This window comes from Bombus pyrosoma, linkage group LG6 (genome assembly GCF_014825855.1).
Source record: "Bombus pyrosoma isolate SC7728 linkage group LG6, ASM1482585v1, whole genome shotgun sequence".
Taxonomy (NCBI): Eukaryota; Metazoa; Arthropoda; class Insecta; order Hymenoptera; family Apidae; genus Bombus; species Bombus pyrosoma.
In genome coordinates this window covers 4,424,630-4,567,578 of record NC_057775.1, presented here as the reverse complement: position 1 = coordinate 4,567,578, position 142,949 = coordinate 4,424,630, and the positions used below count along the sequence as shown (strand labels likewise).

The 142,949-nt window shown below is 38.5% G+C and overlaps 11 protein-coding genes across 23 annotated transcripts; 6 read left to right on the top strand and 5 right to left on the bottom strand.

Moving 5' to 3' along the window:
* Positions 1-22,542: 22,542 nt before the first annotated feature.
* Positions 22,543-59,617, bottom strand: LOC122568591 (beta-1,4-glucuronyltransferase 1). The gene is made up of 4 exons (XM_043728502.1): positions 58,783-59,617; positions 42,316-43,295; positions 41,805-41,985; positions 22,543-27,617 (listed from the first exon to the last, which is right to left on the bottom strand). Exons 1-4 carry the CDS (start codon positions 58,891-58,893, stop codon positions 27,411-27,413), a joined length of 1,479 nt encoding a protein of 492 aa, XP_043584437.1. The 5' UTR covers positions 58,894-59,617; the 3' UTR covers positions 22,543-27,410.
* A 1,614-nt stretch (positions 59,618-61,231) lies between these two features.
* Positions 61,232-72,291, bottom strand: LOC122568595. Of its 3 annotated transcripts, none has more exons than XM_043728508.1 (7): positions 72,194-72,291; positions 71,344-71,510; positions 70,410-70,629; positions 68,748-69,136; positions 64,563-64,652; positions 62,106-62,168; positions 61,232-61,752 (listed from the first exon to the last, which is right to left on the bottom strand). In XM_043728508.1, the coding sequence occupies exons 1-7, from the start codon at positions 72,273-72,275 to the stop codon at positions 61,471-61,473; spliced, it is 1,293 nt and encodes a 430-aa protein (XP_043584443.1). In that variant the 5' UTR covers positions 72,276-72,291; the 3' UTR covers positions 61,232-61,470. The 3 variants fall into 3 exon arrangements, with proteins under 3 accessions (XP_043584443.1, XP_043584442.1, XP_043584445.1); XM_043728507.1 differs by lacking the exon at positions 72,194-72,291 and adding an exon at positions 71,932-72,187; XM_043728510.1 differs by lacking the exons at positions 64,563-64,652; positions 72,194-72,291 and adding an exon at positions 71,932-72,191.
* On the top strand, positions 72,220-74,759 carry LOC122568592 (ribosomal RNA-processing protein 8). 4 transcript variants are annotated; one of them, XM_043728506.1, is made up of 5 exons: positions 72,220-72,281; positions 72,885-73,073; positions 73,237-74,042; positions 74,121-74,357; positions 74,469-74,759. In XM_043728506.1, the coding sequence occupies exons 2-5, from the start codon at positions 72,996-72,998 to the stop codon at positions 74,680-74,682; spliced, it is 1,335 nt and encodes a 444-aa protein (XP_043584441.1). In that variant the 5' UTR covers positions 72,220-72,281; positions 72,885-72,995; the 3' UTR covers positions 74,683-74,759. The 4 variants fall into 4 exon arrangements, with proteins under 4 accessions (XP_043584441.1, XP_043584440.1, XP_043584438.1 ...); XM_043728505.1 differs by having other exon boundaries at positions 72,237-72,372; XM_043728503.1 differs by lacking the exon at positions 72,220-72,281 and adding an exon at positions 72,616-72,743 and having other exon boundaries at positions 72,807-73,073.
* Positions 74,760-75,142: 383 nt separating this feature from the next.
* LOC122568589 (helicase POLQ-like) lies at positions 75,143-79,845 on the bottom strand. Of its 2 annotated transcripts, XM_043728498.1 has the most exons (17): positions 79,721-79,845; positions 79,114-79,497; positions 78,715-79,000; positions 78,431-78,609; positions 78,158-78,334; positions 77,963-78,062; positions 77,689-77,885; positions 77,451-77,596; positions 77,141-77,375; positions 76,929-77,069; positions 76,404-76,821; positions 76,162-76,319; positions 75,988-76,083; positions 75,749-75,922; positions 75,557-75,670; positions 75,346-75,480; positions 75,143-75,270 (listed from the first exon to the last, which is right to left on the bottom strand). In XM_043728498.1, the coding sequence occupies exons 2-17, from the start codon at positions 79,417-79,419 to the stop codon at positions 75,181-75,183; spliced, it is 2,952 nt and encodes a 983-aa protein (XP_043584433.1). In that variant the 5' UTR covers positions 79,420-79,497; positions 79,721-79,845; the 3' UTR covers positions 75,143-75,180. The 2 variants fall into 2 exon arrangements, 1 of the variants encoding a protein (XP_043584433.1); XR_006317142.1 differs by lacking the exon at positions 75,143-75,270 and having other exon boundaries at positions 75,738-75,922.
* A 101-nt stretch (positions 79,846-79,946) lies between these two features.
* Positions 79,947-80,820, top strand: LOC122568600 (succinate dehydrogenase assembly factor 2, mitochondrial-like). The gene is made up of 3 exons (XM_043728518.1): positions 79,947-80,127; positions 80,199-80,356; positions 80,445-80,820. The coding sequence occupies exons 1-3, from the start codon at positions 80,095-80,097 to the stop codon at positions 80,713-80,715; spliced, it is 462 nt and encodes a 153-aa protein (XP_043584453.1). The 5' UTR covers positions 79,947-80,094; the 3' UTR covers positions 80,716-80,820.
* Positions 80,821-80,977: 157 nt separating this feature from the next.
* Positions 80,978-87,899, bottom strand: LOC122568588 (Bloom syndrome protein homolog). Of its 3 annotated transcripts, none has more exons than XM_043728494.1 (15): positions 87,145-87,899; positions 86,823-86,940; positions 86,159-86,746; positions 85,249-86,080; positions 85,073-85,174; positions 84,831-84,988; positions 84,490-84,711; positions 84,041-84,402; positions 83,693-83,951; positions 83,235-83,618; positions 83,006-83,156; positions 82,741-82,928; positions 82,315-82,639; positions 82,049-82,217; positions 80,978-81,313 (listed from the first exon to the last, which is right to left on the bottom strand). In XM_043728494.1, exons 1-15 carry the CDS (start codon positions 87,237-87,239, stop codon positions 81,229-81,231), a joined length of 4,038 nt encoding a protein of 1,345 aa, XP_043584429.1. In that variant the 5' UTR covers positions 87,240-87,899; the 3' UTR covers positions 80,978-81,228. The 3 variants fall into 3 exon arrangements, with proteins under 3 accessions (XP_043584429.1, XP_043584430.1, XP_043584432.1); XM_043728495.1 differs by having other exon boundaries at positions 84,831-84,985; positions 87,145-87,898; XM_043728497.1 differs by having other exon boundaries at positions 86,159-86,741; positions 87,145-87,242.
* A 1,361-nt stretch (positions 87,900-89,260) lies between these two features.
* LOC122568599 (ethanolamine kinase 1) lies at positions 89,261-91,878 on the top strand. 2 transcript variants are annotated; one of them, XM_043728515.1, is made up of 7 exons: positions 89,261-89,420; positions 89,542-89,680; positions 90,321-90,458; positions 90,537-90,802; positions 90,886-91,112; positions 91,272-91,494; positions 91,639-91,877. In XM_043728515.1, exons 2-7 carry the CDS (start codon positions 89,555-89,557, stop codon positions 91,703-91,705), a joined length of 1,047 nt encoding a protein of 348 aa, XP_043584450.1. In that variant the 5' UTR covers positions 89,261-89,420; positions 89,542-89,554; the 3' UTR covers positions 91,706-91,877. The 2 variants fall into 2 exon arrangements, with proteins under 2 accessions (XP_043584450.1, XP_043584451.1); XM_043728516.1 differs by having other exon boundaries at positions 89,277-89,464; positions 91,639-91,878.
* A 557-nt stretch (positions 91,879-92,435) lies between these two features.
* Positions 92,436-96,757, top strand: LOC122568596. The gene is made up of 8 exons (XM_043728511.1): positions 92,436-93,325; positions 93,613-93,786; positions 93,888-94,011; positions 94,155-94,335; positions 94,425-94,632; positions 94,717-94,867; positions 94,946-95,085; positions 95,238-96,757. The coding sequence occupies exons 1-8, from the start codon at positions 93,203-93,205 to the stop codon at positions 95,358-95,360; spliced, it is 1,224 nt and encodes a 407-aa protein (XP_043584446.1). The 5' UTR covers positions 92,436-93,202; the 3' UTR covers positions 95,361-96,757.
* A 292-nt stretch (positions 96,758-97,049) lies between these two features.
* LOC122568598 (eukaryotic translation initiation factor 3 subunit M) lies at positions 97,050-99,422 on the bottom strand. Of its 2 annotated transcripts, none has more exons than XM_043728513.1 (7): positions 99,226-99,422; positions 98,826-99,005; positions 98,639-98,733; positions 98,345-98,563; positions 97,997-98,265; positions 97,779-97,922; positions 97,050-97,457 (listed from the first exon to the last, which is right to left on the bottom strand). In XM_043728513.1, the coding sequence occupies exons 1-7, from the start codon at positions 99,268-99,270 to the stop codon at positions 97,234-97,236; spliced, it is 1,176 nt and encodes a 391-aa protein (XP_043584448.1). In that variant the 5' UTR covers positions 99,271-99,422; the 3' UTR covers positions 97,050-97,233. The 2 variants fall into 2 exon arrangements, with proteins under 2 accessions (XP_043584448.1, XP_043584449.1); XM_043728514.1 differs by having other exon boundaries at positions 98,826-99,019; positions 99,226-99,376.
* A 116-nt stretch (positions 99,423-99,538) lies between these two features.
* LOC122568590 (serine/threonine-protein kinase RIO2) lies at positions 99,539-105,116 on the top strand. Of its 3 annotated transcripts, XM_043728501.1 has the most exons (7): positions 99,539-99,780; positions 100,089-100,230; positions 100,365-100,743; positions 100,823-101,107; positions 101,202-101,530; positions 101,621-104,308; positions 105,090-105,116. In XM_043728501.1, exons 1-6 carry the CDS (start codon positions 99,715-99,717, stop codon positions 101,869-101,871), a joined length of 1,452 nt encoding a protein of 483 aa, XP_043584436.1. In that variant the 5' UTR covers positions 99,539-99,714; the 3' UTR covers positions 101,872-104,308; positions 105,090-105,116. The 3 variants fall into 3 exon arrangements, with proteins under 3 accessions (XP_043584436.1, XP_043584434.1, XP_043584435.1); XM_043728499.1 differs by having other exon boundaries at positions 101,202-104,308; XM_043728500.1 differs by lacking the exon at positions 105,090-105,116 and having other exon boundaries at positions 101,202-104,309.
* Positions 104,173-108,247, top strand: LOC122568597 (sorbitol dehydrogenase-like). The gene is made up of 8 exons (XM_043728512.1): positions 104,173-104,308; positions 105,090-105,123; positions 105,224-105,384; positions 105,694-105,857; positions 106,007-106,191; positions 106,318-106,496; positions 106,681-106,802; positions 107,417-108,247. Exons 1-8 carry the CDS (start codon positions 104,255-104,257, stop codon positions 107,568-107,570), a joined length of 1,053 nt encoding a protein of 350 aa, XP_043584447.1. The 5' UTR covers positions 104,173-104,254; the 3' UTR covers positions 107,571-108,247.
* Positions 108,248-142,949: the final 34,702 nt, after the last annotated feature.

The window sequence follows — 142,949 nt, the reverse complement described above, 5'->3', positions numbered from 1 at the left end:
TCGGGCGCGAGTCCCATAGCTTTAGTAGCAAAGATTCCATCGACATCGTCTGGTTCATTGCTAATTAATTAGTTTTCGATCCGGCCGACTTTCAATGGCCGCTCCATCCGCTTTTTTCCCCTTCGACGATAACCTCGCTTATTCCACGGGAGAACTTCTCTAATAGAAATTCTTGCTGCAATTATTTCACAGGTAAAACGAGTTGAAAGCCGGACTTACGATCGAGCGGAACGAGCCGCGCTGCTCCGGATAAGGCACGAAGAAACGTGAAATGTTCCGCCTTCAAGGGAACACTTTCGAACGTTCGCGTTGAAAGCAGAAGTACCGTGTCAGAGTACGTTCTTAGTCGCCTTTACTATGGCTGTTTTCACAAAGCGCTTAGTCAGTCGATGAACTGGCGAGTGCGTAATTAGATTTACGGACTCTTCATATGCGGCGATACTTTAATCCGTCAACGGAATCGCACCTTAAGCAGAAACTTCTCCAATCACGGAATTAAAAGTTGATAAATAAAAAAAAGAACAAAGAAATAAACCAGAGAAATTACATACGTGTTAAATTCTATGTAAAAACACGAAGTTCCATATCGTTGGAAAATTACTTGATTTGAAAATTTTTTTTTTATTTATTATTTATTATTAATTTACGATCGATTCTCGCATTGAGAATTTTCAGTAATTTTCTGTGTCGTGGCGCAGTGACATGGCTAATTATTTATAATAAGTTAATACTTATTATAGATAAGTATTATAAATAAGTAATTATTACTTGATATAAATATCTAATTAAATCTTGTACTTAGGTCTAACGGGTAGTATTTTTTTAGCCTGCGGATCTGGTCCGACGTGTTAAGTAATTTAGTAATTGGAAGGTTCCGATGTTTGTTGACTCTTTTGCTATATCTGTTGCTATATTTAGTTATTTCTTCTTCGACTGCGGGTATATTGAGGTCACGATATATTACTTCGTTGGTGACGTACCAGGGTGCATTTATTAAGGACGTTTTCAATGGGAAGCGTTGAAGTATCTCAATGTTGAATTACTTGCCGTTCCCCATAGTTGGATTCCGTAGGTCCAGACTGGTTTTATTACGGTCTTATAAAGGGTAATTTTTTGAGTTTATAATTTTAAAAATGATAAGAAGAAAATCATTATTGGTACACGTGGTCTCTTGTTTCAATTTTACGCCAAAGATTTTTTTAAAACATTGGTAGCTCTATTTTTTCCGCGCCAGGGTCAAACGCAACAATTCCCAAACGCATCGCACATAAAACTTCAAAAGAAAAGAAAAGAAAAGAAAAGAAAAGAAAAGAAAAGAAAAGAAAAGAAAAAAGCCAGTATATAAATATTTTAATCGGGAAGCAAAAATAGATTCGACATCTCGTAGCAATATCTTTAAGATAGCACAAACTGTACCAGGTCAAACGTTGCGCAATACCCAGGGATATGCGGATCGCGCGACAGCAGGCAGCGCTGTCTACTTATACGCCATATTTCGAGGATTGTTACGACGGAATAAAAGAGTAACACGACAGGCTGTGCACTCGCCGACATCGGTCTCGCCACCAGCGATTAACATATAAATCAAATCTCTGCCAGTGCGACCCATCCGCCGAAACCTCGACCCGAGCTACCCTTCCCATCCAAGCCTACCAGATTTGCCAAATCTCGCTGATGCCAGCGTAAGATACGTGTCTCTGGCAGCCTGTGCTCATCCTTTGGATAGCTTACGAACTTTCGTCCCGTCGCAAACCCGAAACTCGTCGCCGATACAACCTACGATCCTGATTGAATATGTCACGGAGATGAAACCGGCCGCCTGTCAAGAATCGACGAGACTTTCGCGACCAAACTTCCTGCAACTTACCGCCAGCGCGCGAGAAGCTTCGCGAAAGGTTCGAGAAGAAGGTGAGTCAGTTTTCGTAGCAATCGTCGAAAGAGGTCGTTTTTCGAAATATCGGATAACTTTGAAAGGATGGAAGCCCGAGTAGTTTGTACGTCGTAGATCGAAAGCGGATCGTTCGCTATTTGGGTGTTAAGTCTTTCGGGTACGACGATGTCGTTCGATAAACGCGGAAAATAAAATCCATTGTCGTCGATATTTTTTATTTTTCAGAATAACTGATAAATCCATAATGTTTTTTAAGAAACGAATATTAGTTTAAACGTTAATTACATTATATAATTTAGTTTGGTCGTTAGTAATATCTTTCAAACGTTCGCGTACTTAATCTTAAAATCGAATAAAACAGTAGCAACGTGGAATTGATCGACAGCATATTAAATTTCAAAGTTATTTCTCTGTAAAAGATAAATATCGTGTTTTATCATGTTTCTCACCTACCATTTCTATTTCATAATTGAAGGCTGAACGATTTTAAGATTCTATATGTGATCGATCAGTCCCACGTTACACATCGAAATTGCATATGTGCTTTTAAAGTTAAATATTCTTTAAACACCGCTCGCTATAATATCACGGTATCGAAGATATTAAAATATTGTCCGTCTTACCTTTCATAGAACTTTGTCGACTTATCAATTATTTTTCAAAAGTTTACATTTTTCGAGAAATTGTTTTTATCTTCAATCGTGCGAATGAGCAGACTTAAAAGCAATCTTGCGATCGATGTTAGTATCAACGAAATCGTCAGCCGGGAAAGCGGAACTATTGATACAGCGGCGTCAAAATTTTCCAGTAGCTCGAAGCGAGAATTCGTCGACGAGAAGATTGCCAACGTAATTTGAACGGAAAGAATGGGAGGCAAAATGTGTGACCAAGGCGACAGATCGCCGTAAGTCTGCCGTGAAAGGACTAACGAGTGCCATCCTGGAAGAATTCTTCGGCCAACCGCCGCTATTTTCTGCTTCCTGCATCTTCCCCTCGTACCTGCCCGTGCGTTTTCTCGTTTCTTGTTTCTTCTCCTTCTTGCCGTCCAAAGTTTGTCTTTTCTCGTCCAGTTCGCTATTAGTTCATCTTCGATTCTGTTCCTCCGACCGTTTAGGTACTACGTCGACTGGATTCCTCCTACCGACGATGGTCAACGTCGAAGATCTCGTGATTACTACGAGGCAGTGTGTAGCTACGTGATTTCGAAACCATCGTTGGTGTTGATTGTCGAAAATTTCGAAAATTTCAGACGTACGTGCCGCGATATTTCTTTCTTTCTCTCGTGGAAATACAGGGGGAAGAGTAATTTTGAAACAGAGGTACCTGAAAATATGGCGAGTCGAATCGGAATCGACACGAGTAGACTGAGTAAATTAGATAACTACGAAGTCATAGTTCATTTTTTTATATTTGTTGCTTTATTCTTGATATGCATCCCCGTAACGAAATTTTAGTCCGTGATGAAACGAGCAGTTTGTCCGATGATTGAACGTAAACTGCTATTACACGCGCGCAAAATCATTGGTAATAAGAAGTCGACTTTTGTTCTATAAACATCGGTTATTCAAACTGCGTTAAACAAAAGTATTATTTACATATTAAAATTGTTTCCTGTTTGCACGTATATGTATCCGTAAATGGCCTATTTATGCAACCTCCACTTCCATCCTCATAAAATAGTTTATGCCAGTGAAAAAGTTTATACATTATAAAATGCTAATTCCTTTCAAACTTTTATGAGTAACTATCAAAATTCGCGTAACTTCTTGACTCATCAAGAACTCGACCAGAAGTTCCCAATCACCGTGCTGCAAATATTTTTGCGTATTATTGAAAGCTATGTTACGTGGTGGAGTAACTACGTACGCTCTCCATAATTCACACAAACCCGACGTAAATTACACGATGTGGTAAATGTATTAAATGGAAACTCGCTAGACACTTCCGATTCTTCTTCCACGGCGGCGACACCACCGATACGCTTAAACAACTAAAACACGAGACATATTGAATATATAATTGGCTTGCAGGATTGTTGCCAAGTCTTCGAAGGCGCGAGGATTACCGTGAACCTGATTGCTAGGCAGCTTCGTGACGCAATTTGGATTTTCCACCCTTATCCCCTCCCACGCTTCGTATCTCTCGAGTTTCAACGTCGAGGCTACACGATACTTGCAAAGCATCGTACAGACTGAACTGCCTTCCTTATTAAACTGTCCAATAAATTGAATAATGAAACGGCGCACATCCGAACATGAAAACCGGAGAATCGCCGGAGAATTGTAGAAAGCTCGTAATTTCGATTTTCTCGGATCGACGAATGTCCGACTCTAAAACGCAACATCGGTTAAAATTCATAATCGACTTGCGTATGATCATCGTCGTTATAGATTACATTGAACCGAAGCACGGCGAAAGAATACAAGTTTGAAAGAACGAATCTTTATCGCTGTAACTACGCGCGCTTTATGCATTAAATTCAGTCGCCGCACACACCATATTGCGATTTGCATACGTTTAAGACTAAATAAACACGTACAGCTGCAGGGCCGCGGCACAGCTCGTTGCCAAAGTTTAAACAGAGTTTAAGGTTCAAACTCTTATTTTGCGGTGCATCTGTTCCGCGCTGCTGCAAGTAATTTATTACGTCGCGAAACTCGTGTCTCCCCGCATTGCATAGCATTTTCTCCTGCACGCACACTCGCCTACGAACAGCTAAAGCCCGTAACACGTGAACAAAAACAAAGAAGAAGGAGAACCATCGGAACGCCATCGGTTATTAAAAAACCAAACGAAAGAGTATCGTTTCTTCCATTTATAAGCGAGAAAGCTTGCGTGGTAAAGTTTGCGATACGGAAATTACGCGACGAAGTAATAAATCAAATGGAGATAAACGACAGAAGCGAATGTCGCGATAGGGGCGAGTAGGACAGAGGGTGAAACGCGGGACGAAAAAATAAAGGAAAGCGTGTGGAACGTGTCGCCTGTAGGTGAAAGAAGTTGCGTCAAGGGAAATAGTAAGTTTACGGGCGGCGTGTTCGCAGAAGCGGACGGAAAGTTCCGAGAAAACAATGACGAAATAAAACGCCGTAACGTATGTACCCAGGTTTCACGGCAGCCTTGGGCGGTCGTTCTTCCTTCTCGTACTCGTACGCGAACGTTTCCCAACGAGCCCGCTTTTATGCACTGTACGACCTCGGAATGTTAGCAGTGGCAGCTACCGGGTATAGAAATTGTAAGTAAAATTCAGCGACGGTACACGAGGGTAGAATGGCTGAAAAGATCCGAAGTCAACTTTCGGGGTAATTCGTAAGTGAAAATACCCCTTCAAATTCAGTTTCCGTGACGGGAAAGCGTGCACGACCTTTCCGTTCTCCGTCAAACCGTCAAAGGATGAATGCTTCCCTTCTTTCCCTTTGTTGCGCGTGTCTATTTGAATTTGTTCGATTTGATTATTCGCTTCGGATAAATTACCTAGAAGTTAGGTGAAATTGAATTTTGGCAAGGCTAGAGGCTGTACCATCGGCAAAAGAAACGCTTGATGCGAGACTGTCGTTCGGGTAAATTATTTTGAAAATACGTGAAACGCCTTTTCTGACAACACCTCGCGCTTCGGTCGTGATAAAACGTAAGATTGTCCGATTTACGCAATTTCTGGGCCAATTTTCTTCATAGACGTAGACTATAAATTCTCACAAAACTGAAACAAACGTATTCGTGCATATAACTGAAAACACGTACATATATCGATCCAGATAGTTTTTAACTTCGTTACAAATTGGTATTCGTAGCGAATTACTGTTTACTGACGCCGTTTATTTATATATATTCCTTAACAATTTTTACGAGGCAACCTGCCTATGTTCGTTCTTGCGGTTTGAAATCTTAAAATCTCAATTCATGAAATACAGGTACCGTTACCCGTATATGAATGTAGTATCGCGGACGTAAGGCCTAGGAGTTAGCGGGTGAACCACGTACAATGTCGCGAGAGCCGAGGCGTTCTTCAAGTTTCGTAAAAAGGGCCTACGTGGAACACGTGCGTGGCGGGTCTACGGAAAGACAAAAGATATGCGAGAGCAGTTAGTTTCAGTTTGGAAGTCGGAGAGAATAAATCGAGAAGCCAGAGAGTGCGAGTTGCGTTGTAGAGTATAGTGTTGCTAGCGTTGTCGAGAGAGTGTGGTCCGCGTGAGAGAGAACGTTGGATCCGTTGTGTCGAGAGTTGTCTAAATTGTAGCGTGTTATTGCGATCAGTTCGTGTTAATCTACCATCGTTTTCCTGTCTATATTTGTACAATCCATTCATTCTAAATAAATCACAGATATCAGGATATAATAACAGTATATTCCATTGAAGATACTACATTGAATATAAATAAAATGATCGCGTATAGAAATAGTCTTAGAAAGAAAGTCTGTGCCACGTTATACGGATGTCCGTATCTTCTCATAAATACGTTTACTCAGTCGCGATAGTATTGCTCGTACGGCGAGGATTGTTCAAAAAGCTGGGAATCAAGCTTAACGAGAAGCAAATTGAATAATTAGATCGACGATTAGACACGGTATACGCAGCTTAAACGTTCGATTCGCGGTAAGACGGTGGCCTTATCGACCTCGTCTCGATGCGGTTGTTAGCTTATTTACACCATAGATGATTAAAGCGAGTACACCACAATACAGCCTCTAGCGTAGTGCGCTAAAACAATACGTTATTGTAAGTACAATGGCCTTCGTTACATCTGGCCCGCGGGCAATCGGCTTTTGTATTTCAGTCTCGGTATTGTCCGTCGTACGCAGCATATGTGTATATACTTGCGGGACAACGGAATTTTTCTGGAATTTGGTCTGCTAATACGCAACATCCATACCGATTCGCTAATTACCCAGTCGTAGATGGAATAACACGTATTGAAATAATTTTTAACGTAATTGAATTTTAACGATGCATTTAATATTCTGTGATACTGATCGATCGATGTTCAAATTTTCTCTCGATAATCGTTGGTTTTTTATTCGTACTTTCATTAAAAAGTATTCATTGTAATTGATATAAATTTTCAAGCAATTTATGAGCTGATTTATTTGACTTTCAAAAAGACTGTAACATCTTCCAAGTTTAATTCTTTAAGTAACACGATTTCTTTAAAGAAAGCTTCGATGGCTCTAACTTTTCTAGCATAGTATTTTTGGTTCAAAGTTTGCTTAAATATATGAACACGTAGCAATACGCGGAGAGGAAAATTTCCAAACTTTACTCTCAATATTTTGATTTAGTTAGCTGGCTCGCTCCGACTATCTGATAGATAATTTTCGCCTGAAACGTTGTTCGTTTTATTGCCAAATCGCAGTTGCAATCGCGTGCAATCAAAATCAGTCATGCCTTTCATTAGTCATTCGCCTGTCAATCACACGATACAATATATTTCTCATTAAAAGAGTGAGAATAACATCGATTTCACGTGTATCTTTGTACGTAGGTGCATTTATCCAACACGGGAAAAAATTTATCGATTATTTAATTAGAATTTACGGTACAGTAGGATCCATAAAGTGGAATTGTAATCTATACGCTCGTATAACTATCGGTATATATACCGATGTATAGGCGACAAAAATGAATATTTCTTGATCACAGCAAACGTAACTAAAACGGTCGTAAATTTTTTCTCACCAGTTCGATCTTTAATTAACAAACTGATGGAAAATGCTTCCCGGATACAATGGCTTGAACAGAAGGTTCGATAAAACATGGTACGATGGGGCAATATCGCGAGATATAACGTCAATAAAAGCTAATATCGTTATGAAAATTTGTAAAATTGATTGCGCCAATGGTACCATTGTACACTAATACTACTGAAATTCATTTGAATAGCAGTCATTATTAAAAGCTAGGAGGATACAATGACAAAGTAGCTTTCGTCGAGTGAAAGTCCTAGTATGCTCTTTATGCTGCAACGAGAGGACATTGGAACGGCGAATGACACACGTAACTACGGAATTCCTACTAGCTCGGTCGCATAACGGAATTTCTACTCTTTGCCGCAACGGGATCGTCGCAACGGCCAAGTAAACTTTTAATACGAAATTCCTCACGCGACGATGGCGTCGCGCCGATACGACGGAATTCTTTGCCAACGCAAATGGACACGGAATTAACTTAGCTTGACGCGAACCACAGTCGTAATTAAAACTGCTGCGTGCGATGAGCCTCGTCTTAGGATGGATTAAACGCGATTTAACACGAATCGAGAAATTTGAATAGAGAATAAGAGAGAGAAGGGATGCCGATGGTTAACAATGTATAAAGCTTCAGACCGTAACCTGGATTGCTCTTCCCCTTTCTTTCCTTTTTAATTTAATACAAATATCTTTTGTCCGTATCGTAAGTCTTAGCAAGTTGAAATTAACAAGAATAACTCGAGTAAAGCCTTTAAGAAGGATTATTTCTGTTTTCGAACGAACAGACCGTATCCGTGGATTTGTCTACGAATTTCGTCTGCAGTTTAAGATACAATTATTTCTCAATAAGCATAGTATCGAGATTTCACTGCCGTCACAAAGGATAAAACCGTAAAAGATTAAGAACGATGGAGGTATATTTCGCATAACGTTAAAAATCATGAAACTTTGAATTTATGGTTTTGCCGTATCTTGCACGATTTCGCGAAACATTCGCAACGATACGAAGGCTGGCAATTATTTTGGAGGGCGATCTGAACCCTATGAACCGTTTCTTTCCGAAATAGAAAGTGGTTTCGTTTATTAACATCAACAGGGCTACGTTCACAAACAGTTTGAAATTTTTCTGAAATTTCGAGCTGCCAAACTTGCCTTGTCAATAACAGCGTCTGTATTGGAAAATGATATACTTTGAATAAAATAGCACTCTTATCGTTACACAGTACACCTATACAATTTCAACATGTTGAAATATCGTACGATATTATCAAGATATGTTTCGGCAAGTTTAGCTCGCACGAATGAAACAACCAGAGTAAATGAAAGTAAAACTCATTAAAAATCAAACGTAGAGGCAAGGATTTCGAATCGGCAGAATATCCCATACGCGCGTATCTCGTTACAATTTTAATAACTCTCTTATACGAGGTGGTATTCGTTTGGGCGCAAGTTTGATCATCGCACAGACAGGAAATGCATCTTTTTCAGAGAGTATCGAGTAAATTCTCTTAGCGATGTATAAAGAGTTAATGTCTTAAGTTAAGTAGTTGGTACCTCGAGGTAGTCAACAGAACGGTCGTTAGCCAAATATATACGCGAAGACCTGAATAATTTCCGCGTTTAAACTTCGCGTACCACGGAATTTAGACTTTTATAGCCACTTTGGTATATGAGTTAACCAGTATATTTCTTGATGTATTCCTTGAAACGCTATTTGAAAACTGACTCGTACGAAGGCAAATATCATATTTATTGCTTTGTCGCATACTATCCGTGAATATCGTCATAGTTTATTGCCTCTGCATTATAGGAATTTAAACCGAGAATGTTGTTTTGGGAAGATGAGCTTTGCCAAGATTACCCCCTATTCGACGTTCCATTTTATTTCAGAACGACGAAACGAATCAAATTGCATTCATCTGTAACCTACAGACCAGATATTGCAACGCGATTATATTCTATACGTCGTAAATATACTGATTACGCGAAGAATTAATAGGCCCATGCATTCTAGCTTTTTTTAACTCGAGTCAAAGCAAACGCGTAAATGTAGGAGCCCAGAGATTCCCAGAGACAGATACGTAATTGATCCATCAAGCTCTTGCATGTTACAACATTTTACCTAATGTCCCACTGGACAAATTGTAAAATTAAAAAACAAACAATAAAAAGAAAAATCAAGCTCTTGAAACTCGCCTAAATATCCCCAGAAATAAACGGATCTCACGAAACTGAATTAGAATACGCATCGGTAACGCCTTTATCGAAACGCCTAAAGATAATATGAGCAGGAATTTCACCCCACTACGTCTTACCTTTTATTTTTTAACTTTACGTTCCATTACTGTTCAACATTAGCTGAAACGTTATTGTTTGCGATGTTTACGAATAATATCGCGATAGCTCAGGATAGCTTCCAAAGATTAATTTATATTACCATGTATTCCATTAATCGATAAATATATATCCCCTGTACATATGTATAAAACTCACAAAAAGAAACATATATTTTTCTAAAAGAAGACAAAGAACAAAAGGGAAAAACCAATAGATAAAAACATGTACAAAGACACTGATTAAAAGAAGTAAATCACCTGCCATTATCTGTAGCCATATATCAAGATCACAATCTCAATCAACTGATTCTATTGAAAAGAATAATCCGCAAGACGTAAATCCTCTTGAGGCCATAATTCTAAGAATATGTCTGGGGAAGTCTGTATGCTGTTCCTCGTATCAGCGATATCGCAACATCCCTGCGGTAAAATCGAATCAAATGACTACGTATAATAGAGCATGAAAGGAGAAGGGCATTCAAGAAACGAACTGAAGAGAGCTAATGACCAGCTTATTGTTAAAATGCAAGAGGTCTGCGAGGTGTCGTCAATAGCAGCCGAACAATTCCCGTTGGAATTACTGCATGCGCCGTATATAGCGCACTCTATTTCCGAGTACAAGGCCTTTGGGAGGTAACCAGCAGGTTGACCCGAAGCTTACGGAACCGGATGGCTAACCGCGATCCACAGCTCGCATCCGGCCAACCAGTCCTCTCTCGATAACGTTCGAGTTTCTGAACTTACACGGTTCGCTTTTCTATTACTAGCTGCCAAATGAATTTCAAACGGCCGTGACCAGGCTACTGCACCTGTAATTATCACACCTAGCGCGTACACAAACACGCGAAACGATGTTCAACGTGGCACTGCCACTGCTTCGTTCGATCTCGATACGCGTTAAATACGCATATCGCCACACTTTCGTTTATTTTTCATTTTTGGATCGGATCAGTATCGAGGAATTCATGTACCATATCTCTGGTTTTCTTTAGAACTAGCTGCCACGCTCTACTGTTGCTGGGTTTGTGAGATACTTTGGCGCAGATGTCAGAGATGTCGAAAAATTATCCGTAGACTGGACTTTGTGCATTTATGGGAAATTTAAAGGTAAATACGTAAAAGGATATAAAATAATCAAACTACAGTACTTGTTATAATATTTATTAGGTTTCCTGAGTTTTATTTATAAAAGTATGGATTTGTTCCTTCTCGTGGAGGGAATTGGAATATAAGGGAATAAGAAATATAACTCTTAATTATAGCGATTGAATATAGGGTACTATATATAAAATACATTTGTTTATTGAAAGATCATACGTTGATGTATTAACCGCGATATTATTTTCCAATAAAATTAATTTAGTATACACAGTTATCGAGCAAAATTTCGGCAAATTTTGTTAAACTCCATCGAGACTCGTGCAATACTTTCCTTTATGATGTTACATACAAAAATAAGAATCAAAATACTATTGATATATGTAGAATTGATACAAGTATTTCCTTGCTAATATTTCCAGAGGAAATACACATTATTCGTATACGGGAACGTTATAACCGCATTTGTTACCAATAATTATTAAACACCCATAGACGTTGTATTGTTCCGTTCCACTCGTTCATAAAACGTACCCATGTTAATCAAATTTCACATGCTTATAGAGGAAACAAGTTTAAATTTTACACTTGCTATTATATTGCTGTTATATTGCTCAAAAGAAGCAATAAGATTTCGAACGAAAAAAATTACCAAACGTATAATACTTATTATCGTACAAATATATTATCAAATCAATTTGCGAAAACAAGTTTAAAATTTAAAAAAAAAAAAAGGAAAGTTTAGATAAAATTAGACTCGCCAAAAATTGCACACATAATTTTATCGTTAAAATGGTTAAAACGTTCCCGTAATACCTTATTTCAGTTTCATTTGAAAAACTTTCCCCGGTTTGGATAAAATCCAATTGCTGCCATTGAAAAAAATGGTCCAATATCGAGAACAATTCGGCAAGAAGGAACGACCGCGTAATGGTATTTTCGCGCGGGATGTCGCGCTGCTGGATACATCGCGTGCAATTATCTCCCTTCGGATGGTGAGGTAATCAGAACCACGGTAATTACCACGCTCAGTAATGCCGCGAGTTGCCAGTCGGAGGTCGGGGACCGTAAAATGGGCTGGCTCGCGCGAAGACAAGCAACGAGTCAGTGAAAGGGCGAAGATACGCAGCGAAACGCGTTTCAAGAGGCGCGTGCACGCGGTAATAGAAAGGGTGGATTCAATGTAAACAATGAAACGAGAATTTGTACGTTGTTGAAATGCTTAATACTTGTATCCTCTATTCCTTAAATTCTTCAACGTATTTGCGAACGTACGAAACGCGGGTCGACGCTATTTCTTTCGCGTTCTTTTAAAAGTTATTAATCAACTGAATAGATTAATTCTTCTGTTTTCGACAAAAATTCTCTCAAGTTTTAATATAATATTCAGAATATCGCCGAAGAAAAAATGATTTTTTCACAATCTAAACGGATTTACGATGCAATTTACGTGTCTTTGCTATGTATCTTCGTTTTTCCCTCGAACTTGAAACATCTTCGAAGGCTATTTGTTTCCAAACCCACGTATGAACGTATTTATGTAGTTCGTAAAATATATGCTAGACGTAAACTTATGGGGTAAGAGTAATTTGATTGCGAAAGGAACTATTAAGAATATTCGTGAATAAGAATATTTGCCTTTTTTTATCTCTTTCCTTTTCATTTCATTTTCTTCTTTTTCACATCGTTGTTCTTCCGCTCAGGTTTTGCAGATTTTAGACAAACTCGTCTACAAATCTATATTTTCCTTTTGATACGAAACTGCATGTTCGTTGGACAAAAAATCTGGCCAATACTCGAAATTCAAAAGCAAACAAATTCATCCTATTCTAGACACCGTATCCTAGAGACCATTTCGATCGAAGCCACCGCGGTGTTCGTAAATCGCGCGATATGTGTACATAGGTAAATTAGAACTAAATAAATATTAAATATTATTCTCGGTTAAGTATGATAAATATCATGGAGTGCCGCAATGACCACCGGCAAACCGTATGAAGCGATACAAAACAATAACATTCTCTTGTTGCGAGGCCATAACGTACAGAAAAAATACGAGACCTGTATAAATCTTCCGTTTTAATTGTTTCTCGCGAGCGTGTCGGCCGATTTTCAATGTCTGGCATGAAAGCGAACACCAAAAACGGTCGGTGTTATCGCGTCCCGCTGAAAGGGTAATCCTAGTGATCGCGGGCTGCATTTGGCACGACTCGTGCAAACATATTTACTCGTGACTCGTAATTTGCATTTTAATTACTCATTGCCAGGACAAATATTGCGGGCTTCGTTCTGTGGCGGAGCGTAGGTTTCACTCGGACCGCGTCATCTCCGCTCGCGGCCAACCCACGGAAACAGCATTTTCACCTACCGTCCCCTATGGAATCTCACCAGTTCACGGTCTTGCAAAAGACACTCGTCGCATCGTGAGTGTCGTCGATCGTTTGTTTAAATTCGACTTTACAGATCGATCCGATGAAATGAAATTGAGACTGGTTAAGATGGTAATTTTCGAGCGAGAAAATCGGACTCCATATCGTTGTGCCATTAATTGAGATGCAACTTTGGATTTAATTGTTTCGACGGTTTTCCTCAAATCAACGATAGCTTCTTTGTTATCAAAACTGAAACGCAAATTGTTGCTCGGTTTAAGAAGAATTATTATAATTGGCTAGACTCGTTCTTGTAATTGTTTTGTACGAAGGAGGACAGTATTTTCTAGAAATATGTCATATCGTATATCACGACAAGCTATGGTAATTTTTAACGACAATTCGCTATGGAAACCATGAATGAAAATCCTTATTTGACGAACATCATCCAAGAAACCGAATAAGCTATCGAGCCAAGTAATCGAAGCTATCTAACAAATACTGGCATAACAACGACGTTCCATTGTCAGAATCGTTCGTACCACTAAGCACGCTAATACTTGCTACAGACTTACCAGTACTGATAATTACTCGAGGAAGCTGTACTTGCACCACGTTGATCGTTCGATCGTAGAATTCACTTACGTAAATTCACCTCTAAACGTACTAGGCGTCGAGAACGATCCAATCCGACGCGTATCGATATCAGCGATGACAAAATTTCCCGGGCAAAAGTTTCAATTTACCAAATGCATTATCATAAAGGAAGAGCCACGCGGAGAGAGGTTGGAGAATTTTTGAAAAACGAATCCAGGCAAATATCGTTTCGTTTGGAGGGTTGGTAGCACGTTGGTCGAATTGAAAGGAGGTCGTTCGTTCCGGTACGATTTCGCTGACTCGATTATCTGCCGGGGCAATGCTTTTTTGCATGCGCAGGATTCTCTGCGAAACACAGATTTTTACAACGGAAACGTGGGCGTTGGTGTAAAAATCTCGCCGCTGTCTGTTCGCTTTTGGACGAAAGAATCTGGCGAACGGGAATTTCGTTTCTCTTTTTGCCAGAGGCGACGATAGAACGCGCGACCTAGACGCCGTATCGTTGAGTGATCAGCCGTAAAATTCAAAACAAGATGACGTTCCCGCATGAGCTGCTACGAAATCGCGCAAATAAAATTGCGGTTTCGCTCCTCCACTGCCAGAACCCTCTCGAACCAACGAAATAAAACTGTCTAGCTTCTATTCGCGCGGATCTCCCTTTGTTCGTCGCTTTGGTCCTTTGATCGTGATTCCGCGTGGAAACGATAACGAGTAAGTTGAGACGGGAAAGTTGAGAAGTGGAAATAGAAGAAACAGCCATATGGCGCGACGATTCTGTAACGAACAACGCGTAATCGGTATTCATCGTGCGTACGTCGCCGTGCGAAAGAAAGCCAAGGAGGAATATTAAAGCAAAATTTAAGGGAACGATCTACGGATAGTAGAGTAGAGTAGAGTAGAGAACGAGGGACAAGTGGCGATTTTCACGGAGCGAGGACAACGGTACGCGACGTGCACACTTTACGCTTTTATATCAATTTTCCGATGAAAAATAGAACGTTTATATAGGAAAGCTCTGCTGGTTTCGAATAAAGTAACGATACTCGCTATCTCGTTCTGACGCAACGTTACGATTCCATCCGCAAATCATTGCTCTTCCCATCAAATCGGTGCTGTTATGCAAATGAGGAAGCCAGCGGGCTCCTTAAACCGGAATTAACCGCAGGAGAGCTCGTTTCTGGAGAATTTCCGGTATAATGCGCAAACGTATGCGTCATTCTGACAAATCGTAGGACATGGCCGATAAGGTCGAGCACGGCTGGTCATGCTATCCGGACAGAGGTAACCTTACGACCGATATTAATCGATCGGCCGACTGTCGAGCCACTAAGGCTTGCGGCGCATAATTCAGGGAGGCTGCGGACCACTTTAGAAATTAGCCGCATAATCCATCGAGTTACCCAGCATCGACGATCCCTCTGGAATCGTGTGTGTCTCGAACGTTTCGAGCGTGTACGCTTTACATGCATGAACGTACACACGTACGTGTGTGTACATATTCAACAAGGAAATCGTGGCACGTGCACTTGCAGCAGCTATCCGTGCAATCGTGTTTGCGAAACCTTACGAAAGACCATGTGGCTGAGGGTGAGCAGAATGGAGAAAGGGAATACTTAAATGGGAATAGGGAGAACCAGCGAAGGAAGAACATCGAAGAACATCGATGTGGAAGAACAAGGGATAAACCAAATTGGGTAAAAGAAAAGGTTGCGAGGGTCGTCGAGGAAGAGAAATTGCCGGGGAAAAATGTGTAAACGCAACACGAGGGTGAAGAAGTTAAAAAGATAGACGAGAGTAAGGCGAAAGTAAAACCGACTCCGATACGAGGATATGGAAACGAAGATAGCAGCGAAAAGAATGAAAGAGTTTTTTCAACAAAAAGTCAGCAAGGGGAAAGGAATCTAGAACAACGAGGTAGAAAAAAAAGATATTGCAAAGTGGTATAAAATTAATTTTATCGATGCATCGAATCTACTAGAAAGAATCGAGGTGGGAACGAACGCGAGCACGGAAGGAACACGAGTAGATAAGAAGGCGAGCAGGACGAAATACAAAGGAGCAAAATAAAAAAGGAAAGGAGAAAGGACAAAGAAAGAAGAGAGCAGTTCGTACAACAGGTATATACGCGACAGCGACAAGAAGGAGTGGCGAGAGAACAATCGAGGCACTCAATTTCTCTCACTTCCGGTTGCACGGTAGGCGGTAGCCCGGTCGACAGCCGAAGGAGCTCGAAACTTCGACGTGCAACCAAGTTCATGTAGTTCATGCTCGCGGCAGCACTAATGGAATGGTATTTACAAACGCGAACAAACACTCCTATCAATTACAAAACGATTCTGCTGCTGCAGGCATCGAGGCCGTCTTCCACAGCCCCGAAGGCCGATCCGCGCGCTCTACCGCACAGCCACCGTCGTTTCCACCCCTTATCCAGCAACCCCCTTCGCTCACCTATCAACTCTTCCACTGTTCCTCCTCCTCTTCCTCCTCCTCCTCCTCCTCCTCCTATCTACCGCCTCTCGTACCAGCCAACGTTCCCTCCCCCCTTTCTACACGTCGACGACGAACTTTTGATCACCCGCATTCCCGTGTAATCTCGAGAACGATCGTGCCGAGCTCCGGGCTTCGCAAATATTTGACACTCGAAAGCCGGGAAAGAAAAGGACGCGGTCTTTCCACATCGAAGCAGACTGAGCGGATGACGAGCAGCCGCCTACGATGAAAACGGAAATCGTTAGACAAAAGGACGAGACGACCGTGAATCGGTGGAACGAAAGAATACAGATGGATGAGAGAGGGGTGTGTTGGCTGTAAGAAAGGACGGCGAAGCAGGTAGACAGGGTGGATGGCCAAGATTAATTTCTCCGAAATCGACCGAAAGACAAATACCAAGGTGGAACGAAGCGAACGGAGAAGCGATGATCCCTTAAATTATTAGGTAAGGCAGCGGCCACCGCCGGAATCCGCAATTGCTTTAACCGCATCGCCGATCGACCGATCATGGTTTCGGATCGTCAGCTTGCTTCCCGGTGCGTTCGAGCGAACTCTATGCTCGCTACGTTCGAAGGCTGCGAGTTTCACGGTAATAGAATGTCGGCTAGCGATCCTTGGTGAAACGTTCGTTGGCCAGACAACGTAGAGCAAGAGATTCATTTCGACGTTAGGAACAATTTTGTAAGACGATCGAGTAAATTCGTTTAACGAAAAGCAGTACGTTTAAAAAGAAACGCGGTACGTTTCAATTAACAGCATCGAGTCTCAAGTACCAGGCGAAAGAAGTTCCATTATGCAGGCAACAAGTCGCGGTATGGAAGCTCGCGCGCCGTCCCCGCCAAGTTCCTCTCGGTTCCATAAAACCTACGACATCGGTTCGTCCGTGGATCATTAAACGTCGCTTTCGGTACGCTCCCATCTTGGAAAGTTCACGGTTAATGGACTCGGCCCTAAACACGAGGGTATCCCGATCACGCGACCGATAGTCTCGCGATGGTTCGTGAAACTCGGATTAGAACCTTAATTCAAAGTTGGAGGTCGTGGTAAAGTGGGAAGTTCCGTGTCGTGAATATTCGTCCTGGCAATTTCTCGAAAGACGTTCGTCATGGCTGACGTTAAATGGCTCGCTGAGATTCCTCGCTATTCGTCGTCGATGTTCGCCGTCTGACGGAGCGAAACGAAGCTCGGCTCCGGTCGAATCCGACCGACGAAACCGTGCATTGTGCCCACCACCTCTTCTCGTCTCTTTGCTATTCTTCGTTCCCGACGAGCTCACTGGCATGGGGCTTAACAATTGGAATCCTAGAACGTTGGACAAGACGTTACGGAGGTATTATTCGTAACAACCGTGCCGGGATCTGCTGCGTTTCAAAGGAAACCTCGAAACTCCCGTAAACGATGCTTTCTCTTACCTCGTCTTACCGGGCAGAGGGGGCGGTTCTTACCAGAGACTTTGCTCTTTTTAATATTTTTTATACTTCTTGAGACACTGTGGCGCGGACGAGACGATATAGGGGACTTATTTAGTCTACGGATTCGCTGCGTTATTAAACGTGAACGTTCAACTGCGACGAAATATCTCTAACTTTTCGGATGAAATAATTTTTTTCATCGTCCGTTTTACGCGTTCCGTCGTATATTTTTATGTATCGTGATGCGCTTTGTATAAAATCGTCTGGAAAATTATCGAGATACTAGATATTACGATACTAGATACTAGAAACTACGAAAATTATCGGTGTATTTGTGTTCTTCGTTTGTCTGTTGTAAAATGTATTATTTTATTAATACGATATTTGATCTAAAAAAAAAATTGTAAAACGATCGAACAGGTATCAAGATATTGTTGCATGGAGTTTGAAAATATTTCGTACATACGTTCGTAGATTTCACAGCTATGGAAGGAAATAAAAGTCCGAAAGTTTTTTCCCGCTCGGAAACGAGAAGACTGGAGGCGAGTAGTCATCAGGTTCGTATTTTTCAGCCTTTTCGAAAAACATTCCACGCGTCGCTGCCAGCAGTATTCCATTTTAATTGAATCCTTTTCTCTTCGTTCGACCGAACGGATACAAATTTACATCGCGATGAAATTAAATTCGTTGACAGAATTGTTTGTGCACGCAGATCATGTTTTCCTTCCATAGCGGCAACTTTTCGACGAATTTCGCACGCCTCCCCGATGAAATAACGAATTCCACCAAGTCTCACGAAAATTCCGACCCGAATAGATTGAAACGAACGCTTGTCATACGGAATCGATCGCTTCCGTTTCGCGGAATGCGTTGCGTCCATTCTCTCTCTATGCTGCCACGCGGCTAATTTCACCAAGCAACATTTTTCAAGTTTTTCTGTGAAAAATACGCGCGCGTCGATACCGTCCTTCCTCTCGCTACTCGTCTCACTCAGATTTAATTTATTAAATCACATACGTGTATATAAATATCGGGGAATTCGTTTAATTAATTTCTCAGCAACTTTGAATAATTCGGAAGGACGATCAACCCTCTATAACCAGAACTCTTCTCCTTTGATCTCCGTTTACCGCGTGATACTCCAAAGCTAATTTTTAATCAGAATTATATTCCCTACACGCATACATGTGCAAACATCAGAAACAGCTTGTCAGTCCGTTCAACGTTTAGACGGAAGTTTCACGTTCGTAAGACGTGAATGGCGGATGAACGCGTGCCACGTTCAAAGGGACAGCGTTTAGCACGATTAAATGGATCAGTTCCATTTGTCAGCGGAAAATGCCGGCGCAGAGGAGGAGCTCGGTTTGTCGCGCGCGCAGTTTTCGTCGGAACGGAAGATCGACGTTCCGTTTGAAAGCGGGTCGTTCCTGACGACGAATCGATCGACCGACGATTCCAGCGGCAGCGGTGCGCTGTTTCCTTTGAGTCTGGGAGGAAAAATTCTGAAAATCCAGACGGGCATATTCCTCGGAGGATCGTTGAATGCCTTTCCCGTCGTCGTTGATTCCGCTGCACGAACAAAGCCCATTATTGCACGGTTCGGAGGACCACTTTCCAGATTAATATTAAAGGATGTACTGAGATAAGATAGGAAACCGCGATTACACGGTCAATTGTTGCATCCTTGGCAACCTTCGTCTTCGTGAAAGCTCGCCATCCGAGCAACCCGCTTCGGTTCGCTCTAACGAACTCGCCAGATTTCCTGTGACTCGAACTAACGAGGAATTATGTAGATACCTGAATGTTAACATTGTACACCATATACGGCGTGTGTACGGGTTTGGTACGATTGTCGTACTTGTTGAATGCTCGCAAGCATAGACTATGTGTCTGTGTCAATAGCACGCAAAGTTTACAAGTGTTCCACTCTTGCGAGAATTTTTCTTTCGGCAATGCCCGCAATTTGTTCCGTCGACAGATTCGCTGCGAATTGGTCGCGCTTTCAGCTTTCCTCTCAGTCGGTCGAGTTTCGGTCGATCGAACGTAGATGCCATCAAACCCTCTCTAATTGAAAACGAACCTATTGCAGCGTCGTCGCCCTACGAAGCTGTCGTTAGATTGCACAAGATTAGCAAAGATTATTCGAGATTAGATAGAATTAGTCTGGTCCTGGGACGACGACGACGACGACGTCTACACCTACAGCCACTCGCGACATCTTCGTCTCGTGTTTCCTATTTTATGTTCCTATGAAACACGTCGATCCTGTGGCACGAGTCGCAAAACGAGCAACGCGACGCGCGGCAAAACGGAACCGTAACCGGTACGGCGTTCGTTTCGCTTGGCAAAGCCCGGTGAAAGCGGCAAAGCAAGCCGAAATTGCACAAAGCGACGGAAACCGTGGGAACAACGGGAACGACAGAAGTATGGCTCGCTCGCATTCTGGTATGATCCGTGCAGCCGCGGTTTGGTTTCATTCGATTTTGTGTTATCGAAGCTTGCGGATCGTCGTGCCGATTCAATGGCGATGAATGTCGCGGATCGTTCTGCAAGCGTACACGCGATTACTGGTACGTTGCTAAAACTTAATCGGTCGGCTTCATTCGCTATCAATAGATGTGGCAGCGCCGGAACGTTTAAAAAACGCGAACGGAGGAAATCGAACGCGAAAAATAGTGGCACTTATCCTTCGATGAAAGTATAACAAAAGCCTGTTACATAGACACAGGTATCGTTTTTCCTTGCAGTTACATGTATAATTGTAAGCTTTCATCGAGGTAACTGAGAATTCGACTAAGATATCCATATCGAATTAAATCATTGAGCTACAAAAATATGAAAAGCTAGAGATTAGGACGAAAAGCCTTTTCTCCGAGATTCATTTCTTGCGATCTAGTATTTTTGCTTCGAAGAATTTGCTCAATTTACAAAATGAATCACTTTGAAATTTAGAAAGTTTTATATATACATTGGAAAAGTACAAAAAGAAAAAGCAGTAAGTTACTTATAATAGGCAACAGACGTCGAATCTGCATTATCATATACGTGTATGAGTAAAAACAAATTCCTCTGTGTCGTGCGTAAAAACAAGATGCTGTGTAAAACAAAACGTATAGAAAAATCCGCTTATCGTCTACGGATTGGAGGTGCACGTAACAGGACTTGGTAATCGCAACAGAATCGATCGCATCAGTTCGACCGCAGTACCTCTGTGAAATACGTTAAGTGCGGAGTTTGGTTACAACAAACTATTGTCGTCCCGCGTTCGTGCCGTTCGATATTGGCACGGAACAAAATCGGATTACCCAACATTATGACAATTTCCTCGAAAATAGTCTGACATCACAACGTGTTCCTATCTGTCTCGTTGCAAGAATTGAAATCGAAACGTCTGCTTCCCTGTCTCTGCGCACCGTACATACTTGATAACTGCTTCTTACTACATGGCATAGGTACTTAGTTCGACCGAAGAAAGAGCATTACAATAAAGATTAACGATCGAATTAACTCGATAGAGATAAAGGAGGATTAGAAAGAAACAATTACGAAGTTAATAATTGTACGTATAAATTGTGAGCTTATAGAGAATGTTCTGGATTAAGAAATAAGCGATAAAGAATGTCACAAATGATTTTCTATAAGCCGATAGAGAGAGTCAAATCCAAGGCTAATATCACGCAATCGATCGATCAATCACCTCCGTTTATAAGTATTAGGACACTTGTAGAAAACGAAGTAAATTTAGAAATAAAAAGCGAATGAGTTCATTGCGAATTTCTCGTCCTTATCGTGTTAGATAGATAAGAAAAGGTTCGTTTCTTTGCCAAATTAACGCAGTAACGACCTATTGTCTATAGAAAAAAATGGAACCGAATTACCAGGATATTCTTTCGTGTTCGAAAATAATAAAGAGACGTTACGTCCCTCGACTGTTCATCACCTCGGAGCACGAAGAGACGCGATACCTTATCGATATCCGTAGACATTCTTCGCGTTTCGATAAGCGCGGTCTCACGATGTACCTTGGACGCGGCACGAGAAAGAAGCGACGAAAAAAATGTAATAAAGCACATTCTTTGGAAAGTTTACATACCACCTTGACTGAAAACACTTGCCCCGAAACCAATATTCCGAGCGATTACAAAGTTTTCGCTTCGAAGTTACATCGAGTTGGTGTTGAAGTTTGCTAGTTACCATCGGAAAATAATCCGCGTATCATGAGCGCACCTCGACACCGTGTATTTAATTGCTTGTCCTTTTTCAAGCCGTTCTAGTTTCCCAACTAGGCGAAAGAATTATTCGCGAACGCGTTATCAAGCATAGATCAAGCTCTGCGAAAATAAATGGATATTAACTTGCAACTTGTAGCCGTTTCTTTTCTGCTTAAAGTTTCGGCTTTCTTTCTAAGATCCCTATACGTTAAAATAATCTTGTATCAGCCATATACGATATATCGTGCAAAATGACTTGCTACGATATAACAATATTGTTCATAAATGTTCTTTTCGTCCGCTTACGATATTTTTGGTTATTTTAGATTTGTTCCCAGCTATATAATAAAACACAATTTACGTACAACGACCGTCGTTCGAATGGAAACGATTTTTCATTGAATACGCTTGTAATTGGTTGATATCGAAATGCATTGAAGAGAATGTTTCATATCCATGCTTCGTACTGATTTATTGTGCCTCACCTTTTAACAATAATCATCTCGTGTTACAATCATTTTGGCGGTTTACACGTATTCGTAAAAACATTATAATATACAATAACTCTGTGTCATAAAATGTTCCATAAATTACACAAATCGGTTTACTAGCGACGAATCGTTGAGCAATGTTCTTGCTGTTGAGACGAGACAACGGGAAGGGGAGGGAGGGAGCTGAATAGGATTCGAACAGGTGTGAATGCGAATAGTTCGCTATCAAAATCTCACTTTGTCTCTTTTTCCTTCGTATTCTCGTTTCGGGAAACTTGGGATGAACGATAATTCGATAACATTGGAATGTCGCGTGATAAGTGGCAATAGCATCACTGAAGAACCGGATAAAATGATCTTTCGCTGCACTTTCTCGTTCGCCGCGATATCGCGATCTTTCGAATAGATCACGAGTCTATCTCGTTTGTATTTCACTTGCATGTATGCTTTTTGATCGAGGATGCACATACGTTGATATTGGAACGGCAACAGCCGCGGCTGTATAAATAATTCAAAAATGAAATCGGAGCTTGCGACTTCCATTAGCGTCACTCCCTTACGAGTACCGCGTAATTTCATTTTCGAATCGTCAGCGAGGATCGCAAGAACCGAAAGACGAAGATTTGTTTCACGAACTTCTAACCTTTGAACAGCGTAGTCCGAGGAAGATTCGAAAAACTTGCGAAATATAGTAACCATAATTGAGGGATTTGCGACAATAAGGAGGCAGTTCCAACATTTCATTTTTAAAGCGAATTTATCGTAAAGAAAAAGGGAAGCATAAGTCTCGTATTCTAAAAAAATGATTTGATTTTCATTTTATCCTGAATTGATTTTTGTCGGTTTACCCGAATTACTGTAAAGTGGAGCTGTCTTCCTATTATCGACAACTCTGTCAATTACGAATAATATTTATTTTCTACAAGAAATTATTTTCTAACATTCATTTCCAATTCTTTCCTATTTTATTACACTATCAAAGGGTTGATCGATTAAGAAATTCGTTGATAGCAATCTTTTCGTAATTGTGTCAATATATATGTCAATATGTATATATATGACAATTATACAATTCCGCTTCTTTCTCCGACAATATCGTGCTTCGAACATAACGAGACGATATATCGTTCTCCATGACTTCTCGAATGCGCACTTGAAAAGCTTTCGCGGCTCCTTCTTTTCAGCCGAGATCGATCCGTCGAACTTAAAACTCTTAAATCACAGATAGCTAACGAGGTACGTTCGCTTAAGTTCTACGGCCTCGTTTCCCCGTTCGTGCACCGTGTACGTGCCGCGAAACTCACCGACAGATATTTATTCCGCGATCCCGCGTGGCAGTCTCTGATGACTCTGGGAATCCGTGAGTGGAAGCAGCAAGCGAGCTTAGTTTCGTTTAGGACGAACCGATGAACCGGAAGCACCCAGAAGTACGCCACCATCCCCTCGACGCTGATCACGGCTACTTGATTGCCCTACCCTGCATCTCCACACGCGAATTCCTTTCTTCTACTTCTTCCTTCCACCTTATTCTCATTCTCCTCCCTTTAAGGATTCTTCTCTTCGACACAGACAAATACGAAACATTCGCAACGACAACGAACATACACGTAAATTTCGCAGTTCTTGCAAATATTTCACGTTCCCCTAAGGGATCCTTTCGTTCGTTACGTTTCTCTTTCATTCCTTTCACCTTATTTCAATCCTTTATACTTTTCAATAACGCGATTAACACGATCCAATCGTTACACCGACTCGTTTAAGCTGTTCGTCATTCGCATCTTTCGCCAGCGACTGAGACACGTTACGTTTATCCTTATTTTCTTTTAATTTAAGTCATAATTCGATGTTGTATTGGAACAATTCGAACCTGCTTCCATCCAAATGCTTTGTTCCTTAACTGGCATTCCCTCGCATTTTTCCGATCACGGGGTAGTGGGTTTGGCTCCATTAGTAAGGTTTGCTAGGTGTTTTCGCTGCTAAAGTGATTCCGTGAATAGAAAATGGACATTGTTGTATCGATATGTAGCATTAAGTAACGTAATTAATATCAATCATATTACGTGTCTTGAATAGAGTGAAAATACTTCGATCTTAATAATAGATAGCATTCTTCTTCGCGAAAAGTTTACGTGGAACCCACTGATGTATATCTATGACAAACACCTTAGGCCCTGGACTAGCATCGATCGTGTCAATTGTCTTAGTCTGGTCTCTTGTATGTCGCAAAATCGATCGATCATGGCCCAAAACCATTTCATCATTATCATTACCTATTACGGTGCGATGTACAATGGCTCAGGAAAGTGTATTTGTAGAAAGATTTTGTCAATATATTACGTGTGTTATACGAAATATTTCGAAATTTCGTCAGCACTGTAACGAAGCCCGACTATAGCGATCATATCGATAAAGTTTGAAAGAAATCTGAAAATTTACATAGAAGCTGCAAGATGTTTGGCGCAAATATATATTTCACAGAGATCGCAAAAGTATCGAAAACTATCGATTATCCACTATATCAATAAACCACGATATTTATCGGGATCGTATTTAACACTTGTTACGTGCTTAAGGTGTGACTACTCATCTTTTATTATAAATGTAGTATCAAAATATGGTCTCTAGAGTAAGGACAAGAAAGGATGGTCTATTCGCAGTTAAGTTTAGTTCTATCCGTACAAGCAATACCCAATACAAAAACTGACTACAATATCTTCGTACGTCTTACCCTAACACTGGCCTCCCAACTTCTGTCTTCTCAGGTCAAAAATTGCTGACCCTCGACCTTCGCATCCTTCTCCCACTTCTTTACTCATTTAGCTTTGGCGTCACCAAGGCATACACTCTTACTTACACACACACTCTCTCTCTCTTTCTCTCTTCCCCAGCACTCTTACGATTCTTAGTTTATACCCTAAATTTGCAACTTATACTATCCCGAGAAACTCGAACTTAAATATATAACAGACCAAGAGTATACCCCCCTTTTTTCGATATTACATAAATATGTTATAATATTCTTGCAAAAGAATTGCAAATTGCTTGCAAGAAATTGCAAATATGTTAATATATTCTTGCAATTTCTATGTACATTTTCAGATTCTCATTAGACAGCTAACTAAATCATAAAATGTTTTGTACAATACATACGATATATATAGCAAATACTTTCGTGAGCCGCTGTATACGCAGGATTAGAAGTTGTCGACACGATCGAAACACAATCTTGACGTATGACCTCTATACACCGGACTGTACCAATGTTTCTCCTTCGAGCCGACAGAAAGACAGCACGGGTCTCAATTTCTCTTCAGCTTGAGACGATCTATATACACGTGATATGTCACCGATTTACCGGGACGGATATTACCGGAATGACCAGCGAAGATATCAAACGGGAACGAGGAAAATACTATTCGAAAACGAAAGCTTTCGGGCTATCACTTCAACGTACATATGCGCGTGATACAAAGCGGGAATTTCTGTGCAACGTGTGAAATAGCACATGAACGATACGTATATCGAACTTTGAAATAGCTTGAAACGTTGCAGAGGCAAATACTGTTCGTGGGTTAGCTCCGATTTCTGTATAGAAGTATTAAGAACACAGAATCGGATAAGTTCGAAATCGATATTAATCCTGCCTCGTTAACCGTTGTTTTAACGGAAAAAGGAAGATTTTTTAACGGTTTAGAAAAGTCGTTAGCGTGCAATTTAAACGAAAAGAATCACACTTATTTTAATAAATTCAGGCGAAGGTAGACCGCTTTCAATTTTCGACGTTACAACGGCTGATATATAACTTGAAAATTCACAAACGCGAAGTTTAATGGACTGGAATCATACGCGAACATCAAACTCTTTGCAAGCAGGAAACGTCGGATACGGGTGATCAGCCAGTAATTGATTATTTTGTCGATAATGACAACGGGATATGAAGGGCTATTAAAGCGGTCCTTTAACGTACAAGGAACACGCGAAATTCCCCGGGATAGCAGGAAGGTTCGAGATAGTTGATAAGGTCGCTTTGAATAACGATCGAATAACGACACATTAAGTAAAACCATCATTTTCAAGACGACAAATCTCTTCATTTTTCAAGGCCCGTGCAAGGTTAAAAAGGCCATGAAACTCGCTACACAATGGATGGATCAATTTCTCGGCTCGCTTTGCACGATTGAACTAGTTATTAGTGAAATTTTACAAGTCACAAGTTACCAGAATTAATAAACTCTCCCTTGTAGCGGTAACAATTTTCGTAACGTAAGAAATTCAACTGTACAAATAAATTTAATTCTATGTGATGTAAAATTACAAAGTTGTCAAACACAAGTCTATAATCTACTACTTGCGACTTGTCAATTTATCAATATTCTTAGTCAGTAAATTATTATGCAAGAGAACCTCGAATCAAACGTGCTCCACCGGATGTTTGCGCGTAGCAACGCAGACAGACGTTTCTCAAACTGTTCGTCTTCCAGTATTTAATAGTAAAATCTCGATATACAAGTTCACTGATTGTTCGAAGTTCGCGATACGATACAAAATATATAGAAAACCATCTGGTCTCGGTTACAGTGAAAAATAGAGCAATCAATCGATACGTTCCTAATTGAATCGTTGACACGGTCGATGAAATTGTTCGTCCGTTTAAAAACTTAAACCTTATGGCACCGTGTCAGGTAGAGCAATTAGAGCCCAGCATCGTCCTTGAGACAAAGACGCTGAAGGTTGTCCCGACTGGTTCAGTGAGAGCCCCGCGCGACGAATAAAAAGGACGGCGATCAAGATCTCGCTAATAAATTAGCGAAACCTTCGACGAACTTTTCGTCAGTGAGGGTTCTTCATCATCTTCAAAGGATCGCGCATGTAACGGGCGAAAACTTCCTTCTTAAACGTCTCGAAGTGCTTCCTGTTGGCACTGTTCTGTCGTTCGCGCCAAGCTGGTCTGGTCTTTCTTGTCTGTAGACCCCAGTGACCCGTGAATACCGGTGAGAGAACCTTGAATTGGTATCCGGCCACGTACATCTCGTATACCTAGTCAGAAAAGAGAAATCATTCTTTAAAGGTAACAAGTTTGTGACATTTTGTCGTCGTTGATATCGACAGAGCTTCGGAAAATAAGTTTCGGGAACTTTTCCTGGAGATTTGAAACTTATCGAGTTCCACAGTCCGAGCACTTATCGTAGAAAAGTCTGACGAATATAATATGCGTGTGAAATTTCGATTATTGGTGAAATTTTATTAACGCTGCAATGAGATACACTACTAAACTAGCGTTATTATACACTTGGTAAAAAATTAGTATTTAGCGAGCGCGTTAAACAAACAAATGGATGTTAAAGAAAGCTCCTCTAAATATTGAGATTTATTAAAGCGATGAATAACTGACGGTTGAATGTATCTTGTAACTCTTGCGTGCTTAATGGCAACAAATTTTTTAAATGTTTCATATAATACATGTAATATATTCATAAAATGTCGCTGTAAGTTTTCAAGTATCTTTGCGGCTCACTGGCATAAAACATTTTCGTAAGCGTGCTTTTGAAGGAAATATTCCAACGTTTTACAAGCACATCGGGAATAGAATGATATTGAATACAAACGTGATTTGTATCCGAGTACCTCAACTTTTTACAGTGTCGTAAATTTAAACAGAATTTTATTTATTTATTTATTTTATTTTTTAACAGTTACAAATAGCGAACGTATTATATCGAAGTTTGTATTCTTTGTAAGTAATTACATCAAGAAAAACTCTACATCTTTACTTTTGTATATCCGTGACCTGGAGACCGCTGTTACGAAGAGAATAGAATTTAGTGAAACAAAAAAATATTCTAAATAAGGAGAGGTCCATGTTATTGTGTGTATTATCGAATATAAATTATGTTTTGGGTTACAAGGTCTAGAAACAAAGGAGCTACAAGTAGATTTCTATTGCTGTTTCTTGTAGCCTTTAGCTAGAGCTACAAGGTTAACTTTTTTGGTAATATCCTTTGCTATAAATATATGAACGTCCTCCCTATCGCTTTTATTGTATTGTAACGCTATAAGAGCGAGGATCTGGATCAGCGTACATTGTACTTATACCTTTATTTAGTTCAATATATTTTTCTATTACAAATTCATCCACTCGTTCTTCTATCAGTCAACCCCAACGTAAGTGATACGTGAAGACCACAAGGATCATTTAAAATTGTTACATGGAATATCTTGTTACACGCATCCGAAATCCAATTTTAGGATCGTACATTTTAAAATAAAGTAGAAGAAACATATGCGATAGAAGCGTGTATGCAAGCATGCGAAAGAGGACGAATTCGATCGGTTTGCTGGACCGAAATTCGAATTTACATTTTTCGTTTACTCAAAGACTGTTCATGGCAATCGGGTTATCCAAACCGTCGATAGTTAGATTCACGGTAAGCGGAATATTTTAGACGACACAAAAGTATAAATACATCGTTTCGTTGAAACATATTTTAAATAAGAAATTATGGAGAGATATTAGGAAAGAATGGATTATGATCAGAAGAAACCCATAGCTTTGAAACTTCTTGCTGATGTAAAGTATTAAAAAATCAGTTACCTGTTGAAGGTCACCACTTTTAAGAAAACTCTACATCTGGTCTTTTTAGCTTTCTAAAGCACCCAAGCCATCGACAGCGTATAGACAAAAGACTGGGACGAAGGCAGACCATAAACATTCGACAGGCGACGTTGGCTTCGGGTTTTTCAGTTATAGAGTAACACTGCTAGCGTGCGGATCCGGACCAGCTCATATTATTATTTCATTTTTTGTACTTTTCACTTTCGTATTTAAAATATATTTTTCTATCTTATAATTTATCCACGCGTCTCTCTCTTTACATATCTAATAACCTCAACATTACCTATAAATTGTAAGAGTTGCAAATGCTTAGTCCATATATTCATTGTAATTAACATTGATCTAATTTTTGTTATATTTTATATGTCACTGCTGATAGAAGATAGATTTATAAATACTTGCTTACACTAACTGTCCATATATCCAAAATATATATATAACAAAATCAGCAGTTTCAATAACACGTCAAAGAGCCATATAAACAAAATAGAGACATTACAATAAAAAATTCTGAGAACAATAGTAAACGCCCCATGGTACGTTAGAAACGAGGATATACGGAAGGACCTGGGAATACCAACGGTCAAGGAGGAGATCACCAGATACGCGGAAAGGTACAGAGAAAGAATAACAACACACCCAAACAGGCTGGCTACGGAAACGATNGCAAGAATAGAAAGAAGACTAAAAAGGAAACACCCAGCTGATCTCATAAAGGATATAAACTAAAAAACGCGAAGATGGCACCCCGCTGGGGGTAACCATCCACATGCTATTCAATCATATGTTATAACATTTTACCTAATGTCCCACTGGACAAATTGTAAAATTAAAAATAAACAATATAAAAAAAAAAAAAAAAAAATAACACGTCAAATATCTAAATGTTGCACGAATTCACCGCTCTTAAACTGCAACGTAAAATAAACGTTACCAAGATATTTGCGAGAAACAATTCGTTGCGTTTCGTGTTCTCGCGCGCTTTTAACTTCTTCGTGAAATTGAAAAAGTAGTTTTACGCCTGCTGCATGCACCATACACAAGAGAAATACTATGGAAACGTAGCTACACCATTGTGACTGGCTAAAGCTAAAATTATATTGCCCCATAGTTTCTTCCGCTTAGTGCGTTTCGTAAGTTTTTTGCATTGTGGCGTGGGAATCACGGCGAAAGTTTGAGAAAATGTGCCGTGGATATCGCTCGAACAGTGACATTCCCACGGGAAACACGGTGTTTCCGACATTACAGCAACAGGAATAGTAAGGAGGAAGAGAACACGGCTGGCAATCTCGCCCCCGGTCCGCCAACTGAGACAGGTCAGACAGACCTAACAGACGGGATCCGGCATTTCTCTTCTCCAGTATAGATGCGTCTTCGTGAATAATCATACGTAACAATGGCGAGTCATACGTGACAGCTACCCGTAAAGCTGGTAGACACGTTGTGATTATCAAGACGGAAATGATATTGTAGCTGTTTCGACGTTTGATTCGTAATTGTACGAAAGTTATAGCTGTACAAACGTACAGAGCGATACGAAATTGTGCTATTGTAATACATATACAAAGTAATTTTCAATAACGAAATGTAACATACATATGTGAATCTATCCATCGGTATAGATCTTAAGGTAATAACTTCTTTGTCTAGCAAGATTGGTTAGATTTTTTTTTTTTTTTTTTTTTAGAGATATGTTTCGAAAATGATTATGATCGTAAACATACGTAGCAGGGTTAAGAGTGCGGTCAAAATTATAAATAATACTGCAAGTGTAAAACGGTCGATCATATCGGTGCGCCGATCAACGGAAAATTCGAGACTGGTCTCTCGCAAAATAGCAATTGGAAATGAAGAACAGAAATTGGAAATCTGCCACAAGCGTGTTTATTGCGTATATTTATCGCGCTAGTTGTGTTTATTAATACTTATAACATAGTTTACAATAAATGGTAAAAATAAAGTTATTCGATCATTCGAACAGAGTATTGTCATGATTAGTTCAGATATGATCTGGGTTCTATAGCATTAAATTTAGTTTGTAACTAACAATAAGTTAAAAATCTAGATCGTAATCATATTCAAACTAACGATACAAAAGGTATCGTTTTACATCTTCAAGTTCTAATCTGTTTCGTCTAAGAAAACAATGAACAACAAGACTTTTCTCATATCGCACTGTAAACTGCATTGTTCGACGGTATTTTTAAAAAGTATTTTTAAAAAGTTACAAATTAATAATTCATAATTAGAAAAGATTTCAAAAGTTGCATAATGCATCGCGAAGGAAAGTATCGTTCTATGCAAATAGTTCTTCAAAACAGATTTTAACGAATCGCGAAGGAGATAAGGAGATAATGAAAAGAAGACGGCTCCAGAAGGATGATATAATGAGATTCATTAGACCGCACACGACGTGGGTATGGTCGTAATTAATGTAGAGAAATGCAGGATCCGCACAGCGGAAACGCGCCAATAACGCCTCTGACGACGTCCAAAGTAATTGATAGACGGCGTCTAATCTTCAGTTCACTGTTTCGGAGACAACCAGTGAATAATTATATGTACGTAGCGGCAGGATGACATAGTGCTATGGTTTTCGAAATGAGAATTGTATTAATCACGTCATCTTTGATCGTAAGAATAGAGAGACATCGTCGAAACGTCATCGTCCAATCAACCAAATGTAATTTCATCGACGCATCCATAAATGCTAACAAATTTTACTACGAATACCTGACAACGATTTATAGGTCACACATTAACCTAATTATAGAATATAGGTAACAATTGAGAGATATGAGACAAACTACGAGAATTAATTAACTTAAATAAAGTAAAATTAAATATCTTTCAATTAATTAATTTTAGGGAGTCTACTTTTTTTATTGCTTTAACTTCCAGGAAATCTGAACTATAAATTGTTGGAAAATTCTGCAATACTTATCGATATTATATATTTATTCGTTATTATATTTCCGTTACGTTAAATAAATATTTGAAAGTTTCAATCAAAAGTATAACTTCCGAGGTAGGCAATTCAAGAGTGAAATTCTTCTTAGATCTTCGATAGCCCAATTTGCCTTCAAAGAATTAATAAATCATCTAAAATTAAATTGAAATAATTAAGTCAAATCGTACATTTGAACTAAATCTGATTTCTAGATTAAAACGATGTGTTCACTTAACAAAGTTTAGTAAATTATCGGTAGAATTTCTAGGTACATTATGAACTTTAATCAGAGAAGTCTGATGACTAGAGGTCATAAGAACAGTATGAGACTGGAAATATTAATGGCGTACAATGGTCAAGGTGAATTATGCCCGAACCTCAGCCTTGGTGTAGGCACTTGCTTCGTTGATTAGTAAAACTGAATTACCCACATAATGGGCATTACACACGATTATTCGTCTTAATTAGTCAGTGGACGAGAATTAATTCCCTTTACAGCATTCCCGCGGGACACATTCTTGCGGCCACGGTGTAAAACATTTCTGGCTCTTGCAACACAAGCTACTCATGGGGCACCTGTTTGTCCCGAGTTTCGAGAGAACACAGATTGCATTAAACAACATAACGAGTTGACGTATCTTCCTAATTACCGAGACTGGACACTTTGCTTTGATCGAAGAATCCCATTTCCGCGTCACCAGAGTCTGAAATAATTCCACACTGACATGACACGACGAGGAAAGTTTCGAGTTAATCTAGTAGTAACGAGTTAACAGCACGATTCTCTTCTTTTACGTAGAACATTTAGAAAAAGAAAGTGACATACGCGAAACGCTAATCTACAAATATTACACGCAAAATAACAAATCAATTACTATTTATATATCGATCGTTTCATAATTTGACGACACGTCAAATCTTTCTTTCGAAACAATCAAAAGTATAATTGGACAAACCGGAGAAAACAAATATCGTGCAGAATTGACAGTTTAACGTATAATTTATTGATAGATAGCTAACTATTAACTATTATTGGTAAGGCCAAATTAAATCGTATTAAAAATTTTCGCATTCAATATGATTTATGTGCGTATATATGTGTATATTCTATTGATAGAGAGAAAAAGAAAGAAGGGCAAAGTGGAGATATAAAAATTGTATAAAATAGGAAAATGAAGTTTGTTTATTCAGACCAATTAAAATGTCGAAGATAGCATAAAAATATTATACGAACATGGTATTTTTTAGAATGTTAAAAATATGTCGTTTCATGAACTATTTACTACGAATCTCGAATCTTTATTTAAACGATAAATATTTACTTTTATCAATAACCTAACTCGGAACATGCACGATTCACAAAAGAATTTTTCTTCCTTTCTACAAACAAACAAATTATTCATTCCTACCCGCTCACGTAACCAACAAAGCTTTGAATATTCGAAATTGCGGTTAGAACAAGCCACTAAAACTTTTGAAAAGCAAACGGAATTATTCAAGGAATTCAACACATACATCCACCTGCGTGTGCTTCATGTGGCAGTATATTCAAACGATATTCAGCCACTGTATTAATGTAAATTTACACAATTTCCGTAACTGGTAATCGTTCTTTCGCACGGCCACTAAGGGCATACTCCATTCGGTTTTGCTTGTTCCTCTCCGGATCTCTGCATTACGAAGAGGAATACAGAATGCCGAAGCGGTTTGTGTTCTCGCACTAATCATTAACCTTCGCGCACACACACGAGCACACGTGCTCACGGAATACCGAATATCCTGATTATTTACAAGTATTTGCGCGTATACTAGTTGGCTGTGTGCACGAGATGCGCGTAACATTATCAGGCAGAACATGGCGAAATTATTTCTAGTCTAAAGGGAAAGGATGCGGATGACGAAACGAAGGAAATTCCCCGTTGTTACGCTTTTGCTCCCAAGTATTAAGAATTTACAGAGCAAGTGCAGCCGATGCGTCTAATTTTCAAGAAATTGCAGCGGATGATGAAGGTAGTTAAGAAGGAAAAATTAAAGAAAAAGAAAATGAAAATGGAAGCTGTAATCTTCTTATTATATTTTTTTGTTATAGTTGGAAATCTCTGCATCTAGTTTCAGTATACACTGCATCTCATAGGTACGAAACTAAAAATTTCATTTCTTAACACAGACCTGATATTCCAGCTTTAAAATCTCAGGACATTTACTATAATTGTTGTAACATTAGAGGAGGCTACCGATGGATTGTGTTATAAAGATTCATTTAACTGAATGCTTTATACGATAAAGGAAATTTAAGCTCATTAATATATCAATACTTTTAGTAAAAAATGCGTACAATTTAAAATTCATAATCTACGCGAAATATACAAATAATAGAAAAAATAGAAGGTGCTCTGAGACTTTTGTACGGGAATGTAGAGGGAATATAAAAACAACGCGTCAAAATCTCATTAGATCGATGATGCAAAATCGAGTAGATGAACTTATTTGAAAGTGGAGCCACGCAATACTAAGCTACTCGCAAACAAATTTGCTTCTATCGTATCCCGAGTTCAATATCTGAATAATAAAATATTTTGTTATGCTGATTCTATAGCTATGAAACTAGAATAAACTTCCGCCTCTCTTTTATACAGGGAATATAGTCTTCCTTTTTCTGGAGAAAAGCATAATAAATTATTTCTCAATATCTATAGATGTCAGATACGAAATACTTGGTTCCTTATCGTATTAACCACAACATATAAGAATCGAAAATTTTTAAGTGGTTTTATAGTCATGAAGCACGCCGTAGTTTATATTCTAAATCATCGAAGAACGAAAGCAGCGCTAAGCCGCTAAAGTTCAACAGGTTTATAACATGCGACTACTCTTGGCCAAGCTTGAAACTCGATCTTCAAAGAACCATAAAGTATAAATATAAAAGTACAGAGAGAGCAACAGAGTTTTACTTTTAAAAAATCGTAATCTTGAAGTATGAATTGAAATGTTTTACGACTACTTCCATTAATTTTATATCAAAACCATTAAATCAACGTTCTTTAAATTTAAGCCTCGAAATATCTATCGTTTAAAACGATCGATTATCAATAATCTACATCTATCGTCAACGATGCCCTGCTTTAGAAGATAATATGAAAATCAGATTTTATAAAAGAACAAATTAAAAGCAAGACTTTCTAAGATAACGATCTTCGAAGAAACAATCTTAGGTTTATGGGTTGTTCGATAGTCGTTGACAAGAAATCACAATTTTATAGCACTCGTGTCTGTCGCAGATGAAATATAAAGGAAATAGGATCGAACGTGGGTTGTTTTACATCGCGTGTACCTTGGGGAAATGTGTTTGGGTTAATTTCACGGTTCAGTATCGACGGAGGCCACCATTTCCACCGCGGTCCATTACGATCATGACATGCCATGCTACCACTCAACACACTTTATTCGATTCCTGTGTTCCTAGAATTCGGCTGACTAAATTTAACGAGGGGATAAAGACATTATCCGCGTTTAGAGGATTATGTTTCTGTCGGTTTACAAGTTCGTTTGAACGAAGATAAAAATAACGCTATCCACGATAACATATGATCGTTTTACATTGCGAACTTTGAAACTGGATTTTTGATGTGATAAAAAGAAGAAATACGTAGCAACATGTCGACCGTACTACTGCAAAAAATCTGAGTATCGTTTACTTTCAATCAGAAAAGTAAAGTAAAGTTCAATATCCCCCATCTTCTATAGCGTATTCCAAAAAAATATCCCATAATCCGACCTCACAGAAACCTCGTCTCATCTCATAAACCACGCAAGCCCACGTAATAATTCAAATCCAAGCTAGAAATTTGTAACATGTGCCTGAAAAACTTGCGTTTAACCGTGGCAAAGTTCCATTTGGTTGATCTACGACCATGTACTCAAGCTGAAGCAGAAAATGTATTTTTTTTCTTTTGTTTTTTTTTCGAAATGGCGCGACCCTCGCTCGTCAGAGTTTCCCGTCTGAATACGTTCGTACGGAGGCCACGCATTAGGGCCACGCGTGACGATGCATTCGTAGGACCTGGGAAGTTTGGTAAACAGCGACGCATAATTTTTCAACGGGGTAGCAGAACGGCGAGGGTGAAAGCTACGCGACTAAAACCGGCGAGTGAAACTGGCGAGTGAAACCGGCGAGTAAATCTGGTAATTGAGTTTTATGCGATCGCACGTCGGTATAAATCCTGGCGAATAAGGCGGCTCCCTGTAACGTGTCTACACTTATCTTACATTTCCCACCGACATCAACGAACCTGGAGGCGGAAGGTGTGCCGATGAATAAAACCACCACAGGCAGAAGAGTGGACTGCGAAACCCCTGCATTTCGTCCGGTTCGACGCGATGGATGGGCTTAGATCTCTGCGTGTGATTTTAATGCGGGGATTTCTGTCGGTAAACTCTGTTAAGGAGATATAAGCGACTATTCTTGATGGAATCGAGTAATTGGAAAAGAGGATAAATTGATCCATTATGATTCGACGAGAATGTATAATTAATTTGAATGAATGTGATGGAAGAATTTGACGGAGAAATACAATTGAAGTTCCTCTCTTTGCGCAAGCATTTTAGTATACAAGTATTTTATTACTTGACAAGCTTTCTACCTTCCCGTTCTTTCATTAGTAGATGTTGAATTACATTCAAAAAATTCTTCTAAACTGATATGCTGTTGCCGCGATCGTAGAAAATACCAGATTGCCAGTTATTAATTCATTCTTAATTTCTACATTTTGATCAAACTAAAACACCGTTGATACAAATCGAGCAAAGTGTCTGGATACTTGCAAACGATATTGTATATCGAAATGATTAAATATAATAAAATACACAAAACGGTCGTTGTGATAAACTCTTCGATACATGAATTCATTACTGTCATTATCGCGGCCGTGTATAATTAGAACAGATCTCGCGCTCGGTAATACGTAGGAAATACGACAGTAACGAATATGTTCAGGATGTAAGCAATTATTATTTATCAACAATGATTTATATCGAAGTTAATAAACATCGTACGATGACGTTGACGATAACAATAAGCTATTTTTCGTGACGAAACTAATTACGAACAGGAGCATTCAGATCTATCGAACACGATGGTTAAAGCATCTAGTACGTTCACTGAACGACAATAATCGAATATCCATCAGAGTTAGCTTCTATATAATATACGCGCGTTATTCATACACGAAAGGAGCGTATTGAAATCAATTTTTTTCCCTAATAAAACTTGCTAATAACGAGAACCATTGCGTACGATTACTATTATAGTCAATCTATAATTACCAAGCACAATAAATCTTTCGTTAAATACGTCGGACTCTGATAATTAGTATCGATCATTCGATTTCCATCGAGAACTTTCATTAAACTTCAATTTTCACGAGCATCTTTCCCATTCGCGTCTGTTCTTCGCCCTAAAATACTTGGATCATCTGTATCGATGTATCTGAAGATACTCGTGCACGGTTCATCGTCCACAGTGACGTCTTTATCGGAATCGAGTTAATTACAACATATCGATAGCAGCCGGCATTCAACTGGCAATTTTATCCGACTAATAAGCAGGAAACAGAAAAGAGAGAAAAAGGATATCGTGGAGAAATGGATGAATAAGAGCGAACAAGATGCCTCGCCTCGGGTTTAGAAACAACGAATCAACCCGGTAAACTTTTAATATAGTTTTAATAATTAATTTTTTTGACAAAATTTCATTCGCCAGACACCTACGGAAAGAAAGAAAAAGAGAGAGAAAAGGTGAGGGAGAGAGAGAGAGAGAAAGGGAGGAATTCCCTCGACCCGTGGAAATAACTTCGTGCTTCGTTCACTTTCAATGAACTCGAATCGTCGAATCGTGCCATTGAAGCCGAACTGCTTCCTGATTGAGGACTCGCGCCAACGTAATCGCTCAATCGACGAGCACGAGCGAACCAAACGAGGCCGACCAGCATCTTTCTTTCCTTCGAATCGCGCTACCTGCACGCGGCCTGACCGTACCACGGACACGCTCGCGTGTCTCGCTGCTCACGGCTATGGAATTCCGCACTGTCCAATCAATTTCATAGCCGATCGAAAGTCAATCTTCGAAATGAACGTCGAAAGATCAATATTGAAACGAGTCGCTTCGAAATTCATTGAGACGACGAGACGTTTGTTGCGAGAGTGCAATATTTTGAAAAGCATAGCTCACGAGCTGTTCCTTCGCGTGTGCATTCGATCGTATTGTTGGGACAAGAGTCGCGAGTAAAATGTTCCGTTGTTGGATTTTCATTTTTCATAAAGATGAATCGATAACACAGACTTTCAGCGAGAAATACCGATTGAAAACTCGATGCATAATTCAGAACGCAATCTTTGTTCGTTGTGTAAATTTTCGAGATCAAAGATCGGCAAATGCAATGCAAAAATTGGCTCTGAAGATTTCTTTATCTGCGTGTTATTTGATAGTTAAAAGAATGTGCTTGAAAGTCACATAATTTAGAAGAAACAGAACGAGCTGTTCGGTTCGAAGATACGAGCCTTTAGCGGCAGGTGACAAATTCACGAAGTTTTGTGAAAATACTAATGGCATATCTAATATGGAAAATCTGATAATTAATACTCGTGAAATCGATATGTTTCGACAGAGCTGAGATTTTAATACTTTTTCCAGACAACTCCGTAACCAAATTTAATAAAAAGACAATTTAATTCATGCGTGATTGGTTGACAAAGTATTGGATATTTAATCGCTCTCATATGAAGAACGAAAAATGTGACATATCATATTTCTCGCCTGTGGTCTTAAAATGTGTAACGTTAGCTTTTGACGACTTAAAGTATCATTTAATGTGAAATATTTGATCAAATATTCGTTTAATTTGTACATATTGTTGAACCGGTATACCATTGAACCGGAATAAACAAAAACGTTACTTCATTCATTCATTGAAACAATTTCCATTAAAAGACTCTATTAAAAGACTGCCATTGATCGTATTCACGAGCCATCTAATTGTCTAACCCAACATACAACGAGTCTCGTGTCGGATCACCGACCCCGAAAAACCAGTGGCAGTCGATTCGATTTTATCTCGGCGTTCGTACGCGAAGCGCCGGAAACGTGTTGCTCTGGTCGGAGGCGGCGAAACAACGTGCGTGCCGAGCAAAAAGGTGAAAAACGTCTGGTGTGCGATGCGTCCGACGACGGATGGAGACAGAATAGGTACAGCAAAACAGGCAGGAGGGAAAAGGACAAAACGGGGCAGACCGAGGAGCACGAAGGTCGAGGAAAGCTGGTTGCTCGGCGAAAAAATAGCGCTACAGGATTGTATCGGATCACGAAGGTGAGAGACGAACAGGCGGGCGGCTGCGGGTTCAAGTACAACGAAATACAAGAGGGTAGGAAAAGCGAACGATATCCATTCTCATTCCTCCGTGGGGAGTGGATGTTGTGCGAACGAACCGCAGAGAAGACGCGAATACCAATGTACGGGGCACGTAGTTCTCGGCACGAAGAGCGTGTTACGCTTGCAACCGTACACCAGCTTACATTCGCGCCTGTGTACGCCTGTTTCGCGCCGCTGTTACCACGTTACGTAGCCATGTAGATTTATACCCGTTTTATTGCCGTCGCTGCGGCATACTTGCTTTTACGAATACGGCGAACTACGGTCGCCGTCCGGATTTTCGCCGCGCGATGGAATTTCGTTATTTCCAGCGAGGCAAGCCCGAACGGCACCATTCCGTGAACGTCGACGTCGTTGGAAAAACTTCGATACTTTATCCCATTGGTACGACGCATCACGCGTGTCTACGTGCATTTTCACGCTTTCTCTTGTATCGTTAGGTTTTGTGGTTTAGTTTATCACCATTGATCGGTGATGATATCGCGTTACGAGAATACCTACACGTCTTAAAGGTAAAGGCAAGGATGTTGTAAAAGGAAGCTTACGACAGAAAAATAATTTAAAGACATTTTTTTATTTAGAATTCGATGTGAAATTATTGTAGAAGGGAAATCGCGTGGAAATCAGTGTGGAGTAATGGTGCTAGAAAGTGGAAGATTTATCGGTCGAGATACTACTGCTACGCCGTCTGACCTATGCGACCTTATTCTACTGCCATACGAGGAATCAGAGATACAGAAGTTTTGTTCGAGTCTCGAATTTTTTTCTATGATGCATTGAGCGTAACGTAGAACACGTAGAACGTGTCATTCATAGTCTCTAGCAACACTGTGCGTGCGTGTGCGTGTGTGCGTGTGTGCGTGTGCGTGCGTGCGTGCGTGCGTGTGCGTGTGTGTGTGTGTGTGTGTGTGTGTGTGTGTATTTTCCATTTTGACATAATATACCAATGTTTTCAGAAAAAAGTATACAAATGATATTTTAATATACAGCTGAATCGTGCGTAGTAAATCTCACCCCAATAATAAACAAATCATTATGTACAGGATAAAAATGGTTAAACATGAAATTTATCAGTTTTTCCAACAGAAATGACCTATACTCTAAGTTTCGAATGAAGCGTTTTTCTATCAGATTCTACTTTTCACTATCATAGTACCAAATTTTTGTAGCCATATGAAAGTACCACTCAATGCTACGAAACTTATTATTCTCGAAGCTAATAAGTTAGCATCTGAATGCTATAAATAATAAGTAGGATAGCATGTCATTTAAAATCCAATCAAAGCCACGTTTCTAAACTATTCGAGGAGATTAGAAGAGTCTCCAGTCAACCTAAGTTTAATAAATTACTCGATTACTGTTTGGAACGCGAATTAGCTCGTTTCCGGACACTAAAACGTAAGCAACGTCCGTACTCGATATACAAGCGTTCGGCGGGAAACGTATCAAGTTTAAATTGAATAATACTCGTACTGTAAAATGGGCCTCCATAGCGCGATAACGCCTACAACGATAATATGTAATTCGATTAATATCCTTGGCGCGTGGGAGTTGCTCATACTCCCGAACTACCGCGTGTGCCTCTCGTGTACTCGATCAGTTTCCTCCCGATATTCCTCCGATTCTCGTTAATCGTCATTCTCTCTATGACGACGGTTGCGCGAATATAAATTTATATTATATTATCATTTCATCACGTTTTATAATCGCCCGGTTCATGCACGCACTTTTACTTTTTCGAATTTCCTTGACATCGAAAAGGTAAAATCGCAGAAGTAATTACACGCTTTATACTTTAGTTCTTTTACGCTCGATGCTACATATTAATAACATTCTACTATATAAAATAACGTTATACTTTAGCAAGTTGTTGATTAATTAAAGGAGCAATGTATTTATCGTTGATAAAAACTGGTTTCGAGTCTTAATGTGTTGTGCTTTCCTTGCAACGTTATCCAAGCGCTATCCGAACACTGTCCGAGGAAATAGACTTCTGCTCTTATTAAGTAACGAACAAATAATTTTTCTCTCAGACCAAAAACAAATTTGATCGTAAAAGAATTAGAACCGTCGAATGAAGGAGTTACGAAATTCTATTTAATATTCGATGACTATTTGGTCGATTTGCAGCTGCATAATCGAAGTTCGATGTCTTAATAATTCGTTACGTTAATATGACGTCAACGACTAAAGAAAAATACATAAAATAGAATAAGAGCGGCATGAGGAATGCATACCTGAGTGTTTCTGGTATATCCGTAACCCATAAACCTCTCGTCATGAGCCGGGACAATATCCTTTGCCACGTAAAATGGTTCGTAAAGGAATTCAAAGTTCGTCACATCGTGACTGATGTACACCTTGCCAGTTTTTACGTTGCCGAAGTTTTTATGATTCACAGACGTATCTAGTATCCACCTAAACGAACAAGAGTATGCACGTTATAAATATATAAAATTATTCATTATTTAGGAAGAGAGTAACAAAAGATGTAAAAACTAATAAAAATATTAGCAAGATTAACGCCGATATATAGTACTTTTCGTATCTCTGTCTGATCGGGCGAAAACTTTCAACGTTTGAAAAAAATCTTTTGCATAAAATTTGAAACAAAAAATTACGCATACCGATAACAATTCCTTTATACTTTCCTCGAACTTTGAAAACTTTTGAAGAGTAGAAAAAATTAATAGATAAAATTGCAAACGATTGAAAGACTTAAAAGACAAATGATTAAAAAGTACTGACCTGGTAAAATTGGTGGCAAACTGATTGTGGATGAAGACCTTCTGATGGAAAGGCCTGGCCAGTCCCTTTCTCGCTAGCCTAACCAATTCCGTCTTGTTTTGTGGAAATCTGACGCGCGAGTCCAGCTCGTACGTCGGTATCACGTAGGCGCACTTATCACAGGTATCAGTCCTCAGAAATTCGTCCAGAGCGCCGGTCAAATTAAAGCTCGGCACGATATCTACGTCCGTCAAGAACACGTAATCTGACTGGCAATTTTTCCTCGCCAGGTTCCTCATGTGGTTCTGCGGATAGACGTTTCGTATCCGCCAGTTTGTCTGCTCGTTGGAAATCCCGTTCATCAACTCGTTCAATGTTCCCTCTGGTTTGGCACAATCTACCACCTCTGGCAGCTCGAATTCTCGTGGCTGCCTCTTCGGCGGTCTAACCCTTGGCACAGCCAAGGAAAAAGCGACTCTTTCCCGTATCGGTTCGTAACACTTTCTAAGGTAAATCAGGTACTTCTGAAGAACCTCGAACTCTTCGTCACCAGCTGCGTACAAAGCCACCGACATCGGCCCGGTCCAATGATGAGCCGCCTGAACGACCGAATGCAGCTTCTCGACCGAGCTCTGTGTGGCCAGGCAAACACGATACGCCTGTGATAACTCGACGAAACTAGATCCAACGAGAACGTGGTCGAACGTTCGAAACATTCTACGAGCGTCCCATCTGCCGAGCTTTATGTTCAATTTTAAACCATTCGCGTCAGCTGGCAACGGTTGGTAATCTTGTGTAACGCAGTCCGACTGCTGTTGCTCCTGCTGCTCTTTGATTAAGGTAGCGAGGTTCCATTCGCTTACAGCGTTTGATTCCAAATCCCTGGGTACTTCGTCCGGGATGCAGGTTTCCGACTGCAGCAACAGGAAAGTCAATAGCATATTTGAGAGAGCCAGGACAACCACGCTGGTCAGACTGAGGTTCCATGGTCGACATCCCAACTGCATATGAAAGTCAGAAAGTTCGCTAGTTTAATAAACCGTCGATTACCTTGACGTAATGGTGATCAAAGAATATGCGAAAATGAAGCAATTAACGCGATCCCGTTCCCTGCAAACTATTGGTTCGCGGACGAATAGATTTTTTTATCGAAATGTTATTTTCTATGTTGCTCAAATGAAGTACAGTGGCTACAAAAAGTATCTAGACGTATTCTCATTTTCCGATGAAACGTTCTCTTTTTTCAGGTTGTACATCTCGCTTACTTACTATAAAATTTGTGTATTCACACGGGCAAACTAATCAAACGATACGAAATTCAATATATGTACTTGAACCTAACCAATTAGTACGTAAGTGTCGTACTAAAAACAATTTTCTCGATCGAACACTTTCTATTGCAAGCTTTTACGTGTAAAATATTGTATTGTTGTAGTATTGAAACAAGTTAAAAGTATATTGGTATGCGACGAGAGAACGAAAATACGCATATTCTTAGCAATAGCAAGTGTAAAGAGAAAATGAAGAAAGAAACTTAAAGGTCGAGCGAAATATGAGCTGCGATTATGACTTTCGAAGTTTGTTCACCAGAGTTCCCAAGCAAAAATCGTGCCACAGCTATTTCACTGCAAAACACTGAATAAACAAGTTTTACGATAAGGAACGAAGTCTTTGGCAACGGTATATTGGGTCTGTCTAAAACAGAGTCAGCTTGCCTGTTTTATCGTCCTAATTACCACGTCGTCGGTTTCTTGTTACTACCAGCAGAAATGCAAGAATAAAATATCAAACATTCTGGTGAACCGGGAGATGTTAAAATCTAATTCAACATCACTGTATTTTATCTTCCTTGCAATTATCAAACTTCTCTTCCCCCAGTTATAATTTTTACTAACAATTTTCTACTCTTAACAAATATGATATATGCTAGATATGTGTATGATGCATGACATACAACTAATTATAATCAAATGTATCTATTAACACCCTCATAATTGATAACAATCCGCATGATTAAATGCATATATATATATATATATATAAATTATTAAAAATTCGATGAATAAGAGATAGATAAATAGTAAATACGATCTAATTGAAAGAACGTAAAACGTACGGAATAAGTGAAATATATTTATATTAATTTGCTTCATTAAATATATTTAACTTTAAATTTAAGCGCTCGTAGCAATAAAAATATCGCGTCTGAAAAGATGGCTGATGAAATGTAGAATGACTTTTATAAAATCGTGTTTCAGATGAAAAAAAAACAATAAAACAGAACCTACCTACCTAACCTACAGGGATTGCAAGGTTTAATGAAGTTCTACTACGCAAATAGTATTCTTCTCTTCCATGATAAGACTTCATTAAACAGTCCTCGTCTCAAAGGATTCTATTTCTGCTACTGTGCATAAAATAAAAAGTAACTTAAACAATTACTTTGCGCAAATTTTATGAACACCACTCGATCCGATCTGTTTAAAAAAAGATAAGAACGTACTATTGGAAACAAAATACAATTTTACGTTACAATTTTAACGTTATATTTTCGTTTCATTTTACAATTCTTTTACTTTATACAGGAAACTAAAGTCCCGCTATACTACACTTCACAATACGAGAATACAATATCTTTCCGCTAATTGATAAATGAAAATTCTATCTTCATTTGAACTATACACATTTATAACATCATTAAATGCTCTTTCAACGATGCTCTGACCGGTTAAATCGGTCCGCTAACTACAAAATTACTTCACTTTGGAAGAATACTCGAGGAACAAACACACGCATCCGATAATTTCCTAGAAAGAGTTTGCAACCGCGTAAATACCTTAGAAATATGTAGGAGTCGTACAGATGGACCGCAACATTCCTAATAATAGCGCAATTACGTTGCTAATCGGAAGAAACAGATTGTAGGTATCGTGGAGCAGCCACCAAAATGCACGGCAGAACTCCCGGAGGAATCCAATGAAATTTTGCTTGGAAACAGAACGCTGGCTAGAACGATAATGGATCGTATGACTTCCCAGGGCCCGTTAAAATCGCGCTCATATATAAGCCATGACGTCAGAACAGGCCAAGTATTTAATGAACAAAATAGTTTGCACCTCGAGCAAGATAATCGCCATGTCCAACGATGCTATCTTCATTGGGTTAGGTGTAAAGCATCGCGTATAACTTTTGTACCGCTGATCGCACGTGCAGTATATGATTCCATTTACTGGCAATCTTTACGCGCTGTGTCTGTATTAACACGTTGCCTTCCACACGACCCATTGGAGGGTCGTGCTCTATTTACCGGACTCATCATCCCTGGATCTGGGAATTGTTTTCCTTTTATGAGTCATTCGTTGTCCAGAATATAATAACAACTGGCCGTGTAGTTTAATAAAACAATCCTTTGTTCAGTTCTGATTATCTTCCATGTAATTTGTTGTAGATTTTTGTAGTATATGTATACTATATGCATGAAATTTTGATGTGACAATTACACATTTTGACGGCTAACGAATTGAGATTTTTAACTGAGGTTTTCTGCGATAGGTTTTCTAAAATAACATTTTGTAATTTTACAGATTATAAAAAATGTATAGACAACTGTCTTTGTAATTATAACGAAAAAAATCCGGTTAAACAAAATTCTGGCGCGCTAAACAAACGCAGCTTTAATTAACTGAACTGTTTAGTTAGTCAACAGGTTCTTTCCCTAGTTTCTCGTATTGAGAAACTAAACAGTTTATTAATTTAATTGAATTATAACTGGTCATGAGTAAATTTATTTCTTTAAATATAAATATAAATTGAAAATAGGAACTTTTAGAGCTTCCTTTTATAACTGTCCACTGTACTTCAGATAAATAAATGCAATTATGAAATAATTCAGAAATTATGAATAAAGTGGCAGATGAATGTAAATATTTATCTCATCTATATATAACTCAAAAATATCGTCGTAAAAACGAAACTTTATCCTTGTCGCGTGCTTGAGCCTTTCGCACTCCTCGCTGACTATCGCAAGCTCGCGTCAAACGTGCTGGTTAGTAACGGACGCTAACTCAACAGCTTTTTTTACCGTTGCTGGAACGATACACGCATTTCCTGAAAAAAATGTAGATCACGGCGCTCGCAAGGCCTTAATCCTTAAGCGATATATGGACACACGAGACACTTTGAGCGTACAGGAAAGTAGCTTTTGATAATAAAACCTTCACTTCCCTCAGGCAATTTTTATGCTCAAATTTGAAGTGTTTTCGTGACTTTGCTTTTCGTGTTTTTATCGGCTTCTTCTTATGATTTATCTTTTATGTGTGCAATCAAAATGCTGCAATTATCTAGCCAACTCTCTCTTCGACGAGCAGAACGATTCTGCCAGATTTGAATTCGACAGGCTTACTAAGTTTTGTCCTGTTAACTACATTATATAGCAGGCGCATCGATGAAGAAGAAATTTGCTATAAATAACATATATTCAACGTTAGAAAAGATATCTGCCGTCATAAATAATCAGAATGTTAATGTAATTTTCTTATATAAGCCTGTGAAGAATATAAATGTAGCATTTCACTCACGCTATTTTTTGATTCATAAATCATTTCAAATGAAGCTGTAAACGAAGAAACTATATCAACTTTACTTGAAAAATGTCTAGATTCAATATTCGCTAAACGTGACGTTTCAAAGAAGCTACATATGTATCTACGTGTAGCACAAGCTTTATTTGAAAAAACGATGCATCGATTTAGTGTCGCGAATGGAATATTTAAAAGTTCGTTTCCGTGTAACTCGATATGGAAATATTCCCTAACAATACAATTACTTACCAAGATCGTTATCCAACATGGCTCAAGACTATAACACGGTACTATATATCCGTATGTGTCTATATATGTATGCAGTATGTACAATGGCCACAGAAATGGTGACATTACCTTCACACTGCAAGCAGTCGCAGTTCTGCCTACTTGTACGCGATCCTAAGGAGAGGAAAGTGGAAAACTCGGTTGCGTCCGCTACAGCCGAGATTTTTACAAGCCGAAACTAACCTGCCGTACAACTGTGCACTGCACTGTAAAACGTGAGAAAATTTCTGCCGTCCCTCGTACTACCTAAACCTTGAGAGGCGTTCCCATCGTGTTTACGCAGACTTATTAACTTATTCTGACGCGACGTGGAAAAAAAAAGGCTGCCAGTGGAAAATAGAAAGAAGAAAGAAAGACAGACGACTTCGTATTTAGTTTACGGTATTTATTTGCATACTATTTACGGGATATTCGTTTGCATACTATTATGACGTGACGAACGACTCGGCGAGAGTTGCTCGTTATATACATATATATCATATACGTATGTGAGCGTGCACGTTGAATGAACCCACGCGGTTTTTAAAAAAGAATACAACACTATCAAATAATCAATATTTATGGAGATGCGCGGAAATATTACACGTGGAAATTTCGTCATCCCAACTTGCCGATAAATTCCATGTGAGATCACTATTAATTAAAATTTGTTATGAATCCTTTTTATTAACATTGGATTTTTATTTATTACATCTGAAAACCATATATATTTATATACAATAGATATATATATACACATATAGGGATATGATAAAATTCTAATTGATGATAATTGATTAACGATCTAATTGATTTTTTGATTTCGATGTCCCTCTATGGAAAGAGTATTTTAATACGAAATAACTACAAAATGAAAAGAATTTGTTAGATCTAAAGATATAAAGGTATAATAATTAAGACCGATAGTATTTTAATATTTGCAATATCTTAATATCCTTTAAGCTTTTAATGTTATAACCAGCGATATTTTGAAAAGTTATACAGAGGCTGGAAAGAAATGAAAATTATATATCTGGTACCCGTATATTTGTATAAATCGAAGAAGAAAAAACAAGATGCAAAACGAGTCACGTGTTTCTCCCAATAAAAAAGACAGATCACGAATATTTATTAATTCTTATTAGCGTTAGTCGGTAATTAAATAAAATCGAAAATTTGTTTACCTATTTCATTATTCTCGAGCGAAAACAAATTCCAGAAGGATAATATGATCTATCTTTAGTCATGCACATTTCAAAACATGACACCGTAACAAGACGAAGCGAGGAAGAAATAGGAGAAAGGGCATGATTGATTATGCAAACACGTTGTTATTACTGATTCAGTGTGCCCTGAGCACCGCGTGTAACACGGCTGGCAAATGTGTGCACGTTACACAGCTAACCCATTATCAAATTGTGTACTTGGGCTTTCGTTAGGTCACACACGAACCACAGTGCAGGCTTTACCGGCGCTGAATGTACGATGCAGGACGAAAGCTTGAAAGCACGATTCACTATACCTGTACCTCCCGTATGTTTTCGTGCGGAACTCTATCCTTCCTGTAATCGCAATTTCACCGTGTAATCAACGATACAGGAAATACATGCAACGACGCCAAAGCGCGGTGTCGCGCATTATCGAACTAAACTTTTGCTACACGATAGAACGATACCGTACGTTTGTGTCGTCAAAAAAGTAACAAATTGAACCGCGCGTGCGATACAGGAAATACGAATATATTACATAATTAGTATTATGAAATTTGATTCAATTTGTACGTGTATTTCATTTCTAAAAAAAAAAAAGCTTTATATGCTACGGAAAAATTAATTAACTGAGATTTTCGAAATTCTCGAATTTTGCAAAATGGAAATATTTTAATCATATCCATACACGACGAAGTAAAGTAATATGTAACTTCCAAAAACAAAGTAAGGTATTGTAGATGAAATTTTGTATGTTTACAAATTTTTATACGAATTAATTGATAGAGCATAATCGAAGAAAAGATTAGCAGAATTAAACATCTACGAATAACATTGACTCGCAATTCCAATTGCGTACGTTACTCGTACGTATAATTTTTCCTAAAAATATTCTGAGTTGTAAATAGAATTCTACTGGATTGTAAAGTAACTCCAACCATATACGAAGCAAACAGTGGTTCCGTACAATTGAAATCGTTTCGCAGAACCAAAAATTGAATTAACTAACCAACAATAACGAAGGGTTAGAAAAAAAGAAAGTAATACTGACCGCTACAAATTTCCCTTAATTTTCCATTGCGGTATCGAACCAATCCGAAAACTCAAAGCACCTCTCTCAGGTACTTCGTTCACTATGTATTTCACGGCAAATAGAAGTTAAATTTGGCCCGAACCAGAAAATCTAACGCGTATCGCGATGATAGGCAGCAGCGCAAAGGAGGATGATTCCGTTAATGGGAACCACATTCACGGGGAGTTCGGTTACCCCTTGAAAACCGTGCTCAAAGGCGCTAAATGGAAAACACATCGAGTTTTTGCTCCACGTTTTCGATTTACTCGTTAAGACAGGAGTGAACGAGAGAGGGAGAATCGCATTCGCAACAAGAGCGCATAAGTACCTATAGAAGAGCGACAACGAAAGGGAAAGAAGACGTAGTAGAAAGTGGAAGAAAAAAAGAAAGGAAAAGGGAAGGGATACGAGAGAAGGAAGAGTTAAAGAACCGTTATAGGCTGGGAAAGGAGGAAACGGCTGCGAAGATCGGAGCCAGGGATAAAAGGTAAATTCCGCCTTTCAATTTTGCTACAGTCCCATTTTACTTCTAGTTCAGTGCTTGGATGCCGGTACCGACGCGATGCAACGTCGGCGGCAGCGTAACTTAGCCCAGAATAAACTGAATACCATTCATTACGGCAGCCCTCCCTTCGACCACCATCAACCTCATCCCCATCCCTTCCAACCTCGTCCCATTCCCTTCGCCTCTTCCTGTTTTACCATCCTTCGCCGCTCTTCATCCTTCTAGCTCTCGCGCACAAACGAAGCGTCGAAGGCGGTGGCGGTGTTGAAAAGCTGAGAATTGGAAATTCTTTGAAACTCCCTCTTCCTCCTTTTCTCTTCCGCCTTTCTCTTCCCGCTCCCTTCTCGTTCTTTCTCTCGCTACCACTGAAACGACGTAACCACTTCTATGGCCTCGGTCTCTCCTCTATTTGGATACACCCGGTGAAAGGGGTAGGTATTGGGAAGAGATGCGGTTTGTGATAATAAACGAATTGCACCCGTTCCCTCCGTGCCACTTTTCGCCCAGGAGATAAGCAAACGTGCGTATTATCGAACTCGCGGAAAATACCTCGGGCTGCAAAGATAGCCAGGCGAAGATTTCACGGTGGGTGGCGTCGAGACGTCCGTTTAAAAAGTTCGTGAAACGATTTCCGCGAGAAGATTGGATAAAGTGATATAGAATGATATGGCGATAATGAATTTGTCCGATTTTATGGAACTAGAAATGTAACGATACAGACTAAAGGTATAGTTGCATAACCGACAGTGTAAAACGTAACCGATTCGCGTTTTGTATATATACAATACGTATGATATATTCATAAAAATTTTCTGCGACAAATGTTCAGATGCTTTCGTAAATTACTGTACATCTCCGCTATTGTACGTTATTGATTCACCTTCTTTGAGGTATCAAACATGTATCAAAAAGTTTAATTGACCCTGTCGATTAAAAGTATTAGTCGACATTATATGAGAAACTACGCTACAGACAACATGAAGAATCAAGTACAAAAGTAAGCGAAGGGAAGAAATTGCAAATGTAATATTCATAACTGTATCTACTTTGACGAATCATACGTAAACCACTCGTAACAAATTAGCATACTCCACAACGACCGATCATAAACGAGCAGCGTAAATGCGAACATTTCCATCCGTTGCTTGAAGATTCTCCTTCTGCCAAGCTAATTGCAAACGCTCAATTCCGGATGTACAAAAAGAATCCGTGGAACAGGGTAGAAAAAGAAAAAAATAGTTAACCGTCCTCGATGGAATCTCAAAAAGGAATTTCTTTTCATAGCTAGGGGTCAGGCATAACTGTCGTAGTCCGGAAAGCACGAAAGCCACTTTTGTCGAGTGGTGAACCGCTGCAATTAAACGACTGCCCTTCTTGCCCCTCCTCCTTCCGCTCTCATCCGTTCATGTTCCTTTTAGCCTAGTTCTTCTCACTTCCTCTCCTTCTCTCCTTTTCCCCCCTTTTCCTCCTCTTCGCCTTCTTCTCCTTCTTCTTCTTCTTCTTCTTTCTTACCTGCACTTCCTGCTTCCTTTCTTACATCTTTACGCGATAATTAGCAGGTCTTCAATTTTCCCCCTGGCGCACGTATTTGCTTTGCATAATTACCGAGATAATTAAACAAGCTGTGATTCTCAGATCTGCCACGAACAGACCAACGCCGGAACAGGAAGAACCGGAGAAAAAGAAGCAGACAGACTGTCGTCGTGAAAATATGCGCCCGTACGAAAACTCGTGTCTCTCCAACGGACAACCTTTTTGCTATCTGGAAGTGTAAATCGTGTCAAGAGACGCGGCGTGGCGCGTGCTTCCTCGCCGAGTAATTAGAGAGCTTTGTTATGCACGGAAACTAAGTAGGTGGGGGTGGCGTTTTGTAGAAGAATACGGAAGAAACAGCTGTTCAATTGCGTCTTGCTTTCGATACTCGCTGTAACTTGTCAGGTATAGAGCAAACAAAATGTTTACAGACAACAACGATCAGGAGACAGTTCGATCAGAGCGTAGTAACGTTCTTCAACGGGAATATTTTCGTTCCATGAAAAGTAATTTGACGAAAATATCATATCTTTTTAAGTAGCGCCTTATTTTCATAGTATTTTTATAGTATTCCAAAGAAGCAATTTATCACTGTTTAATCCTCGCCTGTTGGGGACGTGGACATGGTCGTTACGAATATCGAATGTTTCATTTTATAGCGAGCAGAGAGCCAAACGAAAGGAATTTGTATTTCTCTGTGATAATAGAAATTACTTTAAGAATGAATTTATTTGAATATCGTAACTTAGGAAATAATAAACGTGGAATATTTGGAAAAGTGTGAAAATTGAGCCAGCCTCTAGTCTCCGAGGATTGATAAAATGAAAGTTGGCGGACAAAAAATGAGGCTAAATGTAAAAGTCAAAGGACAAAAATAAGAAATGTCGGAGAGAAGGATAAGAATGAAACGAAAATCGTGTCACAGTGACGAGTATAGCGAAAGTAAAAGTTATGTTTGACGTGATTCGCGATTGAAGTGATCTTGAGTGGTTAAAATCCTTAATCTCCGTTACGAGGAGTCTAAGGAAACACTTCTTCTTACTTTCACTTTCTCCTCTTTCTTTCTGTATGTCAGTCATCAAATTTCAAAAAGGTTTAATTTTTCTATCGTTGTTTAAATATAGATCGAATCCGTGTCTACTACAATCACAGAACGTTCATCAATTTATTTATTATCGTAAAACATGTAAATTTTGCTACTTCTATACGTTGCATGTAAAATATGAAACAGTTGATTCCGAATTTAATCTTTTACTTTAAGGAAAGTTTAACAACGTAATTTCTTTCACGTTCGCTTCTGTAACAACTCTAATAAAACACCGATGTACTCCCTTGGCAGCACGAAATAACCAAATGAGAACTGACCTACGAGCAAAGTGTGTGCAACGTGTTCACAATTGTATATTATAATTTGACAGCTAAACAAGTGAAAAACTACATTTTCGGTCGACTGTACAAAAATAGATAGCCATAAGAGTGGAAGTTAATGAAAAGCAAACGTAATTAGCCGCTGCCTATGTATACAGAAGTAGGTGAAACACTGCCAGTTTAAGAACAGTTAAAAACAGTAATAACTGCGTCCGTCTGAGGATTTGCAGACAAAAATTCTTATAGTAGTTCATATAGTGATATCGAACATACGCTCTCTTTCGCAAGATTGATTTTCTAAATGATCTAGCCATATTTAAGTGAGCTTTTGAATATTCAAAGATAGAATTTGACGTAATAAAGTACAAAGATGATTTAAGAGATATTTAAGATTAAATTCTGAGATATTGTTATCTGTCATAAGAATCGCGTTCTTTAATCGCAAAGTAAAATGAAATAGGGTAATGAGAAACGTTTGATCCAAACAGATCGTACAAAGTGCAACGTTTCGTCAAGGTGAGCGAAGAAAAGCATATCGCGTTTCACGCAAAATCCATAGACGTTCTCCGTTCGATGAAAAACATCGTATGAACGTGGACGAGCGGCGAACGTTCCACTGCGAAAATAAATGAATACAGCGTGACGGAGGCGTGAACCAGCGAACGTCGAGAAAATGATTCAGTGAGAGTGCGTGAGATTATATCAGACGATGCCATTGGTGCGTCATGGGACCAACGGCACTAGATGTAATTCAACATTTTCGATTTGTATATCCGGCACGTCGATCCCATTGGAAACGCTCGGAAACGATAAAACAATATACTCCGGTCGCGCTGGCGGCCTTCCAGTTAAAAACACTTTGAAAATCTATTGAAAACACTTGAAAATGATTGAAATCAAACAAGTTACCAAGCGGACAAGAGAAATCTATCTATCGCGTCCACCCTGTTCGCACACTCTGGTCCCGTACGCGTATCTGGTCGAATGAATCATTTCGAATACTCCAACCTGACGAGATACCATCTGTGAGACGAATAGATTGCACGCACAACGACTGATCGGGACACGTCCGCCGAATTTCAAAGTATTCTAGTTGCGAAATGATCGATCGTTCCCGCGTGTCTGCCGATGAATCGTTGATCAGCTGTGAATCCTGAGTTTTGACAAGTATTTGTTTTTTTTTTTGTCTGTAGAGCTGCGAAAAATGGTAGATCTGAATATTCAGCTTAATACAGATTTTGCGACGGACGAATTATAAATTTCTAAATTCGATACCTACTGTTGAAATTGGAGCAACAGAGGTGAGGAACAGGTTATACGGTAACGATAAAATTCTGCGATAGAGTTTGTTCGAACTACAAAATCGAACAAACTCGATCATTTTTGGTATAGACTAAGCACAGTAAATGTAAAATTAGGTATTAAACATTTATCTAATATTAGTCAGAATTTTGTATCTTATGCAGCTATAGTATTGTATCAATGACCTGTACTATTTACAACTATTCCCCTATTTCCTTATATATTAAATTATATATATATATATTTCCCTATTTCTTTTTATTTAACAACTTGTAAGAATGAGACTACTGACAGAAAATATGGTTAATTTGTACCTGGAAAATTTATACATTTAATTTCCAAAGTATCTAATATGTTTTAATTATAATTAGGCACGAAGATTTAGATTAAACATTTACAAAAAACGACACCGTGGAATGTTAAGAAAGAATAACAAGAGACCAGTTTATAACAGAACAGAACAGAAAATATGGACACGCGAAAGATGTACAACATCTATCGAGATACGATATTTTCTCTGCTATGGTCACGTGTGACACGTCTGATATATTGGATATTCGTTGATTTATAAAAGGTGATGCTATCAAGCTGAATCGATACTGTGAACGAACAGATGTATACACTCTTTATTTACGTCTAAAATATATAAAACAATGACACGTTCCTAATTTTCGTTTTAATTTTGTTTAAATTAATTTATAGAGCATATTAACGTTAGAACAAAATAACGAATTTCAAACCTTTTCCTTTAACAATTACTTGAATTATGTAGATGCTTTAGTAGCAAAGCTAATATTAACTCTTATTTAGATAAAAACATAATCGTTTACACCTATTTAGATTTATCATATCTTTTTAATTGCAATTATTTATCTATAGAATATTTAGTTATGCCTTACAAACCAGTAATTTCAGTATTAAACGACATTTGAAAATATTCGCTCAAAATATGATCGATAAAACAATTTAGCCATACATATGTAAATACTTGCTAATTAGCTACCAGTCATAAAGACTGAAGCAGAATCATCGTATCGAATTCGATGTACAGCAAGGTCTATTTATGCTGCGCGAGCAATTAATATGTTGCCACCAATTATTTTGATAGGGAGTCATTAAGTAAGTTGCCATAACCATAATCTGATATGAGGCTGCTACTAACAGTAGGAGTCACGCATGGGATTACAAGCTGCTACCCCTCTCTTCCGCTTAAAGCTTCAGTAAGATCCATCACTGAAAGAACGACTTCAGTGCGAATTGAATCACGTTGAGAGACGGACACGATATTTTAAGTATAAATTAGGAAGAATAACAAAAATAGATAGACGAGAATCATTCATCGGCAGACATTGATTAACCAATTATACAGCTTGAATGAAGTTTCTAAAATTGAGCGAGCTTTCCTTAATATGTGATCCCATCGTATTTTGTATTTTGTATTTTATAATTGTATTTTAAGTAATTATCACCATATGTCGAGATATTTATAAAATTGTATATATAAATAAGATAAAAAGTTACGTTGATTACGAAGAATCGCTTTGGAAAATTACAGATTTCATATAACTGTCAGGAAAAGAGATTTTAATCGGATAACAATGACTGAGATTCGCTTTGCTCGTGCAGATAGCGTATTTCATAACGAACAACGTGAACTTTTTTATTTCGTTCAAAGGGATTTACCTCTGAAAGAATGATTTATACAGCTCGTTTACTAACAGAATCCCTTTGCTCTATTTCTTTTTATCAAAACACGTTTACTGCGAGCATTCTCTGTTCCGGATGTTTCAAGAATTTATTAGAAGAAAAGATTTATTTCTTGTTAATTAACAATTGCTACGCAGGGGGACTCCGATAGAAAGCAGAATTTCTCACATTAATCAATTCCACAAATTCCCATTCCCCGAATCGAGCGAGCAATTTTCGATCCAGGCTGAATGTACCAGCTGAGAATGGCATTTGCGCTTCGTTTCTACCCATAATTATATAACTATATCGCTGGTAGACGACCATTCCGTTTGGCTGGCTGGCCACAATAATTGGCGGCGGTCACGAGAGGACACACTTCGATACTTCTCATCCGTCAATTCATTAAGATCGCTTTCATACATGCTTTTCATACATGATGATCGCGATGATTGTTCTCTCGCCCGAAGCGGCTCGATTATAGGCGTCAGCTTGCGCTTGCGCAAATATTTAGATATAAACATATACAGTACGTGCACATATACGAGTATGAAAAGGGGATGAATATGGAAATGCAAAGGCTACGAAGACAAAGAAGGAAATGGGAAGGAGGAAGACAAGATAATTCTCATTGTTCAGCAGTGGACGCCCTCGAGGCGTCCACCACTTCAAAGCTATTCGACTCTCCGTAGCTCTCATCGAACCAGAGTCCGGCAGTTAATGAACTACCCTTCGGCGTTGCAATGCAGGTTGGTGGTGATACTAGTCGTCTAGGAACCCGGCCAAGTGCTGGGGAGATCTATTATCCATTTACATAAAGGGCCGCAACGAGCCAGCTAAGAGTTTACAATGTTCCCTTAATCCCCAAGAATTTCCGACGAGTCACGCCAGATTAATACGTAGACGCGACAGATCCACCGAGACGACATCATTATTTTTCGTCCAGCTTCCAGCCACCCAGCCACCCAGACATAGTCGATGTTCCACGGAAATCGTTCAATATAACGATTTTTCGTTTTAAACAACGATATCGCTATCCCGGTATCGGTCATGTAAACAGATACCATAAAATCACGATTGTTATTGACCGATATTCTCGCTACTTGTCGGATATAGGGCAACTGTAGCTATACTGAAAAATAAACAGTTCGCTGATATAGTTATATGTATAGCAATAGTTTCGACTGAAATATTCTTTCGGAGAATTGCCGTTTAATGCAGATTGGATGTTTATATGATAACGATAGCGCGGAATGAGTGCAAATAATGAACGATTTGGATGCTATGCGTGAAAAAGAGAAATTTACTCCATGTCGTTTACTACTTTGGATAATTAGGTTGATTAAAATACGAAGTGGTCGAAATATTCGAATCTAAATTCTAATCTACAGTAGTCGCTTGTTTTCTTCTTGCGCGCACAAATTGAGTTACGTTCCAATATATCTCCAATTAAATGTAATATCGTCGAATCGTTTTCTGTTGTTTAGATGGTTTTCTTCAATACGTCTAGAATATTTGAATTTGGTCAGATGGAACGATTATTTGCTTTTCAGAAATCTGTTCAATTTTTTTTAACAAAACTATAATTTTGTATGTCGTAATAAACAATTTTAATCGTAATTGGGTACCACCTTTTTGTTAAAAAGTGATTTGACTTTCATAAAAGTAACAATATTTTTCTTATAGTTATATTGATTATCACTATTACTAAGCATACTACAGATATTTCGTTGTTATGGTTTCGAACTGATCTTTAATCGGTACTACCAAATAGCCTTTCAACGTCTTACTCTGTTTAAAGAATCTTTTAATCAATAATACAACATAATATTACTATATCACATTGGAAAAGTATACTCTACAAACTACAAGAAAAATATACCAAATGATAAGAAAAATATACCAAATGATAAGTAAAAATTCACGCGATAGGTGAAAAAGCAAAGTTGGATCAAATTGCACAGATCGAATGGATCCAATCGATTTTTTGATGGCATCGAAGCTGGTTTGAGGTAAAATTAGCAAGTGTCGTGAACGAACGCTGCGACAAACTCCATCGCGAATTCTCACGCCAGTGTGCTAGACGATCACGCGATACAAGAAAAAACATGAAACGCATATACCATGGCGAATACTGTAACAAGATCAAAGATTAGCGTTACCAAATCGATTGGAGAAGTGTATGTCAGTAGTCAGGAAGTACCTGCAATAGTTTCCTAACTTATAAATTGCAAACTAAAACTCAACATCGTTAATTGAAAATAAAGTACTCTTCAACAAAGAACGTTAATATTGAAGCTATCAGACTGGTCAAAATACTATAACTGGTAACAATTTTTTGTATCTGCAATTACTAAAAACATACAAATGTTTTGTTATTTGTTATTCGACAATGTTATTTGTTTTAATTTTAATTAGTTGCGTATATTTAGATACATATTGCAAAAAATAATAAAAGTCCTGTGCTAAAAAATCTAATGCAACTTTCTCATATAAAAGTCATGACACTTATCAGAACATTAGAAAAACGATCCAGAAACAGGAATATCAAAAATCGTATACCACTCTTAAAAACGCCAATACATACAAAAAATACCACATCCTTACAGTACCCTTAAATTCCACCCTAAGCATAACAACGAAGTGATCTACATTTACAGAAAATGTTTTAAAAGGAAACCCCGGCGAACATCCTCAAAGTTGTCCACAAAAGTGCAATGATACGAAGTCAGTGGTTTAAAGCCACGTGACGCAGTTGTACCTTCCATCTCGCGGCTGCCGCAGTGGCGACATCTCGGACGCGATAGTCGTTTATTCGCGAAGCAACATACGACAACAACGTTCCCTCGTAAGCTGATACCGCGTAAAGAGTCTGGAATCTCGCGAGGACGTTCGCGTTTCACAAACATCGACGATTAACTTCGCCGTGAATCGTTTGAAAAATAAGGAATCACTCACGTCACTCACCTGAACCATTGATGTGTGTTGGCACGCGAGACAGACCTCCCCGCTTGGCGGCAGTCTGATGGCGAAATCAGTCCGTGCCAACCCCTGTCGTTGGCCTCGCGCCCCGTGCATTCAGCATCAGGCGCGCACAAACGCCGTTACACGCACGCACGCACGCACGTGAGCACTATTCACGTCACTACCACGACCACGCCCACGCGCCACCGACTTTTCCTTGTCCACGTAGATAGTTCACGTAGTGTTGTTAACTACCACTAGAGGTGCTGGCCGCGAGTCGACGGCCGCGCGGGCGCAAGCAGGGAAAATCGATTGTTTCGACGCTCTCTCCTAGGGTCAATCTTAATCTGGTCGCGATAAATCTATCCGGGATGCATCGCTAATTCACGCGCACCGGCTTCTTTGCAGACAGCTCGCGGCACGGTGCCACGACTACTAGTTAAGATCCCCTCGCGAACCGTCGCGTGTCGAGAATTCCACTACCGATTCACGCGCCCTCGACGAATATCTCTGTTTACTACGGAGACCAGTAGACAATTTTTATTTTTCAATTAAAATCTCTACTATAACATGGATTGTTTATCAGATATACTCTCGTGAAAATTATGATATTGTCATTCTAAAGAGGGTTGGTAATTATAATGAGGTTAAGCAGTTAAAATGGGGTTAGGTTTAAAAATGAAAATTGAAAAGTTATCGATCGCAATGATCATACGAGAAGTAACTAACGTCCGAATATATGTCATAAATTTCTATTTATCGATGCGAGTGAATTTTCTAGATGTAATTAAACATTTTTTATTTATTGGATAAATTGTGGATTTACTGTAAATTTACGAATCTAAAAATTCACCGTTTTACTACACCGAGAGATTTATATTGTTACATATTAGATATTTGTATATTAGGTTAGAAATTTAAATAAAATTTTATATTTAGATATTATTAGATATTTATATAGACGGTAGAGGTTAACAAGAAAGATATTTATAGTATTTAAAAATGTACCAATAGAATAAAGAATTAATTTTAGATGCATTTACTATTATCTTTTCTTTTTTGTGCTTAAGCATTAAATTAAACGATCCATTCGATTTCAATTCAATTAGTCTAGTTAAAATTCAATTTCACCGCCTCAATACTTTCACGCTCGAATTTCAGTACAGACATTTCCAAGGGGATCTCTCCACGCCGGTATCCTTTGAATAAATGTCGAGTCCGTATTCAATTTAACTTCTGTCCAACGTTTAAAGCCTTAGAAAACCATGGACAGGTGTTATCGTATTTGCATGATTACCTTTCTCCTATCCCTAAGATAACACGTTAAAACTCGAACTTGATAATAACAGTCCGCCACGCGGAAATTAAATAGCTGCGTCAGAATCCAACTTTTCAGACGGTTGTTACCCGTTGCATGTTCAGTTTTGCCAAAAATTTTCGCGAGTTTCCTGACAATTTCCTGATAATTAATGAACATTCGGTCTTAAATTATTAAGAAAGTGGAATAAAAAGAGCTAAAACGTTCGGCACGCCTGAATTAAAGTTGTTTTTGCAATGACAACTTTGTGCGAACCCAATTACCTATTCATGAAACCGCTCGCGATACATAAGGAAACGAACTCGCAAAAGAAGGAGACAGATCGGAATTCTTGATCTCGGGAACCACAAAATTCTTTTCCTGCGGATAATCCGGTGGATGATCGCGGATAAAAGTGGTCCGTGAGTCCGCCTAGTGAAGCCCTAACACAGGTTAACATTTCTGGCAAACCAGACCGCCAGGTACTCGAGACGTCAAAAAGTGTTGAATAATTTCTGAATTTGCCGAGACAGCTTGCGGGATCCCGCATTCCCCGGTGTATCATACAGTCTAGTTGCCGGTATGAATAGAAAAGTATACATAGTTATGCGTGACCGGCTGTATAAGCGCCGTCATGCCAACTAGTACCTATACTCCACCAACCATGAACCCTGAGATAACATTTAATGAATAAGTCATCTAAATGGAATTAAGTTTAAATATTTCATCCATCGACTAATCTCTAGGGTGTACGGCATTGAAGTATAATTTATTTAGAAACGTCTTGTCTCTGATAAGAGAAGACGATTGGAACCGGAGATCCTTGCGCAAGAAAAAGAAATTAGAGAAATTCGAAAACAGCCGAAGAAAAAGATGGCAGCTAACGAATGTACCCGTCAGTGGAAGTTGATTTATGTAAATGCTTCCACAACCGCTTTAAATGTTTAGCGAAACTCGTTTTCCAGTGAAAATGTAAATGTATCCTTCATTGAAATAATCGATATTTAAGTAAGTTCTTTGTTATCGTAAAGAAAGCTTATAGTAATAACATAGTTCCTGTAAACGAAAACAAAAGTAATGTGGTTTTAATTATCGAATATGAAGAAAACTTCTATTAAAAAAGAAAAATTTTATATTAAAGTCTAACTGTGCTGTTTTATAAAAAGAAAATTATCTCTTTTATCATTTATTAGTATCTACTTTCCAATTCTTTTCTATCTACCATTCCAATTATCTCAGCCTTGTTAAATTGCTTGCCATGGTCTGGCATTCATCCTATTAAATGAGTTAAAGAAAAGATACGCTTATGTGAAATTTTTCAATTTCAATACATCTCGTATTCACAATTTCTCGGAAGAGGAACTAAATTATTCACAATGTTGTGTTCCCTATAGTTAGGAGCACAGTGTTTGGTTTATAATACGGTCTACCATTTCCTTCTCGTAAAGATGACGTTGCCTTAGGGATTCCAAATATGAATCTTCAATGATGTCGTGCGAATTTAACGACGAACAGAAACTCGACGTTCGTTCGAATTTCTTACACGACCTCCTTGATGACGGTTTCTTGCAAACGTCGCGGTTCTTCTTTGAATACCTGTCGCCATCTATATCACTATCTTTTTGCGCAATTTCTTGATCCTCGAATATCGCCGAAGACATCGAATCATCCTGTATCTGTTATAATAGAAATTATTATATCGATAATATTACTTCGTGTAATAGGGCAATTATTTAGGTAAGATTTAGAAAAACGAAATATATCTCAATATCAAGGAAGTAAGAGATAAATATTTATTTAAAAATATAAAAATGAAACTGATGGGATTTTTATTTTCCTTTTAAATGCACTGCATAGTCCTGCATTGAAATGCAACGACCACTATCGATCTACCATCAAACCAATAAAAATGCTAAGATAGTTGAAAGCATCTCAGGAAGAATCCCCTTTTTTGGACAATCGTACAAAGAGATATCAGAAAAAGAATCATTGTTGAGCGTTCACAAGAGAGTAAGGACTCTTGATTTACCTTTGCATCGATCTGCTGATCCTTCAAAGGCAGGAAACATTTTTCAGCGGTAGTATCCTTGGTCTGTGGACATAAAGGAAAAGTCAGTAGTTAAAACAAGTTCAAAAGTCTTTTCACATGCTGTACGAAAATAAAGCAGAAAGATCAAAAACTTTCAAATATCCTCTGCACTCTGGCAAAAGGCGAAAAAAGGAAAAATCAAAAATTTATAATGCAATACAATATAATATAAAAGTCCTCCTAACTATAAAGTGAAGAAAGGTGAAAGTAATTTTCACCTTTAACTAAAGTAACTTCCTGGAGTCCTAGAAGGCAACGAACTTCCACTAATGATAACGTTAGTTCCCGAAACTATTCCGATGTCGATAAAATCGATCGTTTCCTTAAAAATTTCGCGTCGCACATGGAAGTTTAGCGCGAAATTATTTTGGAATAGCTCCCTGTCGGCGGGATCGGTATTGAGAAACGTCGCGAACCGTTCCGAAATTCCTTTGTAAATTGTTTTGCAGTGACCGGTACGTCGACGCAACGGGAGAACATAGAAAGTTCCGAGCAAACATGCATAAAGAGCGTAACTCGTTGAAATTCAGACCGCGATTATCAATAGAGAGAGAGAGAGAGAGAGAGAAACGGGCAGGACAGATGAGGATACAAGCAGGGACCACTCTCACAACGACGAAAGTAAGCAAAATCTAATTCCGGTAACGGTAGGCGAGTCACGGGACCCGGTCGCCTTTTCAGAGAGATGTAACGTAGGTTTATCCACGTGTAGAGAATTTCTGTAGCTTCTCTCGCCCTCGTATCCTCAATTCCTGCCCTGTCCTTGTGGTAGTTGCGGCGTGCAACCCTCGCTTTGTGCATATAATTGGATTTAGCTTCGGATACCGGTCTCTACTTTGCCCGCCAGCATCCACACGACTACCCTTCCTTCGTCCTTTTCCCGCCCTTTTCGTCCTCCCTCTTCAACGTCGGCGTCTTATGATTAGATCTAACTCCACCTAACGGCTAAGGACTAATTTTGCATACCGTATCACCGATGAACGACTGCTCGATAAGCAGCGTGTAATTAAAACAAACTACCAAACACGTTTGCACCTATCCTACCTGTATTTCTCTCGATTTGCTAAACTCGACTGAATTATCATTAAGGAAACTTAATTTCCTTAACGATGAAAAGGAACGTAACGTACTCCGACGATGGATGCGTATGTAACGCATCTATACATACGTATATCTCTGATGTAATTACGATGACGAAATCAAGTAAATTTCATATCATAAGACCAATGAGAAGCGATGAATTAAAGAGTCACGATTCATTGTGTAACAATTATTACATCGGTGCAGTATTCCAGAGGTGCACTCTCCAGTCCTCCGCGAAAATAAATCTAAAAGCCCAATGACGAGAGTTGTATGACGTTAACGATCCTGTAACAAACGTTGGAACAAAACGCGTAACCGAGGGAAGATGAAACGAACAACGAGTAGAGGGGGAAAAAACGAAGAGGCGCTCGCCATTGTTAACGCGAAAGTGATACGTACGTAATTAATTTCGCTTATAAATCTTCCGGAGGACCATTACGAGGCTTGACTTTCGCGCGCTGAACAAGTAAAACGAATCAGTTTTCGTCACGATGCCTCTTTGCGTTCTCTAATTGGCAATTAAGTATCGAGCGTAACGCGAGCAAACGGCGAACGATGTTAATTCGTCATCCTGTCATACCTCGGTTATCCTTTTTCTACGTTATTATAGTTTCGAACATGGATAGTTGATTTTCATTCGCGCGGCTACAACTCGATTTGATTTACAACTTTTTATGAATTTAGGGCCAAAATAGCGATAATTTTCCGCGTACGAACCGAAAAAAGTTGATACTACGTTTTGCAAAATTGTTAGAAATTGAAATTATCACACGCGTACGTATCGAATATTTCCAAACTTTTGCTTCAACCTTTTTCATTCCAGTAACGTTTTTGTATAAAATAACGAAAAACTGATCGACGATAAAAGTAATTAAATGTGTACAATTATTTACGAGCATCCTCGAGTGCAAAAACGTTGCGCGTTTTAATGTTTATTGCAAATTAATTTCGAGTAAAGTGCAAAACATCGTCAAAACAAAAAAGCAAAGAAATAACGCTCTTACGTAGTTTGTTTTCATTTTTTCACAGAATTTGTATTTCTGTGCTGACAGAAGCTAGCTTGTTCTCTTTAATAGAAATTTAATAAATGATACAAACGTAAACGCTAAAACAAACTTGTCTATGTTTCTTGTACAAGTTCGCTACTAATCACAACGAATAACACAAAATTATAATCTTGTATTCTAAACAATGTTGCAAAAAATAATACTCAAAAATGAACAAGCAAAGAATCAATCGTACTACTTTGCATTTGAACGTAGCTCGCAGATCTCGACCGACGTTATACAACAAAATTGTGCGCATGACCCGTACCTTGATCCTGTGCGCTCGTAGCAGTATCCGTTGGCGATTTCGCGCGCTAACTGAGTTCCCGTATGACCTTCGCCGCATCAGCCACTCTCTCTGCAACAACAAACAATGCCTAAAGCTGCCATCGTTTCGATGAAACTTCCAAAAAACTAAACAAACCGGGAGCTTCGGACGGACGCCAAGGGTTTTATTTACCTTTTATGAAAACCCCACGTTGCGACCTCCGTCACCTCTCGACAAGTTCCCGGTAGCGCGATCACGTACACGTACAACCTCTATATCCGAGAAGCGTCTGACAACGACATACTTCTACCGTCTATATGCGTATATGGTATCTCTTATTTCTCTCCTCCTCTCTCTTTCTCTCTTTTCCCCTTATTCCTTCCTTCTTATTCTTGCTAACCGCGCGCACACACACACACACACACACACATACATTCGCAACCACCGAGCATCCGGCGCGGGTTTGCCCGTTAAAAGTGCAGTAAGATCGATCGATCGAGCTACACCGAAAATCGTCGAGTGCCGACTCTTCCCCGGCCGAATCCAGCGAGTAAAGTAGATTATGCAAATGCTCGTCGAAAGAGGAGGACGATGCAAAAGGAAAGGATAGGGAGGATGGGTGAGAGGCAGGTGGTAACCGGACCAGATAGAAGGGAAGAACAAAAGAACCCGAAGAGGAAAAGAGGAAATTGTATCTGGCAGAAGAGTCAGACTCGATCGCGTTGCATGAACTTATCCTTCAAAGTTAAATAAGCCAACAAACGACGTTTCAATGAACGACCTTGCCTATTTCACCCTCTTTTCCTCGATCGTCGTTTCGAGCCTCCTGTTTTGTCGCGCTACTCTGTTTTCCTTTGTAGTATATCTCACTATTCTTTTGTTTCTCTTGTTCACACGTTGCGCCTCTCGTGAAACCACAACGTTAATGCATGTCGGTGCAGTTAATATCATGGAAAGTTAAACCGCAGGCAATATTAATACAACCTTTTGGGTGTCTGTGTAATTATGGGAATTATGGTGTGTCTCTGCTGTCCCCTTGTTCCATTCCGCTGACCTCCTCCGGCGCGGCGTTTCATTTAAACTGTTCCCGACGGTGCATCCACCAAGAACAAATTTATTCCCGTATATCGGTGTACTTATCTATACCGGTACCAAGTTACTCGGTAATCCTGGATAATAGCGAAAGTATGTACGATAAATGTGCGGCTGTAAGAAAGATACTCGAATAAAGTCGGTATTTTTCACTGGGAGCAACTTGCGGCCTGAAACTTCTTTTTGTGTCGTCCACGTACGTGCACTTCCTTCCCTCGAGGAACCTTACATCCTTCGTGTACACTGGTTTAACGTGAATCTTCCAGTTAGCTCGAAATTTTTAATGCAATTATGCTTGGCGTCGCGACTCGATTCGTTGTGTTTAAGAAATTACAAAGCGATAAATAAAGAAGTATAAATGTAAATTTGGCATATATCAAAAATTCAATTCACGTTTACGCATCGGTGAATGATCAATCCCTTAAATCAATACAGACAGTTTCTCTCAAACAGTTCTCTCGCAAAGTATTATTCAACGGTGTGCTCGCCTGAATTCATAAGTTTGATTTTGCTTGCAACTGAAGACTAAAATTATCCTCAAGCTACTAAATATTCCAAGATACATCTTCTAAAACTATACTCCAGTTTAAATAGAACTGCTCCGCTGTAACGCTTCGCTCGTATTACAGTTCCGTCGATTTGATATAACTTTGTGTTGCAGTAGGTTAGTGAAATATTGTTTATTGTTGCAAACAATACAGTCTTCGAAACTTTTGTTCCTATTCTAACAATATGCTGACAATAATTTACATCCTCGTGCACAAAGAGGAAAATATAACAAGATAAATTTGATGTAACACAATTTCTGTATTCCATAATAGAAATTTAAATATCTCCGCATTTCACGAATAAATCTATTCGGATGTTTCGAGAAATCTTCATTCCATCGTTCCTTTTAAAGAAAAAAGACTAAAATTCCTTAAATAAAATTCTCGGTGATCACCCAAGCGTTTTTCTCAAATCGTAAATAACCGTGACCGACGCCTGCTTCCAGAAAAATGAAGGAAAACGTTTAAAATCCGTGTACAGCTGTCGGGTTTTGATCAAAGAAACAGAGTACCCAGGTAAATAAAAGTTGATGAAAAGTCGTCGCTGAACCGATGGATAAAATTTTAATTTCCAATCCGCTAAAATCGTTGCCGTAATAACGGCTGGTGGTTGGACCAATGGAATTCCTTCTCCTTAAAAGCGAACAAGAATGCGAATACGTGTCTGGAAGAGAATGCGCGTGAATCCACGGGTAACCATAGCTATCCACCTTCCCCTTTCCCCCATTCTTCAGTCGAGTTCCAACTCGCGGTGCTAGGAACTCTGAAAAATTTACAAACCGACCTTCTACCTCTCGAGTATTTAGCTCAAAGGCTTCTGGAATTTACTGTGTCTCCGAGTACGACGGCGACAACTATTTCCTCGTCGTGTGGCTGGCGTCGCGCGACTGTCGAAGCTGCACCGGCACGCTCGACCAAAATGCCATCTCAGAGGAACAGCATTACTGCCGATTTTTCCAAAGCATCCGCCGCCTTACAGCGCAGCACCATCTTATTAGATGGTGTTATAACTTAGTTTGCATTTCTTCAAAAGAATGTCAAAGATCGTTGCTTTTATTTACGATCTAATCAACGATGTACGATCTTGTTTATATAGAAAGCAAGGTAAACCTAACGAATCGTTAAATAATTGAAATTTTTAGAAATTATTATCTTATTGTTTATTAGATCGTAGAGAAGTATGTCGTGTAATTTACGTGATATTTCCCTAATATTCCAGAAAATATAATATCGAAAAGCGAACGAACTTATTGTACAACTTAGGTAGAAGTTTCGAATATTTTATAAGTAACGTGCTACATATAATATAAACAGCTTCGAACGTTTAAAGATAAAAGTTCATCCCACTGCTGATGCGTACATCGATGATATAACTGACGATTTATATACCGGAAGTTTGTGCTAAAAGGTGCCTGGCCGGAAATCCATGAAATTCTCCACGTATCGTTCGATGTACGAATTTGATAGGACTCGCACGAAGAAAATAGAGGACAGGAAATGATAAGGTAGCTGCAAGGAAACGGCCGCATGTTTATTAGATTGAAGTTACGAAGACGGGCGACAAGCTAACTCGCTTTAGGTCTTCCGTGAAATTGTAAACTGTGATGGGTCGACGGAAGCAAAGTTTCTTCTACTTCGCTTTCTCGGCTCCGGCAGGTTAACTTCCGGTGGGACAAGGAAACGAGATTGCTAGATGTCTCTGTTCGAACTTTTGCTAACTCGACTTTAACCCGAATAGCCGCGCTCATCCACGAATCGTCAAAAATACGATTCATGTTTCATGAATACGAAAATGCATGTCGAAAAAGATTCCTTCTAATGGAGATATATAAGCATTGAATTTCTAGTATCATTAACAATGGATTCTTTACTAGAAACGTTATTCTCGAATATCGAGATATAAAGGGAAACTCGTTAATTAATTTAATTAGGTCGGATAATTGTAGCGAAATAACTTTCATTCACATTGTGCATCTAATTATTCTGAAAGTTTTCCTACCACTCCACCACCAAGTAAAAATGTTGAGTTCATACGACTGAACTCCTAATAGGATTTAATTGTAAAACAAGCAGTTAAATTTATTACTTGATTGCTGTATCATATATTGCCACCTATTGTATCTATTCTAATATACATATATGTATATTTTTCCCACTTTAGTCATAAATACATATAATACACCATGTAACTACAGCGTTGTATAGGGTCTACCGATAAGTTGTGTTTTAATATTTATAATTATGTGATATTAGCATAAATACTATACTGAATAAAAATCCAAGTTCCTCGTAAATCATAAAAGATCAAACATGGGTTTAGGAAGTCGTCGAAAGGAATACATTCAAGAAATACGTAATAAAAATCACAACTCGAACGACCTTGAGTTACGTAAGGTTGTTAGCAGCAATCCTAACATTTTCAGCCAATCTGTTTCCAATACCAAACTCCTCCATTCTCCGATCTCGATGTCGCAATGAATAAATCCCAGCTCAATTAAGTACGGTCAAAGGATGTACTAGAAGGGAACAAACGAAACACACCTACCTTCGCTTGCATCTCAACTTTATCGGGCCCAAGAGATCGATCGAGCTTCGGTATCGACAGAGTCTTGTACTCCTCGATGGTATACGGCCTGTAGCCGAGAGTCTTCGATTTATCGTCAGACGTGTTGTGTTTAGCCATTTTCGAGCTACAGAAGATAGTGTTCGTGTCTTGGAACGCTGATCCACGCACAGTTTTAGTGGATCGGTTGGCAAGGGCCGTAGGATCGGCAGATCCCTCGATTATACGCCGATAAAAACTCAGTTCGCTTTGATCGTCCCTAGGGGTTGCCAATGAACGTGTATCGTCGTCACTGAGCTCCTCTCGTTCGCTGTCGCCGCAGACCGACAAGGTGGAACCCTCTGGGGATCGAACCTTGTATTGTGGTCCACCTGCGAACAACAAGAAACGAAAGATACATCTTGGTCCAGACGTTCTTCAACCTACCGGTTTGAAATTAAAGTAACGATCGCTATTTTGAACGCGACTTGAAGCAAAGACATTTCCAAATCTTTTGATATTCAATCCTCGGACACCTAAGACTAGGACAGTTTTGTCTCTTACAAATACTTCGCCTTTCTCATTAGACTGTTGCACACGAAGATCGCAACAAAAAGACCTGATAAATAGATTTTTGTTAATTTTTTTTCACTTTAATATCATATTATGGCTAAAAAGAAATATTTTAATGTAAAATAATTAAAAGTAAAAAGAACATAGTTAACGAACTTTTCAAAGCAAACGATGTCTTAATTTCTTCAATACTTTCACATTGCAACAAGCAATAGTTAGAAACTTACGAAGAAAACTATGCATTATACTTTAATTAATATTATTTTCGTGGCAAGTTTTATTAAAGCTTTACCCATTTCATCTAACACTTTCTGAGTTATACTTACCTACTTTTATTCTATCAAATTATATGAACGATTCAATTTTCCAAATTAATTTATATAATAACAAATAGTTATGTAGGGATTAGGTAAGGGGGTATGTCAGTAGGTTGAGCCAGCTGTTTGCATAATCGCTGCAAAATAAAATATCCAACGCTCCTGGCAACGGTAATCTATCCTATGCTAGACGAGGGTTAATGATCTTTACATTAATAAAGATCAGTCTACATTTACAACAAAACTTAAAGCAAATATTTGAAGATCGTTAATATCAACCTGACAAATTCTTCATGCTTCCACCTATCTCAAAGCTTTCGAGTCAAATCCCTTCGGTATTAAACTACAGCAATTCTCGCGTAATCTCCAGGGCGTTGTATATACTTTGTCACACGTAACCTTTTAAAAATAGCCACTCTCTCAAAAACAACGCTTCTTCCCGTGGAGAGCCGGAACTAGTGGACACACCGCGCTTTGAATTACAAGAAAAATTCAACGCGTCCAAATAACAATAAAGCAGAACCATGGCTGGACCATGGGCAAACAAACAAGAAAGGACGGTCCTGAGATGACCATCGTACGTTCTAATCCTCCGCGTAGATATATATCACCGGCGTCGAGAAGACATCTAATCACGACCAAAGTAAACGTTCTTCGAGGAAAATTGCATCGTTCCGGTGGCGTTTCGAGCGGCCTCGCGTAAATGTATTCTTCCCGCCCCTTGTGTCGGTCACGAAGCAAGAGGAAGAGTAACATCATTTCGTTTCGGACTAACTGAATCTCCGACGATAAAGCTCCAAATAGGAGCATGGTTTCCTCGCCTGCTGAACCTTCGGGGCGAGCACGTTTCCGAGCTTTTTGTCCGTCTTCATAACCATCGGTATATCCTTCGGACAACAACTTCGTTTCGTTGTAAACGTCTTGGAGAAACGCTTGGTACACCTTGCATTGACTCCCTTGTTGACGCCGTCTCCTCGTCTTGAATTGTCCGTGTTCTAAAAAATAGGAATAAACAAGTTTGATTTAGCGACCGAACTCCGATTTGAACTCATTTTGGCTCGGGTATCCCACGATTAGGCGATGTCAGCTGTGATCGTGTCACTGCAACCGTGCTTTCGAAGCTCAGTCACGCTGTTACGTTCCGATACCGAGGCTAATGACCTTTCTTTTCTTCGGATAACCGCTACCCAGTTTTCATCTTTCACTAGGTAGCCGTTGTCTGGACGCGATCGGTATAATGTATTACACATGTCATACATTGCAGGACATTCTTATTTAAATACAAATTTATTGTTAAAATTTCGTAGTGGCAAGGGAGTGTAGCAAGTGTGAATAGAATGGAACTATTTCTGTCATAAACAGATAAATAATAATGTTTATACATTTCACCAACAGAAACTTTGAAATCTAGCTTGTTTATGAAAAGTCTTTCTACGATCTGTAAGCTAGAAAAATTTGTGAAGTCATCCTACGATCTTTAAACTAGTAACAAACCAAGATTTTAAAAATGTCTTAATTTAAACAGTACAAGTTCGCAACAAAAGAGATAATTTTACCTATCGAACAGTTGAAACGAATCAAATAAAAGATAATAGAATAATATAAAATTGAAGTCCTTAGTTTATAAAATCGGCAAAATGTCTCATTTGAAATGTGTTGTAACCTCGAAATCGAAACGGTCTCTCATCACGCTACGCTCGTGATCTTACGTTTCTCTTAAGCCGATCCGCGACGTCTCGCTTTTCGTTCCTCGAAGACGCCGGGCGTTGTCGCTTGGACGCGTCTACGAGTCCTCTGTTCGCAATTATTGCATTCCTACCGCTGGCTGTCCCGGTGTCTTTGTGGGTATTCGGCGTAGTTTCATTAGATCCGATATCTGAAACGTTTCCGGTAAAAAAGAAACGAGACGAAAGACAATACCCTCGAGTGAATCGATCTCACCTTTTCATTACTGTTTCTTAGCAAAGGTATTAGATATCAGAGAATAATTATGTATTACCTAAGAGCTTAAACAATAATTGAAACATAATCTATTTACAACAAGAAAAATTAATACTAGCGTTTCAAATGAAATATCAATAGCGCCTCAATAGCGTTTCAAATATCGCTTAATGATATTATATCATAATGATTAAGTAGCTCTCAAGCTATTTATAATCGGTATTGTAGTGATTAAATGATATTAAGAACGTTATAAATTGTAATTTTACTGATAGTAGACAAATGTAAATATTGACATGTTTTACCCTTCCCTCGTTTCTGAGTTAATTACAGATTAATAGGTAAATTAACATTACAGATTTTAGTTGGCTTTAGGTTAGATCCACTTTTACACTTTCCGTGTAAAGAACTCTGATTCCTTGACGAGATTTCTTTAGCATCCTCTAGCGAATCCGTGGAATACTCTGACATTTTAAGAACAGTTTCGATTTATTTACTTGGCAAACACGCTGAAAGCCACGTACAAAGCTATTGCAGATAATTATACACTACATCACAGTACAAATCAAGCGAGCAAATGTAAATTGGTTACGTAGCTCAATTCAAACAGTCTCTTACAAGTATTTATGACAAAAGGATCATATGGTCCAAAAGTATGAAGATATTTAAGTGAATATGAAATGTGAAACGAAAGATCCATGAAACAGTGAGTTTTATCAATGTTACTATCCAACGATCAAATCAACCAATCTACGTGTCGCACATTGACATTGACTTCAATTTTAATATCTAAGCAGGTATTTTTAAGTATAAGGGGCGTATGATTGAATATATTTTATAGCTAAATATAAATAGTAAAGATATATAAATAATGGAAAAATAAATGTTATATTCGAAAGAAATAATGTCCAAAAGTAAGTTAATATTATTTATTATTAACATAAAACAATAAGACAGATATGCATTGAGTATCGTTTACTTATTCTACATGGCAGCACCTATCAATTACTATAATAAACGCCATCTATTGTGAATAAATTAAACATTTTTATGATATAAACCATAGCTTCGGAACTTATTTCGTCTGTTTGATGATAGATACGATGCTAAACATATGCAGCTAAACAAGTTTCTTAACTATACGTAATTGTTTGTTTTAAAAAAGCAGGTAAAAAGAGAGGGAAATCGTATTAAGTATGTTAATCTTCTTCTGAACTCTCCATTCTTGTAGCAATAATATGTGGAGAGAGATGAACCCGGGCAAAAGATTCCTTCCACAGAACTGATATAATTTATTCATTTGTTTAAGAAATTAATAACGACTGTTACAACGTACGTATACCATAGAAGGTGAAGAGTAGAAGTACTTTTTTATTAATATTTATAATTGTGTACAAAAAAAGTATAATAAAAGACTAATATGGCTAAAAAATTAAAGAAAAATGCCACTAATGCAAAAAATACTGGTAAAAATGTTAGCTCAAAGAATAACCTTCAGGTGAGTTAGAATAGGTTATACAATATATGTATTTAGAGAACATTTATATATATTTATACTTTTATACACGATATAAAGTAGAAAACGTTTGCAATCACATCAAATCATAAAATATCCGCTTTATGCCTATTATATCTAGTTACATTTACTATACATATTTTAGACAAGGAAACAAACGGAAGATGACAAGAATAAACATAAATCCGCTATTATTAAAGATCACAATTTGAAGTTCAAAAACAAATCTACGAAAAATAAATTAACTAAAACGGTCAAACAAATACACAAGAATGGAGAAAAGCGTGCTTTCACTAATATTTTGAATTCTGACACTGTAAAAGTCGTAAATGTAAAAAACAAGGACAAAGGTAAAATAAGTAGACAAGTTCAAAATAAAAAGAATCAGCAAATTAACGACAAAAAACTAAAACAGCAAAAACAAAATAAAAAGAATAAAATTTCTGATCAATCTAAGAATAAACTTAGTAATGATAAAGAGCTTGCAAAAAAAGCAAAATCAAAATCTACAGGACTTGAAATAAAACAGAAGCCAAAGCTTAATGAGAAAACAAAAAAATTGAGTAAAGTATTAAAAAAACAAATAAGGCAAAAAGAGAGTAAATTTTCAACAGTGTCAAAAAAAAAAAATAATGATTCACAAGTAATTATAAACCGTAACTTAGATATCAAGCGTTTGGAAACATTGCTTGCTAATAAACAAAAAGAACAAAAAAAGAAGGAAATAAATATGAAACCACAATCTTTAAGACAAAGAATGATGACTAAATTAAAAGCTTCTAGGTTCAGATATCTAAATGAAACACTTTATAATAATGAAAGTTCAGAGTCTAAAAAATATTTTAAAAACGATCCTGATGCATTTAAGGCATATCATGAGGGATATAAACAACAAGTCGATCAGTGGCCTGTAAATCCTCTTGATATTGTAATAGCTTCAGTTAAAAAAGTGTTAGTATATTTATTACAATTATAAATTGATATATAATTGTTACATTGAACATTATATAAATATTAATCATGTCATAGGCCAAAGGAATACATAGTTGCTGATTTTGGATGTGGAGAAGCGAGGCTTGCTACTGAAGTTCCTCATAAAGTACATTCTTTTGATTTTGTTTCTTTAAATGAAAATGTAACTGCTTGTGATGTGGCACATACAAATCTGTTAACAAGTAGTGTAAATGTTGTTGTATTTTGCCTATCACTTATGGGAACTAATCTTAAAGACTATATTATAGAAGCAAATAGGGTTCTTAAAAAAGGGTAAGTACAAAAATAAAAGTAAATAATATAAATGAATATATATTGAGTATATATATTGGTAAACTTTAATATAAATTAAACTTGTATAACAAAAATTTATTTGTTTCGCAGTGGTATTTTAAAGATAGCTGAAGTTGAAAGTCGATTTGAACAAGTAAAGGATTTTATAGAAGCAATTAATAGTTATGGTTTCAAAATTATTTGGAAAGATTTATCACACAACTTGTTTTACTTTTTAGACTTTGAGAAAGAAAAAGACATTAAAGGTAAAAGAAATAATCTACCTCCTATTACTTTAAAGCCATGTTTGTATAAAAAACGTTAGATAATAAGTAATGATTAAACACTATATTTTTATATTTCATAAAAAATTGTGTTTTAATAAAATTTATTATTTTATTATGTTTACTCTATTTCGTTCGGCAATAACAATTACATATCAACATAGAAAATGTTCCATAACGTTTTAATATCACATGACATTCTCCAAATGACATCAATCACATTTTGGACATTTAATATATGTGCCAGCTTAAACAATGTATTATTCTTAAAATACATTGATCTGTTTGGCACATTTTAAAAAACTTAGAGATAATACAGAAATTTAATAATAAATTATTCATAAGTAACTTAAATAATGTATTATTTTAAAAATATTAATGTATTTCACATAGTCTGCAGGAGCTTCAGAACAATGAACAAATGTATCAATTTTATTTGTAATTAACAAAACTTTATAATTAGATTATATTGTAATATACTATATAAATCTTTAATTTTTGTTTATATATATATATATCATATTTAAAAATTATACAATTTAAAATCCCTTTAAGACATTCATATGTATGCCATCTAAAATATCTTCTCTTTCTTCTTTTAAATCTTCTATTTTTTCCACTATTCGTAACTGCAAAATATAGTGAAAATAAGATATAATATAATGTCATTAATACAAACATAATCCAAAATATAACTTATTTACTTTGGCAGCCTCAATAATTCGTCTGGCAGTTTTTTTACTTAAATATGGAATTTTTTCTTGTAAATCCATTGGTTGAGCTTTAGCTATGCATTGCATTGTTTTAAACCCGGCATTGTACAACTGACGCGCTCTACCCTATAAAACGAAATTGGTATCATAGTATAATTGAAATAAATTTTTATTTTATCCCCTAAGTAAAAAACATTCTTACAATTTTGACTAAAGGCAAATCCATCAATGCCTCTAACTCTAAAGGGCAACAATACGACAATCTTTTACTAAACACATTCAATAAATCCTTAAATGCCCAAAATTCATCCAATTCCTGGAATATTTATCCACTGAAGTTTTACGAAATGATATGTTATACATGCTAACTTGTTAACACTTACCAACTACTAACCTGACAAAATCGAATTACAGAAAGTGCAAACGATGATACAGCAGTCAAAAGATTTTGTATAATACCTCGATTTATTTCATATTTTTCTGCTATATCATATACTGCATGTTGACACCACAAATCATACAATATTAATGTTATATAAAATCTATGTATCACTCTCGGTTCCACATTCTGTCACATACATATAAAATATGAAGATAAATTCAATGCAAACGAACTGAGTTTTATATACATACCTTAGGCATTAATCCATCACGTATTTTACCTATGTTTACTTCATTAATTCCTAGAAGTCTTGCTGTTTTCATTTGTGTTTCTGATAAACCAGTTACCTACAATTTTTATAAAAATATTAAAAAGTTATCGTCAATAACGATAAACATTAATAAAAATTATAAATTAAAAGTTACCACATCATAATAAATTGTTCCCGTCGGCTTTATCTGAGATATTAAATTATAAGGAGTAACAAGATATAAAAGATGCAAATAATCAATAAGAACTAAATGTTCCTGAGCTTTTTTTAAGTCTTGATACAGTGTATATGCACACTGCATATCAATGCAACCTTCGACGTGAAAAAGTACACATGTAAAACAATTTTATACGAAAAAATACCTTATTAAATGCTTAGCAGTAACATTATTTCTACCTTTCATAGCTGCACGTCCGAGGCTACATAACTCTAATTCAGTTTCATTAGTAAGCTTTAATATTCTTTTTCTTTTTGTTTCTATAATTGTGTCATTAGAAGGTATAGTTTGTGATGGAAAAACAACGCTTACATTTGGTTTGAATATATCAAAATTTGTCTCTTTTTCCTTTATTTTCATTACGCTAGCTTTTAGAAATTCAGTTAGTGCATCATCCACGATTTGTTTAACATTCACATTTAAACGTTTTTGTTGAATATGAAGTAATGTTTTTTTCGCTATTTTGTGCAGTTCACATCTAGTTGTTGCTATATTTAATAATATAGCACTTAAAATTAAATTATTTATACCTCTGTCTCTGTCTATATGTATTGTGCTTAAGGAATCATCCATTTTAGATTTCAAAAGTTCTGTTACCTATGTGGTAAATATATATTAATATATAATAATATTTTTCTTTTATATGACAGATATTTATACAATAGGGGTACATGAAAAGATACATAGAGATACATTGTTCTTACCCTTTCTAATTCATTATTTTTGCATATTAGTATACTCTCTCCTACATCTCCCATACCAGCACGACCAGCTCTTCCTGTCATTTGTTTGTATCTACTTAAATTTAGAAACTGATTGCCAACATATGGACTTCTTAATATCACCTATTAAATTTTTTTGATAAAAGTAAAATATAATTAACTACCGTTTAAAAAGTGAATAATGATTAAAATACCCTTCTTGCTGGTAAATTTACTCCAGTTGCTAGTGTTGATGTACAGCATATTACAGAAAGAGTCTCTGCTCTAAAAGCATCTTCCAATAACCGTCTTTCTTCAGATGTAAGACCAGAGTGATGATAGGCTACACCCAATTTTATGGTTTTGTGTAAGATAGGACAAAGGCCTTCTTCACTTTCAAGTGCATTTAATAATTTTTGTTTTTCATCTCTTTTGTAATCTTCTAATGATCTACAAATTATTACATATATAAGTAATAAAATCTATAATAATATGTAAATATTTAAAATATAAAAAGATTCTAACTTGAATAAAAGTTTAGATAACAATAGAGCAACATTTTCACAATTTTTACGACTTGAACAAAATATGAGGCATGAATTTTTTGGAATTACATCCATTACCAAACCTCCAATTCGATCTGGATCTATCATTGCTGCATCATTTGAATACTTTTAAAACAAATGAATAATAATTATTGATTGCTTAATAAATATACAAAAAAATATAGCATTACAACATACGACAAATATGTATTTCTTACACGATAATTGATCTTTTTCACATCTGTCAGCACATCTTCTGTTTTTAAATCAAGTAACCAAATATTTTCTTCACATTTCACATATTCTTTAATTTCAACAGGACGAAAATTTGCAGTATATAAATCTGCATTTAAGAATGTTGCTATTTCCTCTAAGTTACCTATCGTTGCACTCATTCCAACAATATGAATATTACCTAAAATATGAATATATATAATATATATAACGATTTATATATAAACTAAGTATCAATGAAGTTAATATTATACCTACTACTAATGTACAATACTTTTGTTAAAAGAACTTCCAATGTAGCTCCTCTTCCTCCAGATTCTCCAAGAAGATGTAATTCATCAATAACTATAATACCAATCTAAAATATTTTAAAATAATCATATTGTACAGTAGTGTAGTATAGTATAGTGTAGTAAAATTCGTATTGCCAAATCTCTTAATGTTTTTACCTACTTCATTAAAACGATTTTCTTCTATTAAACTATTTATTAAACCCAATGCTTTCTCTATAGTACACATGTATATGCTATTTTTTTTGCGACGCTTTTTGGGGGGAAAAGTTCCTCTTGATGCTGCATATTCTTCAACTAAAAAATCTAATTCAAGTGCAAATGGTGTCATTGCTTGAACCTAAAAGTTATAGACAAATATGTAATTCATATAATTAGTTACCATAAAAATTGTATAGTTACTCGTTTCATTGTATTGTATAAGTATTATGCTTACTTTTTCTTGTACTATAGCAACAAATGGCAATATAAATATTGCATTTCTTTTATTACATATAAGCTCTTGCAACATTAGTATTTCTGCAACCAATGTTTTACCCCCGCTAGTAGGAAGTGCATAAATTAAATTTTTTCTATTCTTTACTGCATCTAAATTCAAACAATCGTCTTGCCATTCTAGAGATTAGTGATTAACGCAAATGTAGTATGAATAAAAATGAAACTTATAAACAAGTCATTAAGAATGAACTTCATTATCTTTTTAACAAATGAAATACTTACGATATAATGTACTAATACCCCTTATTCGTAAGAAAAGTTCCTTTGCTTTATTTGGTAGACCATAAAATGTATCATTGTTTATTGAACTTTTAGGATGAATGTTTGTACTTTGTTTGATTATTTTATCATCTAAATGACATATTTTATGTGGGATAGCATTACTATAATCAATTGAATTTCTTTTTGATGATTTGACATTTTGTTGTTCATTATTTGGCACATGTACTGAACCTACAATTTCTGTGGGAAGTGCTTCTTCCAAACAATTCTCAAAATTTTGAGTTACCTATTTTAAAGGATATAATAGTCATATGAATTTAAAGAATTTTGATATTAAATAGCCCTACAAATAATTTTACAGATATTAAAACTATTAATAACCAAAACATTATCTTTTACATCGTAAGAATCCAATTGTGTAAATGCATTTAAAAATGTATTGTCCTGCCAATGAGTATCTGTTTCATTCTGAGAAAAAGTTGAAGTATTTTGTTTGACAATTTCTGTTTGCAAATCTTTTTCTTTTTCTTCTTCTTCTTCATTAACATATTGTATTTTAATATCATTTTCATTTATTTCAAATATATCACAGGAACTCCATTCATGTGCAAGACTATTTAAGGTCTTTTCATGTATATTAGGACTAGTAGCACACATCTTGCTTTCATCATGATCTTCGATATCTATTAACATTGTATCATCCATCGAAAGAATAGAATCAATGGCTTTTAATGATTTATGAAGCAGTTTAATTCGCTTGAACTCTTATTTATATTTACATAACTAAAATTATTATAATCATTAATAAATAAATTTGTATTTGTATTTGGCATAACAATTACATTAACAATTACACAAAATTTATCATCAATTGCATAAATAAATTATTGCCTTAAAATACATAAATAAAACAGTAGCACACCATTGATTGATAAGTGATAATAAAAGGTACAATTATAATTTATGAAGTAAAAAATATTTGCATCTTCATATAATATAATAATACCTAAATTATTTTGTTTATAATTACTTGAAGAAATTATATCGATTATACATAAGTAAATCTAAAATAACTACAATTGTAATTAATTCACAAACGCGATGACATTATCAACTGTGTGTCAGAATAAGTTAAATTTACTCATTTATTTGACAAACGTTAATTGTATATAAATGAAGATAAATAACTCAGTACATGAATATTAATGATTATTAATAATATAGATACATATACATATAGAAACATATTTAACCTACCACTTGATTTTATGTATTGCCTGGCATTACGAAAATACAGCTATACATATACACCTGATTGTAAAACGACGTAATAAATTTTATAAATTCTAAATTTTGAACATAAAAAATAAAGAAACAAAAATGAATGTTTTTGTAAAATCTCTTGTACCGACAGTAAGCACAAATATGTCAACAGCAATTATATTATTATCAAATCGTGTAATTAAAATGTTCGTAACATGTAGTTTAAGGTTAAACCAGTATCTCTGGTAAAATGTATTTCTACAACTTGTGCGCATTATAAGGACGATTTTCAGGATGTAAATCATCCAGAAAGCCAAAAACTTGACATACCATTATATGAGAAACGTAGTAAAGAGAATAAAGATGTTAAAAAAGCTCGGTAAGATCAAAGATACACAGAGGTTAAATATTATTTGTATTAAAATATAACATATTTCTCAATATAATGTTATTTTTGTATATTTCAGACTATTATATCAGTCTCGTAAACGTGGTATGTTAGAAAATGGTCTTATTTTAAGTACATTTGCTAAGAAATATTTATCTAGCTTTGATGATAAACAATTACACTTGTATGATTGTCTTATCAATCTGCCAACCAACGATTGGGATATATTTTACTGGGCTACAGGTGCAAAGCCCACTCCACCTGAATTTGACAATGAAGTTATGGATTTGTTAAAAAAACATATCAAAAATGCAGACCGTCAAACAAGAATAATGCAACCTGAACTATGATTATTATATTATTTAGTTATAAAGTATTTAACAGCCTAGATTTGTATTTTAACTTTATGAAAAAATAAAGTTATACTATAGTAATAAAGTTATTTATAACAGTTATTAATTTAATTAAAGTTATTTAACATTATTTAATTATTAAAAATTGTACATAAATATATTGTATTTATGGTAAATATAACATGTAGAATTATAAATAAATGACAGATAATGTATATCCACAAAAGTAAGTTGTTACATCAATAAATAATTGAAAAAGTACCCTTCAATAGTTTATTAATCAATATACATAATTAAAGTCAATCGTTATTAAAAATAAAACATTTTATTACAAAACTCTGTACAAGACTTTTAGAGATTCCTTACAAAAACAACATACATAATACTGCTGCATTATTTTGAGATAAAATGGCAGAAATGCCAACTTCGTATTACAGATACATTGTATCCTAAGTTATGCAGAGCATTACACTCTTATAGATACAAATATACAATTCAAAAACGAGTATATTAACTGAAACTCACAAGTCCTGGGCCTTTATTTGAGTATGTGGTTGTATTTTTTACTTTTGTTGTTGCTTTTCCTCTTCGTGAACTAATAATAAAGTAAGAATTATTAAAAAGTAACATGATTTATATTAAAATTATTGTAATAATCATTTTATTAAATTTAATATACAGGGTGACCGAAAAGGTCGGGACAGAACTTATACTACGTGCTAATAAAGTCAAGTAGGTAAAAAATGTTCGTGTAAACTTACATCCGAAAATGCTTTACTGAAGAGTTGTAAGAGTCCAAATTTTTTTATTAATTATTTTGGCAATTATAATAATAATGTTCCAATCTCTTTTCTATCGTAAAAACGCAGGCTTCCATTTGTCGAACTCTTCCGAATATTTTTACTGTTGTAGAAACAATAGTAAATGCATTTTGAATATATTCCGAAATTTTCTCAACGTTGGATCGGTTGACTTCCTAGGTCAACAGATTTAATTCCTCTGGATTGCTATTTACGAGCTCTAGCGAAACAGTTGACTTATGAAAATATGAGAGAAATAGAAGACCAGTTTGGGGAAATATCCAAAATGCATTTACTACTATTTGTACAACAGCAGGAATATTCAAAAGAATTTGACGAATGGAAGCCTACATTCTCGCCGAAGGAAGACATTTCGAACATTTATTATAACGGCCAAAGCAATTAATAAAAATTATTAAACGCTTCAATGAAGTATTTTCGGATAAGTTTATAGTAAGTTAGCGCAAATTTTATCCCAACCATTTCAGACGTTGTATATATGTATATGTATATATGTATATATGTCTTACTTTGACGCTGTCCGCTTGTACTTTTTATTTGTATTTCGGTAACTATTTTTACCTTTACGTTTTATACCACGGACTCTGTTGGATTTAGCGGTAAAAGTAGTAGTATCGTTATACCATGTATCATCATCAGTGTCGTTATTACTGTCTTCTTTCTCTTCATTCATTAATACTATTAAAAATCATAGATATTAATGTCAGTAATTATTATACTATGTAAAAGTACTGTATTTATATATTTAAATCATTTAAATATAACAGCATTTTACCATATTTCTCTGCAGCATATTTTTGTGTAATATCTAATAGTGCTTTTCCATATTTTTCGAAATTTGCTTTAGTTACATGTGGAATTCGTAACATAGCTTCTTCACTATCTGGAAGATTTTGACTCATTGCCCTAATTGCAATCATATTCATAACCGAAGATGCTGAAATATCGAGTGCCCCAGCAATTCCTTTTATTATTTCCATCAATTCTTGGTAACATCGTTGTTGCAATTCCAGGAGTACTTTGTCAATCTTTTTCGTAACTGTAGATACTGTTGCTACAGCAGTAGTACTATTATTGGATGATTTCATAGGAAGCATTACCTATATTATGAAACATTATATTTTAATAATCTACTCTTATATTTCACTTTTAAGAATTAAGATTTGTAAAATAAAATAAATCTATGCATTTGTTATTCTACCTTTATATCTCTTTTTGTCATGAGTTCACTGGCATTCGGTCCAATTTTTAGATAAGCACAAGCAATTTCATTGTTTATATACATCTGCTCTTGTAAATATTCTTTGAGTACCATATAATGAAGTAAACGTTCTATGTCGTGCCTATTCCATGATCTTCCACGACCGTATAAAGGATTCTTAGTAAGACCTACATAAATATTTGATAGCTATATAACATATTACATAAATAAGTAATATACAATAAAAAATTTGAATTTTTCTTACCTGATTCCCTTAGTTTTTTGAGGTCACTTCCTTTAAATATGTCTGTAAGAAGTACTAATGTAAGATTAGAATTTCTTGATTGATTAATGTCACGTACAGCTCTCAAAATATGTTTTGCTTCATCTGTTGCGTCTAACATAGTGAAATCATCCTAAAAGTTTTTATATAAGTTATAAAATATTTAAAAAGTTTTATTTAACATATACTTTATTGTTTTAAATGTACTCACTTTACATCTACAATTGTCACACGATGTGGCTTTGTTTACAATGCATTGTTGTCGATCAAACATTTCTCCAAAGTAATGAAGTTGTTGTGCTCTGCGACAATCTGTCTTATTTTCACAAAATGATACCATTTTATATAAGTTATCTATATGAGTCTTTGTTACGGTAGGGTTTGGGTTGTCTAGTTCGATCATTTTTCTAATTCTGTGCATATCAGCATAATTATAAAATAATATACAGTCTGCATTTTCCCCATCACGTCCAGCGCGTCCACTTTCTTGATAGTAACCTTCAATAGATTTTGGAAGAGCTGCATGAATTACAAATCGTACATTGGGTTTATCAATCCCCATTCCAAATGCTATTGTTGCACAAACAACTTTGATCTAGAATTTATTTGCAATTAATAAATTGTATAATTATAAGAAAGAAAGTTATGAAATTATTTGTATTTTCATACTTCTTCTGAAATCCATCGGCCTTGAATATCAGTCCTACTACTATCTGTATGGCCAGCATGATAACTCAGTGCCTTAATGCCATTTTTTCTCATTTGCATCGCATAATCATCACAATCTTTGCGAGATAAACAGTAAACAATACCGCACTCATTCTTGTACTTCATTTTTAGCATAGCTATTACTTCATCTGAACAATTTTTTCCTTTTTTTGCAATTATGCTATATCTTAAATTAGGTCTATTAAAACTTGACATAAACCTAGACAGAATAAAAGAAATGTTATTATAAAATGTTACAAGTTAGTTAGAATTATATGTAGAAAATATACTTAAGATCAAATTACATACCATTTAGGTACACTAAGACCTAATTGATGTAATATATCGGTTCTAACTCTTGGTGTAGCTGTTGCAGTTAGTGCAATCACTGGTACTTTAGGATAATTTTCTCTGAGACGATTTAATTTTTTATAATCAGGACGAAAATCATGACCCCATTGACTAACGCAATGTGCTTCATCAATAACAAATCTTGCTAATAATCCCCTTTCATATAATGTAGTCAAAAGATTGCAAAATTTTTGAGATGCAGAAATTTTTTCTGGTGTTACATATAATAATTTAAGAGATGGCTCTTTCTTTGAAAGTTCTCTATATATTCCGCTTGCTTGACTATCTGTTATTCCACCAGACATATGTGCGGCTGGAATCTATACAAAATTTGTTAATAAATTATGTGTATCTAACAATATGTAAGTATATAAATATGTATATAAAATAATACTTGGAAAATTTACATCAAGAGAAGTAAGTTTTTGAACTTGATCAAGAATGAGACTTTTTAATGGTGAAATTACAATTGTTACTCCAGGTAATAAAAGTGCTGGGAGTTGATAGCATAGTGACTTTCCTCCTCCAGTTGGCATTAACACAAAACAGTCAAACCCTAAAATTGCAGCATTAATTGCTTGCAATTGGTTTGGTCTAAATGAATATAATCCAAATTTTTGTCGAAAAACCTTAAAAAGTATTATGTTTGATATACAACAAAATTTAGAATGCTAAATTTATGTATATTATCATTTTGATTAATTCAATTTCACAAATTAAAATAACATTAAAGAATAAAATATTTTACCTTTAACATTTCTCGTGAATGTGGATATGTTAATCCATCAAATTCACCACTAACACCATCATTCTTATAACTTCCAGTAAAAATACCTATTGACGAATTTATTTTATCTTTTTTCTGTTCTTTTTTACTTTCATTATCAGTATTTTGTGTAGCACCTGCTTCAAACAAGACAAATTAAAACAGGAATTGTACAATAATAAAAATGTAAGTAAATAAAAGATGAGTTTGTGATGCAAATTTACCTGATAAATTCAGCTTTATATTGCAATCTTTACTCAATGTGGGAAATTGATTAAATTCTTGAGTTAAACAATCAACTATTTCTTCAGAAAATGAAATTTTGTCTGTAATAAATAAATAATCATATATGTACCAAATTGATACATATATACATATAAATATAATGTATTAAATCTACCTTTCACACATGGCACATCCATTACATTCCAATCAGCTGATTTATTTTCACATCCTAGTTTTTCAGGAATTTGAAAATTTTCTCTTTCTTTCCATTCAGGACATGCACTTTCACCAATTTGTACTTTTTCTATATTATATGTATTGTCAAAACTAGTATTTGCATTTAAGTTAGAAAGTATAGTTTTAGTATTAGTAACTTTGGACCCTTCTTCCTTTTTCCATATTTCTCCTATTTGTTTAGAAAGTTCAGAACCAGTTGCTTTAATGGGCCTTTTCAATTCAAATGTACTTTTTCTTCCTTGAACTGGAGAATCATCTGATTTAATTTTTACAGAACTCTGTAAATCACTACCGTTCTTTTGATCCTTTATTTGTGATTCAGCTTCTGTTTGTAAGAAATTGGGGAATTCTTTTACTGCTGACAAGGTCGTTTGTACCTTCGCAGTACAACTTGATTCCGCATCTAGTAAATTAGTATTAGATACACTAAAACTATCATTATCCGAAATACTTATAACTGACTGCTGATTTAAAGTTTCAGATGTTTTAGATAATGGAAAATTATTCGTAACATCAGATAATTCCTTATCAGCAACTTTTTTGTTTTCGTCAATTTTAATATGTGCTAGCTTTGACTCAACTAAACGAATTTTTGCTTTAACGTGTTGATATAAAATTTTTAATTCTTGAAATGAACGTGCATTAAACTGTGGAAATTTTTCTAGCACTGGTAATGGTATTTGGTCTAATGCAGTGTAAAATTTACTAAGAATTTCTATTTGAAAATCTTTTAAATGCTTATGTCTATTTTCCAATTCATCTTTTGTAATCTAAAAATAATCGCATTATATATACTTTAATTATGTATTAATAATAATATTACCAATAACAATTATATTGATATTTACTGGTACTGAAGCCATTATTGGTTTTCCTTTTGTAGACTGTATCCATGAATCCAACTGTTTTCCTAAACCTAAAGGTTTTAAATCTAATTTGAAGTCTGGCCCTATCCATCCTTTTGTAGGGGTTCTTTTTAAACTTTGTTTAAAATTTGGGCTGCTATCTGAATCTGATATTATAATATTTTCTTTTTTCTTGAAGTTTGAACATTTTTTTGCAGTTCTTGGACTATTACTTCCAATCAAATATTTTTCTTGTGTTTCTGTTTGCATATTACTGCTCTCAGTAGTTGTATGCAAAAATACATTATCAAGTGGTTTATCTCCTTTTGTAGATAATAAACTTTGATTTGATATTTGTTCTTCACTACTACTATTAAGAACTCTTTTTTTTCTATTTAAACTTAAAGTTGATTTTATCACTATGTCATCTTCGCTGTCTGATAAGTAACTATGTCTAATTTGTGATTTTTGTACATTTCTACATGAATTTTCTCCTTTAGAACTTTCAGCATAATTATCTTTCAAATTGCTATCATTTGCTTTTGTGGTACTCTTAGTAACATTATAATACATTGAATCCTCAGAGCTATTCTAAAATACATAATTATATTAAAATTATATTATATTATAAAATGACATATTTTACATATAGTAAAGATATTCTTACAAGAGATATAATAGACATTTTATCATTTGTTTCTAATTTTTCAGTATTGATGATTTTGAAGTCCATAGACGTATCTAAATCACCTGGTTTTACATTTGAATTTGATGACTTAGGAGTGCTATAAATCGAACAAAACATTATACATTTATCATATTTTATATGTAGTAAAATATATTTTAAATGTAATTAACACATTTAAGGTATATACAAGTAGAACAAAAAGGTTATATCTTATGTAATACTTTATTCTAACTTAGGTTGTATCTTAAAAACTTTTATTAAATGTTATCGATAGATTACTTTGAATAAATATTTTTCTTACCTGGATTGTACATCACGTTTACTTTTCATACGTTCAAGAAATCCTTTGAATGTAGGTTGTATTTCATTCTGACTAAGTGGTATCTTTCGTGACATTTTCTTGAAATTTTAGTGAGCATTAAAGATTATAAAATTTTGAAAGTATATACAAATTTCACGGTAAACAAAAGTTATTGCTATATTTATTTATTATATATATATAGAATGTGATATTGAAGAAGAACACAAAAATAAAACGCAATAAACATAAAAGACGAATGAAATATTTCTAAAAATATACATCTTTCTCAACTTCATATATTTTTTCAACACGCGCAATACAATATTATGATGAATTTCATGGAAAAACACAGATCGTGTATGAATTCAAAGTATTAAATTAAACAATTAATTAAACATTTAAAAGTATTTGTTAAAAGACTTTTGACTTTATGTATAACATTTACGTCATACAAAATAACATTCATAATTTATAATTTCACGTGTTCTTTTTCACATAACTGTGGTATTTTCTATATTCTAGGCGCCAAAAATTAATCACAAGCATCACTTGATTTAAACTGATTTGAAGTTAGCCGAATAAATAACTACAAATTTTTCACGTTTGAAAAAACATGATTTGTAATGCTTTATAATATGTATTATACTTGTACATAGCTTGATAAACTAAATACGATAATATTCTTAAACTTTATATTTTCTAAATCAATAGTTCGTTATCTTTGAAATCCCTAAATATGTACTTTCCACGACAAATTTTTATTCTTTGCAGTTCTATAAACCTCTTATAGTGGCAGTTCCTATTTCAATATTAATTTAAAACATGTTTAAAACTGACATTACATCTTAGTAAATTCATCACCTATTGAATCCCGACAAAACTTAGTAATAGAACCTATATATTAATAGTTTTTTGAAGAATAATATTTGTAAACAAATGATAAAATATAAAATATCGAATAGTACATTATAAGATCTTTGTTTGCGGTTAATAATTCCTAATGAGACCTATATAGTTAAATAGTCGTGCAAATGCAATCTTATTTTCATCGAGTACGAGTGAGTTAGTAAATTCAGATTAACTGGTTTATTTTCCCCTTCTGATATACATCATTGAGTCAGTGAATATGTGATATATATTTAATAAGCCAATTTTATTTAAATATTAATAATTGTAATACATATTAAAATTGATAAAAAAGACTTTGTTATAAAAATTATTTGTAATACACCCTACTCTTTTTATGCAATAGATATTAAGAGTTGTATAATTTATTAAAAAATGAATTATCAGTGTTGAGGTAATTGGCTTAACATTTTATAATAAAATTTTTAATATCCATTATAAAACTGAGATCAATATCTACTTTCAGGGTGATAAGTTATATACTATTGCAAAATTTGTTAATCTTAATCTTCTAATTATTTCTACTTCTAAGTAGTAATGTTTTATTTATTTATAAATCTCAACAAAAGATAATATTATTACAAAACTTACTGAATTCATTGCGTAGTTGTAAAATTAAATACAAAATAAAAACAACAACAATTTTCCTACTTATATATTTTAATTTTTTACCATTCATAATAGTAAGCAAACTAAATTGAAATTTAAGTTTCTTAAAATTTTGCACATTTATGCTCAAACCAATGGCTAATGCGGTCCCATAGTATCTAAAGTATCTTCATCTAAAATAGAAGTTTATACTCGGTCCCAATATTCCTATGTTCATGGGTAAAACATTATTACTCTTGCGCAAATTATAAAATTAAATACCTATATATGAAAATCTATATCCTAGATATCCTATATCAGAACCTATATGTATGTGAAAATATGAAATTATATTTCTACATATTTTGAGATCTGGATGAACAAACAAAATCCTGTAATAATTTTATTATTCAGTATGATTAAAAATAATTATAATAATAATAATATTTGTGAAATAGTATTTTGTCATTTTTATTTTTATGCAAAGATACATATGTAATGTACGAAGTCACTTAATGTGGTAAATGAATATAATTTTCGTAATCTAATGGAATCATAATGAATTCAAGGTTCTTATATTACCGTAGTCTATCATTGCTTATTATGTCATTATTATCATATACGTAGCAGTGGCAGTAGCTGGTAGTAGCTATGTAGAAATTTACATGAACATCTCAGCTCCAGTCTCTAGTACAGCAGAATAATTCTACACTGTACCTCGCTTTATAAGTGACACATATATTTCAATGTTTTGATAGATCATAGATATCACTAGTATTAAGGTACTATTTATTTCTAGCTTATAATCGTAAACAAGATCTATATTGTTAGTAAATTATTTATGATATAAAATTTAATCCTTAAAAGTTGATCCGCAAATGAAGTGTCATTTTCGTATTACAGATAAGATATAACTATGGACCAATTATGCGAAGAGCAGCATCTTGACATAACAATTGATGAAAGTGAAATTGTTGATGGTGCTAAAGAAATAATTAAGAAAATCAGACCAACATGGCCTTTGGATAAATTGCATTTTAAGGTAAAACATTTTATAAAATATATTGCAACTTATATAGTATTTTTTTACATACACATACGTACATATATATATATATATTTTATAAAGGTTTGATATTATGTACTCATTTTTTCGATTTATTATAACTTCAAAAGCATGTTTGCTGTAAATTTTTTAATGAAATACAAGTTGTATTTAAATATTTACAGTAAGTACTAATATTTGTTATAACTACATCTTCAAATTTTTAATGCAGTAAAAATTTAGAATTATTAAAATTGATGCTATAATAATACATAATAGTGTATAATAATGTAGAAAGGATATAAAATTTAAGATCATTTTATTCATATCTTGCGATGATGACCTTATCTACTGATAAATGTGTTTTTCTTGGACTTGTTATTTAAGAGCAAAGATGTATCACTGTATCATCTAATATTTTCATTCTTCTGAATCTTGATAATCAAATCTATTCATATATCTATGATTTTTCTTCACTATTAAGTCAACATTCCATTATAATCATTGTTAGTTATTAAGAATTATATTAATTCTAATGAATTTAAATTTGATAAATATTAATTAACTGATATATATGTTATTACAGGAAGATAAATAGAAATATGTATTTTAACACTATGATAAATTTTATTTTCAGATATTTACAGATGGAATCACAAATAAACTTATAGGGGTATGGTATTCTGAGCATTACAATGAGATGGTATTAGTTAGAGTTTATGGACATAAGACAGATCTGCTCATCGATCGAAAAGATGAAACAAGAAATATTCGAGTAAGTACAATATTAGAAAAGATAAAAGTAAAAATACATGCATATATATGATCAAGAATAAATTGATTATTTAAACAGGTATTAAACAAAGCAGGTTTTACACATTCCATTTATGCTACATTCAATAACGGTTTAGCTTACCAGTTCATTGAAGGCAATACACTTACAATAGAAACAGTCAGAAACTCTGACATATATGTATTAGTTGCTAAGAGAATGGCTCAAATGCATAGACTTAAGCCTGATGATATTGAGATGCCCAAAAATGCTTGTATTTGGAAGAAGTTAGAAAAATTTATGGAAATTATGCCAAAAGAATTTTTAGATGTTACCAAACAAACAAGGTAATATACTGGATTATAAATTCAAATATAATTACATTTATTTGTAGTGTTTGCATTGTAATTATTATTTATTATCACTATAGGTTTGAGAAGCTCATAAAGCCATTTGGTGTTTTAAAACAGGAATATGAAGCACTGAAAAAGGAACTGATAAATTTGAATAATGAAGTAGTGTTTGCTCATAATGATTTACTTCTAGGAAATGTACTTTATAATGAAAAGGAAATGTCAGTAACGTTTATTGACTTTGAATATACAGGATATAACTATCAAGCTTATGACATAGCTAATCATTTTGCTGAATTTGCTGGTAATTTAAATATATGTTCAAATATAATACTACAAATGATATTTTTTACAATATAATTTGTATAATCAAGATATATCTTCATTTATAAAGTACAAAATAGATATATGTATAATAAAAATAAAATTTATTAACTTATAATTATATACAACTTAATTTTAGGTATTGATAATCCTGATTATTCATTATATCCTGAAGAACAACTGCAGAAAGCGTGGTTAAATATATATCTTCAGGAATATAACAATGTAAAATGTGTACCTGAAAATGAAATTAATTTGCTGTATTTACAAGTAAATAAATTTGTTCTTTTATCACACTTTTTTTGGGGTTGTTGGGGACTCATACAAAGTGAACATTCAACAATTGACTTTGACTTTTTAGAGTAAGTATATGTGAAATATATAGTTCCAAGTCAGTTCCATCATTTTTATTGAAATCCACAATATAATAAATATTCTGTTTTAAAATCATCTTTTTATCATGCTACTTTTAAAAAAGTTATTTTTACCTATATAATGCTTTATAGGTATGCTGCAATACGATTTAATGAGTATTTCAAATGGAAAGAAGAATATCTTAAGACAAAATTATAAAACTAAAACTAATTTATTATATTTTTATTGTTATACTGTTATGAAACTAGCATTCCAACATTTTTATTGTTTGTAAATAACATTCCTGTAGATACATTCTCTTTTAATTTCTTACATAACAAAGATTTAACAAAGAAAATTTTATGATTATAAATTTATGTATATACAATTAACAGTATTATATAGAGTAAAAAAAATATATATATACATATTTGTAAAATAATATATGTAAAAATATTATATGTAAAATATAACAATTGTTTAAAATAAAACATGTTATTCCTTATAATTCGTTTATAAGTATTTTTGGACAGTAATTAATATCCTTATTTACATCTTTGCTGTTAACAAGTTGCTAGTTCACACTGTGTTTTTTTTATTATCCTTTTTATACTTGAAAATAAAGTTGGAAATAGAATGTTTTGAAAATAAAACTCGAAACTGCTTCAGCTCCCGAATACATTTACATTAGTTACTCGTTTCAATCAAAAGATATCTTGTTAGCATTTTATAATATCATTGAATAAATAAATGTTTATTTTATTAATACTATTCTCAATTATAAAAAGAAATAGAAATTATTTAATTGAAAAATAAAATTTATATATCGTGTAAGTAATTTCAAATAACCTTGTACCTGTATCTGTGTATATACATATATGTATAAGCATTATACTCTTATACTGTCAAGATCCTATGTCATATGGTAAAGTCAGTCAATTGACTAGCAAGTGTGTTTTTGTCTGGGAGTCTGGGGTGATCACGTACGCATCTGCACATACCTATAAATCAGTGTTTATTTTTAGTAGAGGTTCCGAACATTTTCAAAAATACTTGTAAATACTTGTGTTATATCTAAGAAATGTAGAGATAACTACTTAATCCGAGCGTGGAGAATCCTTTACTACCGGTTATACAAAAATTCGGGATATTAATATCTAAAACTATCTCTTTATATGGTGAAAACGAACTCTTAAACATAAATACATATACATGTGCATGTATTCGACAGAGCCATGAGCTTCGGTAATTCGTTTACTTGGCTTTGAGTGTGTGAATCTGTCACAGTATATAAATCAACTCTCCGATCAAATCAGATAATAAACTAATCCGTCGCATCCAAAATATAGATAATGTGCTTAAGTTACCTTTCTCGAAAGTAAATAGCTTTTCAACAAGGTCTTTAACTAAAAAAAAAACAACATATTTGAAATTTAATAATAGCGCGAAACTTGTGATATTATAACAATATAATCCTTAAGCCAAACTATCGTTTTATATTTTCTATTGTTTTGTTGTAATTATTTATGAAAGTCTCGATTAGTTTTAATTGTAAAAGTCGAAAGTGGCCAAGGGAAAATCCTGGAAATTTATTTCGAACATTACGAAAAGTACTATCGAGTGAACTGTATACGTGTATATGAGTCCCGGCATAGTGAAACAGTGTGCTGGTTTTTAAAGTTTCTTTTAGAAAACATTGTATACTGATTGTGTAAGATGCATATAGCATGCAAATGTTTAAATGTGTCCATAAAGTCCAGGGGCACTGAACTGCAGAAGGTCAACATCAATGATATTGAATTGACACCTGAAGAGCAGAACGACGGTTTCTTTCAGCAGGTAAAAATTTTTCTAACATTTATTATACATTTTTACAAAACACTCAATTTCAAGACGAATTCATATTCTAATAACAATTATTATTGAATGTTTTGGACTCAGAAACTTTCCTATATAAACGAAATAATAAATTTTAAGAAAAAATTTGCAGTAGCTTAGCTAGTAAATAGCTGATAAAATTATACAATAAGTCATAATATTTACATATCTGTTGATTCGACAATATAACTATAGTACATTATAATAATATAAATCTTCCATTAAAAATATTTATCTGCTTCCAATAGAACCTTGCATCAATACCAGAACTTGAAGGTATTACTAAGGAACAACCAGGTTTGGTAGAGATAAGAAATATAGGATCATGGGTTATTCACCGTTGTTACAATTGTTCAATATATACTCATGCTGTGCATAGAGATTATGGTGCTGCTTTAGTTCTTATTAATACTGATATTGTTGTGAGTATTATATTATTTATAATTGTTAGAGAATACAAACAAATATCATATATTCTTTTGTTATTCAAGTATATGAATACTTTGTATTCTTTTTGTTACAGACTTCACCTGAAGAAATAAACAAATTAAGGTCCAATCCAGATTATAGTCCAGTGTTTAGAATAGTAATCACTCATAATACTTTGGATGAACTTGATTATTTTCAACAACCTACCAAATTCTCTGGTAAATTGATATATTAATTAATTAAATATAATTCAAATAAATGCCTAAGAAAATAATAAATAACGATATATTTTATTTTTTGGTATATATATAAAATGCAAACTATATAAATATTTCTCATATATTTTAATTCATCTGTCCAGTGTCACAGTTACCTAATAATGTACAAGTGGCTTTGGGTGGTCTCCAACAGCAGCTTGAAGAAGCTGTTCAAAGACAGTCTACAGAAATAGAAAATAAAATTCGTGCTTTTACATCTGAGCAATATCAATTGTTAGAGCAGTTTCGTGAAAGAGCTCATAATGAACATAGATTATTGAGAAGGTTTCATTTCATAATATAATCATATTTTTAGTTTAGAGTTATATTTTTAGATTTTATACGTATTTTTTAAAAATACATATATGTTTCAGGCTAATTTGTAAAGGAGAAGAAATGAATAGATTAACAAATAACATAGAAACTCCTCCTACAACTCCAGACAGTTTTACAACCAGTTTAACTACCTCTACAACAAATACAGTAAACACATCACAAGTAGTATCAAATGAGACGAAAATTATTACAAATTCTAATGTTAAATATGAAACTGGTGCTAAACATTCTCCTAATCTCCTTGTTGTATGTTTTTTTCTGACTTCTTTTAATGTATATCCATGAATAATTGTAGTTATAAAATTTATTAATTGTTTAACATTTTTCTAGAATGGTAGCATAGATAAGAAAGATCGAATATACATATACACTAAAGAACCAACTAGTTTTGACACAGAAGCTTTATTTCCTTTGGAAGGGATGGAAGACACTCTTAATACTGATCAAGTTCAATCTTCAGAGGAAGGATCTGATACAGACGGTTAGTTTAACTCCCAATTTATGTAAATCTTAATTTCGATGTAAAAGATTTAAATAATGTTATTTATATTATACTTAGATTCAGGTCAAGATGAAGGTATTCACATGCCAAGGGGACAAAGAGGCGGACATCCTACATTAGCCAAGTCGTTACCAGTTAGTGTTCCATCTTTTCCATCATTTGTCCGTAAAACAGTTCAAGATGAAGATGATGATCAGGTATAAATATGTATAATATGTATAATATACAGCTATTCATATTGGCAACAAAGCTATTGATAGTTTTATAATATTTATTGATGAGTTTGCATATGTATAAGTATCTTACAAGACAATATCTTTTTACTTAAAACAATAAAATGTTATTGCAGCTCTCAAGAGATCCACATGATCCACATAACATTCGAGCTTCAATTAAAGCTTTAGCGAAAAGCGTTCATGGTGATACAGTATTTGGAGACTTGCCACGTCCTCGTTTCTCTACTCAAATCTGACTTTGCAATATTGTCAAAGAAAGAGAATGAATTCACGTTAAAACTTCAATATAAATATAAAGTACCTATTATTCATAACTGTCTTTCAATGAATGCTGCAAGAGTTTGGTGTAAGCAAAGGCAGAATAAACATAGAAATATACGAAATTATTGATATTTCGCGTATATTTTGAATATATTTTAAGATAAAATATTATTTCAAATCTTAGCTTTGTTAGTATATTGAGTTCATAAAGAAAAAGATTTTCATACCTGCATATACTTGAGGCTATGTTATATAAATGTGCTATATATTTGTTACTGATTGTATAACGTAGGACGTAAAAAAGAAAAAAAGATATTTAGATTTCAAGAATCAATCCAACGTGAGATTTACGATGCCATATCTAAAGTAAAATCGTACCAGAAAGAAAAAAAGGGCAAAGAAAGTTTTTTACTTATCAATTAGTGACTAAGCTATTGAAATAATTTTACAATAATAGTTATTATTTTTACGATGCATCATTATTATTAGATGTAGAATAATTGATTATAAGTTACGCTATATTAACTTCATATTACTCTTATAAATTGCACTGATGTCATACATAATGTTTTATTACATTAATTCAGCTCTTGATACTTTTTTTGCATGTAAGAGAATTTTTTTTAGTTAAATAATATTTTTCTATAATAACTGTATGTAAATTACTGCGTTTGATTCAACTAAATTTAAATAGTAATCGAAGTTGTTCGTTCAAAAAGTTTAGATTTCCCACTTTATTTATTATGTTGTAATGCATCTGTTAACATGTCTATCTTTTGATAAATTGAATTATTAACAGAAAAATTGTAGCATAAAAATGTACTGCGATTCAAAGAAACATTTTTGTTATAATATATATACATATATTGTTTTTGTAAACACGTATACGAAGACAGTCTTAGAAGTATATATATATATGTCTATGTTGATATTAAAAAATTGTATGTGAGACATACAGATAAAAAAATGTTTATAAAAAATTTCGTTTACGTATGTTTTTGTACGAACATATAATGATAAAGATTTCAATAGATATTTTTACTTTACTTTTATATTTTGAATTCGCTTAAAGTCACTTGTTGCATTAATTTTTTATAGATTTATATCATTGATTTTTTAAGGTTTGTAATTTTTGTACCAGTTAACAGTATCATGTGATAAGCAACAAATTACAGATTAGAAACAATTAAATGAATTAGTACAAAAGCCTATGTGACTCTTTTGATATGTAATGCACAGTTATAAAGTTGTATATGAATGTTCTACTGATCAAATTGTAGAATGTGAGAAATGCTCCAAAAAATGTCAAAAATTCTCTTTATCACATATAAAAATTGATTAATGAAAATAAAATGTTGCTGTACGAAAAATATAAAAGTGTATAACTGAATTATTACTAATATTTATATTCCAGGATTATTCATACTACAATTATGACATATCTCAACTTTTTAATTCTTTATATACAAAAATGTACAAGAAAAGCACGTTGAAGAGTATATCAAATCATTTATAAACTATTTTACCAAAAATAATACAATAAATGATTCTTTTTCTTTAATTTATGAAGGTTAATGTTTTTACGGCTTTTTAATTAAACACTAAGATGATGTGTATACATTGTACAATTTTAAATAAACTGGTAGGATTGTAAGTCCTATAAATAATTTTTTATCATCAGATTTTTAATTATGTAAGTAATTTAATTGTGAACATAATACTGTACCACGCGGCGTATATATTTATTCAAGTAAGGTTGGAAATTAATTAAGAAATTAATTAAACTTGATTTCCAATCAATATTTGTATACAGAAATTTTAAATTACATATACACAAGTTAAATGTCATCAATGGGTAATAGAAGTTTTGTTTTTTCCAGCAAGTTCCATTTGTGCAGCAGCTACAGATTTCATACCCTCTTGTACAGCAGTTAAATTTGCTTTCCAGGCTGCGAGTAAATCGCGTAGTTGCATCCATTGTTGTTTGCCAAATGTTCTATGCATGGTACTTGAAATGAGAACTTTGCGACCAGCTTGGTCCATACGAGCTCTAACAAGTTTCGTTTTCAATACTGAAACATAATAAGGTGGATATTTTATATTCTTTTATATGCTTCATAAATATAAATAACACTGTATCAATTTAATACACAATATAAATGTTGAATACTTCGATAACTTAATAAAAATTTAATTTCACTAAGCCAGTACTGATTCGTTAATATACCCTGTATACATTGCCTCTATTTTACAAAGAAATATAGAGGTTGATTTTATTTATGCAGGGTAATTCATACATTCTTTGTATGAAAAAAATATTTTTATAATTGCACATATATATATATTCCAATTACATTGGAAGCCTTAGTAATATAATTAATTGGATAATTTACCATCAATAATAAAGCTTTCTACTTCATCTTCATTAATTTGTAATTCTTCCTGAATTGTATCAAATGACATTTCAGGGTTTGTTTCTGCTAGTTGCATAAATGTTAGTAGTCTCATCTTTTTCATGTTTTGCTCATGATTTAATCCTAATAAAAAAATATATGATTTATATTTTCAATAAATTCGTATTTTTTATATCTTTTATCAGTTGCTTACATACCAAGTTGATGTTCTACAAATTCCTTATGATGTTGATAAAAATCTAAGTATGCAGGTAACTTGTCTTGTACAAAGACAAGAAGTAAATCATGAATGAGTTCCCCTTCCAAGAATCTTACAGGTTTTAATGCTAACAATGGGTCAAGCAGGAATGTATTTGGATCTGCCAATGCAGCTAAAATACAACGTTGTGCATCTTCTCTAGCTGCAGAAGCATTTTCTGCTGTGTAAGTACCTAAAAGTTCTACCATAACAGCAGCAGCTTGTTCCCTATTACAGTAATAATAAAGTTTCATGAAATATATTGCATTGTTAAATATAATGTATCATGTAATAAAATTTCATTTACCCCTGTTTGCAACTTAAAAGTACTTCATGAAGTAACCGAAGTAATTTCTGCATTTGTTCATTTGATGGTGGAAGTGATGCAAACTGTTGCTTTAATTGATCTATTCCACCATACACAGCTTTCACTTGATCCACATTGCGAGCAATTTGAACTAAGTGATAATAGACATGATATCTCATTGGAGAGTCATCAGGAAGAGATTGAAATAATAACCACAATCTGAGAAAATATTTTAAGAGTGTTATGTTTTTATATGAAAGAATTAGTAATATTACTGATACTCATGTAACTTACGCTTTTAGACATACTAAACCAAGTTTATATCCAGGAGCTTTTGTTAATTTCTCACAAAATGCTAAAATTAAATTTTCTGCACGTTCAGTGGGGATCTAAACCAAAATACATGAAATTAATTTAAAGATACTAAGCTGTCTAAACATATGTTAACTTATTATAATTTAAAAATATATAAAATATTTACCACAATCATGATAGATACAATGTCATTTAAGACTGTCTCTATTTCGCTTTCATTTCCTTCCTTGAAGCAAGCTTCACAAACACCAATAATTTTATGTAAATCATCTTCTATTCCTTTAGGAGATTTTTCTTCACTTATTTCAGCTCCCAAATTCTTAAAATATATTCTTAGCTCTTGCGCCTAAATATAAAACACTAATTTCAAATATATTTAATTTATTAAAATTTGTTTTAGAGTCCGTTCTGTCAAAATATATAAAATGAAACAATAATGAGAAGCTATAGAAAACTGAATATAACCTCTACTTTTCATTTAAGAGTGGTAATAAGGACGCTATTTGGATTTCACATAAAGTTTTCTTCGACTCTTAGATATTTAATATATCTTCATCATCAATTACCTGATCTTCTAAGGGTAATTCCATAAAAATCGGAGGAACCTGCATCTTGCCGAATATTACCACGTTTTCTCAATCGCAATCACGACAAAATCAAACACAATCTATCAGAAAAGTACTAGTTAGTCGAAGCTTGTTGTTTTCCTCATAATGGCCAACTATATAACAGAAAGTTTCTTTGATTCTTTACATATGTTAGAGACGGAATTTAGTTGTCTCCCGCACGAGTTATAACCGCGGTCATGGTCTCTCAGTACAAGTGCTGCAAAAGCTAGGAATTTATTCTGTTTGGTTCCATCAGGTTTCACCCTAGCATATACAAGAATCTATAAACTTTCTATTAGTATTTGACACGAATGAGGTTCTGTACTTTGTCGCCACTCATCGGTAATCCATGCTATTAATCAATGTCTCCACCTACCGTATATCCTGTTTAGTATTTGACAAATGTTAATAAGATAAAATATTAAAGTGGAATAACCTGAAATAAACATGGGGAAATTAAACGTGACGATTTTACGATATTTAACAAAAGATGATTTTCGTGTTTTAACAGCGGTAAATATATGTTATCAATTGCCTGTAATTAAGTTAAGCACAATTGAGGGTTATATTAAAAATTTCGGGATTTTTATCTTTTAATGTACAATATGTATTAAAAGATGAGGAAATAATTGTTTAAAAGGATTCTCGAATTGAATCATGTGTCGTTATTTGTACAATGTGTGTAGCTTGTGCTAGAAAATTATGTTTTCCTATTGACTGTTATTTTTAAAATGAAAAATAGTACTAAATTTATTAAACGTGAAGGTTAAGTAATGCTATTAAATTTCATTAAACAGCTTTTTTGATATTTGTCATTACAGATTGAAATGGGAATGAAGAATCATGAACTTGTTCCTGCATCACTGGCTGCGCAAATAGCAAATTTGCGTTATGGTGGTGTACATAAGTTGTTGAAGGAACTATGCAAACATAGGCTTCTCAGTTATGAACGTGGGAAACAATGTTAGTTCATTTTGAAGATCATTTAATTAATACAATATAATATAATATAAATTTTGATAAAAATTTAATTTAAGGGAACTGCAGAGCAGAGATAATATGTATGTGTATATAAAATATTTTCTTTGACTTTTTAGATGATGGTTATCGTTTGACAAATGCAGGCTATGACTATTTAGCTCTAAACGTTTTGGCACAAAGAGGTATTATTGCTTCTTTTGGTAATCAAATTGGAGTAGGAAAAGAATCTAATATCTATATAGTTGCTGATGAGGATAGAAACCCAATGTGTCTAAAACTGCATCGATTGGGAAGAACTTGTTTTAGAAATATCAAAGGTAAGAGAGATTATCATCAACATCGAAAATCGGCATCATGGTTATATCTATCAAGGATATCAGCAACAAGAGAATATGCATATATGAAAGCACTTTTCGATAGAGGATTTCCAGTACCTAAACCAATTGATCTCAATAGACATTGCGTTGTTATGGAGCTGGTTGAAGGTGGACCTCTGTAAGTAAAATTATTATTATTAGTAACTTTTATATCATGTTATTTTGAACACAGTGTGTATAAGACAGTTTTGTTTTAGATGTGGTGTATACAGACTGGATGATGTTGAATCGTTGTATGATGAACTAATGAATTTGATTGTAAAACTGGGAAATCACGGAGTTATTCATGGAGATTTCAATGAATTTAATATCATGATAACAAATAGCGGAAAACCCATTCTTATTGATTTTCCACAAATGATTTCTACCGAGCATGTGGATGCTGAAACTTATTTTGAAAGAGACGTAAACTGTGTTCGTGATTTTTTTAAAAGACGTTTCGCTTACGAAAGTGAGTTGTACCCGACGTTTCAAGATATTTCGTAAGTTGCGATAAAAGTGCAAAAACAAACATTAAATAAAATATCAACGATAAAAGCTTTGCAGTTTGAATTATATAAATGGATTTATCTTTAGGAGAGAAGATTGTATTGATGTAGAAATTAAGGCCAGCGGTATTACAAAACAAATGGAAAAGGATCTTTTGAGGGAAATAGGCATGGTCGAAGTTGAAGATGAAGAAATTGAGGAGGATTGTAACGAGGATATGGATGAAGAAAATAGAAGTACGAATAACAGTGAAATTAATTATTTACAACTTCAAGTCGAAAACTCTGTGAGAAATGAATTTATGTGTACATCGAAGAAAACATCCGAAGACTCGGAAGCAAATGAGAAGAAAGACTCAACTGTTTTATCCGTAGAAGATCGTATTTTAGAAGAAGGTGTTAAAGAGGTCGATATGGGTAAGTCAGTGGGAAACCTAATAGGCAAAAAGTCATATGATTTAAATGTAAAGCACAACGAAGAAATAACCAATTCGTTTCTTTTCACAGAAACGTGCAATCCAGAAGGTGATGATGTAGAAAAATTTAATGATTTGGAAAGCATGCACAGTAGTATGACAGCTACAACGATCGCCCCTGAACTTATTAAGAAAAAGGTGAAAATAGCTTTACAAAAACGTGAAAAGAGGGAGCAATCCAGAAGAGTTCTCGTGAAAGGAGAGGCAAATGCGATAACTAGAGTTAGAAGGGAGAATAGGGATACGATTAAACAATCAACAGGGATATGGGGGTGGGAATAAAAATGATACACTTTTGCTACTTATTGTAGATGATTTATTTAAAAATAAAAAACAACAAAAGTAAAAAATAAAACGAAGCTAACAAATAACATATTTTTATTAATAAAGCTTCGATCATTTCTATATTATACTTATTTCCCTAAAAGAATTTATTTAGATATAGTATAACGTTTTTAAATATCTAAGTATCCACTCCACTATCGAAAAAGATTAGATTATTTTCTATTTTAAATAACTGGCAAGATAAAGATAACAAAAGAAAATGAAATTAACATGAGAATGATTGAAATTCAAGTCATGGTTCCAGTATATGCCACTGTGTATTTATTAAATGTGACACGTTTTAATTCTTCGACATATTGTTTCTTACATAACATTCGACATAGCAGAGGATACAAATCTGTATGATTCTTTGCACTATTTGCACAGACTCTCTCTCTCTCTCTCTCTCTCTCTCTCTTTCTCTCTATCTATCTATCTATCTATCTATCTATCTATCTATCTATCTATCTATCTATCTATCTGTCTATCTGTCTATCTATCTATCTATCTATCTATCTCTCTTCTTTCTCTCTCTTTTTCTCTTTCCCTCCACCCTGATTACATAAGTGTTAGGTGTATAGTGATGCTTCATACGTATCATTAAACCTCTTAATAATCATCTACAAATATATAATTGGTTTAGCAACAGAATATATTTGGAAGAGAGATTCGAATATCAATTGTGGTTAGAGATACATTCAAAAATAGACGTTCATATATATTTAAAATAAAAAAGGTAATTAAGAGAAGAGATTGCAAAATGATCAATCTAATATATTATGTGACTTGATGACTGAATCTATGTTTCCGTCGCAATTTTCGGTAGTGCATAATACAAAAAAACCTTAAATATTTATATAAGTAAGTTAATTTTATTTATCCATAAGGGTGCAATATGATTACAGGCTATAGATATTAACATCTTTATCAGATGTCACGAAAATTTTCGGTACTTTTTATTCATATAGCAATGAGAGAATTAGGAAGAAACATAGATCATTTTAAGAAGAAATGTAGCATTTTGCATGTAGTACGAAATTTGCATTTGGCAGATAAGATAGTTTGAAATTAGATACGAAGGTCAAAAGTTGCTTACATTTTAGTAAACATTAATTTTGTTTATATTCGGAAGTTACAACTCTTTGTTTACATTGGTGTTAACATATCTTACCTGTATGTGTGTATATACATTGGGGCATACATGTACATTGGGGCATGTTTGGTGATTAGGGCAGTTAATTTTTGCGATTGTCCCCATAAAGTAAATTTTTGCGATTGTCCTTATAAAGTAATTTTTTGCGTCTCGTTTCTACACAATAGAAATGCTGTACTTCCTCAAGAAATAATTTCCAATTTTAATTTTCGATCGTTAGATTCATATACACACGCATATAGAGCGAGTCAATAAGAAGTACTACTTAAAAACCTCGTTACCTAGTGGCCTTATCGATAAACGTCATAAACAAATCGTTGAGTTTAACGTATTAAAGACAAGGAAAGACTCGAAGTGTTATTCTTGCGTTTACGTTATCTTTGTCTCCCATACGTTAAATTTGATAAATTAAAATTAAAATATCTGGTTTTACGGTATAAATAAGTTAATGCTCTTTTATAGAGTATGTTCGTGTATACGGTGTCTATAAAAGAACTCAAGGTCAATTTGATATCTTAGAAAATATAAGAGATAGAAAAACATAATTGCATCATTAGGTTGCATCAATAGGTAACGAGTTATTTTAGACAGTACATACTTTTTATTGATTCACCCTGTATATATAAAATAAACATTTTGAAAACTATTTTTTGGGGGAAAATTTTATACTGTTCAATTATTTAATAGCAGATACATGTCTGTTATAACGAACATCTTAAGATTTTAATTTTTCAACCTTTGAATTTTATATTTACTACAAATGTATTATTTTGCAATGGATCAACGATCTTGAACTTTGAACCGAATCGACGGAGACTGATTGGAGGTTTCGCTCCAAGGGTCGTTTGATTCGAGAAGAAATGTTTCGAACAGACCTGAATATTTTACAAAAATCTTGGAGAGTGACAGAAACGGAAAGAATATTTGTACGAAGATGCGAACAAGACAAAAGTAGTTTATCGAGGAAGTTCGTCGAGCACATCGGCATTTTTTAGAAGAGTAAAGCGATTCCACAGGGTACGAATGATAAGGTTGCTTGTTGTGATGATCGCGGCAGCTAGACTGCTCATATATAAGCCGCGCACGCTCTTCTCTTCTAGTTTGAGTGTCATTCTAGTGCTCTTCGCGGAATCTATTTTAGTACAAATCGTGTTCGTCGATTGCTGTAACGATTTCTGCGTTTTTATCATGGCCAAAGACAACCTCACAGCTATTCTCTATGGTATCAACGATATAAGACTGGTCAGTATTACAAATTTAGTAATAAATTATACAAATACCTCATACATTTATGCATACCTAAGTTCCTAATACGAGATAAATGTCCTAAATATGAAATATTCAGTTGTGATCATTTTCTCGTGAATAATCGCGATTTATTTACGCGAACGCGTAATGGCACGATTATAGAAACGTTTTAATACCTTTCATGTTACCCTAAATATGTAATAATACGTAAAATAGCTCAGCCGCGCATCGTAGTTTATCTCGATTTCGTTAACGTGTATATTTGGAGCAAACGATTATGTCGATTTAACTTGTTTCTTTGCCTCCTCCGTTATTACTTGAAACGGTTACTACCGCTAATACAATTAACATATGGAATGGACAACGAATAGGGACGAGACAAATCGCCTGTGCACGTACAAGGACAAACTTCGCTATTTTCGTCATTATTCCTTCGTTATTTGCGATTGCACGCGGGGTCAATCTATTTCACGTTACGTGCGCACAGAATGCGCTCGCTAAAAGCTAGCGCATTGCTGTTCTAACGTTATATCGTTAATTTTAGATAACGTCTATCTAAAATTGAATACACTCGTTACTCCTTTATTCCTATTTATCGTTTTGTTTCTGGTTACGTTATAAGAATAATTTAAAAAGTTTTAGAAAATTATGTTCAATGAAATTTCAAAGTTGAACCATATTTCCAAATTCCGTAACCAAATTTCAATGTTACAAACCATAAATGCTACTGTTGTATACGATTGATAGCGATAGTTCTTATCTTTTTCCATCATAGGAACAAACTCCGATCGAGGAACCTGACCAAAATGGTAAGAGCTTTTTCGTTTTATCAAATGAAAGTACAGCAAGATATGGTACAAGAAAAGCGAATGTTTATCATGCTTCTTTCGATCATTTTCTCTCCTTTAGAGGTACTCTTGCAAATGGGTTGCGTTGGAATTTGTGGTTCTGATGTTCATTATTTGGTAAATGGTAGAATAGGTGATTTTGTGGTGCGGAAACCCATGATAATAGGTCACGAATCTTCTGGAGTGGTTGTCAAACTTGGAAAGGATGTAAAAAATTTGAAGGTACGTGAGAACGAACAACGAATGTTATTCTAGCTATTAAAATAGTTTTTTTAGAATAATAGTTAAAAAAAAAGAAAACAGATAGTTTGGTGTCATTTAAATGTGTGTCATTCAGTCGTCAAGATACATATACTCTATACGCATGTACGTAGGTATGTGTATACATAGTAGGTAAAAGGATAAAAAAATCGAAGAATTGTCTATTGCAGTTTGTATTTTAACGAAATTCGGTTAAATATCATTCTTCTATACCGATCGATGGTTTTAATAAATATCTAACTTAGGGTCTATCTAAATATCTAACATTAGGTCGGTGATCGAGTTGCCATCGAACCCGGAGTATCCTGTAGAATGTGCAAATTTTGTAAAGGAGGACGTTACAATTTATGCAAGGAGATGGTATTTTGCGCTACTCCTCCGGTACATGGCAGTTTAAGACGTTTCTACAAGCACGCTGCTGATTTTTGTTTCAAGTAAGTATACGTGAATACATTTTTATACCTTTATCATCCTATAAGGATGTATAGATTTTTATATTTAATTGTATATATATATATATGATTTAAATATTTTTAAATGATATTTGACCAGTAATAGTTGAAATTGTCCGGTTACATTACAGATTACCAGACAATGTGACGTTAGCGGAAGGAGCACTACTGGAGCCTTTATCAGTCGGTGTACATGCTTGTAAGCGCGCGAACATTGGTATCGGTTCGAAAGTTTTGATTTTAGGTGCCGGACCGATCGGTTTAGTATCGTTATTGGTAGCGAAAGCTATGGGAGCTAGTAAAGTCGTTATTATGGGTATGCTTCTTTTCTATCGTACGATCAATTGAGAATGAAGGGTTTTTATTTACATACATAAATATACGTAAAAAATAAACGTTTGTAATTTACAATTTACGATAGTTACGGAACGATGTGCTTTAGATCTCTCACAAAATCGATTAGATCTTGCAAAGAAACTTGGTGCTGACGCAATATTATTAACGACAAAGGAGGATAAAGAGTCAAAAACTGCAGAGAAAATCGTCGAGCTCTTGGGTGAAGAACCTGACGCGACGATTGATGCGTGTGGGGCACAGTCTATGATTCGATTGGCGATTCTCGTAAGTCTTCCACTTTCTGTCCATACGCGCATCTTTTCTTTCTTATCGACTGATTTTTCAATACGAATCACTGTTGATATGATCAATTAGATGTAATAGTGACATCAATTAATCGAATAAATATATACAACACGTAGAGAAATATAGCACGTGCAAATTAAGCGTACATGCCGTGGATTTTTAGGTGACCAAATCGGGTGGAGTGGCAGTTTTAGTAGGAATGGGAGCACCGGAGGTTCAAATTCCGTTGATGAACGCACTTGTAAGAGAAGTTGACATCAGAGGTGTATTTCGATACGCAAACGAGTACGTACAAATATTTTTCATTTTTTTGCCGATAATAGCGTACTCGCTATTGCAGCTGTTGATACACGCACATGTTACATATCGATTGCCGATGAGTTTTTAGTTTCTATAAACGAGCGTAATTAAACTTAAATTTGCAAAATAAACAATAACTTATTATTACTGTCATTGGATGAATAAAGAAATGACAAAATTCTACCATATAATGATATTTCCGCTAAAAAAAGAAAAACACGTAAGTGTATGAAGTAAGGAATTAAACTGTGTAATCTCCTTGGTGTTGATCATAGCTTGATTGACTTTTTCTTTGTACTAATTGGGTTCTACATTGAAACGGAGAATGAAATGAATTAAAATTTGTTCGACATGTTATAAGTTACGCGTATCTTTCTATCAAATCGAGTATAGTGTGTCATATCAACGTAAATATTTTGCTTACTTCTGCGAATGGCGTTAACCTTGATTCCACGATATTTAACATATTTATATACACATGTATCGTTAAATGTATATGTATGCTAGTATATATACGTATAATGTTAATGTTCATGTGTTAATAGCAGCGTGTTAACAGCAGCATTTTAAAAGACGATGTTTTTCGTTCTGTTTTTTAGTTATGGCGATGCGCTGGATCTCTTGACTTCTAAAAAAATTGATGTGAAACCACTCATAACTCATAATTATAAGATAGAGGAAACCGTTCAAGCTTTTGAAACTTCCAAATCCGGACAAGATAACGTCGTTAAAGTTATGATACACTGTAACTAGGAAAGTAAATGACGAACCAAAGGGAATTATTTTTTAACACCACAAGCTGCAATAACCGTAAAACATGCGCGTAAGAAATTGAAAAATAGGCGATATTATTAATATTAAGGCAGTAGTAAGTCTTTTATACGGCACTGTTATCGGTTACGATGGGATTATTGACAAAACATAAATGAAATGTATGCTTTTTGAATTTTCGAAGCTAATGATAATTAGTTTTCGCTAATTGTTCGTCTTTAGTTACGCTCTGTATATACATGTATGTAGGTACATTTTTTAATTAAATGACATATGTACATATATATATATATATAATCATATACGTTATGCTAAAGGGGTATTACGTTGTACGCGGCTGACACGCGTAGACACGAATATTCCTTCCTCATCGACGTATTTTAAGTATTTTAACATTTGACGATCGATGTATCTATATGATAGAAAATTATCGTTATTTTTATTAGAATTATCATCATTTAAATGTCTGCTTATTAGTATTTTTGCTATTGTTATTAAAATACTAGCTGTACATGTAGCCATTGACAAAAATTGCAATTTTTATGCTTAAAATCAATCATACGATCGTTTGTTTCGTTCGAATCAAACGTATCTATATGTGATGAACATTTTATTGTAAATCTAAATGTATCGCAAATAAAGTTTTCGGAATACGTCTATATGCCTGATATAGCGTAGTATACGCGCAAACATTTTCGTAAATAGTTGAAAAAGAACAACATTCCATTACACTGTGTCTCCTAACAATCGTTTATTTTCGACGATATCGACTATTTTATGCTCTTTCGTGTTTTATATCGTATTGAATAAATGAAATTCACGTACGCTCGTCGAAATTGTACAAGCGTTGATCGACTTTGGTAGGCAAAAGCAAATAAAAATAATACTTATAAATCGAAAAAATGAATATGCTGGCCAAAGTATCGTCAAAATGGAATGTAGAGACGCAAGATGAAAGGTATATTGAGCGCTGCTTTTCAACGGTTTCAATGAATCAGAAGTATTAGCGAGGAGAAACTTAACCATCTGTGATATTGTCTGCTAACAATGACACTGCATGACTTCTTCTATTAGCCTTCTACGTTACCCGAGTGGTACTTAAAACGTACAGTCTGTTTTCGACTTACTCTCGTATTTGAGTTTCCTCTTTCGTCGAAATATGCAACACGTACGTACTTGCAGATATGCGTCGCTGCTCTATTTTAATTTTACCAATTTATACACAGTGTAATCCATTAAACGACCTTTTCAATTTCTTCGAATTTTGCCTTCGAACGTTTCAATTATCGAAGATAATTTTTCTTGCGAATTTGATATAAAGTATATACGTACGATTTTATGCCGATATCTTCTAAACAGATACATACTTGACTCTTATCGTATGTAGGAAGGTTCCAGTGATGTGGAGAGAATAACGAAGCAACGATTATCGACGCAACCGTTTGAAAGAAGATTTCCGATTAAAAAAAGGGGGGGGGGGGGGGAGGAGAGAGAGGGGGGGACTACGACTGGGAGAAAGTAGCGCGTTTGAAGAAGCATCGGGCGGTGCATTATTGGGGACGGTTTGATAATTAATTAGAGTGGCAGTCGGGAATGTAAACAGAGATATTCAGTCGGACGAGGCGAAGCGGTAGATTTGATTCGGCCGGTTGGAAGATTTCGCTGTATGTATTCGGTTTGGTCTTTGGGGCAAACATAATCGACGTCGATGCGTTTCCCTTGAGAATCGGCGCCAACGTCACGTCCATGTCGACATAGTGTTGAATGGCGACGAAATGGACGTGCGAATAGTGCTTCTCCTAAGCCACGAAAAGCGAAGCATCTCCGTCAGCCAGAAGTTGCCGCTCTCTGTTGAAGCAATCGTACCAATTGCGGTCGTCCGATCTTTTGTCTGTTTATATATGGTTGGCCATTTTCGTATGCGCGCCAGCATAAGTTTCTATCTAACAATAAATATACATACATATATATTTGATGGTAGATGATTACATCAGAACATTTTGCAAGAATATGTTGCCGATCATCGCTAGATTCGATTAGCGCCATTAATATGTAAAGGTATTACATACATATGTATGTATGTATAAGCGTATGCAAATAACCGTATCGTTCGTGCCTCTATAAGAAGCTGAACTCTGTAAAGATCGGGATTCCAAAAATTCGATCATAAGTCGTGATGTATCTGAGAAAAATACAGCGACCTTGATTCGTATCGTAATGGTAACATCTGCGTAAAAATACTGCACACGAATACTGTTTCATTTGATTAAAATAAATAGAGTTCGTATCTAGTTGTATCTACACGATATGTATCGCCGTTTCCTTCTATGTTATCGCGATAACTGAGTCGACTATGGATCCGCAGTTAAGTAGATGTACATACATTGCGCGTCGATTTTATTTTATTATCGTCTTGCCGTTATTGCATCGCATTTCGCGTAATATTTCAAGGTATGAAGGGAGATACAAGTTGATCGTTGACACGATCAAAAATAAATAAAGATGCAAAATAAAGATCGGCGACGGTGAAATCGGTAAATATCGATGGAAAGGAATCATATTTAGGGTTCAATCGGTGCGAGTCGATCAGAGCTTTGTACGATTCATTTTGGTGTTTAAAGCTAAACGTGAAAACAATCGATAGACCGTTCGATCGTCAGGCGATGTATCGGGATCGCGTTAATGGAATCAGTTGGAAAGTAATCCATTTTCCCAAGACAAGAAGCAGGCTGTGGCGGCGTGCTCGTAATTGCGTTAGAGTAATTACGTATGTTACAGATGCGCGAATAGCACTTTTCCAAATAATAATAGCAAATGGTATCTCGCATACAGCCTGCTTACGCTGTTAACAGGAACAGTCAGCGCGACGATTAGCCTTAGAATTGCAAAACATTTTTAAAGATTTTCTTTTAAAGCTCGTAATTCGTTGACGCGGAAATGAAATCGGTCGAGTACGCTTCTGAACGGTAAACTGATCATAAATGCGTCTCGTAAACGGTTTTTTCAGACGAATCGTTCATAGCTAAGAATAATTAACCGTGTATTTGCATTGTGCGAACGTTCCGCGAGCTGGTAATCAAGATAAAGAATCCGTTGTACGGATACTGGTTACGATCATGGTCATGCGACGACAAGTTATCGAGCAAGGGTCTTTCAAAGGAAATTCCAAAGAAAACCGTATAGGAGAGCGGTTATGACTACGGCTACGGCCACCGTAGAGGCGAGTATGGTAGGAAGAACGGTGTGTGTGGTATGGAACTGGTAAAGGACGAGTAGGGTAGGGATATAGATGCTGTGAACGGCGAGCGAAACCCGGAAAAGGTGGAAGGGTGGTAGTTATCTCGCGAGTTCGCGTGGGAGGTCACGTTGGATAGAGGGTAGGTGAGGCGACCCACGACCTTCGACCAATCACGATTCTAGCTTGAAACTGGGCTGCCAATGGGGACGCTGTCGGGGTGACCTCGTGCGCGATTCTCCTTGCACTTTATCACCGAGAAACCACCCCCATGAAGTTGAAAGGTGGAAGCTCACCTTTCTACGGTCGCACGCGCGAGACAACGTGCTCTCTTCGACAGAACCGATCGAATCGGCCGAAATTCCCTCGTCGGATCGCTTCTTTCTCTTTTCTTCGCTACTTAAAATACGATTCGATCGATTTCCGATATTTCGCGGCCATTCGAATTACGCGCATCTTTTATATTTTTACAAGAAACAGTTGAAAAAGAAAGAAAAATGATAGGAAAGGGCCAAACGAGGACTGGCAAATCGACTTGTCGTTCTATCTTTGTCATTCTTGGTATTTAACTACCGATGATCTTGGATCAGAGAATAAAAGAACGCGAGCGTACAATGCCTATCATCTGATGTCTATCGCGTTCACCGTACTTTCGTATCATCGTATCGTATCGAGCCTCGGCGAATCGAGTAGCTCGACTTCCGAACGGAACGAATCGTCTCCTTTCCAGCGTTTTTATTTTTCTCCGTACCAGATACTTTGTCGCATCTCGTTGAAATAACTTGTCGCTTTCATTGGTAGGAAGGTAAATCGAGCAGAGGAGGATGAATTGGAAGGATTTATCTGCGTACAAGGCGATTAAGAATCGATAGAGAACGTCGCGTCCAGAAGGTTCTCTGGAGGTACGATCCGACGTTTCATTAGCTTCTTAATGCGTCCGGTATCCTGCAGGTCGTTGTTGCGCTCGGGAAGGATCAACACTTTTTTGCTTCGGAACGGCAACGATGCGTCAGGGATATGGCTGTTATGTACGTGCCGGAGTGACTGATGAACCGTCAGCTAATTACCTCCTCTATGTGCCCCGTAATACGAACGTATTAATAACCTGCATTTATATATCCGTGAAAAATGACCGCTTATCTCGCTTCACGAACATAAAAGAACATTGTTGGTTGCTATATCTAGAAACGCGTCAGGAATACGAGAACCGGGTCGAGTCTCTTTCACGGTAAACGAATAACGATTCCGAACGAAAGCTATTTTCATCGTCGTAATATTGTTTTACTACGTACGAAATTTACGTGAAATTTATCTCGCTGTAATTGAAATAATCGTTTGCTCGTACGTATATGAACGACATATACATATACGCATAGTGGATTTCTCTTATTTAGTCGTTCGATTCGGAAAAAGTACTTAATAGATTCGAAAAGACGTTCTCAAAGATCAAAGCGTGCGGTGCGCGAGCGCGTTCTACTTTGGCTTTGACTGAATAAAAAGCGAGCTTCGCGTTTTTTACAGACGACTGCGCTTAGAAAGTGACGAGAGATAGAAAGTTGAACGACCACCACCTTGGTCTTAACCGTAATCCCGAAGAGTGACGAGCGTCAAAGCAACGCAGGGATTCTTCAACGACATTACTACCCTCTATGTCGTCTTCGTTCTTCCTTCTTCTCTTTTCTTTTTTCCCCGGTTTTTTTTTTTATCTCGGGGTTTTAATCGCAATCTCCACTTTTCCTCGTAAAATTGTAAAAGAAAAAAAAAAGAAACGAGAGAAACGGGAAAAGAAGAGAAGAGGAGAGAAACTAATCGACCGATTACGATCGATATAATTACGTACTCGTAAGTATAATCGAGCAAGTCGATTCCGTCGATCAAAAAACGTAGTCACGTTCGATAGCACGTAATCCGTAAATCAGTGGATTTACTGTTACTACGGTGGAAGCACTTTGGAAATATTAAACGGTAGCTGAGGCAGGAGCGGCGCGTTGGTGTGTCGAACGTGGAACGTAGGGCGTAAGAGAATCGCGACAAAGCTGCGGCAAGTTCAAAGCATTCCTAACTCGGTACTACTGCTTTACTCACGAGCATTACTTTAGCACCGTTCTTCTCCCATCGTCGAACGTTTCATCGTCGAACCACCCATCTCGAATCTCGTTTCGTCGAGCTTTTACCGATCGTCCAATTTGACGAGCCTCGAAACGAGTAGCGATTTCAAACGTTATACGAAACAACCATGTAAGGAATGTGTCGGCGAAATCGAACGACTTTTATGAAAGTTGAATGTCGTCGTTGCGCCAAGTTCAACGATTTAGCGAATAAAATCGAATAATATTTTTCAGCCAGCAGCTGTCGGCCAACGGTTTAGAGTTTAGAGCGTTCTCGCGCAGATTCGAGCTACGACTCGTAATATCCCGGATATGCGTGTATCGAGCGGTGCGGACGACCGACCGGAAGTAATTAGATCCGCATACAATGCTTCTCCGGGAAGGGTCGATTTCTATATCGAACAGATTTTCGGAGGCAATAGTCAAGAACCTAACGACGAATCATCGAGCAGCGATGGGGGCGTCGAATCGACGAGTTTTATCGTGCTTTTGTCGACGAATTCTTTCATTCGCTCGAAACCTACCTATCAAATTTACGAAAGGGAAATTTTCCAAAAATTTTCCCCTCCTTCGAAGCAGCTTGGTGTCTTTGACGCTCTCCTTTCCCCTTTCCTTTGCTCGTTGCTTCCCTATTTCGTCGTTTCCTCAACATGAAATATCACGAGAAGAAAAATCTCCCTGTCGCTAACTTTTTATCGCGGACGATTTTCGCGCAAGAAATATGAATTGTTAATAGGAGGTAAAAGCAATTTTATGTTAGTCTACGTAACGGCGCATCGATATATTCTTAAACAGCGGTGTTCCCCGTTGTTCGTCCCGCGGCAAATCGAGTCGGGCCGCGTCGGTTCGCGCGGACTATGTAAATCGAGCCGATATCCCATCCACCACCATTCGCATACATTAGTTTTTATTTCGTTTCGCTTTTTCTTTCCTTAAGTGGTCATTTTCATAAAAGGCTGTTCGGTTGCTTTCCTTCGCGGACACTCTCGACAGGGTAAAGATCGTCCCGGCGTTACCATTCTCTCCTTAAAATGGAATCACAAAGTACAACGAGAAACATACCGCGGCAAACGAGACTGTTCAACTTTTACGGCAGGAAAAAATTTAATAGTATCGGTCGGATGATCGATGTAAGATAGTTGACACGGAATGGCGAAGATTAGGTGTCGGGGATGGAGGAGGGTCTCGGTTGAGCGTGTGGATGGTACGACCGCATCGGGCGCACTGTGAACAAACGGTATTTCGAGATGAGCGATCGTTCCCCCGAGAGCAAACGAGACTAAACGGGAAAAGACGAGATGGAACGAGACGCGAACGCTTCGGCACCCTGTCGAAAGTCGCTCGCCTTATCGTCTGCTAAGGGTCTATTGTCGACCCAGCCTCTAATGGAACGATACCCAGCAAACGTCGGTTTCGGTAGTTTCGCGAGGCTAGAGTATCGCGATCTCTACGATCTCAGCTTAGAAAAGCATAGAATCCGTTCCTCCGAATCGTTCTGTCGAATAAGCAACGAAAACGAAGAGAGGAGAAAACGAAACTTTATAGAGAATTCATCTTTTGCCCGTACTAGAAAAAGGTGAATGATATTTTCCGACCGTTGATAAAAGTAGTATACGTGCACGTACATATACGCTTGTACGTAAGAGAACGCGAATGCAAAGAATGCGACGGATAGATGGTAGAAACGCCAATAATCGGTAGACAGGCCGACTAACGAAACGAAGAGAGAGGCAGAGAAAGAGAGACGCGTCGGTTGGTGGGCTTACGAGTACAGGGTGTAGCTGCAGGTGTTTACGAACGAGTAACCGAGAATCGGAAACCGCGAATCGCCAAGCCGATCAAACGGATCTAGAATGGCATCTGGGGGGAGGGGGGGACTACGATTCTCCGATGTGACAATCGCGTCGCGTCGCGTTGCGTCCGTCAACGAGGAGGGAATAAAAAGAATAGGGAGGGTTTCGTTGGATGGAAGGGGACGAGGGCCAGCGCGGAGAGCCCGACGAATCGACACACAGGGTGTTTTAAAACGAGTGCTATCGATAATCGAAATCGCTCGGGGGTTGCGGTTGCCCGGGGCTCTAGGGTAAATCTCACTGTTCGCCCCCTTCCTCCTCTGATTGTACGGTTGTTGGTCGGTCGGCCGTACGATCGTACATGAGCCTTGCTAGGACCACCGTCGCATCGCGTCGCTTCGCGTCACGCACAATGATATTACGATACGTTCGCTTCATTAGCGTAATTCGAGTGATTCGATTTCAATTCTCGTCCAGTCTGGTATCTCAGCTCGTTGTTCGGAACTTTCTTTGAAAATTTGAGTCAAGAACGTCAAGAACGATTTGCGATGGAATCGCTGCGCCGTCGATGCAGATGGTGACTGTCGCGCAAACAGGTGGCGCAGCACGATTTACGCGTAGCCGGTAGTCGTGTCCGAACGGTCGCGTGTGAACGCGTTCCGATTTTCCAGCGAACATCTGCGTCTGGTGATAATTATCGGTCTGTACGACCGGCGATGGATCGCTACGCGATCGTTTCGGTCACACGTTTCGCTTGACAACCCGACGATGAACGTTACCGCACGGATGCAAACCGAATCGGGTTTTGTGCTTCGTTTCGACATATCTCGAATAATCGAGCATCGGTCGATCGCTTATCGGATTTCCTGTCGAAATATCTTTCGGCGCACTCGAGTCGCTGGTCGCTCGCGTAATACAGGCGGACGTTGGAGCGTCGCGATGCGCGTGCTAGGCAACTAGGATACCGCGTTGTCAGTTTTCAAGGAAAATACGGAAGAACGTGCGAAAGAGGAGCATCGAACTTTATTTTATCCCTTGCTGCGACTTCTCAGTCGGTACGGCGCGGCAGAAAGATTCTTCTACTTGGAAATCGTTCCTCCCGTGTTGTTCCCGCCGGTGAAACGATGGCGAGTTAAATGTACCGAACTTTAGATAATAAACAACAATAATACGCTGTCGAAATAAATAACGGCCGACGAATACCGCGGGAATACGAAACTTTTGTCCTCGAGTGGCACGCACGGTCGTTCGTCATTCCCGAGAGTCGTTCCACCGTGCTGGAATCGATAGCCTGCGAAAGAATATACACGCGTCTTTTTTCCTTCCTGCTTCCGCTCTCTTTCTTGCGTTTCTAGTTTAGCCGTTCTCTAAAGAGCGTAGGGCGTCGAGCTCGTAGTTGTTTCGTACGGCAACAGAAAAGAAGTGCGTGCAGCGACAGAAAAGAAAAAAAGCAGATGAAATTGCGTTTGTTTGGAAAGAAGCGATCGGTTTGGCACGCGCGATAACGATCCTTGCGCTGCGACGGTGACGACTCTGAACGGAGTACGGTACGTTTGGGGCAAAGGAAAGGGAGGTAGAAAATACGGAAGACGTATCGCGGCGCGTTTGTGCGACGACCGACGACGGAAATACAGAGACGAAGACGGAGACGACGCAGATAGAGACACGAAGGTAGACCGAGTAGTCGAAAGAGAGGCAGCACGGTTCAATTTGACGAGATGTAGGTAAACAAGGGAGATCCGGCAAGTTTGTTTGGCCGTGGAGGCAACTACGCGACGTCCTTTAATTTACGTTACCACGGTCCGTGTACGCACACGGCACTTGGGATCGGTGCTCGTTGCGAAGATCGCTGCGGCTCGGTATCTGAATATGCGCAACAACCTAATCGTAACCGTTCGCCACCGCCTTCGACCGTGCTTCGACTCACGATTTCGCGCAGTCTGTGCAAACGAAAGGGGTGCCCTTCGACAAATAGTTATCGTTTGGTGCGCCGTTGGATCCACGGCGAGCCTACTCCAACGCACTCGTATACTCGTAGATTACGGGGACGACCTATATCTCATCCCGATTAAAACGGTATTTATCTCCTCTTCCTTTCTTTTCCGTTTCTTCCTTATCGTCTTTCCTCTTCTTATCGTTCGTAGTATAGCGCCTTGTCATACTTGTTTCCGAAGTTACAGAAATTCGAGACGAACGAATTTGTTCCGATCGAAGTTTATATCGCGGTGTCGGGTGTCGGAGAAACTCACTCGGGAACGCGACGATTAACCAGGGAAATCCGTCGACGAATTGTCGATGCGAAGATGACGATTAAAAATGGCACTGTTCAAACGGCGACGAAACGGTAAGCCGATGTACGAGGTGGAATAAAACTACGATGAGATGCAGAGAAAGAGAAAGAGAATAAAAGGAATAAGGAATATAGAGGGAGGACGGGGGAACAAATGGAGGAGAAGAAGAAAGGAGGGAGAGAGGGAGGTCGGAAGGAAGGAAGGCTGGAAGGAAAGCTGAAAGGTAGGGAGGGAGGGAGGGAGGAAGGAAGGAAGGAAGGTAGAAAGGTAGGAAGGAAGGAAGGAAGGAAGAAAAAAGATAGGCGAGCGTATCTTACATTCAAAATAGCAGGGATAAGACTAAGCTCGGGGATGTGACGAAGGCGGACAGTGGCAGGAGTGTCGAAGCGGTCCAAGTCGAAAGTCTACCGCGGGGGAAAATCCGTAAGGTGGGGTACGTAGGTTGTAACATGCAAATTTGAACCTTAAGGGTTTTATGTCGAGCGATATCTCTGAATCATCTCCCCTTCTCTCAGGCCGCGTCGATGGTGGCCCTTGGAGGATTTCGACCGATTTTATCCCAAGTAGAATTGTCTGTCGCGTTCGGAGAAGGAAGAAGGGAAAGAGATCGTTTCGGTCGGCAGCGGTCGGTTCCTCTCTTTCGGAGATCCGCTCTTGGTTGCGATCGGTAGCGAACGCGTCGTTAGCAGATGGTATCCGACGGTTATCTTTCCGGTTGTCGGTTTAAGAAACCTCGCGTACACTCGTAGTCGATGATCGTCGATCGTAAACGAGCGCGTGTACGTCATCGAGAGAAGATGGAACGTAGAATTTCGATCGGTGTTGGTGAGCGCGGACGAGTCCCCTCCAAGTTTCAAAGTCCCACCGATCGTTCGGTGACTTGTCGGAAACGCGTTGACGCGCTGATATCGGGACTTTTCGAAGTTGATTCTGGCAGTGGCCAGTGGAGAACGACGTAAAAATATTGGCTGGCCGTTGGCTGGGCTTCGTGTTGCGCACCGTGTTTATGAAAACGGTACGCCAAAACGTACTCGTATCCGATTCAATTTAGATCGTTATCTCGATCGGCGCGTACCAATAAAAATGCGCGGTCCTCCCGTCGCATGAATTACGACGCGTCGTATTAAAATGGTTCGCAATTCCGTATCTGATTCTGCGTTTGGTAGACGCTATATACCTATAACCGGCTCGTTTTTCTCGACCCGGGTTAATTTTTTCATCGGTTTTCCCGATTCAGCCGTAGGGCAATAGGTACATGATACCAGCGAAAGTAGCAGTCCCGAATTATCACGTCGGCGATAATTATCGTGGAAACTTTGCGTTGGTCGGTGAAACGTTCCACGAGCGGACATTGGTGTTGGCGTAGCGACGATTCGAGAAAATTTCATCGGCCTTCCTCCCTCTTTGTCTACGATTCGTCCAAATATCGATAGCTCCGTCTATTTAGATGTCGATTCTCATTGACGCGTGTATTTACGCGTATAGTGGAACACGAACGTAAAGCGAAAGATCAGGTTAAAGTACTTGCGGCTGATGCGTGTATCGCGGTACGTACCACGTACATACGACGTACATACTTACGTACGACGTACGACGTAGATCGATCACGCGGATTTTAATATCTCGGGCCACATTGACCGAGCATTCGGTAGTCACGAGGCGCTTCGCCCATTCATCATAGTAACGTAGTAGGTTACAGCGCGGAGGGCGCGCGATTAGAATCAGTTACCCTTTACTTGCGCGCGTTTGCCGTCCCCGCGCGATGGTGATGGGTAACCCTTGATATCCTGGACAAGGATATCCCCTCGGGTGCCATCTGCCAAGGCCCGTTCCTTCTATCTTCTACCCCCTTTCGATCCACTATTCCACCGTCGCATCGCGTCCTCGTTTCGCTGCGAAAGACCGTACTCTCCAAAAATTAATAATCCCTGGCTTTGGCTCCCTACCACCTCCCGCGCTTCTCCGCGTCTTCTTTTCCTACACGACGCTATCTTGCATCGAACGGTCGCCTTTCGATTCGCGGTAGTCGTTCTACGAAATGCTTTAGAGACTCGAAACGCCACGCGAAATCCGTCAATCGTCTCGCTTTTCCCTTGCTTTCCATCTCACGTTTGACAGCGTCCCGAGTTTGAAACATTTTTCGATTTGACGAAAGCACGCGTCGAATCGCACGCGTTGACGCATATTTGCGATACGTTAGGATGTTGTAACGACATCGGTTGTTCAGGCTGATTTCGCTAGATCTGACGAAATCGAAGGTGAAGCTAACCTCGGTAAAGGATGGCCACGAAAGCGGCACGAAATTAGAAGAAACGCGAGTAACGAAGAATATTATAGCACGTAAGTTGCGAGGCTGAGTATCGAGTGGCGCTCGGTACGGAGCTTATGGGAGAACGAAAGAGCGGGAGAGGAAAAATCGCAGATTCGCGCTCGCGTTTTTCACAAACTACTCTTTTGTTCCTTATTTATTGCGACATGAATAAAACACGGAGGTAGTAAACGGGCACTAAGGAGGGAGGCGAAGGAGGGAAGGATGGTGAATTAAATGCGGTATAATTTTCAAATTTTGGGAAATAAATAACGGGTAAGCGATAGGTTGACTCGCGTGCGGTCGCTCCCCTACTCTTCCGCGTTCTCGTCTCCCTCGAAAACGCGCATAAATTCTCAGCGACGGAACGAAACTCGAATCCGAAGGAAAATTCTCTCGGGAACCGACGGAATTGCTTTAGAAAGTATCGTATTATGCTCGGATTGTTGCAGCGAGTCAACCAACAAGTGTTTCCCATCCTATCGGTCGTGACAAATTTTTAGCGAATGACGCGTCAAAAATTTCATACATACGTGCGTTGTACGATCGCTTAGCGATTAAACGAGGATGCGACGAGTAAGTTGGCAAGATTTTCTACCGTTATGAAACGAAGCGAACCAGGAGAAGAAGGAAAGAAGGAAGGAAGGAAGGAAGGAAGGAAGAAAACGAGTAATTAACGAACCAAGACGAGAATCGGGCGAGTAAGTAAAGGTAGATGGAAAAAGAACTCGCGACACACGGTACAAACGTTTCTACCGCGTTTCTTTAATTGGTGGCATTAATCACACGTAATTACCAAGAATCTTGTAACCGCGCTAACGGCTGGTTCGTAAGCGTTTCCTCGGACGAGTTTACCGCAACTCTTTGACCGCAAAGGCGTAGCGATCGTGGAAAAGTAGGAGTTTACGCGTCGCTTCAACATCTCCGTTTCTCGTTCTTACGCCGCTGAGGATTAACCCCGAAGAGCAGTAACCGGCATCCGTGGCTGCAATTAGTACGCTACCGCATGGAGTGGTTACCGACACTGCCGTCAAAAGGGGTCGCCAAACCCCGGCATTCTGGCTAGCAACGTTCTGATCGTCGGAATTAACGAACGGATAACTGCGTTTTAACGTGGCACGCACACGTCCAAACGTGACCAGTCTCGCTCGCTTTCTTCTCTTTCTTCGGCTTTCCTCTCTTTTCCGATTATTCGAGAAACAACGTTGCGCGCAACGCGCGAAAAGAATGCGCTCGAAACATAGACTTACGATTTTACGCGAGCGTCGTTACAAGTCGGCGAGTGGAAAACGCGGAAAACGGATGATTTTATCGCGACAACAAAGTCGAGTCTGTGGTAGAGGCGAGGCAAGGGTTGGCATTAACGAGACCGGTGCGCATTAGCTCGCATCCTGCAATATTAAACAGAACACGAGTGTTTTGTACCGAACTTGGGCTCGACCGTACGAGCTATCGATTTTAACCCGTAGAACAGGCGAGGTCATCGGCGCGGTCGTTTCGGTATCTCTCGTTTCGTTCGGTATCGCGACCGTTGTTCGACGAATCAACACGAGCTTTTCGTTTCTTCCAATTGATCGTAGCACCCGCGAAAAAACACGCCAGCCATGTCGCTCTTCCTTTTCTCTTCCTCCGTTCGTCTCATTTTTCATCTCTTCCGTTTCACCGACGAGCACGGCGTTCCAATCGAGTTGATAATTAACCTCGGACAAATTACGAAATCACCGCGACTTAAACATCTACTCTTATCTACAAGCGATACATTTTATCTTATCTAACGATAAAATCGTACTCGCTGTCCTTCGTTCGCGGCTCCTTGCGAGTCAGTCAGCGAGAGGACGTAATTCTTATCCGAGGTAAACCTCTCTTCTCGTTCTCTTCGCGCTCTCTCTTTCGGTAGGTACATTTAGCGAATTTTCAGCCGCTTAGGAAGCCGTACTGTATTGGACAGCCTGTACGCGGGCTCGGCTCATCACGGCAGAAGAAGATGAAATATTCAAGTGGTTTCCATTAACGGACCGGTTTATACTTATCAAGGATAAAGCGAAAGGGGTGATTCGGCGAGTCACGGTTCGAGTAGAAAATAAAGGGTGGCTGTTTTGGCCTTTTCTGCGGCCAGAGATAGGAAATAAAAAAAGCGAGAGAGAGAGAGAGAGAGAGAGAGAGAAAGAGGAAGGGTGGATCGGGTCGAATCGTAGACCAAGCGGTGTGAAAACGGAAGAAAGAAGCGCGAAACGAAATGAGTTTGGCGGTGATAGATCGCGCGCGAGTAATAGGTAATGGGTAACGGGTAACGGGTAATGGGAAGCAAGTGGTGGGCAATAGGCAACGGGCTGCAGTCCGGAGCGGAGAACAGGTTGGCAGCAGCAGCGGAAGAGAGCCGGTAGCGAAGCGGTTTAACGCGGTTGCCGTATGGGGCGTAATAGTTTAATTCATATGTAAATGGAGTGGCGAAGCACGGGAGAAAAGTCACAGGGCTACGTGGAAAGGGTGCGCGAGTGATTCGTACACGTGTACGGCTGACCTCGTAAATCTGCAACGGGATACTCCGCGTAATTAGAATTACACCCTCGACTACCGACTGCCACGTGCTATCACGCTTTCCTTTTCTTTTAAATATCCTTGCTTCTTATCGAACGGCCGACCGACCTTCCTTAAACTCGAACGTTTTGCAGTCGTACGCGTTCCACGAGGGCCAAGATCTCGTATCGTTGCTCGATCGTCGGTAGGGGCCGAAGCTAAGAGAGAAAAAGGAAGAGAAAGAGGAAGAGAGGAAAAAGGAGGACCAGCGGTCGAGAAAACGAATCGGTGGCGTGGCGAACAGAGTGTTCGGCAATTAGTTTAACCGAACCGCGCGTCGAGCGGATCATCGTCGACAGTGAGTTTCACGTAGGTACGGCCGTCCGGTCGTCCCGTATTCCGTGATTTATGTTTGCCATACATTACCCACCGAATAATCCCACGAAAGGGTATACCGCGCTCGAGACATCCCCCACGCTCCACGTCCAGCAAGCGCCCTTTCGTCGAAGGGTCGCGCACGCTACTCGTCCCACCAGGCGTTTAACCGCTACTCGCTGATCGCTCTATCTGTTTCAATTAAAACTACGCTTGCCATTCACGCGAACAGCTAGTCGCGCGGCCAACTATCGCCAATCGAATGCGATCGCTCCTTGATTTATGATTTTGTTAACGCGCGATCGCGCGTGATCGCCGCGCTGTCAACTTATCCGAAGCGTCGCGTCGCTTACGAATCGACGACTTTAGATCGCGTTGTAGTCGCAACCTATCGTATATCTGCGAATCGGAGTAATTTGCTTAGCGGCCGCAGCCTCGAGTATGATCGATCGTGTAACGCGTGACGAACATGCTACGCCACTCGTTATACTCGCCAACTCTCTAAACTCGATAGTAAGACGTCGAATCGAGATCGACGAGTAACGAGAATCTCGTCGAAGAGTACTCGTTCTACGCGATCGAATAGCTGTTGGATTTGGAAACGAGAAGAGAAAAGTTTCTGGCTTTCCTCGTCGCAAAAGGAGCAGAAACCCTACCAATCCTCCGCTGTAGTAAAATTAAAAAACCAAGGTGTAAACAAGAATTCGACGTATTTGCCCATGTTCGAACGGCAGCTTCGTTTTTTATATCCCTGTGGTTTCACTCGCCGTTTCGTTTAAGCGACACTTTCGTTGGCCACGAAGGCATAATCGAACGGCGAACAAACGCTCGTTTGCACTTTCATTTTATCAAACTTTACCAGAGTGGGAGAAGAGCGAGCGTTCGCTCGGCTGGCATGGACGCACCGTAATAGGCAAGGTGCTGGTAAACGTAGGCATACGCGGTGACCTATCGACGCCGCGTTATCGAGGATAACGCTCCTTGACGCGTTTTCAAAGGAAAAACGCGCCTCGTCTTTGTCCGCGGTGTTGCTTACCGGTAGTGTTGGGTCGTTACCGTCTGGATTAGGCACTTGGGTTGCGATCGCCGCGAGAACCAAAACGTCACGCCGTTACGCCTTCCAAATGGCTCCGTACTCGGCGGAAGCAGTCATTTGCGATAAGGGCTGGTTCCTGCGATGCGCGAGAGACACGCGAACCATCGTCACTTTCTTTCGTCGCCGTCGTCATTGTCGCGAACGTGAAAGTGGATGTAGTTGGAGAGACGATGAAACTCGAGAGGGAGAAACAGGGCGAAACGAGGGTGAAAATTACTGGCAAAAACGAATGTCGTTGCGGTAGCGATGGCGGTTGCGGTTGCGGTTGCGGTTGCGCTTGTCGTTGCAATCGCGCTGCCTATCCATAGACGGAATGAGAACAACGCCGCAAGAATAAAGAAGAAGGAACGAAAAGAGAAAACGCCTCAAAGTCGGAGAAGAACGACAAAGGAGTTGCAATGGAGCGCGATATCGGCTACGAGAGCGAAACTGAATAGGAACGTCATGACCGATGCGATGCCTTTCGAAAAGAATCGGAGGATTTGGGACACGGTCGTTGGTTCGTCCGTCGGTGCTGTTAATTTCGCGAATAATCTTATTTTTCCAATTGCTCGCGTCAAAAAAAAAAAAAAAAGCGACGTTTTGCTGTTCGGAAGACGATCGGTGTAATCGGGCATCGAGAGAAAGATGGCCGAACGAAGGTACTTGCTTGGTTATTGCGCTAAACGTGAAAGTACGACGCCACCGACAACGGGGACGAGTAGTTTTTCTGGAGTGGCGTGGCACAGAGAAGCAGGACGGAGCAGGGCGAGGCGAGGAGCGTTGCGACCGAGCTAAGGCGCTAGGGAGCAATTCCCTTAAATGCCCTGTCGTCCGCAAAAAGCCACTTCGTGTAAAAAACAGCCTGCCGTGGTGCGTTGGTGCGCGTTCCCTCGATACCGTGTGCGTGTCGACACCCGCCGTCGTTTGGTCTATCGCGTTTCGCTCGCTCTTTTTCCTTCTCGGGATTATATTAGTCTTTATGGCATCGATAAAGTGCACCGTCGATTCCTCTACTTTCCGCGACTCGACCCTTCTCGCGCGCGCCCCTCTACCCAATCGACCGCCTCTTTTAGCCGAGTGTCTGAATTTGACATCTCATCCCCACCTCTGACCTTTTCCCATCGACCTGCGATTTTTTTATCCGATCATCCAGACGGCAATCCTTCGACGAAGCCATAAACGCATTCTCGCGGATCGAGCACGAATCACGAGCGTGCTTTTACGTCCACCGATCGCGATCTTTGTCGACCGTGTGTGCAACGTTATCGTTACAGCATCGTAATATCACGTATTTGGATGCGGCTGGCGATAGTTGGCGATAGTCGGACCGGTCGGTCGTTCGCCGATAGCTTTCCTCTCTAGGAGAATCGAACCGGGTCGTGCCGGGTCGAATCGAGTTTCGCGCGAGTCGGTAATAGAAACGTCGACGAACCGATTTTTTCAATTTCATTATAAAACACGTTCGAATCGCTGATCTCGCGGTAAATTGAACAGCGCAAGATATTTCCAATATTTGAAGCTATTGCGGAAATCGCAGTCGCTTCAGGAAATGAAACGTGTGTCTAATTTCCAATGCTGGTTCTCGGCGGGTATGTGATCGCGTTCGCGTTTGCGTTGCATTTGCATTTGCGTTCGATCTCCCTTCCCTCGGCCCTTTTTCCGAATCGGCCAAACTGCGCGACCCAATCATCCAACGGGCTGCGTCATCGAAATTCAGTCATCTTATCATCGGTTACGCTCGAAAAGAACGCGATAGTTAGTCGTTCCGCGAGACCAGACTGCGAGACTTCGTTTTGGTCCGCGACGCGCTGCGTCGTCCGGTACGAGTTCTCGCTCAAGGTTTCCGTTGCCGAAGAGGGTCGATCGCCGAGGGTGAAATAAACGACAAATGGTCCGGAGACTACCGGTAGACCACGATCCTCGCTCGGTTTCATTTTCGATCGACGCGACGAGACCGACGACGCAGTTGGCGTACTCACGGAGTTTGTAGGTGTATCTACGCACGTTGGTCTTTGCCCGCGAGCGAGAAAAAGGGCGGGGGAAGTTGCGGCCGTGGTGGAGTCGTGGAATCGTCGGGATGCGCTGGAAACTGGTACCTTGGTTGGGGTTGCGCGTCGAGGAGCTCGTATCCATCGGTGAGCGGCTGGTTTCCCCATCCCTCGCTCGGTTCTCGCATTACGTATGCGGAATGAAAGTGCCCGATCCGTCGCGGCAGACCGCATTATCGTCTATCGAAAAAATATGAATAAGCTTTCCAATTTCCGACGTTTCGTGACATTTCGCCGGGAGGCTGGCTGGTAGCAGCGGTGCTTTACAATGAAACGCCAACTATACAGCGAAACGTCATCCGATATTTCGTTGCGTTCGTCGCATACGAGATCCAGCATTTACTTCTGTTCGTGGGGGGCTCGCGTCTCGTCATCGCGATTCTCTTCCACCAGACTTTTCCACGTTTCGATGGAATCATGCCGATACACCGAGATGTTTACGCGATGCGAATGATTCGCGAAACGAAGCCGAATCGAAACGCGGTCGAGATTCCGCGAAACTCGAAAGTTGGAAATCGATCGCCAAGACAAGCGTTTCGTTCGAAGCTCGCGATCGTTTTAGGAAGGAATGTTTAAGAGTGATTTTATAGTGTCCGGCGCAGAGGTCAACCTATCCTCGGATACATCACCCCAAACCCTTCTGTCTTCTTGATGGATCGCGGTTCTCGTTCCCTTCCTCGCTCTCCTTCCTTCTTCGTTCTCCTACCTCGTTCTCCCTTGTTCTGCCGGCCACCCTCTTGCCCACTGCCTCCTTTCCCGCGTCCTAGCTTCTCCTGCCCTCCTTGCCACTTGCTCCCAACCATCGCACCCTCCACCACCTCCTCCACCACCAACGCTTTCGACCTCTCATCCCTTCCGATGGATTATGCATCGCGTTCTTATCTCTGTTCTTCCTGCGCGACCAGCACTCCTGCGGCTTTCACTCGATACGGATCGATCTCGATCGAAAATCGGTTCGCGACACGTGCAACCTGCTTTTTCACGGCGAAAAGAGCCGCGTTGCTTTCTAAACGACAGACCGTCGACGACAAAAATCGTTCGAGTAACGACGACAACGACGACGAACCGTTTGAAATCCCGAATGAAAACGAACAGCTGGGAGAGAGCTCGAGGAGCTAGGACACGCGACGAGACCGAAGCGCGCGTACCCGAAGTGCAATTTCTCGGGAACGGCAGTACCTCCTGTGTACCCTATCTTTTTATGTACTTTGAAATTCCGTCGATACATCACGCCTCTGAAACTTGGCTCGCCCCGCCTTCGCCACCTCCACGCTCCGCCTTGCCGCGCCAACCCCAACCTTTTCTTCGCCTTCTTTCACCTTTCCTTCTTCCCCCTTTCTCACTCTCGCTCTTCCGCTCTCTTGGTCACAATCTCGTTATTCCTTTTCTTCGATGTATATATATATATATATATATGTATATATATTTCATTTCTCTGCGAAATTATTCCCGAAACGACGTGCGAGCTTCGAGAACGAATAAACTTTTACGATCGATGATATCCGCGCGAGGCATCGCGTCACCTGAACGCGTGCACCTACGTACACGTAGGTAACTTGGCATAGGAGCAGTAACCGTTTTAAGGAGAAACTGAAAGGTGGAAGTAAAGGGGAACGGAGGTTGCGAGAATGACTCTGAAGGAGCAACGGAAAGCTACGAAAATGGCGTTGAGTGAGGAAAACCATAGAGGTAAACGGTGTTAGCGGTTACGTGAAAAGCCGCGCGATAATAATCTATTAAAACAGCAGATAGACAGAGCGGAGCATAAGCGACGCTATTGCCATTCCGAATGTACAGAAGAAATCATATTCTCCGACAGACGGGTTTGCTCGTTTTCGGCGAATGTTCGCGAAAAGGCAAAAGACGTTTCCTTCGGGACTCCAAGCCGAGCACCCTTATCTCACACGGCGTCGCTATCTCGCAAATACCCGGACCATCTCCGCGCTTTGCTCTCTCGCCTTCCTTTTTTGCTTTCTCACTTTCCTCTGTCTCTCTCTCTCTCTCTCTGTTTCCCGCTTTCTCGCATAGCTATGTACTCGTACTTGGTTACATATGTACGTACATACATGTACTACGTAGTTGCTAGGGTTTCCTTTTCTTTTTTTTTCAGTTCCAACGACTCTCTGCTTCGAACGAACCACGAGTCGGCTTTTCCAAGCGATGCTTATTATCATTGACCTTGAAACTCGCCGTACACCTGCTCGCCGATCCTTCGATCTTCGAAGAAAGGAGATAATGGCTCCAGCAAACTGTGTGTATATAGATAAAATGGCGAGCGAAGATGCGAACGATCGCGTTCTCTTCGTCTCTTACTTTTCATCTTCCGTTCCTCTCGCAATCGGAGCAGAACGGCGAGAATGAAATTTGTCGGGATAATTTGAGCTTTCTATCGGAACATCGACGCGATACTCGCGCGGAAACGGCGAGCACGATTTCTTCGTAAAACTGTTTCCACCGGCTCAGATAAGATTTGAAACGAACTTGACAGTTTATAAGTGACAACCGGTCCTCGGACGCGTTGCTTCTCAAAGGGGAACAGCAGAGCAGCCAAGTAGAAGTTGGCGTAACTTTACGTCGACACGGGAACATAACTTTAATTACAGAAGTTCGTGCATTGTCTAGGAACGTAGGCACGGCAAGAAACCGAGCTCTTTCTCCGGCTAAAGTTTTCCGCGTGTCTCGAGACAAAGCAGTCGGGACCTACCCGCAAAGAGGATCGCGAAAGATCAGAGGGAGAAGGACGGGGCATTGAATCAAGCTCTCTCCCTTTCTTTCTCTTCTTTTTTTTTTTTTGTTCCTCCTCCGTCCCTCTTTGGCTTTCGTATTAATACGTGGCCGATAGCAAAGAGATGAAAAGACCGATTTGAAAAGATGCTAAAACGGAGTAAAAGAAGTGGAACAAAGTGAAGGCAGGAAATACAGGAGAAGAAAATATTAAAAGGAGTGTACCTATTTGACGCGGAAGGATACGTCGTTCGTATCATCGAGAGATTTCTCCGCGGCGTCGTCGAACTTGATTTCGTTCGTACGACGTAGATCTCGATCCGACTTTCTCGTCTTTGCGAAACGATGATCCGTTTTCCGCTGTATCCATTTACACGAGAATACGATAAAAGTTTTCGTTAAAGTTTCTACTGAGAATTTTGATTTTTCCACGTGGAACGGTATTCGTCGATTACGACGATTCCGACAAACGATAGACAAGCGCGGGAGGAGAAAGAGAACGGGAGAGAAAAAATATTGAGAGAGAAAGGAACAAGATGAGCCAGATCTCGTCCGACACGAGTCGACACCAGCACGCGACCAACAAAAAACCCAAGTCCGGGTTCTCCTACTCCTACGGTACTCTTAATTATCTCGTTAGTCGAGTGGCTGGTAGCCGCTGTTTCTCCAAATAGTCAACCTCTCCCTTTGCTCCGAACGAGCAGAGTCCCGTTTCAATCCAAAATCCGTGGCTTTCCAGTTGTTACCTATAGAGACGTATACAGGAATTTCAAGATTAGGAATCGTTCTATGATGACGGTGCGTCTGAACGATGCGAACCGTGCTCGAATGTAAATGGACGAAAATCGGTACATCCTGGCGATACATGGAGGGCCAGTTGAGAATTATTTTACCGTGTTAACCGATCGGCGACGCGTGATCGCACGGTCGTTCCGTCGCGTTATTTTTCAACGAGTAACAACGGTCTGCATGTTCGAACGTAAACGCTCGCGTTATTAAACGATTGCCTCAATTCAAAGGCAAATTAACGGACAACGGGCTTAAGCCGACTGCTTGCTAACATGCAAACGGTCCCGTCCAATTGAGGACCACCCAAACTGTTCCTTTCGTCTCGAGACGATTCGTATCCCGGTCCTATTGACCGACCGTTCCAGAATGCGAGTCCTCGTCGCGACTCGAATCGAGATCTCCCGTTCTTTCTCTTTTTACTATCTCTCTTCCATACCATACGAGACACAAAGAGCGACGCGAGATTCAAAACTTCTCGCTCTTAACGATACTACGTTCGCGCATCGATGGTAGAAATCGGACGTCCCGATGTACGGGTATTTAGATATTTTGTAACGAAGAGTGGCGTGAACCAGCAACGAATCGCATTTCTTTCGCGGAAATCTCGAACATCCGTGGCTATTCGAGAAGGGTCGAGAGTAAAGCAGGCGAATATGGCACGCACGATGCGCTATGGATATGCTGGTAAGAAAACGATGCGACAGGAGCAACCGGCACCGCACGATCTGGGTGTTTAACGCGTTCGTTCCAGTTGAATTCTTCTCACGAGGTCGATAAACCTCCACTCACGATGACGATATTTCGCTTAATTAAATAGTGGCGCATGCGGGATCGACCCAAAAACGATCGAGTGTTTTCGAACGACGGGACAACGAGCCGACGAATCCTTTCTCTTCCGAATTAAGGTTTATAGAGCTACGTTACGAATTGGGCATGTTATCGTTCGTCGCTTTCAACAGCGCACCGTTCGGCCACGTGGGTGTATACACCACGTACGAGCAAGCTTTCACGAGCTTGTAGCGATAAACCGTTTTCGAACTATGTACGAAGCGAACGGAATCGAAGACAATTTTAGGAGTATTCTCGTGTAACCTGCCACGGTTCCGATCCATCTCAACTTTGCCCGTTCCCTAGAGCCTGTTCTTCTTTTACTTTTCCCAGATAAAACGACAGCTAATCGATAGTCCGTCAAGTTTCCCCTTTCCTTCTTCTATTTTAGGCGATAATTTTTTTGTCGCTGCCCGAGAATCTCCATTCTTACGTTTTCCCTTATCGTCCGCGATAATTTTAATTATCCGAACAACGTGGATTGACACGCGCGAGATGCTGTCGCATAGAGCCGATCGATTCGAAGAAACTTTACGCGTCAACGATTTAAGAAAATGACCACAGTGCAAGCGACTATCGTTCTTTCGACGATACGATAAACGATCGTGCCTTGGAAGTTGGATTGGACGTTAAACGGGCAAAAGCACGCGCTACCATACGTAGTTAATCTAGAAGAAGGGGAGAGAGAAACAGAGAGAAACAGAGAGAAACAGAGAGAGAGAGAGAGAGCAGAAGAAGAGATTCGGAATGGGTTAGGTGGAGAGCAATCGGGAGCGAGAAATAGGTAGATACGTATATGGACGACGTGGTGTAGAGTGTAGGCAACGCGCGAGGGGTGAACGCGCGCGTCGGCTAGATGCGATCGGACAGATGCGATATTGCCGTCGTAGCCCGAGTTGGTTCCTCGTGATCTTGACATTTCCTGTGGCGCACATCGCACACGCCAGCGTCGTCCCGTGTATACGTACGCGCCTACCGCTATGCCTGCGTACCCTGCCCACCTTCCTCTCTCCTCCAAAAACGACGCGTTTCCGTTGCTCTCCTTTCGCCTACTACTTATCTATATCTGTCCTTTTGTCCGTTGCTGTCCCTATCCGCGCCACTGCCGTCCGATCTAACGCTCTCGCTAAATTCCCCAAGGATTCCTCACGTTCACCCCTCGGGTCGTCAGCCTTGCCTCGCCTTAGCAGCTCCAAGTGTCGGCCGTGTTCGCGTTCGCGTTTTCGTCGCTCCGATTCGCCTCGATCCGTACTGGCTGCCAACATTTTCGTTTCTTGCGAAAGTAAACGCTGTTTAGTCTGTCGACGACTATCGACCTCGCAGCGGAAATCCTGTCCTACGATTCTGTCCGTTTCGACGTTACGGCAAGCCAGAGATCGTCCTCGTGTTCCGCCCTCGTGTTTTCTTCGGGCGACTAGCTTCTATTTTTCATGTCTGTTATTCCGCGCCACCGAAACACGCTCGATCGTTCGATCTCGATGAAAAGAAGAGGCGAATCGTACACAGATCGAAAGCGAATCGACGAGCAGACTCGCTTTTAAACGGTGAACGATAGGTGTGACGGTCCCTACCGATGCCATAAAACGACCGTAAGGAAGAGCGAATGACGAAACGCGCGTTTCCGAGGGTTTCACGAAGACGCTCTAAATCGGCACGGGCTGCGGTCGAGCAATTTGCGATAAAGTGTGTTAAATGGCGATGGACGGACGGAAGAAGGGACCGTTTTTGAATGACGGGGAAAGGTGGAAAAAGGAGAAGGAGACAGTCAGCAGCTGGATATAAGCGCCGTGTGGTGTGGATCGGCATAATTGTTTCGTGGGCGTGTACGTTCGACCGGCAAAGTGGGCGAGTATCGCGTAACGAGCTTCGAACGTCTGCCAAATATAGCGGAACATCGGCTGTCCGGCCGATTGTTCCGCTACTGGCGACAATGAAAGGTCGAGGCATATAGAACGTGTGGAAATCGGTAGAAAAATCTTCGGTTTCGGACGGCACGCGGTCGCATTGACCCCACGCGTCACTTTCAAAAGCCGGCAAACGTCTCACTTTGTGCGGGTCACGCCTCGTTGCAACGAACCGTTTAATCGTTCCTTTCGGCGCAACAATGCCTTTGCGTGTCTTGGGCGACTTTGTCGTCGCGCGAACAAAATTCGGGTCGAGAGAATAGCACGGTAGGAGAATACCTCGAAGTCGATGGTATCGTTTGCACAACGATATAGAAAAACACGCATTATGGGAACGCCTATGGGATAAGCTGTAAACGGATAGACGAGCGCGTGCGTGTGCTCGCACACACACGGTCCAGCAGATAGCGGAGCGTCGGTTCGTGGAAGAAGCGATCCTCACCATAAAACACGGAGAATCCGCAGCTTTATTTTATTTCATTCAATTCTTCTTCGGGGCGACAACCGCCGCGGGAATATGGAATCGAGTTGTTACGCGACAGCTCTCGCTGGATGACGAGAGCAGAGAGTAGGTAGGAGGGTAGGTGGATATCGGCGGTTTTGTTCGCAGGGGACAGACTTCGGAGTCGGACGACACACGGCGCATAAGCAAGTGGCGCGGCCACGCGCTACCACGCTTTATTATACGCTAGTCTTCGCAATCGGCGTCGTTTTTTCTTACCCTTACCCTTACGCTCCTTCTTCTCACCGAACGACATTCGTTCGCGTATCGGTCGGTCCCTGGTCTTTGACCTCTGCTTAGAAGAAATCGTGATTTTGCCTTTCGAGTTAGCTTTGGATCGTGTAACGGTGATTTAGTCGTTAGGTCGAACGTACGCCGACGACCGATGGAACGGGAGGGAAAAAAACGGAGGGTATTTTGCGAGGAAAAAGCGGAAGGCGGCAAGGTATACCTAGCATGCGTCGGTAGTTGCGGTACGGTGGAAGAGTCGCAGGATGAGGTCGAGGGAATGAGTCGGAGCAGTCGGAGAAAGAGGAGGAGGAGTGGGCGCAGGAAAAAAGCGATGCCGTAAAGCACTCAGCAGGGAGCGTGATCCGCTTACGAAAGTCAGGTGGGCCTGCGTTACTGCGTTACCAAGTTACCGTTTTACCTAGCTGTTCGCGGCACATCCATATACGCGTTACGATACGGGACGTTGACGATGTTTCACTTTTACCCTGCTTCAAAAAATCTGCAGGCTTTTACGACTCGGCGTCGATACGTGCCGGCGATCGACGCCTTTAAGTTCGTTCGAGGTAACGAACAATGCGTGAAAATCGTTGCGCGAAATTGTCGGCCTTTTAATAGCGTCGCGTTGCTGAAAGAAAGTAAAGGAGGGTGTGTCAATAGTCGAGATGCTTCCGGGAATCGTAGAAGGATTTTCCGCCTTCTACTAGCTCCGTGACCAAAACGAAGCTGAATCGGTGGTGGTCGAACGATCGAGGAAGATCGCGAGAAATGCTGGCGTTTCCTCGGGACGAGAGTAATCTCGTTAAAGCGCAACGGACGAATTTGCTTGGCGGGCGTGCCGTTCGCGATCACCTCGTTGGAAAACGCGTTTAAATAGCGAGATAGCCGCGTACAGATGCAACGAGCATAGTGCGGCATCGGCATCGCGAGCGTTACCGCGATGCGAAAGACCTTTGGTGGTCTGTAACGGCATTGTAGCTGGGACGCGCGATGCTTTCCATAGCCGGTGCTTCCAGCCTTCCAGAAGAGCGTGTCGTTTAATAAGTTAAGCGACGACGGCGCAGCTGCTCGTCTTAATGAAACATTAGCTCGGATCTCGACGCAACGTTGTCCTCCATACTTTCCTGGTCGGCTGCTCTCGGTCGCCTCGTAAACCTTCTCTCCGCGTTTCTTCGATCTTCGTTCTCTCGCGCTCTGCCCCTATCTCTCTTCCATCGCCTTTTTCTACTCTGATCGCAGGAGCGGTACGGCCGCGGTCGCGAGTCTCGTAAATCGAGAGACGAGCGAGTCCCATCGATGACACGGTTATATAAAGAGACGACACGAAACGTTATTGCTAAACGCGTTCAATTGCCGTTCTAGGACACTCCGATTCTCGTTCAATCCGACCCGTGATCAACATCGCGACGCGACGCAACCAACTTGGTTGCTGTGCAGCGTCGCATCGTTGCCGCTTTGCCCCGGATTTTCATCTCGATCGTTCAATCTCCGCGTCATCCTCGACTCGCGAGGTCAACGCGAGCATTTAGCCGCATCTACGGTTGCGACTGCCAATCATCGAGCTCCGCCCTTCGTTTCGTCGGTTTTGCAGCCAGTTTCTCTTTTCTGCCGCGAAAGAAAATAAGGTGGAACGGATACGATGTACGTGACCATTCAAGCAGACGAACGGACGAGAGCTCGGTGTTACGGCGTAACTTGGGACAAAAACCTTGCGGAATTTTCGTCAACTTGGACTCCTGAAAACGTAAAATTTCGCGGTACGATAAATCGGTAGAAAGTGGAAGCCCGTCTGCGAACTGAGAAAAGACGTTCGCAGAACATCAGTGTGATGGCAGAAAGCATCGCAGGAAACAGAAGGGAAATACGATTGTTTAACACCCGACGTAATAATGTAATTATTGGATTTACGCGGACGGGCACAATGTTGACGATCGAAAGGGGAAAGTCGAAAGGCGGATAGAAAAACGGAGCGTTCGACGCCACGAAAAGGTGGAAGATGAAGAGGAGAGAGGAGACAGAAGGCAATAGAGCCGGGCATATTCGCGCTATAGATAGGAGCAACGAGCGTACGACCACCGGCTACGGACTACGGGGTAGTAGTGGCTACCGGCTTGTCTCGCTCGGAGACGCAACTTTTTTTGCGTTCACCGGCGCGGCGGAGTCGCATTATTACGGGTGTGTGCCGTATCGCAAACTCTCGTTCATCGTGACTCGTATAAAGGCGTATACGCGAGACTGGTCTATTCAGAACGTAATTAAAAGCTGCATTCATACGAGCTGGCTGTTCCCTCGCGGCGAGCCTTTCCTTTGCGACAGACTTCTGGAAGTCAACCACGACAATGCATCTCTTCGTGGCCTATTGTTCCTTCTCGTGACATCTCTGCCTTTTTTACTGCCACTCGAGTCAGCGTCGCCGTTTATCGCTTAGCGTACTACCAGAAAAGAAGAACTCCGTGTCCACGTTCGAACGTGCCGCACCGCTCTTTGATTCGCTTTCGAATCGCTGTATGAAAAGCCGGTCCTGTGTTTTCGCGTTCCGTCACAGCCCGTTCACCGTATAACTTTTGCCGAAGCCGACGCATCGAACGACCAACGCGATCGTAAAACGGAACGCTGTCCAAATCGATCGATAAAAAGATCAAGTATTCGAATGTTTCTCTCTGGAATCGATCGGTTCGATCGACCGGCCGACCGATCGACCGGTGGTCTAACCACTAGCGTCGATGTCCTGGCAAATATATGGGTGACATCAGCATATGCATGAAAGAAGGGTAGACGCTGTCAATGTGGGTGCTCGCTATCGATTGCCTCTCGATTCTTGCACGTTTCGTGTTACGATTCTAGCAAACCTAACCCAAATCTAACCCTAGTTGTTCGTTCGAAGGGAAAACCAAAAAGATGCAGCAGCCAGCTATCGAAACCAATATATATACATACATACATACATACGTACGTACGTACGTACGTACGTACGATATCTTGCATGGGTTTTCTCCATGCGATTTTCCCCCCGCACGACGATACGTAACAGATGCAAAACTGCGGCGATTCTTAATAGGGTAGGAAATTAGGCAATATCCTACTAAATCTTGCTAAATCAGAGTTAACGAAGATGATACCTTTTTGTTGCGCGTATAAATCCTTTCATTTGCTACGGCTAGACCGATTTTATACAATTTTCGTTTTGCATTTTTTACGCGTTACGTTGCGGTTAATTAGAAAAAGTCGATTTATATTTATGAGGCGGACGGTTCCGCGGAACATTCGAATATTCACAGCCGACAGATTTCAGCTTGCTCGAATTCGAAACGTTCGAATTACCGAGCGCTATTCGCTGTTGGAAAAATCCAAGTCGTTTAGTCGCGCCTGCCGCGTTTCTATTTGGACGCGTACAAGCGTACGTTATACACGCGTAACCATACGTGTAACGAATCGAAAGACGATAGGAATCGGTGTTTTTCGAAAAATTCGTCGCTCTTCCTTACTGTCTGCATTTTCTGCGTCGAGAAAAGAAGAGCGCCTGTTGTCGGGATAACGAAAAGGAAGGAAGAGACAATACTTGACTTTGATTGTGGTTCGTTAGTGACTCTGGGGAGTTAATTAGCGAAAAAGTTAATTTCTTGTTCGCTCATAATCGGACGCCCCTGATGAAATACGAGCTTGATAAAGACGGTTGAAACCAGAGTTTTTGGAAGGTGGGGAAAAGAAGGGTATGTCAGCTGGTAAATAGATTAACGTCGTTCCACGGAACGTACAACTAAGTTTACGCCGCGTGGTAAATACGCCGCGTACCTACGTCCTCGCTAAGACGAAAAAGAACCGCGTAAGTAGGTACATACGTATATATATATATATATATAGTCGTATCGTATCGCGATGTTTATCAACCTTCCGATCGATCCACGCCAGCCCGCTCATCCTCTCGGGATGTAAACGCGTCGAATGCGTGTAACTACCTTTCCCGTCTTCGCCATTTTTCTTCGTTTTTTTTTTTTCGTCCTTGCTGCGGCAGATTTTTCACGAAAGAAGGAAAGAAACGTCGGGGACGAAGAAAAAGAAGGATAACGATGAGCGATGTTACCTGGAGGTCCTGGAAAGAAAAATATTTTTATTTCGTTCCGTCCCGTGCGGATCGCCCGTTGGCGATGAACTTTCTGAATAATTACCAGCGGTATGAGCTTGATTCATCACCGAAGTTCGCCTACCTAAGATGCTTTATCTGCGCGTCGCAGTCTCTGCGAAATTAATATGCTAATACCCGTGTGGCTCCCTCTGCTTCAACCCCGTACACCCCGAAGCGCTAGCTCTCAACCTTGTCGTCCCTACTCTCCGCTTCTCTCTGCTATCCCCGACCATCGACTCCCGCGTTTTCAGTCCACCACAACCAACCCCTAAACCGGAACGGATCGGCAAACACGAGTATGGACTGTCTCATTTACGAGCTCGTTTCTCGATCACGCTAATTCCCAATACTCTGCCTCCCTCTCTACGTCTAGCTATCGCTTTTTCTCATCTTACGTCGCCTCGTTGCTTCTTCTCTCGTCACGCGCCTATAGATTACTCGAAGCGACCAAGTTACACGGTTCCGTGCTAACAATACGATGCAAAATCGCGCGAATCCAAGTGGCGACGTCCATGGCGATTCGCGAGTTACCAGCAGTCGAATCGTTGGAATCGTTCGGACCGTGATTAATCGGGGTGATTGCGCGTGACGCGTCGTTACAACGATTTACGCGTACCTACGTACGTACGAGATATAAAGTGGCCAGTAACGCGGCAATTATCGCTCGTTTGCTTCAATTAACGGTTAACAGCTTCTCTAAGAACGGTATTAAATCGTAGTCGACAACAACTCGAGTTGTTCCATCCGTTTTATCGAAATAACGAATACCGCAACGTTGCGCCTTCTCTATCTTGTCCTATTCGTTTCTGTTCTACTCACTGCGTCGATGTATAGCCGAAGGAACGAATAATGGTAGGAAGGAAAAAAAAAGTGGGCCGAATATAACGATGCGATGGACAACGACAAATTGCTCGAAATTTTCAAACGTCTGCCGTCGTGCGTAACAAAAATGTTAATCGCAGCGCATGCCTACGTGTGCGTGTACGTGAATGTCCGTTTTTTAACGTTACACGCGATCGTTGAACGTTTCCAACGATAATTTGAGCGAAGAAAGTTGGCGTATTCGGATGGTTTCGAATCGATCGGGAGTTCGGCTGGAACGTGCATCCCTGCGATTAACCACGGATCACGGTAATTGAACGAGGCTTCGGTGAAACCACGAAAAAATTGATCCACCGACGGCTGGGCTATTGTGTAATTTAGTAATGAAGTCTGTGCGTCGTTCGAGCGCGCGCCACTAAATCACAGGACGTAGATTGGGGCGCGCTCGGCCAGCTGTGACCCAGTGCTTTCCGCTAATTTGCCGTAACTCTCGTCCTCTACAGCACCTCTATCCTTAGCCTACTGACAAAAAAAAACGTACCTACGTTTTACCAATCTTCTGAAAACCTTCGGACAATGTCTATTTATTATCTGTCTCTTTATTCGAGCACGACGGAGCGTTCTACTTTCGCCAAATACTATGAAAAAACTCTTCTTCGGAGACCGATGAACACGCGGATAATGCGCGCAGCGCAGAGTCAAAGGTACAATGGGTTTATGCCTTAACTTAACGTATTGGAACCTAGGGAAAAAGGAAGGGGAACTCGTAGAGATATGCATGTGTACGTTATGTGGTTCGTGGTATGTTGAATATGCTTGCTATGTCGACTCGTGTTCCGGTTTTGATGCGTGCGCGAGATAAGGTTGCCCTTTGTTACCACGACTCGTGTCTTCGAGACCCAGGAACCACCACCGCGGCTTTTTACCTACGATCTTTCTTTTTTCGGTGTCCACTTGTTTCTCTTTTCCTCCTTCGTCGTGGTCGCTCGTACCTTTCTTCTCCCTCTTACTTACTTTCTTCTCCCTTCGTACCCTCTTCTTCGGTACCATGCTAGATTCTGTCGAATCGTGCACCTCCCGTGGTGCAGCATAATACTTTCAGATCGCGCACCATCGTAAACTTTCGTCGCGTTGCACGTTGCTTCGGTCAAACCACTTTTCTTTCGTTTCGCCGAATACTTTTCACTCGGTTCTGCATCTGTCTGGATAATTTTTTCCGACTTTTCATCGGCAACGAGCTATACGCGCGTGATCGTCGATTCCTATCGGAACGATTACGTCGGTTTCGATGTTGCTCTTTGAACAAACGACGACGTAATACGGAGGCAATCGACGCGGAGAAACGAAGCGAAAAAGTATGGAAATATCCGTTTAACGAGAACGAAACGCGACCGATGCGTCGTCTCGTTGAACGTTCGAGAAGAATCGAATCGGAGTACGTTTCTCTGTGGCAAATTAATTCGCCATTGTCGGTTATCGGGTTAAATTAAACGACAATTTGATGTCAACGTTGTTACGCATTTAGGATTCGCAGAAACCAACAAAGAATAATGTATCTAGCGTTTATACATGCGATTTAAATAATCAAAGATACCACGCTTGTTTTGCATAAAATTTCAATGTTTTCCGTTTTAACGTACTTATGTAATCACGAGTCAAAGGTTATCTCCGTTCTTTGATTGGTTATTGGCTCGTCGATATCGAAGCGGGGGCAAACAGTCGTTTTAAACGTTTTTCCGATCGTAGTAAAATTACAGAAATACGCGACTAGGTAGGAGGAAAATTTGGTCGGAAAGGACGTCTTTTCGTTACAAATCGAAGAATTTAAGGAATCGAACGTGATCGTCGATGTTACGTAACCGATGCGACATGGTTTCGATGCAACGACACAGTTCCACTCGATAATATAATCGGTCCGAAGATAACGTTACCAGAGCCTGGTTTTTTTTTTCTTTTAAGCAGATTTTAGCGGAAAAACGTCAGCGTCGTGGAGCAACGCGGAGTAGGGTTAGACCGCGTCGAGCAAAGAACGGAGAATGGAAACAGGGCGTAGCGAGGAAAGGTAAGACAGAGTGGGATGCGCAGAAAGGGTAAGTAACGCGAGGCAAGGCGAGACGAAAGGAGACAGAGGGCGAGAGAGCAGGCACTAGGCAAGGCCAGACGAGTCGTGGAACGGCACAGGATACGCCGCATGCGATAGAACGGACGGGACGGAACGGAACTGCAACGTAGCGCAGGGCTGGGGTTCGGTATGGACGCGAGTGCGGGTACGAGTACGAGTACGGGTACGGGTACGGGTACGGGTACGGGTACAGGCACGGGCACGGGGCACGGGGCACTGGGTACGGGGTACGGGGCACGGGGCACGGGTACGGGGCACGGGTACGCCGGTCGACGAGAACCGAGCCAGGGCATCGTCGAGATATGCCCTGCCTACGGGTGCAACGACCCCGATGACCTTTGTCCGGTCTGTGCTCCGGCCTGGCCCCGCCGGTACCACCGAGCCGCTCGATCCACTGTCTCCTACCTCCGAACTCGGACTCGAGGGACGACGAACACGATGCATCGCGGCACCGAACCACCGGACGATTCTCGACCTACCACCGGCGAATCTCCACTCTCCTTTCTACCTGTGCTCGCAAACCAGAATCAACGATCGTTTCTACATATATATATAGATACCTATTTACGATATTCGCTTCTCTAGCGTACGATCGAACAGAGAGAAAGCTCGATCGTCTCCGCGTCTCTAGCTTTCTCTCTCCTTTTTCGATATCTCTCGGTGTACGTGTTTTGACAAAATTGTTAGAACTAAAATCTCATTACCAAACAGCCGACGCAGCTGTCGCCTACGATTAGCATATTTTATGCGTCTGTTAAAGGGGATTTTCCGTTCGATTTTGCAACGAGGCGGGGGACGTTTCTTCGCACGTTTCGTTATCCTCGTTTGACCAGGGAACGTTAAAGTCGCAGCTCGTAATTAAGGTAAATTCGTGGTAACGGTAAGACGGAACGAAGATCAACTACGTTCTAGTTCTCACGCGAGATCTGGTCGCGCGAGAAATAATCGGGGCAACGCGAGTTACCCGGTGAAAAGTATCCAGGAGAAGGACGGGTCATCTTTCGAGGTGAGGTTTAATGACGCTATAAAGATCTGGAGATGGTTAGGTGGACGAAAACGAGCAACAGACAGAGTGTGCTTCGCATTTTTTCGAGTACAATGACCGTGTTGCTCGCGATCGTGGCGAGATCGTGCGACGTTTCCTTGGAAAAGTGGTATCGTACCGGTGATACCAACCTCCGTTATCCTCGTCTTTTCTCGGATGCGTGAAACGAAAGATATTCGCTCGTTAACCTTCGCTGGTCGCTCTAACTGCGTCGTGTCACCGTAGGACATAGCCGCTTAAACGAAGTTTACAGTCGATCGGTGTTCCGTCGTCGCGAGGATGCGCGCGTACGAGAAATCAAAATCGATGATCGACGCGTTCGAATACCGCGAACTAACTCGACCGTCGTGCGCGACGAACGAAATCGAGCTCGCAATGCGCAGGTGTCGTTACGCTAATTTACCAGCTCGTTTCGAAGGGTAGACTAATTATCGCGCATGGGAAAACATCCTTCGAACCTTCTGACTAATTTGTGTAGGGAGACCAGAAGGAAATGGAATAGGGTGAGCAAAGAGATAGATAGATAGAGAGCGAGAGAGAGAGAGAGAGAGAGAGAGGGATAAAATTATTTCGCGATACTTTCAGCGTACACAGCATCGATCTTCGTGACAACGCATATATCTTGTTATCTGTTTCTTTATCTGTATATCTGTTTCTTTCGTTTCTTCGTCGCGCGCTGTCTGACAAACGAACGTTGTTCCGGTATATACGTATTTGGTTACCATGGACGTTGAATTCGCCTGCACGGACAATCAGAGTTTTCCAACGTTTTATATTCGAAAAGAACGTCGCGCGTTATCCGGGAGAAATTTAACGCGCGTTTAAGTACTCCATGCATTCAAACGGTTGTCTTTATCATCGACGATCGCGAAAATCGTCCACGAATTTCCGTTTCGTACTCAGAGAACGAGACAGAAAGGACATGAACGTAGCGTTACACGAGATTTTGAGAAACTACGTATCTCTACGATACTCTAACTCGCTGGAAATTGTTTCCTAACGACACGTGCTTTGTCAAACGCGTGGGATTCGTCCAGTTGGGCGCTCGAATTCGGCTTCAGTTTGCGACAACCGTTTGCACCAGCGGCCGCATCGTCGTACCTTTCTCGTGTATCATTATCGTACCGTCGAACAAAATTTTAATATATCTCTCGTTCCGGAGATTCCTAGCGTTTTGATCAAGAATCGACGTAAAATTCGACCGAGAAAGTTGCGGATCGTTGCGGTCGTGTAAACGCGTACCCAACGAGGTTGCCTCGGTGATCGTATAGACGGAAGAAAAGCCAGCCGCTAGAAAATGATATCACATCGCATCTCTCGGCTCGACTCTCTACGTAACGCGCATACGTAATGAGGAAACGAACGACCGGCTGAACGAGAACGCACATGCCGCGTCCCTTTCATTTCTTCCCCTTTGCTTCTCCTTCCTCGGTTCTTCTACGCCGCTCTCCTGTCCGTCTCCGTTTTCGTCTTCGTTTCCATCCATCTTCCTTCTTATCCTTCTCTACTTAACGATTCGAGGTAAAATACGCTTCGTGTAAAATACGACGACGATCACGCACTTTGATCGCAACGAATTTACTTTGCAATTCGCGTGAAATCTAATCCGAAAACGAACGCGCGAATAATCGCGAGGACGATCAGCCAGCCGAATCACGACGTCGATTAGCCGACGAAAAGGCGAGTAACGACACCGAGTTGGAACCGCTACGGCAGTACGAAACGGTGGACAAGCGAGGAAATTGCAACGATCGCGGAATCTACGTATAAAACTACGAACGAAAGGTGACTGTCGGTATAGCTGGGGAGAATCATGCAATCGCGTAATTATCGTTATTAGAGCCGAGCACGGAGTTGAGAGCAGCTTGCCTTCAACGATGAAACGAATCGAGCCGAATGACTCGGTAGCGCGCACTCGCACCACCTTCTAAACGCTGTGCCATGGGTTCGCCGTCACGCGTCGATCGCATCGATTCGCTCGATATCTAGAAATCGGTCCTTTCTTTTCTCGTGCTGATGATTATCGGACGACGATATCGCGATGATATTTCGAAACTTGTTCTTGCAGTATTCCGAAATCGATAGTTGTCATTATCGTTATCATTGCGTGTCGTGTTTTCAAAAAAAAAAAAAAAAGAAAAAAAATATATATATATATATAAATTGCGTTCCATGCAAGCGACTATTAGCAATGATTAGTAGTTTCTTGCGCGTTCGCTTGTCGTCGACATTGAGCGTCCGGGCTATCTCTTTTACGATAGAAAAAAGATACAGGGTCGTGTGCTTCGTATTTTCGTTGACCTTGCAGTTTTTGTAAATTAATCGATCGGAGATGAAAAAAGCCGCGTTAGATCGTTTTCGAGAAAAAACAACCGACGATACGGGTTCCAGGACGTAACAAGAACGCTCGTTCGTTTCGAGTCATAGTTGGGAAAGCGCAGGGTGGTTGGTGAAATCGACCAGCGCCTCTTAAGAAGAAAAATCGCGTAGAATGAAAGTTTGTAGAGGATCGTTAGCGCGG

Excerpts from the sequence above, each read along its gene's own strand:
- LOC122568589 (XM_043728498.1), bottom strand. The coding sequence starts at position 79,419 with ATGGATGATACAATGTTAATAGATATCGAAGATCATGATGAAAGCAAG. Across the intron at positions 76,320-76,403 it reads CGGACGTGCAGCTATGAAAG|GTTGCATTGATATGCAGTGT; the intron begins GTAGAAATAATG and ends TTCACGTCGAAG. Across the intron at positions 75,271-75,345 it reads GAATTATTGAGGCTGCCAAA|TTACGAATAGTGGAAAAAAT; the intron begins GTAAATAAGTTA and ends TATATTTTGCAG.
- LOC122568595 (XM_043728507.1), bottom strand. The coding sequence starts at position 72,046 with ATGTCAGAGTATTCCACGGATTCGCTAGAGGATGCTAAAGAAATCTCG. Across the intron at positions 71,511-71,931 it reads CCTAAAGCCAACTAAAATCT|ATATCGGATCTAATGAAACT; the intron begins GTAATGTTAATT and ends GAAACGTTTCAG. Across the intron at positions 70,630-71,343 it reads CGGATCGGCTTAAGAGAAAC|AACACGGACAATTCAAGACG; the intron begins GTAAGATCACGA and ends CCTATTTTTTAG.
- LOC122568600 (XM_043728518.1), top strand. The coding sequence starts at position 80,095 with ATGAATGTTTTTGTAAAATCTCTTGTACCGACA. Across the intron at positions 80,128-80,198 it reads TAAAATCTCTTGTACCGACA|TTTAAGGTTAAACCAGTATC; the intron begins GTAAGCACAAAT and ends CGTAACATGTAG. Across the intron at positions 80,357-80,444 it reads AAAGATGTTAAAAAAGCTCG|ACTATTATATCAGTCTCGTA; the intron begins GTAAGATCAAAG and ends TGTATATTTCAG.
- LOC122568590 (XM_043728499.1), top strand. The coding sequence starts at position 99,715 with ATGGGGAAATTAAACGTGACGATTTTACGATATTTAACAAAAGATGAT. Across the intron at positions 100,744-100,822 it reads CTGGTTGAAGGTGGACCTCT|ATGTGGTGTATACAGACTGG; the intron begins GTAAGTAAAATT and ends GTTTTGTTTTAG. Across the intron at positions 101,108-101,201 it reads CCGACGTTTCAAGATATTTC|GAGAGAAGATTGTATTGATG; the intron begins GTAAGTTGCGAT and ends ATTTATCTTTAG.
- LOC122568591 (XM_043728502.1), bottom strand. The coding sequence starts at position 58,893 with ATGCACGGGGCGCGAGGCCAACGACAGGGGTTGGCACGGACTGATTTC. Across the intron at positions 43,296-58,782 it reads AACACACATCAATGGTTCAG|TTGGGATGTCGACCATGGAA; the intron begins GTGAGTGACGTG and ends TTTCATATGCAG. Across the intron at positions 27,618-41,804 it reads GATATACCAGAAACACTCAG|GTATACGAGATGTACGTGGC; the intron begins GTATGCATTCCT and ends TTTTCTGACTAG.
- LOC122568597 (XM_043728512.1), top strand. The coding sequence starts at position 104,255 with ATGGCCAAAGACAACCTCACAGCTATTCTCTATGGTATCAACGATATA. Across the intron at positions 104,309-105,089 it reads GTATCAACGATATAAGACTG|GAACAAACTCCGATCGAGGA; the intron begins GTCAGTATTACA and ends TTTCCATCATAG. Across the intron at positions 106,803-107,416 it reads GTATTTCGATACGCAAACGA|TTATGGCGATGCGCTGGATC; the intron begins GTACGTACAAAT and ends TCTGTTTTTTAG.
- LOC122568596 (XM_043728511.1), top strand. The coding sequence starts at position 93,203 with ATGCATATAGCATGCAAATGTTTAAATGTGTCCATAAAGTCCAGGGGC. Across the intron at positions 94,336-94,424 it reads GAACATAGATTATTGAGAAG|GCTAATTTGTAAAGGAGAAG; the intron begins GTTTCATTTCAT and ends TATATGTTTCAG. Across the intron at positions 94,868-94,945 it reads GGAAGGATCTGATACAGACG|ATTCAGGTCAAGATGAAGGT; the intron begins GTTAGTTTAACT and ends TATTATACTTAG.
- LOC122568598 (XM_043728513.1), bottom strand. The coding sequence starts at position 99,270 with ATGCAGGTTCCTCCGATTTTTATGGAATTACCCTTAGAAGATCAG. Across the intron at positions 98,734-98,825 it reads TTGTATCTATCATGATTGTG|ATCCCCACTGAACGTGCAGA; the intron begins GTAAATATTTTA and ends ATTTTGGTTTAG. Across the intron at positions 98,266-98,344 it reads CTTTTAAGTTGCAAACAGGG|GGAACAAGCTGCTGCTGTTA; the intron begins GTAAATGAAATT and ends TTACTGTAATAG.
- LOC122568588 (XM_043728494.1), bottom strand. The coding sequence starts at position 87,239 with ATGTCACGAAAGATACCACTTAGTCAGAATGAAATACAACCTACATTC. Across the intron at positions 86,747-86,822 it reads AAATGTCTATTATATCTCTT|AATAGCTCTGAGGATTCAAT; the intron begins GTAAGAATATCT and ends TATGTATTTTAG. Across the intron at positions 84,712-84,830 it reads ATTCACGAGAAATGTTAAAG|GTTTTTCGACAAAAATTTGG; the intron begins GTAAAATATTTT and ends ATACTTTTTAAG.
- LOC122568592 (XM_043728506.1), top strand. The coding sequence starts at position 72,996 with ATGGCTAAAAAATTAAAGAAAAATGCCACTAATGCAAAAAATACTGGT. Across the intron at positions 73,074-73,236 it reads GCTCAAAGAATAACCTTCAG|ACAAGGAAACAAACGGAAGA; the intron begins GTGAGTTAGAAT and ends TACATATTTTAG. Across the intron at positions 74,043-74,120 it reads ATAGCTTCAGTTAAAAAAGT|GCCAAAGGAATACATAGTTG; the intron begins GTTAGTATATTT and ends ATCATGTCATAG.
- LOC122568599 (XM_043728516.1), top strand. The coding sequence starts at position 89,555 with ATGGACCAATTATGCGAAGAGCAGCATCTTGACATAACAATTGATGAA. Across the intron at positions 89,681-90,320 it reads TGGATAAATTGCATTTTAAG|ATATTTACAGATGGAATCAC; the intron begins GTAAAACATTTT and ends TTTTATTTTCAG. Across the intron at positions 90,803-90,885 it reads GATGTTACCAAACAAACAAG|GTTTGAGAAGCTCATAAAGC; the intron begins GTAATATACTGG and ends TTATCACTATAG.